Genomic DNA, 144,179 nt, shown 5'->3' on the forward strand with positions numbered 1-144,179 from the left:
TTTGGACAGTTACATGGGGAAGATGGGTATCGAGGGATATGGGCCAAGTGCAGGCAATTGGGACTAGCTTAGTGGTATAAACTGGGCGACATGGACATGTTGGGCCGAAGGGCCTGTTTCCATGTTGTAACTTCTATGATTCTATGAACATGTCATTTGCCATCCTAATTGCCTGCTGCATCTGCATGCTAACTTTTTGTGTTTCTTGTACGAAGACACCCAAATCCCTCTGAACACCAACATTTAATAGTTTCTCACCATTTAACAAATATTCTGTTTTTCTATTCTTTCTACCAAAGTGTCTCAATCTTTTGTCTATCAACTGCCTATATCCCTTTGCAGACTCTTTGGGCCCGATTTTAGCACCCGCTATCGGGTGCGTTCTCGGCGGGGGGGCCTCGAAAATCGTGAAATGCAGGATCCCGACCTGATCCCGCCTCGATCCCGCCCACTTCCGGGTTCCCCGCTGACGCGCCGGCGTGCGCGCGCAGCCCCCGCTGGTGGGAATCCCGCAGGCAATTAAAGCCAGTGGGATGCCACTTGAGAGTATTTATTTAGGAATTTCAAGTCATTAACTGACCTGATTAAGGGACTGTGTGTGATTTTGGATCAACATGGGACTGTTTCCCACACTGGGGGAAACACTCCCAGATTGAATGGACGTGTTGCAGCTGTCAGCCTGTGGCAGCTGCAAAGGTCCATTTGACAGGTGGTGGGGGGGGTGGGGGGGGGTGGGGGGGGGAGACCCTCACCCATTGCAGGAGACCACTCTGTCACTTGGGACAAAGTTTGGCCTCCACCACCCTCCTCCTGACGGTCAAAGTCACCAACCTGCACACTTACCCCGGGGTCCAGAGACATGTACCTACCTTGCGGACCCCCTCAGATGTACATCTTGCGGATGGGGGCCGCCGTAGCTGCAATCATGACCTCCTCGGAGGGCGAACAGCATCACCAGCCTCGCCATCCACGCCGTCCACCTCTGACACGTGGAGCTCCACAACACAGTGCTGTGACACATCCACCTGTACAGCAGGAGGGAGGGCTACCGCAGAGAGAGATGCGTCGCAGGGGGCACTACCCTCGCCACAGGGTCCACAGACCGAGGCTCAGCCTCCTGGACCTCTCTGAGCAGCAGTGCACACGGAGGCTCAGAGTCACTCGACATGTAGCCGTGGACATCTGCAGCCTCTTTCATGCTGAGCTGCTCCTGGCTGGCCCGTGCACCATCTTCCTACCTGTCGCTGTCAAAGTCACCACTGCCCTCCCGAACTTCTCCTCCGCAGCCTTCCAGGGTGCAACCGGGGACATCGCCGATGTCTCTCAGTCGTCTGCGCAGAAGAGCCCTGCAAATACACCTACACCCACTCTGCAGTGACACAATGGGTGGCATCAGTGGTGGGTCCTCATAGTGATACCCAGGAGCGGGCATTATTGCACAAACCGGACAGGATTCGCGAAGACATGGCAGAAGTGGAGCCAATAGAATGTGTGATGTGAGTTGTTCTGAAATTCAATAGAAGTAACAACCATGACAAACCCTCAAACACCCTTGTGCATCCCCTTCATGCTCACGACACGTTTGCCTCACGCTGCCTACTGCACATATGTGATGCATGCCATGTGGCTGCAGCACATGTGGTGGCAGGTTGAATGAGGCTGGCTGTGAGAGAGATGCACGAGAGGGTGAGTATGGGATAGAGCCATGAGATTGTATGAGGATTGGGTTGCGTGTTAGTGGCGGGATGAGTACTGACGAGGTGAGTAGGTGCAGGTAAGATGAGGATGGGGTTTGAGTGGGTATGAGGGGTGATGTGACAGAGTAGTGTTGGCAGTGCTGAAGGAGATGTGCGGTGGGGGCAGTGATGTGGCAGACGGAGTGCAGGGGAAAGACTACGTGTACTCACTTTGGCTGACCTACTGAGGTCATTGGACCGCCTCCTGCACTGTGTGCAGGTGGGCGATATGTTGGTGGCGCAGGTGACCCCCTCTGCCACCTCGAGCCAGGCCTTCCTGGTGGCGGAGGCGGGCCGCTTCCTCCCGCCCGCCGGGTGGAAGATCTCTGTCCTCCCCCTCCTCCTCACCCCATGTATTGATACCTGGGGTGAGGCATCATTAAACTGGGAGCAGCCTTCCCCCTGGGCTGCTCCATGCATTCATCTTTGCTATTTGTTGCAGCATCTGTCAGTGGAGGACTGCCCCTTTAAATAGAGCGCCTCCAGCTGACAGATCTTACTGCACATGCGCAGCCCGCCCGACGCGCAGATCAGCAGCGGGGAACCCGAAGGAGCAGGTAAGTGGCTCCAATTAGTGGTTTGCCTGCTACGATCGCGCGGGAAACCCACTAATTTCACCGGGCGCGTTACCCACGCGCCCGCTTGCCCACCCGCCGAGAACCCGCACCCCTGCTAAAATCAGGCCCTTTGTGTCCTCCTCACAGCTTACTTTCCCACCTAGGATACATTACTCTCAGTCTCTTCATCATTAATATAGATTGTAAATAGCTGAGGCCCAAGCACTGATCCTTGAGGCACTCCACTAGTTACAGCCTGCCAACCTGAAAATGACCCCTTTAACCCTACTCTCTGTTTTCTGTCCATTAACCAATCCTCTATCCATATTACTCCAACCCCATGAGCCCTTATCTTGCATAACAACCTTTTATATGGCATCTTATCTAATGCCTTTTGAAAATCCAAATATACAACATCCACTGGTTCCCCTTTATCTACCCTGATGTGGATAGTTCACCTGAGGAAGGAGGAAGCCTCCGAAAGCTTGTGAATTTAAAATAAAATTGCTGGACTATAACTTGGTGTTGTAAAATTGTTTACAATTTATCTACCCTGTTAGTTACATCCTCAAAAAACTCTAATAAATTTATCAAACACGATTTCCCTTTCATGAAACCATGTTGACTCTGCCTAATCATATTATGATTTTCTAAGTGCCCTGTTACCACTTCCTTAATAATGGATTCCAGATTTTCCTGATGACTGATGTCAGACTAACTGGCCTGTAGTTCCCTGTTTTCTCTCTCCCTCCTTTCTTGAATAGCGGTGTTACATTTGCTACCTTCCAATCCGCTGGGACCGTTCTAGATTCTAGGGAACTTTGGAAGATCATATCCAATTCATCTACTATCACTACTACATCATATTCCCATGTGGTTATTTACGCCTGCAGCTCAACCACCTTATTTACCACACTCCGTGTGTTTACACACGTGCACTATAAATCTATCTTAGGTCTTCTTGTATTATATCCTAGACTGATCCCATCTAATACTGTACTATTTCTTACTCTAGTGCTATCTGTTTCCCCTAATCCTTGCTTCTCCTTTCTAATGCTACATCCAGGTGCCCACCCCCCTGCTAAATTAGGTTAAACCCTCCTCCACAGCACTAGTGAACCTCCCACGAGAACATTGGTCCCAGTCCTGTTGAGGTGCAACCCGTCCACTTGAACAGGTCCCTCCTGTCCCAGAGCTGGTCCCAATGTCCCAAGAATCTGAAGCCCTCCCTCTTGCACCATGTCTCTAGCCATGCATTAACCTGCCTTATCTTCCTATTACTGTACTCACTAATATGTGTCCAGAGATTACTACCTTTGAGGTCCTACTTTTTAACTCCCTCCCTAACTATTGAAACTCTGACCTCATCCCCTTCCTTTCCTATGTCGTTGGTACCCACATGGACCACGATTTCTGGCTGTTCTCTTTGCCCCCGCAGAATGCTCTGTACCCTCTCAGTGATGACACCGGGGAGGCAACACACTATACAGGACTCATGTCGGCGGTCACAGAAATGCCTGTCTGCCCCCCTGACTGTTGAATCCCCTATGATTACTGCATTTCGACATTTCACTGTGCCCCCCTGTGCAGTTCTTTGCCCCATAATGCCATGGCTCAGGACTGCACTCCTTTGAGGTGTCGTCACCTCCACTGTCCTACAAGGCCATGGACCAAGAGGAGGAAAGTGGGATTAAGCTGGATAGCTCTTTTTCGGCCGGCACAGACACAATGGGCTGAATAGCCTCCTTCTGCGCCGTTAATTTCTATGATTCTATAATTCTATGGTATTCACCGGTTTGAGAGTGGCACACACCCAGAAAATTCCTGCACTGCCTGCCTCTTCTTACCCTTTCGGATGGCCACCCACTTGCTATTCTGAACTCTCTGTGGCTGCAGGTTAACCATCATCTGGAATGTACGATCCATGAAACCCTCAGCCTCCCTTATGCTCTGCTGTGTCTCCAGCCATACCTCCAGCTCAGAAACCCTCAGCTTGAGCTCGAGCAACTGGAGGCATTTCCTGCACACGTGGCCCTCCAGGACACATGAAGAGTCCTGAAGTTCCCACGTGGTGCAGGAGTTGCAGGCAATGGGTCTCAGCTGCCCATCCATTATATTTAGAAACCTTTTTTTTCCAAACTCTAGGTACTCGATTATTATTATTAATTTACTTACTTTTACTTACCCAGATTAACCTACCCTTTTATTCTGGTTCTCTCAGAGCTTTCTGTTCATTGTCCTTCCCCTTCTACACCTAATTCCTACTCTCACCAAATTCTCAAGTTCCCACTCGATTCACGATCCACTCCTTTCGCAATGCGCTTTGAGTATAGAGTCTTGGTCAGACCCAATCTGGAGTACTGCGTTCAGATCTGGGCACCGCACCTCTGGAAGGATATATTAGTCTTGGAGTGGGATGCAGTGTAGATTCAGCTAAGTGTTACTGGGCCTTAAAGGGTTAAATTATAAGGACAGGTATGGGGTGATCTAGTCAAGGCGTTTAAAATGATAAAGGTATTTGATAGGATAGATAAAGAGAAACCATTTCTTCTGGTGGGGACAGAACAAGGGGACATAATCGTAAAATTAGAGCCAGGCTATTCAGAAATGAAATCAGGAAGCATTTCTTCACACAAAAGGTGTTAGAAATTTGGAGCTCTCTCCCCAAAAAGCAGTGGATGCTTGGCCAGTTGAAGCTATCAAGACCGAGATTGATAGATTTTTGTTAGGTAAGGGTATCAAGGGATATGGAGCAAAGGTGGGTAAAAGGAGTTGAAGTACAGATCAGCCATGATCTAATTGAATGGTGGAACAGGCTCAAGGGGGCTGAATGGCCTATTCCTGTTCTTATATTCCTTTGTAATTAAAGGAAGAAATCTATATTTTACATTCTATAATTTTATAACAAATGGAGTTAAGATGGAAACTGATTTCCTCTGACCAAATGTTGGAATGGAAATCAAAGCCTAGTTTTCTGTAAAACCCAAAGCTAGGTGCTCTGATCTGTAAATGAATCAAGAGGCAACTGCTTGGATTTAGGTGCTAATCAAATTATTGGTCCATTGAAGACAATGTTTTTTTTTGTGTGTTAACCACATGATGCTAATTAGACAAATTATGGTCTCAGTATGGGAGCCTACAGACTACAGATTATATTTACATCTTAAATGGTTAAATAATTAATGTAGTGCTTGATCCAAGAATGGGAAATCCAACAGGGTAAGTACTTGCATATTTTACAAGACTCTAATGTGGCTTTATATGGCCCACGGCACAGTCTTCCTCACAGTCCTGAAAATCCAGACTGCCAAATCAGATATTTCTGCATTCCTGACACATGGGCCTGCAGGCTCATTTTTATAGAAAATTTAGAAAATTTATGGCACAGAAGGAGGCCATTCGGCCCATCGTGTCTGCGTCGGCCAAAAATGAGCCACCCACCCTAATCCCACTTTCCAGCACTTGGTCTGTAGCCTTGTAGGTTACGGCACTTCAAGAGCACATCCAAGTACTTTTTAAATGAGTTGAGGGTTTCTGCCTCTACCACCCTTTCAGGCAGTGAGTTCCAGACCCCCACCACCCTCTGGGTGAAAATTCTTTTCCTCAGCTCCCCTCTAATCCTTCTACCGATTACTTTAAATCTATGCCCCCTGGTCACTGACCCCTCTGCTAAGGGAAATAGGTCCTCCCTATCCACTCTATCTAGGCCCTTTATAATTTTATACACCTCAATTAAATCTCCCCTCAGCCTCCTCTGTTCCAAAGAGAACAACCCCAGCCTATCCAATCTTTCCTCATAGCTAAAATTCTCCAGTCCTGGAAACCTCTGGATTGTTGAACAAACCCGATTGGTTCACTAATGTCCTTCAGGGAAGGGATCTTTTTACCTGGTCTGGCCTACATGTGACTCCAGTTCCACACTATGTAGTTGATACTTAATGCCCGCTTGGATGGGCAATAAATACTGCCTTTCCAGTGTTGCCCACATCCCAAGTACTAATATAAAGAAATGCTCATCCTACTGTTCTTAAATTTAACGTGTTGTTCTAAAACAGACCAAACCTCCCTATACTATGTAAAATTCCCATGCAATATTTACATCCTCTATAGAGGAGATAAATTTAAATGATGGAAGCCTGCTCCTGACTTTTATAATATTTAATCTAATAGAGCAGACTGTAATGTGAGAGTTTGCCAGCTGATGAAATATGGAGAACAGGTCGTTGCTATCCTTTTGATGTCAGTGCAAAAGCTCTGTCCTGCATCTTGTTAAGAATTTCTGAAAACAATTCTTTTTTGTGGACTCTGGGGACTAAATACATAAAAAAAGAAGATTTAGATCCAAAAAAAACAAGGATTATTTTCAGGGGTAGTTTTTGTCCTTACTGAACTGATTTTGTGACACAGCAGTCAGACACCGAAAACAAGCTGATGGAAGATTGTGTTGGAATATAAACCACCAAGAGTATGAGAAGAACAAAGCGCATTGGCTGTGTTGCATCACTTGGGCTACATGAGGGGAATCAAAACGCCCCAAAAATCAAAGCAAACTTTGACCTTTGCTGTACTCCAAACTAGTGTGGCATATCCTGTTACCTGGGGTACTGACTTAAAACAACAGCTGAGTGAAGTAAATAAAAAATAAGGAACTGACTGGCCTAGAAATGTAATGGCTCTGCGCCCGTTTTATGGGTGTTAAATGGACACCTAGACCTCCAATTTGGCAGACAGGAAGTGCACTCTCATTATGAAGTGCACTGCCTGCCATATTGCTATAGGCAAAAATATAGGGCCCGCACCTGAAACTGACATTAGATCTTTTGCCAGTGCAAATAAAGAGCCTAACTCCTCTTTGACGCCCCCTGTACAAAATTGGTTTGCCCTGTGATAGTTTGGAAAACAAGATCTAAATGTGGTTCAGATGTTGCTTGAGTCTAATGTTGTTAGGGTGAAAATCGGAGAAATTATGTTATATCAAAGAAAGAAAAAAAAAACTTGCATTTATTTAGCCCCTTTCATGACCTCAGAATGCCCCAAAGTGCTGCAGTGCTAATTAAGTACTTTTTGAAATGTAGTCACGATGCAATGTAGGGAAGCACGGCAGCTAATCTATACACAGCAAGCTCCCACAAACGACAATGAAATAAATGACCAGATAATCTGTCTTTTAGTGATGTTAGTTGAGGAATAAATATTGGCCTGTACATTGGGAAAACTGCCCTACTCTTCTTCGAATGGTGCCAAGGGATCTTTTATATACCCGAGAGGGCAGACGGGGCTTCGATTTAAGATCTCATTCATAGGAACATAGGAACATAGGAACAGGAGTAGGCCATTCAGCCCCTCGTGCCTGCTCCGCCATTTGATAAGATCATGGCTGATCTGTGATCTAACTCCATATACCTGCCTTTGGCCCATATCCCTTAATACCTTTGGTTGCCAAAAAGCTATCTATCTCAGATTTAAATTTAGCAATTGAGCTAGTATCAATTGCCGTTTGCGGAAGAGAGTTCCAAACTTCTACCACCCTTTGTGTGTAGAAATGTTTTCTAATCTCGCTCCTGATAGGTCTGGCTCTAATTTTTAGACTGTGCCCCCTACTCCTAAAATCCCCAACCAGCGGAAATAGTTTCTCTCTATCCACCCTATCTGTTCCCCTTTTATCTTATAAACTTCGATCAGATCACCTCTTAACCTTCGAAACTCCAGAGAATACAACCCCAAGTTGTGTAATCTCTCCTCGTAACAACCCTTGAAGTCCAGATATCATTCTAGTAAACTTAGGCTGCACTCCCTCCAAGGCTAATATGTCCTTCCGAAGGTGCAGTGCCCAGAACTGCTCACAGTACTCCAGGTGCGGTCTAACCAGGGTTTTGTATAGCTGCAGCATAACTTCTGCCCCCTTGTACTCCAGTCCTCTAGATATAAAGACCAACATTCCATTTGCCTTCTTGATTATTTTCTGCACCTGTTCATGACACTTCAATGATCTATGTACCTGAACCCCTAAGTCCCTTTGGACATCCACTGTTTTTAACTTTTTACCATTTAGAAAGTACCCTGTTCTATCCTTTTTTGATCCAAAATGGATGATCTCACATTTGTCTACATTGAATTCCATTTGTCACAGTTTTGCCCATTCACCTAATCTATCAATATCGCTTTATAATTTTATGTTTTCATCTACACTGCTTACAATGCCACCAATCTTTGTGTCATCGGCAAACTTAGATATGAGACTTTCTATGCCTTCATCTAAGTCGTTAATAAATATTGTGAATAATTGAGGCCCCAAGACAGATCCCTGCGGGACTCCACTAGTCACATCCTGCCAATGTGAGTACCTCCCCATTATCCCTTCTCTCTGTTGCCTTTCGCTCAGCCAACTTCCTAACCAAGTCCGTACTTTTCCCTCGATTTCATGGGCTTCTATCTTAGCTAACAGTCTCTTATGTGGGACCTTATCAAATGCCTCTGGAACTCCATATAAATAACATCCATTGACATGCCCCTGTCCACTACTTTAGTCACCTCTTCAAAAAATTCAATCAGGTTTGTCAGGCACGACCTACCTTTCACAAATCCATGCTGGCTCTCTCTGATTAACTGAAAATTCTCAAGGTGTTCAGTCACCCTATCCTTAATTATAGACTCCAGCATTTTCCCCACAGCAGATGTTAGGCTAACTGGTCTATAATTCCCCAGTTTCCCTCTCTCTCCTTTCTTAAAAAGCAGAGTGACATGTGCAATTTTCCAATCTAGAGGGACAGTTCCTGAATGTAGAGAACTTTGAAAGATTATAGTTAGGGCATCCGCAATGAGCTCACCTACTTCCTTTAAAACCCTGGGATGGAAACCATCTGGTCCTGGGGATTTGTCACTCTTTAGTGTTATTATTTTCTTCATTACTGTTGCTTTACTTATCTTAATTTTATCGAGTCCCTGTCCCCGATTCAATATAAGTTTTCTTGGGATTTCTGGCATGCTATCCTCTTTTTCGACTGTAAATACTGACGCAAAGTAATTGTTCAACACGTCCGCCATTTCCCCATTGTCAATGACAATATCCCTACTTTCAGTTTTTAAGGGGCCAACACTGTTCCTGACCACCCTCTTTTTCCTAATATAACTATTAGGAATTGTAAACAATTTTACAACACCAAGTTATAGTCCAGCAATTTTATTTTAAATTCACAAGCTTTCGGAGGCTTCCTCCTTCGTCAGGTGAAACGATGTTCACCTGACGAAGGAGGAAGCCTCCGAAAGCTTGTGAATTTAAAATAAAATTGCTGGACTATAACTTGGTGTTGTAAAATTGTTTACAATTGTCAACCCCAGTCCATCACCGGCATCTCCACATCATAACTATTAGGAAGACATTGAACAGAAAAAATTTAAAAATTACAACACAAGGAATGTTTTTGCAGTAAATGTTGTGTCAAATCCTTCAAAAAAGGAACTGGATAAACATCTGGGAAGGTTGAGATTATATTTATAGGGATAAATTAAGAATAAGATGTCATACTCCATTGGGATGCAAAGCCACCGTTGCTGATTGGATTGTGGATAGTGTCAACTGTGGAGAGCGGCTGGCCTGGGTTGAACAGTGGAGATAAAGAGTGGATGAATATTATGGGGTTTTGCTTGGATCTCTTTGGTGATAGTGAGTGGCCATATGGCCGAATCCTGCTCCTATGCCTTACATTCTTATGTTCTTATGTGAAGCAACTATCTTAAACCTTTCTTCAGTAGATTAATAGGATGGGTATAGTCCAAGATAGAGTAAATTATTTGTTGTTTGAGGAATAAGAAGACTTGATGGACTTTCTTCTTCCATGCTTCTTAATGGTTTTATTATTTTTATTTTTTTTAGTGTCATAAGGCTGAAGATGGGTCTGCAAGACAATCCACACAACAAAACAAGAATATGTTTTCCACTTTGGTTACAGAATGTCACCATCAAGTGCACCCAGGGTCAAATATAGCACAAACATGCAAAATAAAGTTCTCTTAATCCAATTTATGTAATGCAAATAACATGCTGCATTAAAATACCCAATCAGTAGAGTATAAGTTGGAGGATGTCCTGCTGAAACTTTGCAGTTTCTGGTCAGACTGCACCTTGGGCAAGCTCACAGGGGAGCACCAGTCAAGAGAATTAGAGCTACAGTACTGCACCAATATCTTCAACCCATGCTCCTTTTCAGTGCAGCTACCTGTTGGTAGCCTAGGATTGTGAATTTATCTCCCTTGAATAATATGTCCAGTCTTGGCCATTGAGAAACATTCAAACTGTAGAGGCAGTGCAGTGAATATCCATAGGGTCAGAGAATTAAGTTATGAGGAAAAACTGGAGAAACTTGGGCTCTTCATCCCTGAAAAGAAGTGACTGTGAAGGAGTAGAAGCATATAAGATAAAGTGGGTAAACCTAGAACACCACTGCAAAATAAACTGTGACAGTAGAAGGAGGAAACGCAGATTTACACTAGGTGACACCTGGCTCTATCTCACCATCACCTCTCTCGACCCTTCCACTTCTACTGATTTGTCACGCTGCATCTCTTACATCCAATATTGGATGAGCAGAAATTTTCTCCAATTAAATATTGAGAAGATGGAAGCCATTGTCTTCTGCTCTCGCCACAAACTCTGTTCCCTACCCACTGATTCCACCCCCCTCCATGGACACTGTCTGAGGCTGGACCTGGCTGTTCGCAACCTCGGCATCCTATTTGACCCTGAGCTGAGCTTCTGACCCCATATCCTCTCCATCACCAAGACCTCCTACTTCCACCTCCGTCATATCGCCTGTCTCCATCCCTGCCTCAGCCCGTCTGCTTCTGAAATCTTCATCCATACTTTTGTTACTTCCAGACTTGACTATTCCAATGCTCTCCTGGCCGGCCTCCCATCTTCCACCCTCCGTAAGCTTCAGCTCATCCAAAGCTCTGCTGCTCATATCCTGACTCACACCAAATCCCGTTCACCCACCATCCATGTGCTCGCTGACCTACATTGGTTCCTGGTCCAGCCATGCTTCAGATTTAAAATTCTCAACCTTGTGTTCAAATCCCTCCATGGCCTCGCCCTCTCTATCTCTGTAAACACCTCCAGCTCTACAATCCTCTGAGATCTCTGTGTGCCTCCAATTCTGGCCTCTTGTGCATCCCTGATTTCCTTCACCCCTCCATTAGCAACTGTGCTTTCATTTGTCCAGGCCCTAAGCTCTGGAATTCCCTCCCTAAATCTCTCTGCCTCTCTATTCCTCTGTCCACCTTTAAGACGCTCCTTAAAACCTATCTCTTTGACCAAGCTTTTGGTCACCTGTCCGATTATCTCCTTATGTGGCTCGGTGTCAAATTTTGTTTGATAACATTCTTGTGAAGCATCTTGAGACTATACGTTACTATAGTGCCTTTATACATTATATAAATGAAAGTTGTTGTTGTTGAAAAGCAAATTTAGGACTGATGTCAGGAAGCTCTTCATGCAAAGAGCGATTAAGACTTGGAAAGGACTTTCAGATACAATAATGGAGGCAAAAACTTTGGAGTCATGTAAAGAGACAGTTGGATACTGTGTTGGGGGAGCTGTAGATTTTTGTGGTTGGTGAGCTAAGAAGGGCTGAATGGCCTTCTTCACCTCTATTTATCTTGTGATTTCTTACTGCAGCAGTCTGAGATTTTCTGCTTACCACAACCTGTGGCCTCTCTGAATAAGGCTGCCAATTTGCTGCCAGATTATGGGAAATTCCGTGTTGCAGGTTCATTCCTACTAGGAAATTTGTTGAGATAGCCCAAACTCATTTTATTTAGGACTCTCACAGTCACTGGAGATTCCAATAGTTTTTAGCTGGATTCAGCCAAACTCCCTGAGGTGAAAGGACTATGATTGAAACAATAGAATCATCCAGTCCCTCCATGAAATGTATCTCAATATGTTTAGTGGTCCATAAAAAACACAGGCCAGTTTCTTGTTATTGCTTTGTAATTATAATGCAAGAAGGCTGTAGAAATATGTTATGTGATTATGAGGATAATGCTGTTTTCTATGCTGAATGCATTTATATATTACGGAATACATAAGCAGCAGTTCTTTTATCTTCCTTTCAACTAAAAGAACTATATTAAATATATTTCTGGCACAGACACAATGGGCTGAATGGCCTCCTTCTGTGCCGTAAATTTCTATGATTCTATATTTGAAGATTACTATTAAGTGTGATAATGCTAAGCACTTGCCCAATGTCCTCGGTGTGAGACCCAAGCCATTTTGTGGGCCATCTCTCATTTCCATATTCCCTGATGACCTGCAGATGCAGGCACCTCGCTGGTTCAGTGGTGGGTGAGCATTCTGGCAGTTCTGACGCAAAGCCAAGCCAGGAGTTTTATCCTGGAGGAGGGGAGGGGGGAGGCAATCATGGAGAGGGGAATGCGGATGGGCCATTCATGCCCTTTAAAAAGACAAAGACTTACCTTTTCCAGAGTGGTCACATTGAGGCTGCTGGTCAACTGGTACCAATTGGCAGAGCTTGTGCACTGATACCTCAAAATTCTGTCATGGGAACCCAATTACCATATTAGACTTAGACTCCCGCCGAATAACGGGCATTACCATTATCACTATATCATTAGCCAGTGATTTCAATGTAGTTGGGGCTTGGCAGTGTTACCAACTCAAGGATTTTAATATATTATATATAGATAAATGGATACAACTGCCAAAGTTAAACAATAGAAAATAGCTCTTTAAATTATGGGACAAAATACTGTTAGGAATTCTAGAAACTTCTGCAGCATTATTTCTACACCTAAATTCCAATAAGGTTTATCTTCTGCCCGGTAAGATGAAATATGAATATAAAAAAAATTACCATTGTAAACACTTGCATCAGAGCAATTTCCTCAATATTACCCCCTAATGTTTGTAATTTCAAGGTGCTGTCATTTTAATGTCATAATTGAAGGTTGTGGTGTCACAGGAGGTGGCATCCCACTGAGCTGAATTGCAGTGGCTGCTGTAACTCACTAAATGTATTATTATAAAGTGTTCTGTATTATAAACATGCACTTTAATATGACATAACAATATGATGAGCATCATGGGTCATTGCTCCGCGCTGCCTCTAAAAAACACAAAACTGGTAAACATCAGACTCTTTTGATTGGGTCTAATGGGGTAGTCGGAGTGAACTGCATTCCTGATAGGTAGAAAAGTCAAATCAAGAAAGCGACTGCAGTTTTCTGAGACCCGTATAAGTTCTTGTATCAACTTATATTTCGCTGTTCTCATTTTTGAATGTGTATTTTGATATCTTCCTTTTAGGTTTCCTCCTTTGCCCCATTTCTTGTAAATTAACTATAGAGATCATGTGAGATTGGGAACTCATACACTAAAGCCGTGTTGTCTTATAGAATTTCACTACAAATAACCAACAGAAGAAATCCTCATACGCACTTTCATGATGTCAGTACATATACCAATCCTAGCAATTCTGACCCCATAATGGAGCTGTTCTAGTTTGATTGGTTAAATCAGGATGATTTGTACTAGATCAGCTTAAAGTTTGAAGTTTCAATTCAGCCATCCAATGTCATCATATAAACCCCAAGAAATTTTTCGTTAAGAAATATACTCACGTACAAGCTCATCAGGAGTTACATTAATATCACCCATTGCTCTATCTCACTTTCCTCTAAATACTGACTCTCAGGGGTTGAAGTAATGTTTGTGGACGATACCAAGCTATATGCGAGCGTTAGCTTGGTATCATCTGCAAATGTAGAGGATGTTCAACCACTGCAAGCAGATCTCGATGAGTTGGAGGAATGGGTCCATGTTTGACAAATGATGTTTAACTTAGAAAAGTTTGGTGTTACGCACATGGGCAGGTCTAATTCTAAATATACATATACCCTACATGGAACAGAACCAGAGCCAGTAGTGAAAGGAAAAGATATGCATGTTATAGTGCTTCACTCTTTAAAGGTTTGTGACCAATGTTGTGAAGCTATAGTTAAAGTGAACATGGTTCTAGATTGTATTCACAGGACAATTCACTACAAAACAAAGCACACCAGCATATTGAGGTTTTGGAAAGAATGCGGAAGAGGGCCACTAGATTGATTTCCAGTTTAAAACACCTTAGCTTCCCAGATAGGCTCAAAGACATCGGTTCGTATACTTTAGAGAAGTGTGGACTCAGGGCGATTTGATTGAGGGTGATAAAATAATGAAGGAACTAGATTGTGTTTATGTGGACCAATTATTTCAACTGAATAGGTGAGGGCAGACTAGGGGTAACGCGTACAAGTTATGTAAGGGCTGAACTAGTTTGGATGTTAGGAGGTTCTTCTTTTCCCAGAGAATAATGGACCTCTGGAACAGGTTGCCAGCTTTTGCGGTGAATGTTGATTCGCTGTAATCCTTCAAGCAAGAGCTGGTGGTCCTGCTTCTGGCTGGGGCGGAGATCACCTTGTACATAAGAACATAAGAAATAGGAGCAGGAGTAGGCCAATCGGCCCCTTGAGCCTGCTCCACCATTCAATAAGATCATGGCTGATCTGATCCTAACCTCAAATCTAAAGAACACAAGAAGTAGGAGCAGGACCCGGCCACTCAGCCCCTGGGCCCGCTCTGCCACCCACAGGGCCTTGACCGATCCGAACTCAGCTTCATGTCCAATTTCCTGCCCGCTCCCCGTAACCCCTACAAGAAGTATGTGCCCTGTAATATAAAGCAGGGTCAATGTGGTCTCCTGGACCAGTTTTGAGATCGTAAAGGGGTGGGAGAGGAATTTTCCCTAATTGGCCTAGGTTTTATATCTAGTTTTTCGCCTCTCACAAGAGAGTACATAGCTTTGGGTAGATAGGGTGTGTTGGTATCACAATGTATGGGACATCACAACAATATGTGACAGGCTAGATGGACAACTTGGCATTTTCCTATCCATCATTTTGGTATGTTCATAGGAATGCTTTACAAACTGAGTCACACGCCATGTTGACTTAGACATAATTTGCTATTCCTTTACCATCACTGTGTCAATATTCTTGAATTCCCTAACACCATTATGGGAGTACCATAACAACAAGACCTGCAGTAGTTCAAGGAGAAGGACCATCACCACCTTTTCATGGCATCTAGGGATGCCCACATCTTGGGAACAAAAATAAAAACATGGAAAGTGGGTTAGTGTTAACAGTTTTTTTTTTATTCGTTCACTGCATGTGGGCGTCGCTGGCGAGGCCAGCATTTATTGCCCATCCCTAATTGCCCTCGAGAAGGTGGTGGTGAGCCGCCTTCTTGAACCGCTGCAGTTCGTGTGGTGACGGTTCTCCCACAGTGCTGTTAGGAAGGGAGTTCCAGGATTTTGACCCAGCGACAATGAAGGAACGGCGATATATTTCCAAGTCGGGATGGTGTGTGACTTGGAGGGGAACGTGCAGGTGGTGTTGTTCCCATGTGCCTGCTGCTCTTGTCCTTCTAGGTGGTAGAGGTCGCGGGTTTGGGAGGTGCTGTCGAAGAAGCCTTGGCGAGTTGGATGCTATGATGCTGGAGTCGGGGGGGGGAGCAGGGATGACTGTAGGTTCTTTTTGGATAGATAGGCCATAGAGCTTGCATCATTTGTATCTATCTTGTGATCTTATAAAGTGCATAAGTGGCCCAGGGTAACATATCTTCTTGAATTTTCTCTCTCTATGTATGTACCTATGTGGAAGAGCCTGATCTCTGCTTCTAATCACTTTCTATTGCAACCGTGTAGTTTGGTAAATCACTGGGCAGAACTTTCAACTTTGGCAAGGGGTTAAGACGGGCATGGCTGCCCGTTATACATCTTGCAGAATTTTCCTTCCACCTTTCCGGTGGAAGGAAAATAAGGTGAGGTGTATAGTGAGTGGCTGATCCGAGACCACCAGTTTTAAACACCCTGCTGGAGTTGAAAATTCTGCCCATTGTTTCGGATTATGAGCATAAAATGATATCCTGCCTCTCAACTGCCAATTCACTACTGCATTGTGCCACCAAAAAGCTGTCCTGTTAAGTTTATCTCATTAACGGAGCTCAAGACAGAGAATGTTTCATAGTCTGTTTGGACAAAACAAGACAGGGTCACATGCTAACTTGCTTCTCTATTCATCTAACTTTAAGTATTAGATTTACATACCACTCTTGTATTCCTATAAATATCCTGGCCTTTGCTTGCTTCTCTGTCCACCTGCCTTTCCTTTTCTACAGGGTCTCCCTGGAGAAGGCCTACTGCCCAAAATGCCCTCTAGTTGATGTCCTTATCTGTCTGTATCCTAGAACTACCAGTGTCACATCTTACTTCAAAAGCACTGTTGGATTTTTCAGAAGCAGCATATTAACATTCCTATTAAGGGAATGACATTTCTATTTTTCTTTCCAAAAAATGGGTAAACTGCCTGCTTTTTGTTGATATTAATGAGCCACTAATGAAATAATAAGAATCAGTTTTTAAAAAAATATATGCAATGCCTGAGAAATCAATTTCATTAACTGTAACATAAAGTAGCAGCTAATGTTAAATGTGCCTGCAATAATGATCTTTTAACACTGTTTAAACAGCTAATATACCACCTAGCTGGCATGAATGTCGGAAAGTTCATCAACCCAGTTATGGAGCAAGCAATTGTAGTAGACAATAGCACAATGATAGCAGAGAAAATCACATTTTGCCAACTAGCTTTGGTGATCTCTGGAATGGAGTATTGTAAAGTCATTCTTGATGCTTATATACATATAGGCCACATAGCTGATTTTAAAAAAATGAGTAAAGAAGTGCAGCCTGTGTTTGAGTACATTGGTACATGGTACATTGAATACAATGGTACATTGTGTGAAACCTGTGTGAATCAATAAGTTAAGGCGATAGTTGCATGTCATATACAATATATACAAATTTGCTGGTGGTTCTTGCACACCTGCGATAGCCACAGGACAACTGTAGTAGGCTGGTCAGGAATTTGAATGGATTTGTTTTTTTTTAAACTAACAAATACTTGAAGTGCAACGGAAAAACAAATTGGAATTTCAGCCAGCCTTCGAAGAGGTTAAACGGGCACCTCGCCTGTTTAATCTAATCATAGATGCATTTAAGGGGAAGCTAGGTAAACACATGAGGGAGAAAGGATTGGAAGGTTATACTGATAGGGTTAGATGAAGAGGGGCGGGAGGAGGCTCATGTAGAGCATAAACACCGGCATAGATCAGTTGAGCCGAATGGCCTGTTTCTGTGCTAACCTATGTTATTCCGTGTAATATGCCAGAGGAAGGTCACCAATTAAGCAAAGGAGGAGGCAAGTGTGGTTGTCACCCTAAGTGCAATTTTCCAAATTTCCGCTCATGGCGTGGAGCCTCACTCATTGGGAGCGCACATCCGAAACTTGGCAATACCGGCATATGATTTTCTGACCGCTTAAGTTAATGATCAAAAAACGATGCACAGCACGTGCCTTTATTCCCTATTTGTACTCCCAGTAGGCAAGGCTCCTTACCAAGAACGTTGAGTCAGAATATGACCCTTTCTATATCAGTCATCAGTAGAACCCAGAGAAAGAAACTGCGCAGCTTAAAGAAGAGCACAAAGCTAATGCATAGATATTAATGCACATTTGCAGCTTTAGTACATGCATGTGTGCGCGAGTAAGTTATAACCCTTAAAGAAATATAAACCTTCTACTTTCACTTGTGCTCTTTTTTAAATTGTACAAACTCTCTCAGAGGTCTGCGGGGTGTTGAATGGGTTCACAGTTTCTGTTCATACATCTTGCCCTCATGTCTTGCTGTGGGCCCTCCAATCATAACAGAAGGTTGCTACCACTTCTCCACTACATAGTCCACTCAGACAGTCAAGGTCTAGTCCATGATAACCTTACTACTCTGCCTTTTCACAAAAGTAATGTGAACTCCCCAGCTGGATTAATGAACTTTTCATCATTTATACTGGTTAAGTGGCTCGTTAGCTGCTTGAGAAGTGTTAAAGGCTCATTATTGCAGGTGCATTATGACGGGCTGGTTTTTTGCAGTTCAAGCTAATGAAATTGTACAGCATGAAATCACCCATTTACAGATGATGCACAGCAGCCATTTTGTTAATGGGTCATCAATTATTATACAAAAAAATGTTATTAACCTTTCTTTCAAAGAAAGAAGAAAATACAGCCCTTAGACATTTACAGGCTCAGTGACAAGCCCCATCTCACTTTTACATATTCAACAACTGCTACTACTTGCATTTATACAGCGTCTTTAAGGTAGGAAAATATTCCAAGATACTTTACAGAAGGAAATCTAAAAAGGAATGGGCCTTGAGCCATGGTGGGAGATTTAGGAATGGTGACAGAAAGTTTGATCAAAAAGTTGTGAGTTAAGGAGATTTTAAAAGGTGGAAAGGGAGGAAAAGTGAAAAGTTTAAAGCTAGGGAGTTCCATAGAGTGGGGTCAAGTTGCCTGAAAGGTCTGACACCAATGGTCTGGCAAAAGGAGGGATGGCTGCATGGAAGGCCAGAGTTGGAGACCGAAAGGTGTGGAAGGGAATGTAGGGATGGAGAAGGTTACAGAAATAAGGTCAGGTCAGACCATGGAGGGATTTGAAGATGAGGATTTTAAATTCAATGTATTGGAAGAGAGAGAGCCAGTGTAGATCAGGGCAGGGTTTATGGGTAACCAGGACTTAGTGCAGGACAAGACTCAGGCATCTGAGTTGTGAATGTATTGTTAAATATTGAGGGATACAGAGACACACAAATCTTCCTCAGTGGACCTTCACTGACAGCTGAGTTTTCTATGAGTTGTTATTTATTCATGGATTTAGATACATGCCCATATTCCCATTGGACTTTTATTGACTCAGAAAGATACTCTTTCTTTCTCCATTAAACCATCAAAGATCTGAACCTAACTTCAAAAAACAAATCATTGGATATTAGGCACTTTGGGATGTCCTGAGAGACATGAAAATGCCTAACCAAACTTCCCTCAACACTAACTTTCAAAGTAGTGTTTAATGCAGTTAGCATTCCTTATCAATGACTATTCTTAGTCACTACTTAGTGTAAACAATTTTACAACACCAAGTTATAGTCCAGCAATTTTATTTTGAATTTAAAATAAAATTGCTGGACTATAACTTGGTGTTGTAAAATTGTTTACAATTGTCAACCCCAGTCCATCACCGGCATCTCCACATCATGACTACTTAGTGTAACTGACGATGCTTGAGAATGAGCTGCACTTTGTCTAAGGTTCAATTTGTTATATTGTTTCTTCTATGTTACTGTGTCTTTTCTTTAGTCCATTCAGGGGGGGTCTTATCTGTGGAGCATGACCAGGGTCAGAACCACTCTTTAATTAGGCAATCGGAAAGCTGAGTGGATCATTTCTTTTTGAAGTGCTGTGTTGGCACACAGTGCCTCATCTCACAGTTCAGGCAGCTGTTAAATAAAACTCTAAAAGGAAGAACAAAAAAGAAACTGGACAAAGAGCTTACCTTTATGTAACACCTTCTCATGCCTTTCAGACATATCAAAATGCGTATCTTCTAATGAATTACTTTATGAAGTAAGAGGGAATCAAGGGATATGGGGATCGGGCAGGAAAGTGGAGTTGAAGTCGAAGATCAGCCATGATCTGATTGAATGACGGAGCAGGCTCGAGGGGCCATGTGGCCTGCTCCTATTTCTTATATTCTTATGTTCTTATGAAATGCAGTCATTGTTGTGGGTTAAGCCCGACTCTAGTACTGGAGCACATAAATCTAGACTGGCACTTCCGTGTAATAATGAAGGCATTCTGTATTGCCGGAGGTGCCATCTTCTAGATTGCACATTAAACTGCAGCCCTGTCTGCTTGTTCAATTGGATGTAAAAGGTTCCGTGGTATTTTTCCGAAGAGCAGGAAGTTTATCCAGCATCCTGACCAGCATTCATCCCTCAACCAACAGCATCAAAACAGATTGACTGGTTAGTCAACTCCTTATTTGCAGGGTATTGCTGTGCACAAATTGGCTGCCACATTTGCTTACAAAACAGCAGTGACCACACTTAAAGAGTAATTAATTAGCTTTGAAGCACTTTGGGATGTCCTGAGGACATGAAAGAAATTATATGAATGCAAGTTCTTTTGTTATGTGGGTAAAAATGTTGGAAACACAGATCTGAAAGAAAATGCTCAGTAAAATCAGAACTAGGCCAATAAGGGAATTTTAAATGCAGCACAGGCTCCAATTTCATTTCATGGCCCTGAAAGTCCAATATTTCCACCATAAGAGCTAATAGGCCATTATGTTTGAAGTTTACATTTATTGTTCTCAAGTTTCTTGCAACTCTTAGGGTTTAATACAACTCCCATTTTCTGAAAACATTTTGTATCACAGAAGATGTGGCAAGATTAACAGTGTGAGCAGCCTAGTAAATGAAAATTGACTCTTCTTAAAATCCACCTCTTTAACCAAGTTTTTGGTCATGCCTCCTAATATATAAGTGAGATCCAACTCAATCAACTGTACAAAATAACGTTATCAAATTTAACCTTATTCCAAATTTTAAGGAAGAAGGTGACATAGACGGTTTCTTAGGACACTTGAATTGTTAGCAAACCATCACAGATGGGGCAGAAAGGCTGGGACCATTACTTAGCAGGAAAATACTTACTGTATTTTCGCAAGTAGATCCAATGTATGTTGCAGGTGATGATGACATAAAACAAGTTTTTCGGACTGTTTTTGATAACAGGCCAGAAGAGTTTAAGAGGGGTAATTATGTGAGGCTCCATGCCCTAGTGTTAACTGTATCCATGTGATTTATATCAATTAGTGTTAATTCTATTCAGGTGGTGGGTATCAATTGGGGACTATCATATCCATTTATAGGAGGGAGCTTATCTAGGGGGTGCTGGGTGTGTAATGGGGATCTCTGAGAATAAAGGCTTGGAAGCAATTAAAGTCTAGTATTCGATCCTTCACCACCTGGCTATCCAATTTATTACACCTCGTATGATAAAGCAGGTCACAGAATCAGTCCTATTGTATTATAAGAGTTTTCCACTAGCAAGGCTCTACACCAGGAGTAGAGGTGGTGATTGAAGACAAGCCAATTACAATATTTAACAGGGAATTAGATGAACACATAAAGAAGAAAAATACTAAAGGGCATAGGGAAAAAAAGAGGGGAAATAGGATTAGAGTAGATGGCTCCATTTAAAGAGTTAGTAGTAGTGCAAGCAGGAAGGGTGGAATGGCCTCCTCAGTGCTGAAATTTCTGTGATTCTATAAAGACAGAAAACACAGGAACTGCACAGCAAGTCAGTCAGCAAATACTGGTCCAGTGATGATGAAGGAATGGGGATATATGTCCACCTCAGGATGGTGTTATACTTGGAGGGGAACTCGTAGGTGATAGTATTGTGATGGTATTGTTGTTCTTGCTTTTCTTAGTAGTAGCGGTCACAGGGGAAACTGGTGTTATCAGAGTAACCTTAGTGAGTTGCTGCAGTGCATCCTTTTGATCATACATATTGCAGCTATATTGTGCTGGTGGTGGAGAGGGTGGATATTGAATCCAATAACAGGGGACCTGTTCAATTGAACTGTTCCATCTTGGATGGTGGTGAGCTTCTTGAGTGTTATTTCGACTGCACCCATTTGGGCGATTTGTGAGTATTCCATCACACTCCTGATTTGAGCCTTCTAGATGGTGGAGAGGCTTTGAGGGGTCAGGATGTGAGCCACTTGTAGCAGATTACCAAGCCTTTGCCCTCCTCTTGTAACAACAATGTTAATATGGCTGGTCCAATTTAGCATCTCGTCAATGGTGACCCTGCCAAAATGTTGATGGTGGGGGAGCTCTGTGATGTTGCTGTTGAAAGTCAAAGGCCAATGGCAGGCTTTCTCTTCTTTAAGATTTAAGTGCCATTACCTGGCACTTATGTGGCACAAATGTTACCTGCCACTGGTCAGCCCAAAGCTGGATGTTATCCAGGTCCTGCTGTAGGCTGGCATAGGCTGTTTCATTATTGGAGAAGTTGTGAATAGAGCTGAATATTAGAGTCATCAGTAAACAGCCCCATTTCTGACCTCATGATGGAGGGAAGGTCATTGATGATGCAACTGCAGATTGTTGGGCCAAGGACATTTTCATAAGGAATTCTTACTGTAATGTCCTGGGGCTGTGATAACTGCCCTCTGACAATCACACCCATCTTCTTTTGCATCAGGAATGACTTCAGTCACCGCAGGATTTTCCCTTTGACCCATATTGACCAGTTTTGCTAGGGTTCCTTAGTGCCTTACTCTGTCGAATTCTAGCTCTGTTGCACAGGTCGAATAATGGCATCATTGTCATGATGGAAAGCTCAGAATGGCCCCCCAATGGCTGAGTGAGTAAAGGCATTGTTAGTGTAGCAATAAAACACACCGATCAGAAAGTCCCAGTTTGATTCCTTGTTAGCAGATCTCAATTGGGATCACAGTTGAGCTGCTATAATTGGTTTCACTGCTCTTGTTCTAGGGATGGAAGAAATCAGCCAGGAATCCCTCTTCTATTGGTTATCCACAGACTCCTAGACAGTTTGTGTTTTAGACAACAGTTGTTTTTAAAAAAAAAGATTGGACTCGGCTGACAAGCAGGCTTCAGTTTCATGCAGATGACACCCGTGATCCAATTTCCATTGGGCCTCGAGTTAATGTCTGTTAACGGATTTCTCCCATTACTGTCACAACTGTGGATTGTTAATCCATCAACAATAACCTCCGCTTGATTCTAGCCCGAGTGGTTATAAAATAGCAAGTTTAATAGATTGACTTACAACAGAGTTGGACTGCAGCTGTCTTCAACATTACATTCAACAGTATTATAGTTATAATATAACTGTCTATAGGACAACACAGCCGAATAGTCAATCAATACAACCTGACCTGTCTGCGAATCCAGGTAGATCAGACCTGACCTTTGCGGACTGCCTGTGGCAATGGACTTCCGACTGTCCCCCTTGAGAGCTCTAACTTTTGGAAGGGAGCATGTCTTATCTTTAGACTATTCGGCTGTGTTGTTCCGTACGTAAGCACCGTTGGTCTTCTCTCATCATCATAAGCCATCCCATTTTGCTGACTCTCAGAAACCATCAAGGGTTGTTTAATGTCTTAGTGTTTACATAACCTTTCCCTGTTATCAGGTCTTAGTATGTTTATGCTCGATTAGGACAACCTGTCTCTTGAATCTTACTGTTTTTCACTATTCTATTGCCTCAGCATTCTTTCAATGACCTCTTGGGTTTCTGTATGATATTTTCCTCACAAAGATGCGGACCTTTGCCCTCCTATTTTCTATGCTTGTTTTAAACCATCTTCTTACTCACCCTACTCTTGAACCAGGGTGGAACCTTTGGGTGTTAATAGTTCTGAAGTTTCAGCATGCTCTGTCTCTTACAAACTATCTTTCACTCACACACCGAGACATGACTTCACCCCCCTTCTATTAGCACCACCCTCTTGCTAAATGTTTGGGAGCTTTATGCAAGTTTTGCGAGATGGGATATTGACCATGCTTGGCTTTAAACCATATTCTTAAGCTTGCTTCCACTCAGGTTCAATTTTCACTTTATCCCACAACTATCACCTTGGTCTTGCCTAAGATCATCTTGAGTTTACATAAGCGCACATAAACAAATACAGATTGCTTCTAAGTTTCATTTGGTTAATACAGAAACCTACAGTGTATCATAACACTAAGGAATCATGGGGGAAAAATTGGATAAGGCTCCGTTTTGGGCAGGGGTAGCGCAATGCGCTAGTACCCCAGGTCCGATGGACCCTACGCAGGCAGGACGCAAGTTTGGACCCACCCAAGGACCTACCTGCAATCAGCCTTCCTTTCCAGGCCTTGCACGTGGAATCAATGCAATTTGCACTTTTCACTAACAGTGGGAGCTCAATCTCTTAAAGGAAGGATGTTTCTTAGAAATCTCTTAAAGGTAGCTGGTACCTGTTATTTGCAGAAATTAACAGTCTACTTTCTGCACGGAGTCTGAAAGGAGATCAGATATCGCACACATAAAACACAGATGCAGGTCCCGTCCCTATGTTTACTCACTGATGAGTTCTGTTAAAACATTTAGTAAAGGTTGCACACTACTAAATCCCACATCCTCCAATCTGCACGCCAGACCTCACCAATCTGCCGATCTGAGTTGGTACCAGGCCTGCGAGAGTGCATGCACCAAGGTTCTCTGCTGATGCACTAGAGACCTTGGGTGCAAGAGGTGGACAGAAGGAGGGACATCCTATATCTGCGGGGGAGGTGGGGGGGCAAAAGGTCTCCAGACATATCTCAAAAGGCAGTGGGAGGCAGCGGGGGATGAAGTCAATGCCAGGCGCACAGCATCATGAACATGGATGCAGTGCATGAAGAAGTTCAATGCTTTGACATGAGTGGTCAAGGTGAGTGAGGTCAACTGTCAAGTGGCGTCTCCTACCAACTGCTCCACGCACTACACCCCCCCATCCCCCACATACCAATAAACTCTTTCCATCAGTACTCAACTCTTCCAATCAGATGCTTCCTCTCACCCTTACACATTACCACTGTTACAAGCCGCCCACCCACAACTCACAGGCCACACACACTGGCAGCCATTCAACCATGACAGGCACATCACCCAGACACACGTCCAGCATTCTTGCAGGAGAAGGTGGTGCATATCAAGAGGCAGCAATTGGCCTGTTCCACCATTCAATGAGATCATGGTGGACCTGTGACCTAACTCCATATACCCGTCTTAGCCCCATATCTCTTAATACCCTTGGTTCACAGAAATCTATCAACCTCAAATTTAACATTCACAAGTGAGTTAGCATCAACTGCCGTCTGCAGAAGACCGTACCAAACGTCTCCAACCCTTTGCATGTAGAAGCATTTCCTAACTTCACTCCTGCACGTCCTGGCTCTAAATGTTAGGCTATGTCCCCACGTCCTAGTATTGAAATCTAGAAGACCTTCAAAAACAGTTACAAATGTCTTGGCAAGCAGAAGCAATAATCCAGCCACTAACCTGTAAATCCTGCATGGTCCCTTTAAATAGCACTGGTGGGGGGTCCTCCAGGCACTCTAAGACACGTTCAGATGGTCGGGGTTAGGACTGTGCATTGAGTTGAGTTTAAGTGCCAAAATGGTGTCTATCACTTTAAATCAGCGTTGCATACTGATTGAAGCCATTTTCTCCCTACTTTACATGATTCCAGCATTCGTTATCTGCGCCTGTGCTAACTCCTATACCAAGATGGCGTCTGACGCATATCACGCTGGAAACGTGCGTGCGTGCGCATCCAAGATGCCATCTTGGATGTCGGAGAGGCCGCGTAGCACCTAAACAATGGGCGCTACACGGCCCGATTTAGTGCCCAATGGATTTAAAAGATTCTCCAGCTTTCCTTTTACTAATACCCATCTTGTGGATATTTTTGCTAAGTATTATCTCTCCCTAGCCCAATTTTATTGTTAACAGTAAGGAACCTAACCCTGAATTTTGGAAATCCAAATTACTATGTTCATCTTCATTTTAATTTCAATCCCTCTGATTGGTACCAGTGTTTCTTGATTGTTTCATTTTAATCAGTCGGTTTTTCTATGGAGCATGTGTCAGTGCCTTGTTTAAAAGATTTTCTCACTCTCCTGAGCCACGTTAACCATTTCATGCGGTGCTGTTTTCAAGTAACTGAGCATGTCTGGGACCCGGTCTTCAGTGCATCTTCATTACACATTTCCACATACTAGTTGTCTCACACAAAACATATCATCGGTAATAGTAACTTTCTCCTGGCCAGTCTCTTTTTTCTCATGGTATTTCCGAATGAGTTTTCCATGGCACATGTCATATGGCCAGTAAACTTCAATCCTGTATGAGCAGCTGTTCTGTTCAAAGAGTGGTTCCATTAGCTCACCAGGCCGTAGGCCTTTGTAATCATGTTCTTCATCTTGGTCTCTGTTTACAAGTGATGGCAACATACATTTGTATCTTTCATGTCCAATGTAGCCATTCTTGGGCTTTCAGGTTATCCTATCAAAAGATAGGGGGGGTGTATGGAGGTCTTTGCTTATCTCCCCCTGCCTGGTCCTGATGTCTCAGGTAGTGGCCAGGCTATTAAATGCAGTTTTCTCATTGTTCAGTATAGGCAAGGACACAAATATCTCCATGAGAAAGCTATAAATTACTTTTCTCAACTACACTTTCCTGACTTTCACTAGATTGAACATTTATACCAGATTGATATCTTTTGGTAAATCATGCCCAGGTGATATATTTACCCATAATCACTCACGGTGATGATTTTAGAGAAATTCCCATTTGGTGGTGTAATTTCTCTGTTTCTAAATTATATTCACAATCACATCCTCTCATCCAATTTTACACATCCCATTATATTACCATTTCATCTCATTCATGAGCCCTGGAGGAACTTTACTGTCCAATAGAATATTTACAGTCTGGTTCAATATCCCAACACATTTTTTTGTTTATTTTGCTTAAATTCTTCCTGAACCGCTTTTCATTATCCCAATTCGAGAGCAGTATTATTGGACTGGCAGGACTTGTCAATGTACAATTTTACTTCCCCCCAAAACACTTTCTTCCTTGATACACAGCATTCGATAGGAACCATTTAGACTGGACTTTTTTTATTTTAAAATATAATTTGATTATCCCCTTAAACTGCAGGTAAATTTTCCCTTCTCGAGTGCTTGAACAGCAACTCATATCAATTTAGTTTATCAATTCCAATTTCAGAAACTATTATGTCCAGGCTTTGTGGTTTTGCAATAGAGACAAAGTGCTTATAATTACTCTTGGATTGTAATCCTGCCCCACTCCCCCACCGCCCATAAGCACACTGTCTCAGAAAATAAATGGGTTAAAGCAAAACAAATCAAAACATTTTTGAAAGAGAAAAAGCAACTTGGTATACTCTTAACCACATATAGAAGAGTTTTGAACAAGGCTGATGATTGCTTTTCCTTCTCTATGCAACTTTGAATTTTCAAAATCCAAGGCTTAAGTCTTAGTCCAAAACATCACCATGTTGTGACATTTGATATCCGCCGACATATGCAGATAAGGTCTTAAATTCTTCACACCAGTGGATGATTCCTGCACCAACATTTCTCCAGCAAAGGTTACTCCGTAACTTTGTGAAGCCATTTTTATGTCAAAGAGCTACTCTCGGTAATCCTGCACCATCAACACTCATATGGTCTAGAAAACCATGGTCCCCTATTTAAAAAGAAACACGGAAAGTCCATTGTGGCTCTTCTAGAGAGCCCAAGGGGTTAGGAACATAGGAACATAGGAACAGGAGTAGGCCATTCAGCCCCTCGTGCCTGCTCCGCCATTTGATAAGATCATGGCTGATCTGTGATCTAACTCCATATACCTGCCTTTGGCCCATATCCCTTAATACCCTTGTTGCCAAAAAGCTATCTATCTCACATTTAAATTTAGCAATTGAGCTAGTATCAATTGCCATTTGCGGAAGAGAGTTCCAAACTTCTACCACCCTTTGTGTGTAGAAATGTTTTCTAATCTCACTCCTGAATTCATGATTTCATTCTGTCACTATGGGGAAATATCCAATTAAATTATGGCAATTATTTTAAATAAAATGCAAAGGTTGTAGCTTGATGAATTAAAAACATATGTCAGTGACCTTGGAAGGGGTTAACTTCTTTGCAGAAACAAAACAACGGAGCCAAACATCATCGGACGTACGTAGCGTTCTCAGCGTACCTCAACGTCGCTTTGACGTATTTTTTTAAAACTTTCATGTCGGGAGATAACATTTCAGTTTGTTCATCTTAGTTTTTAGTTCATCCAACATTTCCAGATTGTTGTCATAGAGACAGAAGATTACGTTTAACTTAGCCCAAACAAAATTACTTTTGGCAAAACGTTTTCAAACCTTTTTATCTACAAACGTTGCAGATCAAATTCCAATTGTTGTTAAAGCATTTCCAACATTTATTTAAGTTAATACTTATTCAAGCAGTCATTGGACCAAGATCTCTCTCCTCTGATGTCCGCTGGAGGTATGCGTCCATTGGAAAATCTCTTTTCTGAATCCTGTGGGGATGATCATTCGGTTCTGATAAGGTACCAATTTATCTATCAAATGTGCCTTTACTTTTACATTAGCTACCAAATGTGTTACATTTCAGGACAGTTCCAAAGGTTTTGTAAGAGGTCAGCGGTGGGTAATGGCTTTCCATCTGCTGAGTGACAAACAAGTAAAATGGCTGTCGGAGAAAGTTGTCAGGGCTTGTTCCCTTACATCCATCTGGAGGATATCGGCCACTGTGGCTGATTCAGCTTGCTGTGCTGATTGGCCTCCAGTTAAATCTTTTATGCACCTGATAGTAACAACTTGGTGGGGGTGTGGATGGTCATAAGCACGACTTTATTTAATCCGAAGATATAAGCAAATTTGTTAGTGGCCAGTAGACAGTTAAAAGGTGTTTCTCCCAGGCGGTGAATGTCTATTCCACCGATCACAGTGTTTGAAAGGCGTATGCCACAGCCACCTGAACACCATGTCGTTCTTGGAGCAAAACAGCTGGCACCGCAATGTCGCTGTTCACTACTTCGAGCGAACATGGTTCGCCAGCCTTTGGGGTTTAATTTTAATCCACTCACTGTGATCACTTCTAACAGTTCTTTTTACAGATCATAATGAAAAATGGAGGGGAAGTTGTGAAATCCCTGTGATAAACAGGACCAGGTATATTGTTGCTCCCATAGGATGAAAGCAAATTTATACTGGCACAGACTGGTCAATCTGTACTACTCAGTCTATTCTGCCACATTCATTCTTGTGTTGTGCCCAACAGGGGTGGTCTTTACCAGTTGACCCAATTGTCTCCGTTCATGTTGGAGGCACAGTGTTAGGTCATATTGACCTTGTATCCGTATCAGCAGCCCTCCTTGCGGAGAGTCTGCACTCATTTGCCACAAACACATATTTACCATGTCCACTACCACATTGTTTCTCCCATCCAATCTACTCCTAAGATACCATCCTCCAGCTCCTGTTGTTTTGAGTCCACACTACCGTGTGCCAAGTGTTTACATCCCCGTCTGTGACTTCAGTCTCTACCATCTTACCCATATCTCATCCTCCTCCAAATCCCCTTAGCCCTGACTTTCATGGAGTGGCGCTGAGCTGTTTATGCTTCCACACTGGGGGGAGGGAGGGAAATGCTGGGGAAGGGTGGGATCGGAGTGATCTAAACACTTCTTCAAGAATTTTATCTCCTATCTCAGAGTGTCTATTTTGGATTTTAATCTTTTCTCCAGTTCCTGTATTTTCTTTTGACACTGTGTACAATCTCCCACTCCTGCTACACTGTGCTGATTGTCCTAGTTTTTGATTCAGGACTCCCCGTAGGGCACTACTTAACTCATCTACCTTTTTTTAACTACATTTTATCCTGACCTCCCTGCCGTTGTAGTTCGGCATTACACATTACTAATTTTCTGGCTCTAATTGCCCCTTCAGTTTGAATGTAATCTACTGACGCAGCCAAAGTCGTGTTGTAAGCAGTTGTATGAGCTAAATAATTTTCCACCTCTAATTTTTGTTCCATCAACTTTTTGTTAAGGTCTCCCTCAGTTTCTAATTTAAGTTTCATAATTTGCTGTCCTTGCCATAACACAACGAAAGCTTTTCAACTTTCCTTTTCCACATGCTTTCCATGGATATGATCTTAACCAACTCTCCTAGCTGTTCTAGGTTTTCTGCTTTTTCTATCAAAGAGATACGAGATATCTTTTCTGTTTTTCTGTCACCTTTTCTGACCACGAGTTAAAAGGGTGCTGTCAGTTTTTCTAACAGCTGTCATATTTTAGTACAACCAAGATGATTATCCCAAAATTATCAAAATTGATGCCCTGTACGAGATAACAAGATAGCATTCTTCGATTTACAGCTCCACACAACATTAACCCCTTACACATCAATTCACACTCACCAATACTCAACACAACTTCAATCAGAATAATTTTCATTGTGATAATCTCATGTCCCGAATTTGAGACTCTCATATTTTTAAAGGAACCATAATTTTACTGTGGCCACAATAAAAGTCTGGTTTCCACAATTTGATAGGTTAGTTAACCTCAATGACTCCAATTTTAATTCAGCAATATCAAAATTAAACACAAGACAGAACAGATAACAGAACAGATTATCAATATAACACGTGCTTACTAAAACCCAGCTTTCATAAGAACATAAGAAATGGGAGCAGGAGTAGGCCATACGGCCCCTCGAGCCTGCTCCGCTATTCAATAAGATCATGGCTGATCTTCAACCTCAACTCCACTTTCCCGTCTGATCCCTATGTCCCTTGATTCCCCTGGAGTCCAAAAATCTATCTATCTCAGCCTTGATCACCTCTCATTCTTCTAAACTCCAGAGAGTATAGGCCCATTCTACTCAATCTCTCATCAGAGGATCATCCCAGGAATCAATCTAGTGAACCTTTGTTGCACCGCCTCTAAGGCAAGTATATCCTTCCTTAGATAAGGAGACCAAAACTGTGCACAGTACTCCAGGTGAGGTCTCACCAAAGCCCTGTACGATTGTAGCAGGACTTCCTTACTCTTGTACTCCAATCTCCTTGCAATAAAGGCCAAAATACCATTTGTCTTCCTAATTGCTTGCTGTACCTGCATCCTAACTTTCTGTGTTACTTGTATGAGGACACCCAAATCTCCCTGATCACCTTTTTGTTTCGTTCTTCTTCAGGCGTGCCTTTCCAAAAACTGTGAAAATACTCAAGATGTCAGCTTTTACAACTAAACAAAATCTTTGTTACATTACACAAGAAGAGGAAAACACATAACAAGCAGTAAAAAAAGGGGCCATAGCCCGCAACAGCGAAAATAAAGCACTCACAATGAGGACAGGCTTTTTAAAGAGACAATGCACTGAAAACAAAAGAACACATTCTGTAGCTTGTGATCCTCTCTCTTTCTCCTTCTTAATTCTATCGTAGACTACCCTTTTTTTTTACTTAAACCAAATTTCAATTTCTGATGTTTGTGACTTAACCCCATTCTGTACTGTCTCAAAGTCTCAAGCTCACAGTCTGTGGCCTCACCCAAGCCTGGTGTGGTGAAGGTCCCTCCATCTTTCTTTTTGTTCTTCTTTCTTCCTCATCTTTCAACTTACCCTTCCAAATTTCAACTTCCTCTCTCAACCTCCCTAACGCCTATGGATGAAGCAACAAGATCCCGCTTTCCAATCCTCCTTTTCAATTTCCTTCTCCCTTACCAGATTCTTCACCTTAGTCTCTAGCTCACACAAAGTCTGACAGAAGTTTTTATTTTAACTCCTCGTCCTCCTGCACAATTTCGTTCTGATTTTCTCAAGGGCTTGCATGACCCTAATTTTGACTTCTCCATGTACGTATGGGCTGTCGAGCGTAAACCATCCAATGCATTCGCCTTGGTTTATGTTCCCACAGGCTGGAAGTGCGGCTACTGGTAAAAAAATAATGCTGGAGAAATTAATGGGGCTGAAAGCTGTTAAATCCCCAGGACCTGATAATCTGTATCCAATAATACTAAAAGAGGTAGCCATGGAAATAGTGGATGCATTAGTTGTCATCTTCCAAAATTCTATAGATTATGGAACAGTTCCTGCAGATTGGAGGGTGGCAAATGTAGCCCCACTATTTAAAAAAGGAGGGAGAGAGAAAATAGGGAACCACAGACCGGTTAGCCTAACATCAGTAGGGAAAATGCTAGAGTCTATTACAAAGGTTGTGATAACAGAACACTTAGAAAATATCAACGGGATTAGACAAAGTCAACATGGATTTATGAAAGGGAAATCATGTTTGGCAAACCTACTGGAGTTTTTTGAGGATGTAACTAGTAGAATAGATAAGGGAGAACCAGTGGATATGGTATATTTGAATTTTCAGAAGGCCTTTGATAAAGACCCACATAAGAGGTTAGTGTGCAAAATTAAAGCACATGGGATTGGGGGTAATATACTGGCATGGATTAAAAATTGGTTAGCAGACAGGAAACAGAGAGTAGGAATAAATGGGCCTTTTTCAGGGTGGCAGGCAGTGACTAGTGGAGTAGCATAGGGATCAGTGCTTGGTCCCAGCTATTCACAATATACATCAATGATTTGGATGAGGGAACCAAATGTAATACTTCCAAGTTTGCTGATGACACAAAACTAAGTGGGATTGTGAGTTGTGAAGAGGAAGCAAAGAGGCTTCAAGGCAATTTAGAAAAGTTGAATGAGTGGGCAAATACATGGCAGATGCAGTATAATGTGAATAAATGTGAAGTTATCCACTTCGGAAGGAAAAACAGAAAGGCAGAGTATTATTTAAATGGTGATAGATTGGGGAATGTTGAAGTAAAAAGGGACCTGGGTGTTCTTGTACACCAGCCACTGAAAGCAAACATGCAGGAGCAGCAAGCAGTTAGGAAGGCAAATGGTATGTTGGCCTTCATTGCAAGAAGATTTGAGTACAGGAGCAAGGGTGTCTTACTGCAGTTATACAGGGGCCTTGGTGAGACCACACCTGGAGTATTGAGTGCAGTTTTGGTCTCCTTACCTAAGAAAGGATATACTTGCCATAGAGGGAGTGCAGCGAAGGTTCACCAGACTGATCCCTGGGATGGCAGGACTGTCATATGAGGAGAGATTGGGTCGACTCAGCCTGTATTCACTCGAGTTTAGAAGAATGAGAGGGGATCTCATTGAAACAGATAAAATTCTGACAGGGATAGACAGACTGGATGCAGGGAGGATTTTTTCCCTGCTCGGGGGTCCAGAACGAGCGGTCATAGTCTCAGGATGCGGGGTAGGACATTTAGGACTGAGATGTGGAGAAATTCCTTCACTCAGAGGGTGGTGAACCTGTGGAATTCTCTACCATAGAAGGCCGTGGAGGCCAAGTTACTGAATATATTGAAGAAGGAGCTAGATAGATTTCTAGATACAAAAGGCATCAAGGGGTATGGGGAGAGAGCAGGAATGTGATATTGAGATAGAGGATCAGCCATGATCATATTGAATGGCGGAGCAGGCTCGAAGGGCCGAGTGGCCTACTACTGCTCCTATTTTCTATATATCTATGTTTCTACCTCACTCGGCCAGAACTACATCCTCCCTGTTTTGCCAGAATACAATCAATTGTCTTAACATTAACTACCTCAAACGTTTAAAACTCGAGCCCACCCAGGAACACCAATGTTAGCGGATTTCTCCCATTACTGTCACAACCATGGGTTGTTAATCCATCAACAATAACCTCCACTTGATTCTAGCCCAAATGGTTATAAAAAAGCAAGTTTAATAGATTGACTTACAATAGAGTTGCACTACAGCTATCTTCAACGTTAAATTCAACAGTATTATAGTCATAATATAACTGTCTACAGATTACATTAATGACAAGCAATCAATACAACCTGACCTGTCTGCGAATCCAGGTAGATCAGACCTGACCTTTGTAGACTGCCTGTGGCAATGAACTTCCAACTGCCCGCCTTGAGAGTTCTAACTTTTGGGAGGGAGCGTGCCCTATCTTTATATTATTCCGCCGCGTTGTTCTGTACATAAGCACTGCTGGTCTTATCTCATGGTCGTAAACCATCCCACTTTGCTGACTCTCAGAAACCACCAAGGATTGTTTAATGTCTTCGTGTTTACATAACCTTTCCCTGTTATCAGGTCTTAGCATGTTTATGCTCGATTAGGACAACCTGCCTCTTGAATTTTACTGATTATCACTATTCTATTGCCTCAGCATTCTTTCAATGACCTCTTGGGTTTTTGTAAGTTATTTTCCTCAGAGATGCGGATCTTTGCTCTCCTCTTTTCTATGCTTGTTTTAAACCATCTTCTTACAGTGTCTTTGGGCAAGTGGCATGATCATGTCACCCATTTTGCGCCAGCGACTGGCGTTGCTCCAATTTTTCACATGTGGCCTAGCAGGAGCTGCCACCTTCGGGAGAGGATGGTGGAAAATTGGAAAAATGAATAAATGTGAACTTTAGCCTTTTATTTAGCAGTGACAATAATTCTTACCTGGATTCATATGGAATGAATATCCCAGCAATGTAAATCAAGACTCATATCTTCTCTCGAAGGATCCTGCAATGTCCAATACTGTTCTTGTTATTCTTTCCTTTCCAAAGCCATTCACTCTCAAGGCATCTGAAGCTGTTTGGCAGTCATTTTTTTCACTTAATAGGACTTTACAATTAGGCATCATTTATGCCATACAAAATTAATTGGAAATGTCTGTAGCTGTTTATGAATATGCAGTTATGCTAAAACAAATAGAGAGTTGAGTCTGTGCTCTAACCCTGTGTGGTTTGCTATTTGCATATGTTTTAGATGACTGCACTGAAAGCCAGCTGTCTTGATCAGCCATGGCAGAATGCATATGCAATGCTCTAATGAGAATTGCAAATTTATTAAAAACCATATTTTTGCAATTTGCTTGCATAAGTGGTTGCAAAAGCAAATGATTCTATAGAATTAAATGGGTAAGAATATTTTTCTGTGTAGTGACATCTTCATTGAAGAGTCTTTCATGACATTGCTTATGAACTTTTATGGATGGCATCTGTTGTTTTGCACTTGAATGGGAACCCAGTCCTCACACTGTCAACTTGTCAATCAAGGCCATTGTCAGCATTGACGTTCTTGCCATGAGATGTTCTATCTGCTGCAGCCTTTTACCAAATGATGCGCATGCATATTCCTACTGTGTCTGCTGTGTGTCATTAGATAAATACGATGTCAAAACTTACGGTGTGTCTCACTCCAAAATATTTTTTATTTTCCAATTTACGATCCTTCTTTGCTAAAAGTGTTGATTCTTGATGGGACTTGGACCCTGGATGCTGGAAGCCCTCAGACAACCTGTCCAAATGGGCATTCTTCACTTGTGAGCCTATACAGTGGGTGTAGGCTATCTGATCTGATTCTATTGTCACCAATGTCTCCGCACATCCGTTTTCTAAGTGATCACTGAATACCAATTAATGTATCCTGGCTGTTATTTCCGTTTCCGATCTAAGGGCTCAAGGTCCAATTGTAATACCCCTAAGGCAACCCCAGGTGAGATCACCTAACGCTGTACATGCTGTGGATTGAACCTGAAACCGTATCTCATCATTTTAAACAGCGGATTTATTTACTGAGCCATTATGAGGGTTTTCTGATCTAACATGTTTGGCCTGTTTAGTAGAAAATCATTGGGGATGCAACTGGCCTTCGCCAGTAGCGTGGATCATGCTCATAGCAAGTTAGCTGCCCTTTTTACATGGCGCATAGTGGAGTTGGGCGGTGAGGGGGGTGTTGGTTGGGGGGGGCGATCCCTAGAAACGCTGGGACAATGTAAAGGTGAGGAAACCTGGCATCGTGGGTCTCCATCCCTACTTCCCTTCATTAGCAGCTGTGGCAACAAAGCATTTAAGACGGGAAAGACAACTCCATAAACTCCAAGTTTGATAACATATCTTTAGTGCGCCAACAAAGGCTTATCAGCAGGATGCCATGAAGAGAGAAATAATTAATGGCCTATTTATATTGCAGAACTGCTTTATGAAACAGTTCTGCAATATTGCCTGAGGGCTCCAGAATTGTGAAAATCACCCCATTTATATCATGGATGGATTCCATAGCACCAGGACAACAGAAAAAACAACTGCACATTTGTTTTAAGTAATGATTCATGACTTTGAAGCTGGCTGTGTACCTTTCCTAATGGCTGTATATACAGCCGAAAACTTCACTGGCTTTCACAGTTGGGTTAAGCCACTCAACTTGCCAGAAAATAAGTTGGCTTGTACCTCTGATACAGTTTAATAACACTGCTGGGGCATTGCTTCCTTCAGAGATGCTGCTGAAAACCTTCTACTTAAGTGGGTCTCAGAGCTTCTTGAGGCAGCAGCAGTGCCTCACTTACTTTACCATGTTGTCATCAAAGTGAGAGGTGGTGGTGGCAAGAGCACAGAAAAGTAAATAAGGTATTAATATGATACCTTGGTGATGGATATTCCACCAGGATTTCATTGCTGGAAGAGCTAATGGAAAGGAAAAATAGAAAGTGGGTCAGAAACACAAAGCGAAACGTAGCTCTTGGAATCAATCAGATGAACCTCGCAAATCTCAGAATAAAGAGGAATAGTGGAGGAAGACTAACAATGATAGGAAATATAAGGGTTCTGAACTGAAGCACAATGAACTATTTGCTCACTGAAATTGTGCTGGGCAACTGCGCTGGATTTCCTGAGGTCAGCCTTGTTGTGTATGCGCAGCGAGCTCTCGACCCACACGTGGCTTGTCGGTGGGACCTCACTGTCAGCAGGAGGGTGGGAGATAGAGCTAGATTTTTGCTGGACACAAAGCTGGAAATAACTGCTCAAGGTTGCAAATCACCTCCATTCTCAGGAATCGATAAGAGATGGCCTATTTTTGGATGGGGGTTTGGGGGGGGTCACTCCCTATTACGTCACAGGAGATATGTACACTCTGTGAGGAGGTCACAGACAGAATCACTGCTGTGTCAGACAGATGCAAAAAAGTTTAATAGCCTCATGAGGTCTGCCAAAGAAGGCTAGCCAGAATTGTACTCTACGAAGTAGATGAGCAAATTATACAAATCCCTCCTACCCTGTTAACCCATGATTGAGGCTGTTTGCTAAATGCTCAGATGGCTGCAGCAGGCGTGGATGAGGCTACTGCCTTTTGGAGAAACAACGCATCCAGGCATCCATCTCAAATAAGAGTGGCAGCACCAGGCACCCACTTCAGCAGCAGAGGCAGTGGCAGCAGTTGTAGGCCCATCTTATGAGCCAGCACAAGGAGGCAGCGAGCAGCCTTACTCTGAAAAGGCTCCTACTGACTCCGAGGAGCTGACCACTTCACTTACTCCAGCCACTGGGAGAGTACAGAGAAGGAGCATCAGATCATATAAAACATCCAGGGGCAAAAAATTTGGGGCCTTCTGTCACAAGCCCACTGTAATGGCTGGGTTCTGGATATATTGGGGGTGACCTCTGACTTCCGCCAATTCTTGCCAACATGAAGCCTGAGCCATTTTGAGGCACGGACCTCGTTTAAATTCCAGCAACAAGTTGCGGGCGCTAGGTGGATGCACCTTTGTAGCTCGCCGGTTGTGGGAGGGTGGGAAATCAGCTGGCTCCCACACTGAGTGGCCGGCAGGTTGGATCTAAAGGAGCGGAGGCTTTCCCAGGGTGGCCTCGAATGTGTCAGCAGGAGCCAAGAGTTTCTTTTGCGGGCCCAGAAGGAGCCACTGCATTGTCCAGAGTGAAGAGTCTTTGTAATATATTGAGTTGAATGTGGCTCTTAGTTGAAGGCCTCGTTTACGAGAGCCTGCTGTAAGGCTTTTGTTGCCTGCAAAGGATGTTCTCCATAGGGATATTTTCTGGCTCATCTTCAGGGTCCTGAATGCAGGTGACCATAAGACCATAAGACCATAAGAGATAGGAGCAGGATTCAGCCATTTGGCCCTTCGAGCCTGCTCCGCCATTTAATGAGATTATGGCTGATCTGATTTTTACCTCAACTCCACTTTCCCGCCTTTTCCCCATATCCATTGACTCCCTTGCTGATCAAAAATTTTCGAACTCAACCTTGAATGTATTCAATGATTCAGCTTCCACAGCTTTTTCCAAAGATTCATGACCCTCTGGGAGAAGAGATTCCTCCTCATTTCCATCTTAAACGGGTGACCCCTTATTCTGAGTCTGTGCCCCCTAGTTTAGATTCCCCCATGAGGGGTAACATCCTCTCAGCATCTACCCTATTGAGTCCCCTCAGAGTCTTATATGTTTCAATAAGATCTCCTCTCATTCTTCTAAACTCCAATGAGTATATACCCAACTAATTCAATCTTTCCTCATAAGACAACCCTTCCATACCTGGAATCAACCTAGTGAACCTTCTCTAAACTGCCTCCAATGCAAATATATCCTTCCTTAAATAAGGGCACCAGAACTGTACGCAGTACTCCAGGTGTGGTCTCACCAGCACCCTGTACAGTTGTAGCATGACTTCCCTGCTTTTATACTCCATCCCCCGAGGTATAAAGGACATTACTCATAGAAATTTAGGGCACATGTCTGCGCTGGCCGAAAATGAGCAATCCAGCCAAATCCCACGTTTTAGCTCTTGGTCCGTAGCTTTGTAGGTTACGGCACTTCAAGTGCCTATCCAAGTACTTTTTAAATGCAATGAGGGTTTCTGCCTCTACCATCCTTTCAGGCAGTGAGTTACATACCCCCACCACCCTCTGAATGAAAAAAAAACTCCTCAGCTCCCCTCTAATCCTTCTACCAATCACTTTAAATTATGCCCCCTAGTAATTGACCTCTCTGTTAAGGGAAATATGTCATTCCTATCCACTCTATCTAGGCCCCTCATCATTTTATACACCTCAATTAAATCTCCCATCAGCTCCTCTGTTCCAAAGAAAACAAAACAAGCCTGTCCAATCTTTCCTCATAGCTAAAATTCTCCAGCCCTGGCAACATCATTGTAAATCTTCCCTGTACCCTTTCCAGTGCAATCACGTCTTTCCTGTCATGTGGTGACTAGAACTCTGACAACACCAGGTTATAGTCCAACAGCTTTATTTAAAATCACAAGCTTTCGAAGGCTTCCTCCTTCGTCAGGTGAATAAAGCTGTTGGACCATAACCTGGTGTTGTAAGACTCCTTACATTTGTCCACCCCAGTCCATCACCGGCATCTCCACATCATGGTGACTAGAACTGTACAGTACTCAAGCTGTGGTCTAACTAGTGTTTTATACAGTTCAAGCAAAACCTCCCTGCTTTTCTATTCTATGCTTCGGCTAATAAAGGAAAGTATCCTATATGCCTTCTTAACCGCCAGTGATATCTTCCTGCAGTCTACAGCTTTCCTCCTCATTATTAACGACATGGCCAAATTTTGTATCATCTGCAAACTTCTTAACCATGCCCCCTACATTTGAATCCAAATCATTCCATTTGCCTTCCGGATTACCTGCTGCACCTGTATGTTGACTTTTTGTGTTTCATGTATGAGTACACCCAGATCGCTCTGTACCACAGCATTTTGTAGTATTTCTCCATTCAAATAATATTTTGCTTTTTTATTTTTCCTCCCAAAGTGGACGACTTCACATTTTCCCGCAATATATTCCATCTGCCAAATTTTTGCCTACCTGCTTCAAGAAACCTAAAGTGTGTTCATAATGATCTTGGTGACTATCTTTGGCCTTGCTGTATGTTTGCTCAGATGCTGTACACAGCAGTTTGAATACTTTTTAATTCATTCATGGGATTTGGGTGTCGCTGGCAAGGCCAGCATTTATTACCCATCCCTAATTGCCCTTGAGGAGCTGTCTTCTTGAACCGTTGCAGTCTGTGTGGTGAAGGTTCTCCCACAGTGCTGTTAAGAAGGGAGTTCCAGGATTTTGACCCAGCGATGATGAAGGAATGGCAATATATTTCCAAGTCAGGATGGTGTGTGACTTGGAGGGGAACGTGCAGGTGGTGTTGTTCCCATGTGCCTGCTGCCCTTGTCCTTCTAGGTGGTAGAGGTCGCGGGTTTGGGAGGTGCTGTCGAAGAAATCTTAGTGAGTTGCTGCAGTGCCATTGTGTAGATGGTACACACTGTGGCCACGGTGCGCCATTGGTGGAAGGAGTGAATGTTTAGGGTGGTGGATGGGGTGCCAATCAAGTGGGCTGCTTTATCCTGGATGGTGTCGAACTTCTTGAGTGTTGTTGGAGCTGCACTCATCCAAGCAAGTGGCCTTTTCTTTCACGCCATGTGAAAGAACGCAAGAAGGCTCAAGACTAACAGGAAGGTGCCTTACTGGCACAGGTTGAAGGCCCTGAGGAACAGGAGTGCTTCCCCCAGGCCCAACAAGCCTACCTGCAGCAACCCCCCAATAATCACGGACCCCCCCACCTCCGACTCCCCCCCAATGATCGTGGACACCCCCCCTCCGATCTCCAAAACCCCAATGATCGTGGACTCCCCCGCCCCCGATCCCCGACCCCGCCCAATGCTCACGGATCCCCGTGATGACCCCCGATCCTGACACCCACCCCCCCCCCGGTGACTGACCCCCGATCCCTCCCCTCATGACTGATTCCCCCTCGTGACCCCCGTGCCAAACCATGCCTCGTGCTCCCATGTGCCCGCCCGTGCCCCCCCATACCCCCCCCCCCCCCACAATCCATACAAACGAAGACTTACATGAAGACTTACCTGAACACTACCTCTCCCTGACTGGGCTCCCGTCCGATTGAGACCAGCCCGTCACTCAGGCCGGTCAGTCGAATGGTAAACCGACAAAAAAAAATAAACGACATCTTTATGTCAAATTCGTTATGATGTCCGGGAAACCCATACTTTCTGGTTTCCCGTCCATAATTTGACCACTCTGCCTCCTTCCCAGCTCGGAGTCAAAATCATGCCCCTTATTTCTTGGTACCTTTACCTAACAAAAATCTTGAAACCTCCAATTCTCCCAGCATCCATAGCCTTTTGGGGAAGACAATTCCATATTTCTACTACCCTTTGTGTGAAAAAGTGCTTCCTGATTTCCCTCCTATATGGCCTAGCTCTAATTTTAAAATTATGTCCCCTCGTTTTTGATTCCCCCACCAGAGGAAATAGTTTCTCTGTATCTACCCTATTGAATCCTTTTAACATTTTAAACACTTTGACAGGATGCACTGCAGCAACTCGCCAAGGCTTCTTCGACAGCACCTCCCAAACCCGCGACCTCTACCACCTAGAAGGACAAGAGCAGCAGGCACATGGGAACAACACCACCTGCACGTTCCCCTCCAAGTCACACACCATCCCGACTTGGAAATATATCGCCATTCCTCCATCGTCGCTGGGTCAAAATCCTGGAACTCCCTACCTAACAGCACTGTGGGAGAACCTTCACCACACGGACTGCAGCGGTTCAAGAAGGCGGCTCACCACCACCTTCTCAAGGGCAATTAGGGATGGGCAATAAATGCTGGCCTCGCCAGTGACGCCCACATCCCATGAACGAATAAAATAAAAATCAGATCACCCCTCATTCTTCTATACCCAAAGAAATACATAAATAGAGAAGAATATCTGTATCCTGATTTTTAATTGTAACAATAAAAAATCTTACTGACAATAATCTGGGACAAAAAACCTTCAAAAATAAATAAACTGACAAAAAAAATCTCTGAATTCAGCTCTCATAAATCTAAAGTTGAAATCTACTTTCATTTATTCTCCAAATGAAATTACAGCTGACCCCTCACCCCCTAAAAATCACTCCAGAGTACACCAGACCCTCAAAGATCATTTTATATGAGCAATCTAAACAGACAACACATTCCCAGTGAGATAGCCGGGAATCACGCCTACCTTGATTTGCACTTCATTAGCAACTATTATAATATAAAATGAAGCTCTCACCCATTTTTGGCAAGTGTTCTTTACTCAGGCCTATAAAGGCTAGCTGGAAGATCACACTTTACATACAACGGGTGGAACAGTGGAGACTGAGTTCCACCTGATTTTGCAAACAATGATTACCCATTCCACTCTTGTGCCATCAGTTATAGTGACCAGGAAATGTACACTGTTATATTTGTCACAAAATAGGTAAATAAAATATTAAATTATTTAAGGATTCTTTGTTGTAACTTGTTATGCCATCAGAGAAAGAACAAACATAAGTCAAAGTCTCCCTTTGCTCAGTTCTCAGGTCTGAAGAGGAAAGTGCTAATTGGAGGTTACGATGCTGCTAAAGGGAGGATTGGGAGCAGGAAATTCAGAAGGGAGGGTCACATCTGGACAATCTCTGGCTGTTCTTGATTTGCTGATACGGTGGGCAATTTGGTGGCAGCTTAAGAGCGGGTCGCATGCCTGCCGTGTTTGCTAGTGCTGTTGGGGAGGGTTTAAACTAAAGTGGCAGGGGGTTGGGAACCTGAGCAGGGAGAGAGAGGAAAGCGTAACAGGAAGGGACAGAAGGTATGGAGTAATAGGTAAAGTGTTAAAAAAGGAAAAAGCAGGAACTAAGCGTCACAAAACAGATTTGAAAGTTCTTTATCTGAATGCACGTAGCATTCGTAATAAAATGGACGAGTTAACGGCACAAATAACTACGTATGGGTATGATCTTGTGGCCATTACAGAAACATGGCTGCAGGGTGACAACGACTGGGAATTAAATATGCCAGGGTATTTAACAATCAGGAAGGACAGGCAGGAAGGAAGGGGAGGTGGGGTGGCTATGATAATAAAGGAAGGAATCACTGTAATACAGAGAAATGATATTGGGACAAAGCATCAAGATAATGAAACAGTTTGGGTGGAGATAAGGAATAATAAGGGGAAAAAAACATTAGTGGGCGTAGTATATAGGCCTCCTAATAGTTGCAACTCTGCTGGAAGAAGTATTAATCAGGAAATAGTCGGGGCATGTAATAAGGGAACAGCCATAATTATGGGGGATTTTAATTATCATATTAACTGGACAAATCAAATTGGGCAGAGCAGCCTTGAGGACGAGTTCATTGAGTGCATCAGGGATGGATTTCTTGAGCAGTATGTAACTGATCCTACAAGGGGGCAGGCAACCTTAGACCTGGTCCTGTGTAATGAGTCAGGATTAATTAATAATGTCCTAGTTAAGGATCCCCTTGGAACGAGCGACCACAACATGGTTGAATTCCATATCCAATTAGAGGGTGAGAAGGTTGATTCTCAAACAAGCGTACTGAGCTTGAATAAAGGAGACTATGATGGTATGAGAGCGGAATTGATTAAAGTGGACTGGGAAAATAGATTAAAGGGTAAGACGGTACATGAGCAGTGGTGTTCATTTAGGGAGTTATTTTACAACTTTCAAAATAAATATATTCCACTGAGGAAAAAAGGGTGTAAAAGAAATGACAGCCATCCGTGGCTAAGTAAAGAAATCAAGGATAGTATCCGACTAAAAACAAGGACATATAAGGTAGCCAAACTTAGTGGGAGGATAGAAGATTGGGAATTCTTCAAAAGACAGCAAAAAGTAACTAAAGGATTGATTAAGAAAGGGAAGTTAGATTATGAAAAGAAATTAGCAAAAAATATAAAAACAGATAGCAAGAGTTTCTATAGTTATATAAAAAGAAAAAGGGTGGCTAAGGCAAACATAGGTCCCTTAGAGGATGAGACCAGGAAATTAATGGTGGGAAACATGGAGATGGCAAAAATGCTGAACAAATATTTTGTTTCAGTCTTTACAGTAGAGGACACTAAGAATATCCCAACACTGGACAAACAGGGGACTCTCGGGGGGGAGGAGCTAAATACGATTAAAATCACTCAGGAGATGGTACTCAGTAAAATAATGGGACTCAAGGCGGATAAATCCCCTGGACCTGATGGCTTCCATCCTAAGGTCTTGAGGGAAGTGGCAGTAGGGATTGTGGATGCTTTGGTGATAGTTTTCCAAAATTCCCTGGACTCAGGAGAGGTCCCGGCAGATTGGAAAACTGCTAATGTAACACCGTTATTTAAAAAGGGTAGTAGGCAGAAGGCTGGAAATTATAGGCCAGTTAGCTTAACATCTGTGGTGGGTAAAATTTTGGAGTCTATTATTAAGGAGACAGTAACGGAACATTTAGATAAGCATAATTTAATAGGACAAAGTCAGCATGGCTTTATGAAGGGGAAGTCATGTCTGACAAATTTGCTTGAGTTCTTCGAGGATATAACGTATAGGGTGGATAAAGGGGAACCAGTGGACATAGTGTATTTAGACTTCCAGAAGGCATTCGACAAGGTGCCACATAAAAGATTATTACTTAAGATAAAAAATCACGGGATTGGGGGTAATATTCTGGCATGGGTGGAGGATTGGTTATCGAACAGGAAGCAGAGAGTTGGGATAAATGGTTCATTTTCGGACTGGCAACCAGTAACCAGTGGTGTTCCACAGGGGTCGGTGCTGGGTCCCCAACTCTTTACAATCTATATTAACGATTTGGAGGAGGGGACCGAGTGCAACATATCAAAATTTGCAGATGATACAAAGATGGGAGGGAAAGTAGAGAGTGAGGAGGACATAAAAAACCTGCAAGGGGATATAGACAGGCTGGGTGAGTGGGCGGAGATTTGGCAGATGCAATATAATATTGGAAAATGTGAGGTTATGCACTTTGGCAGGAAACATCAGAGAGCAAGTTATTTTCTTAATGGCGAGAGACTGGAAAGTACTGCAGTACAAAGGGATCTGGGGGTCCTAGTGCAAGAAAATCAAAAAGTTGGTATGCAGGTGCAGCAGGTGATCAAGAAAGCCAACGGAATGTTGGCTTTTATTGCTAGGGGGATAGAATATAAAAACAAGGAGGTATTGCTGCAGTTATATAAGGTATTGGTGAGACCGCACCTGGAATACTGCATACAGTTTTGGTCTCCATACTTAAGAAAAGACATACTTGCTCTCGAGGCAGTACAAAGAAGGTTCACTCGGTTAATCCCGGGGATGAGGGGGCGGACATATGAGGAGAGGTTGAGTAGATTGGGACTCTACTCATTGGAGTTCAGAAGAATGAGAGGCGATCTTATTGAAATATATAAGATTGTGAAGGGTCTTGATCGGGTGGATGCAGTAAGGATGTTCCCAAAGATGGGTGAAACTAGAACTAGGGGGCATAATCTTAGAATAAGGGGCTGCTCTTTCAAAACTGAGATGAGGAGAAACTTCTTCACTCAGAGGGTGGTCGGTCTGTGGAATTTGCTGCCCCAGGAAGCTGTGGAAGCTACATCATTAGATAAATTTAAAACAGAAATAGACAGTTTCCTAGAAGTAAAGGGAATTAGGGGTTATGGGGAGCGGGCAGGAAATTGGACATGAAGCTGAGTTCGGATCGGTCAATGCCCTGTGGGTGGCGGAGAGGGCCCAGGGGCTATGTGGCCGGGTCCTGCTCCGACTTCTTGTGTTCTTTAGATTTGTGGTTGGGATCAGATCAGCCATGATCTTATTGAATGGCGGAGCAGGCTCGAGGGGCCGATTGGCCTACTCCTGCTCCAATTTCTTATGTTCTTATGTTCTTAAATGTCAGGCCAGGGAAAAAATACAAAACAAGGACACTTACCCAAATAGCCAATTAAAAATATCATTTTATCAAAAGAATGCATTTTATATTAAAATCCAAGAGGCAATACAATTCTTGATAGATAACAAAGTAAATCCAAAATTGTGCTGAATATACAGATATGATAATTATGTTGAGAGGATAATTTATACAATGCAGGGTAGGAGAAGAATGTTTTAAACTGATCCTACACAAGAATAAATGTTGCGGCCACAGTCCAAGACATTTATCCAGCTCGTAGAAGCCATTTTGTGGGAAGGACCCCCAGGCACTGCTATTAATCTTACTGTTCTGCTTAATGAATTTGAGGCATTGCTATCTCCATCTTGTAGTCACTAATAATTGCTGACATTTTCAGGTAGTGATATGTAGTTATGTAATGATTATGTGTGAGATTTAGTGAACATTTTTTTGTGATTAAGAAAATTTAACAGTTAATTTTGTAATTGAAAATGAATTGAAGGGGGAAATTGTGTCACCAGGGATGGTGGGAAATGTTTTGAAAAAATTATGTTAATTTATGCAAAGTTGAACGGCAGCTCCAGCGAAACTAAAAGAAAAATAACTATGTCTGATGATTTTTTCACATTCTTAAGAAGTGTGAAAGCTGCGGAGTGCTTTTTACAATAACCTGGAAGGGCAAAACACAAATAGAATTTGACTACATTTCCTTACAACAAAGAGAAAAATGGTCCCAGATTAGTGGGGGAAAAAAGAAAGCTTTCAACAAAATACAGAAAAAGCCATCGATCACTTCATGCCGAAAGATTTGGTAGCAGTAGTATTGACCAGATTTGATCACTGGTCCATACTGAGTTAGCTGATCTCATTGAGAATGATATAGTTGGCATCAGTGGCCCAGTGCTAGGGAGAGGAGTGGAGAAAATGTTAGCTTTCCTGTTCTTGGCCACTATTTAGTGCCCATTGCTGGAAAATGCACTTGTGATGGATGTTAAATGAGGACAGTGTGAGATTCTGCTATCCTTAACCATCCTGTTTTAGTTAGAATGGCCTGACATTAAACAATAAAGCTGAGAAAAGCATCAGCCAACAAAATTAGCTGATTTGCTGGAAAATTATGAGGTATGTTCATCTGCGATGCCTCCATTGGTTGATCTGGTTGAAATCATAGTCTAGGTCTTAGTGTTAGCTTGACTCAATGGTAGCACTCTCACCTCAGAGTTAGAAGGTTGTAGGTTCAAGACTGACTGTAGGATTTGAGCACATAATCTAGACTGGCATTTCAGTGCAGTACTGAGGGAATGCTGTATTGTCAGAAGTGCTGTCTTTCAGATGAGACCTTGATTGGTGGATGATGAGTGTTTGTTAGTCCCCGTCCTACAGCAGAGACTGGTCTCCAATCGTCTCGGAGTTCCCTGCCATTGGGCCAAGACCTTGCTCTGCTGGGACCGTGTGGTGGTTGGTGTGCAAAGACCACCCCACGTTAAAAGAATCCATGCACAGGCATCTTCCACCCCAACCCCACCCTACCCACCCAAATGAATTTCGGGACCTGGAACGTCAGGACCCTTATGGACAATCCCAACAGCGACAGACCTGAACGTCGCACTGCCATCATAAACAGGGAAGTCCGACGCTACAACATCGACATCGTCGCCCTGAGCAAGACACGGCTGGCAGGAGAAGGCCAGCTTAAAGAACAAGGCGGCGGATACACCTTCTTCTGGAAAGGCAAACCAGAAGAAGAAGGCTGTCTCTATGGGGTTGGCTTTGCCATAAAAAACAAATTGGTTGGACATCTCAACGAATCCCCCTGCGGGGTAAATGAATGCATCATTACCCTACGGCTCACCCTGGCCCAGAAGCAGCACACTACAGTCGTCAATGCCTACGCCCCGACCCTAGAAGCAACAGACGAGATAAAAGAGGCATTCTACTCTAGCCTTGACCAATCGCTGTCCCGTTTCCCAAAGGGAGACAAGCTGATTCTCCTCGGCGACTTCAATACCAGAGTCCGGAGGGACGCAAACCTTTGGAAAGGCGTGTTAGGCAAGGAGGGCGTAGGGAAAGCAAACCCCAATGGAGTCCTCCTCCTGACGAAATGCCTAGAACATGACCTCGTCATAACGAACACCCTGTTCTGCCAGCGGGACAAGTACAAGACCTCATGGAAACACCCCCCGCTCTAAGCACTGGCACCTAATAGACTACATCATCGTCCGAGCGAGGGACCGCAAAGATGTCTGCATCACCCGCACCATGACCGGAGCCGATGACTGCTGGACTGACCACCGACTAATCTGCTCTACCATCTCCATCAACCTGGCCCCAAACCGGCAGTGGCAGAAAAAACTCTGCCGCAGGAGACTTAATGTCGCTGGACTCAAAGACCCTGAGAAGAAAGGCCTACTCAGCTGTTGCCTTATAAACAAACTGGTGACGACCAACGAACCAGAGTCGCAGAGTTCCCACAGCGTCTGGTCCGCCCTAAAAGCCACCATTGTCAGCACCTGCGAGGAGATGCTCGGTCTCACGACCAGGAAACACCAAGACTGGTTCAACGAGAATGATCAGGAGATCCAGGATCTCCTAGACCGCAAACGCAAGGCGTTCCTGAATTGGCAGCTCCACCAAAACTTGAGTGAGAGGAAACAAGCCTACAGGCAACTGAAGGCCGAGGTGCAGCAAAGAACCCGTGAACTAAAGAACAGATGGTGGGTGGAAAGAGCGCAGGAGACTCAGCAACTCGCTGACAACGACGACGTGCGCGGCTTCTTCAGCGCTATTAAAGCCATAGAATCATAGAATCATAGAAAATAGGAGCAAGAGTAGGCCATTCAGCCTTTCGGGCCTGCTCCTCCGTTCAAAATGATCATGGCTGATCGTCTAACTCAATACCCTGTTCCAGCTTTTTCCCCATATCCCTTGATCCCTTTAGCATTAAGAAATATATCTATCTCCTTCTTGAATATATTCTGTGGTAGAGAATTCCACAGGTTCACCACCCTCTGAGTGAAGAAATTTCTCCTCATCTCGTTTGTGAATGGCATACCCCGTATCCTGAGACTGTGACCCCTGGTTAATATCCTCCCTGCATCTAGTCTGTCTAGTCCTCTTAGAATTTTATATGTTTCAATGAGATCAACTCTCATTCTTCTAAACTCTAGTGAATATAGGCATAGTCGACCCAATCTCTCCTCATACATCAGTCCTGCCATCCCAGGAATCAGTCTGGTAAATGGCACTCCCTCCATGGCAAGGACATCCTTCCTCAGATAAGGAGACCAAAACTGCAGACAATGCTCCAGATGTGGTCTCACCAGGGCCCTGTACAACTGCAGTAAGACATCCCTGTTCCTGTACTCAAATCATCTTGCAATGAATGCCAACATACCATTCACCTTCCTGCTTGCTGCACCTGAATGCTCGCTTTCAGTGACTGGTATACAAGGACACCCAGGTCTTGTTGCACCTCCCCTTTTCCCAATCTATCACCATTCACATAATAATCTGTCGTTCTGTTTTACAACCAAAGTGGATAACCTCACATTTATCCACGTTGTACTGCATCTGCCATGTTCTTGCCCACTCATCCAACTTGTCTAAATCACATTGGAGCCTCTTTGCATCCTCCTCACAGCTCACCTTCTACCCCAGCTTTGTGTCGTCTGCAAACTTAGAAATGTTACATTCAGTTCCCTCATCCAAATCATTGATATATATTGTGAATAGCTGGGGCCCAAGCACTGATCCCTGCAGTACCCCACTAGTCACTGCCTGCCCATTTATTCCTACTCTCTGTTTCCTGTCTGTCAACCAATTCTCAATCCATGCCAGTATATTCCCACCAATCCCATGTCCTTTAATTTTGCACACTAACCACTTGTATGGGACCTTATCAAAAGCCTTCTGAAAATCCAAATACACCACATCCACTGGTTCTCCCCTATCTATTCTACCAGTTACATCCTCAAAAAACTCCAGTAGATTTGTTAAGCATGATTTCCCTTTCATAAACCCATGCTGACTTTGTCCAATCCCATTAAAGCCTTCCAAGTGTTCTGTTATCACATCTTTTATAATAAACTCTAGCATTTTCCCCACTACTGATGTTAGGCTAACTGGTCTGTAATTCCCTGTTTTTTCTCTCCCTCCTTTTTTAAATAGTGGGGTTACATTTGCAACCCTCCAATCTGTAGGAACTGTTCCAGAGTCCATAGAATTTTGGAAGATGATGACCAATGCATCCACTATTTCCAGGGCCACTTCCTTTAGTACTCTGGGATGTAGATTATCAGGCCCTGGGGATTTGTCAGCCTTTAGCCCCATTAATTTCCCTAGCACTATTTTTTTACTAATACTGATTTCCTTCAGTTCCTCCCTCTCACTAGACCTTTGGTTCCCTAACATTTCCAGGAAGTTATTTGTGTCCTCCTTTGTGAAGACAGAACCAAAGTATGTATTTAATTGTTCTGCCATTTCTTTGTTCCCCACTATAATTTCCCCCATTTCTGACTGTAAGGGACCGACATTTGTCTTCAAGCAGGGCTACGTCATCGCACCAACGCTCTTCTCCATCTTCCTCGCTGCAACGCTCCACCCCATCACCATGAAGCTCCCCGTTGGAGTGGAGCTAACCTACAGGACAAGCGGGAAACTGTTGAACCTTCAACGCCTCCAGGCCAGATTCAAGACCACCCCAACTTCTGTCATCGAGCAACAGTACGCAGACGACATCTGCGTGTGCGCACACTCAGAGGCCGAGCTACAAACCATCGTCGACGCATTCACTGAGGCGTATGAGAGAATGGGCCTCAGGCTAAATGTCCGGAAAACAAAGATCCTCTACCAGCCCACTCCTGCCACACAACACTGTCCTCCGACCATCAAGATCCACGGTGAGCCTCTGGACAGCGTGGATTATTTCCCATACCTCGATAGCCTCCTTTCGGCATGAGCAGACATCGCTGATGAAATTCAACATCGACTCCAATGCGCCAGTGTAGCCTTCGGACGCTTGAGGAACAGAGTGCTCGAAGACTGAGACCTCAAATCCAGCACCAAGCTCATGGTCTACAGAGCAGCCGGGGTCCCCACCCTCCTGTATACATCAGAAACATGGACAATGTACAGCAGACTCCTCAAATCCCTGGAGAGATATCACCAACGTTGCCTCCGCAAAATCCTGCAAATCCACTGGCAGGATAGGCGTACCAACATGAGCGTTCTCTCCCAGGCTAACATCCCCAGTATCGAGGCACTGGTCACGCTCAACCAGCTGCAATGGGCGGGCCACATTGTCCGCATGCCCGACACAAGATTACCTAAACAAGTGATCTACTCCGAGCTCCACAATGGCAGGCGATCACTAGGAGGACAGAGGAAACGCTATAAGGACACTCTCAAAGCCTCCCAAAAAAAATGCAACATCCCCACCGACACGTGGGAATTGCTTGCCCTAGAACGCCCAAACTGGAGAAGAAGCATCCGCGAAGGCGCCAATCACCTCGAGCGTCACCGAGTGGAGCATATGGAGACCAAGGGTAAGCAGTGAAAAGAGCACGCAGAATCCAAAGCCTCTCACCCACCCGCCTTATTAAACACTACCTGTCCCATCTGTGGCGGAGTCTGCGGCTCCAGGATTGGACTATTCAGCCACCGCAGAACCCACCCTCCCAGAGTGGAAACAAGTCATCCCCGACCCTGAGGAACTGCCAAAGAAAGAAGAAGGATACTGAGTTAGCTGATCTGATTGAGAATGATATAGTTGGCATTAGTGGCCCAGTGCTAGGGAGAGGAGTGGAGAAAATGTTAGCTTTCCTGTTCTTGGCCACTATTTAGTGTCCTTTGCTGGAAAATGGACTTGTGATGGATGTCAAGCGAGGACAGTGTGAGATTCTGCTATCCTTAATCATCCTGTTTTAGTTAGAATGGCCTGACATTAAACAATAAAGCTGAGAAAAGCATCAGCCAACAAAATTAGCTGATTTGCTGGAAAAATATGAGGTATGTTCATCTGCGATGCCTCCATTGGTTGAACTGGTTGAAATCATAGTCTAGGTCTAAGTGTTAGCTTGACTCAATGGTAGCACTGTCGCCTCAGAGTTAGAAGGTTGTAGGTTCAAGACTGACTGTAGGATTTGAGCACATAATCTAGACTGGCATTTCAGTGCAGTACTGAGGGAATACTGCATTGTCAGAAGTGCTGTCTTTCAGATGAGACCTTGAACGGAAGCCCCGTCTGCCTGTTCATGTGGACGTAAAAGATCCCACGATACAATTCAAAGAGAACTCTTGAGGACCTGACTATCGTTTATTCCTCAACCAACACCATCAAAACAGATCTTCTGGTTTTTCATCTCATTTTCTGCTTGTGGGACATTGCTGTACAAAAGTGACTAAATTTCAAAAGTAAATCATTGGCTGTGCAGTGCTTTAGGATACCCTGAGGATTTGAATGAAGCTAGATAGATGTAAGTTCTTTCTTTTCTTTAAACTAATAGATGAAGAATGATTTCTTGTTTGGGATAGTAGAAGACCACTTGTTTGGAGTACCAGATGATTACTTATTTGGGACACTGGAAGACTATTATTTAGGGTACTAGAAGACTACTTGTTTGGGGGACTAGAAGGCTACTTATTCGGGGTACTGGAGACACTTGTTTGGAGTACTGGAAGATTACTTATTTGGGGTACAGCATGACTACTTATTAAGGGTACTAGAAGGTTTCTTGTTTGGGGGTACTGAAGGCTACCATTTCAGTAGCCATCTCTCCTAAACAGAATCTCACTTTTCGCCTCCCAATCTAATAACCTTGTTCCAGTACTCCATTCTGTTCAACCAAAATCCAGCTTATTGCTGCCATGCCCATCGGATCCTCCACTGTCTGTATTCCAAGAAGTGGAGGATCCGATGGGCATGGCAGCAATAACCCGGAAAAGTGCGAGGTGATGCACTTTGGAGGGACTAACAAGGCAAGGGAATACACAATGAATGGGAGGACCCTCGGCAAGACAGAGGGTCAGAGGGATGTTGGTGTGCAAGTTCACAGATCCCTGAAGGCGGCGGAACAGGTAGATAAGGTGGTAAAGAAGGCATATGGGATACTTGCCTTTATTAGCCGAGGCATAGAATATAAGAGCAAGGAGGTTATGATGGAGCTGTATAAAACACTGGTTAGGCCACAGCTGGAGTACTGTGTGCAGTTCTGGTCGCCACACTACAGGAAGGATGTGATCGCTTTGGAGAGGGTGCAGAGGAGATTCACCAGGATGTTACCAGGGCTGGAGCGCTTCAGCTATGAAGAGAGACTGGGAAGATTGGGTTTGTTTTCCTTGGAGCAGAGGAGGCTGAGGGGGGACATGATTGAGGTGTACAAAATTATGAGGGGCACAGATAGGATGGATACTAAGGAGCTTTTTCCCTTCGTTGAGGGTTCTATAACAAGGGGACATAGATTCAAGGTAAAAGGCGGGAGGTTTAGAGGGGATTTGAGAAAGAACTTTTTCACCCAGAGGGTGGTTGGAGTCTGGAACTCACTGCCTGAAAGGGTTGTGGAGGCAGGAACCCTCACAACATTCAAGAAGCATTTGGATGAGCACTTGAAATGCCATAGCATACAAGGCTACGGACCAAATGCTGGAATATGGGATTAGAGTAGACAGGGCTTGATGGCCGGTGCGGACACGATGGGCCGAAGGGCCTCTATCCGTGCTGTATAACTCTATGACTCTATGACTCTAAGTCTCTAGTCCTGTTATCTTCAAGACAAGTAGCTCTGAATCTCCCTTACCTCAGTGCACCTTTCAATCTTCTTGGAAATTTGATTGCATTAGTTCTCTCCCCAAGAAGAGTGATCTCTCTTATCCACCAGCTATTGCCCCATTGCCCCATTGCCCTTACATCCACAGTTTCTAAAATTTTGGAAGCTGCTGCCAACTCTCAATTATCAATTACAGTGAAAGTTCTGGACTAATTGACAATGATCAGTGTACTTTTTAGGATGAAAATTCCAATGGTAACCTTTTGCCAATGTTACATGTCTCTGGGACGCTGGTCACTTTGGTGTTAATTTGTCATTGCCTCGGACATGTTCAAAGCATGACAGAATCTGGCATTGTGCATCACTAAACAACTTACAGATATGTGATTTCACACTAAAACAATGTTCGTGGCTGTCTCGTTTCCTCTCAAATCACTTTATCTGTATTGTAGGTCATGGCTCATCTTATGACACATTTTCCAATAACTGCAGGAGTCTCCCAGGGCTAAATTCTCTCTGTTCCTTCACCATGTCAATAACTTCCTCCACGCTAAATCCATTGTCTCTCAGATAACAGGCATCCTCCATTCCTCCTGTAGTGCAATGGCTGAATCTCTATGTCTTAATTTCCTTCATTCTCTTCAATGTGGCTAATCCAATGTTTTTCATTCACTTTTTAAGACAAAGTGGCACCGAAATTCTTTAGGTCGCAATCCCTGTGGTTCTCAGCACTGACTCCGTTAGACTTAGTTGGAAGACATCTCATTAACATGGGGCAGGTGGGTGTAAGCTTAACTTTGGAATCATTTGTGGTGCAAGCCTGCCCCATGTCCATGGAAACTTAATTGTTCACCAACCCCAGGGAAGGAGGGTAGCCCAGGCTCCGCGCCCCCCCTCCCCCAAATTCCTGACCATGGCCATAGTCGGTGCCTGAGCAAGGAGTCCAAACTGCTTGCCCCAGTGGGGTTCATGTGTACCCTTCTGGAGGCCGGTACACCTCCAAACACTCAGCATAGAAGCTGATTTACCTAATTTTCTTGTATCATCTTTTCAAGTACATGAACATGAGGAGCAGGTGGGTACTTAGAGAGTTCCAACCTGTAGCCCATTATTTGCCATGTAAGGGGCAGTCCCAAGTTCTTCCCCTTACAAGTCAATAAGGAAACTCCTGGAAAAGGTAGAAACCCCGTGTAACTTGGTCTCTGCTTTTTTTTGCCCGAGTTATGTTTAGAGGCTGGCGGATCCACTATGGAACTTCAGCTCCACTTTCTTTCTGTGCCTTGTAAATCCAGCTAACAGCTGCCTCTCCAACCCTAGCACCTTCATCTTCAGCTGATATAATTGGCCTCACTATCACTTCTGATCCTAAATGAAACTGCTGCATCTCCTCCGTTCCTAAACTTGCCTTTCACTCTAAACCCTTTTTTTTCCTCCTCGAAAGCTCTTAACTCTATTAAGCCCAAGACTCTTCAAAACTTGAATGCTGCTTCCTTGCCTGAGGAGAGTCTTCTAGCTTCACTCTAACACTCTTGCACAGGTGGAAGAAAAAGCTTGTCATCTGAAAAATCTTGTTGATATCTCCAATCTCCAACTTCCAACCTTTCTTTCCAATACAACTTGCCTTATTTTTTCTTTAGTTTAATACTGTCATTGCTCCTCTAAAATTTCCTAACTTGTTCCTCCTAAGTTTTGAATACACCACCCTACGCATTCCTCTCGCTGCATGCTTCATAGTATCATAGTATCATAGTAGATACAGCACAGGAGGAGGCCATTCAGCCCATTGTACCTGTACCAGCTCTTTGAAAGAGCTATCCAATTAGTCCAGTTCCCCTGCTCTTTCCCCATAACCCCATCATTTGTTTTGCCTTCAAGTATTTATCCAATTCCCTTTTGAAAGTTACTATTGAATCTGCTTCCACCATTCTTTCAGGCAGTGCATTCCAAATCATTACAACTCGCTGTATAAAAAATATTTCCTCATGTCGTCTTTGGCTCTTTTGCTGATCACTTTAAATCTGTGTCCTTTGGTTACCGACCCTTCTTCCACTGGAGACAGTTTCTCCTTATTTACTCTCTCAAAACTGTTCATGATTTTGAACATCTCTATCAAATCTCCCCTTAACTTTCTCTGTTTGAAGGAGAACAACCCCAGCTTCTCCAGTGTCTCCAGATAACTGAAGTCCTTCATCCTTGGTACCATTCTAGTAAATCTCTAGCAATGCTTACCGCATTGAAATCAAGATTCATCACACTGCCTGCAGCTCCAAATCGTTCTTTCTCTGTATGCTTTTTAGTTTTTCCTTCCCCCTAAAGCCTACAGGGTTTGAAACCCAAGTGTACCATTATCTGCCTCAATTTACTTAATTTTCTGGTATCCTCTTGTCAACCTTGGTGGTGGCCTACAACATGCCTAACCCTTCAGGTAGGTTTCTCTACAAAATAAAGGCTCTAAATTCAGTTGCATTATTACTGGATACAAACTGAAACCCCAGAAAATAAAGGACAGTTTTCTAACTTACTGCACCACACAGTTACCAAATTCACCGCTTTGTTCACAATGTGATTTTGCACCCCTACATTGAGCATCAAATTCTATTTCAGTTCAGCATATAAGAGTGTTCCATGTAATACAAAGGGGGAGGATTGCAGCACAATTCATATTTTAAGCCACTGAATAACACTACCACATATGCTGAATATAATTGTGACTGAGAGTCAATTCACACATTCCTCTGCCAATGGAAACTTTGAAACAGGGCAAAATCTGGGCTATAGGCTGTTCAATTTGATGTTCTGCTGTGTGCGGCAGCCACTGGTGTACAATCCTTAATAACATAGAAATACCACCCACGCACAAATGTTAAGTAAACAGAAATGGAGCAAGCTGGAAGCGTGTCTTCTTTTTCTGATCTCTCTTTTTGATAGATAGAGAGAAACTGTTTCCACCGGCAGAAGGGTTGGTAAGCAGAGGACACAGACTTAAGATAATCGGCGAAAGAACCAGGGGAGAGATGAGGAGAAATGTTTTATGCAGCAAGTTGTTATGATCTGGAGTGCACTGCTTCAAAGAGTGGTGGAAGCAGATTCAATAGTAACTTTCTAAAGGAAATTGGATATATACATGAAAAGCCTGAGGATTGGGAGAGTTTTAGAAATCAGCAAAGGACGACCAAAAAATTGATAAAAAGAGAGAAAATATAATAAGAAAGTAAACTAGCAAGAAATATAAAAACGGATTGTAAGAGCTTCTACAAGTATGTAAAAAGGAAGAGAGTAGCAAAAGTAAACATTGGTCCCTTAGAGGCTGAGACAGGAGAAATTATAATGGGGAATCAGGAAATGACAGAGACATTAAACAAATATTTTGTATCTGTCTTCACAGTAGAAGAAACAAAAAGCATGCCAAAAATAGTGGGGAATCAAAGGGCTAATGAGAGTGAGGAACTTAAAGTAATTAATATCAGTAGAGAAAAAGTACTTGAGAAACTAATGGAACTAAAAGCTGATAAATCCCCTGGACCTGATGGCCTACATCCAAGAGGTGGCTGCAGAGATAGTGGATGCATTGGTTATGATGTTCCAAAATTCCCTAGATTCTAGAAAGGTCCCAGCGGATTGGAAGGTAGCAAATGTGACCCCACTATTCAAGAAAGGAGGGAGAGAGAAAACAGGGAATTACAGGCCAGCTAGCCTGACATCAGTCGTCAGGAAAATGCTGGAATCCATTATTAAGGAAGTGGTAACAGGGCACTTAGAAAATCATAATATGATTAGGCAGAGGCAACATGGTTTTATGAAAGGGAAATCGTGTTTGACAAACCTATTAGAGTTTTTTGAGGATGCAACTAGCAGGGTAGATAAAGGGGAACCAGTGGATGTAGTATATTTGGATTTTCAAAAGGCATTTGATAAGATGCCACATAAAAGGTTGTTACACAAGATAAGGGCTCATGGGTTGGGGGTAACATATTAGCATGGATAGAGGCTGGATTAACGGACAGAAAACAGAGAGTAGGGATAAACAGGTAATTTTCGGGCTGGCAGGCTGTAACTAGTGAGGTACCGCAAGGATTGGTGCTTGGGCCTCAGCTATTTACAATCTACATTAATGACTTAGATGAAGGGACCGAGTGTCATGTATCCAAGTTTGCTGATGATACAAAGCAAGGTTGGAAAGTAAGAGTCTGCAAAGGGATATAGACAGGTTAACTGAGTGGGCAAGAAGTTAGCAAATGGAGTATAATGTGGGGAAATGTGAGGTTATTCACTTTAGTAGGAAGAATAGAAAAGCAAAATATTTTTTAAATGGTGAGAACTATGAAGTGTTGGTGTTCAGAGAGACTTGGGTATCCTCGTACAAGAAACAGAAAAAGTTAGCATGTAGGTACAGCAAGCAATTAGGAAAGCAAATGGAATGTTGGCCTTTATTGCAAGGGGGTTGGAGCACAAGACTAAGGAAGTCTTATTACAATTGTACAGGGCTTTGGTGAGACCTCACCTGGAGTACTGTGTATAGTTTTGGCGGTCCAGCGAAGATTGACTAGATTAATTCCTGGGATGAGAGGGTTGTCCTACGAGGCGAGGTTGAGTAGAATAGGTCTATACTCTCGGGAGTTTAGAAGAGGTGATCTAATTGAAACATATAAGATTGTGAGGGGGCTTGACAGGTAGGTGCTGAGAGGTTGATTCCCATGGCTGGAGAGTCTAGAACTAGGGGGCATAGCTGCAGGATAAGGGGTCGGCCATTTAGGACTGAGTTAAGGAGGAATTTCTTCACTCAGAAGGTTGTGAATCTTTGGAATTCTCTACCCCAGAGGGCTGTAGATGCTGAGTCATTGAATATATTCAAGGCTGAGATAGACAGATTTCTGGACTCTAGGGGAATCAAGGGATATGGGGATCGGGCAGGAAAGTGGAGTTGAGGTCGAACATCAGCCATGATCTGATTGAATGGTAGAGTAGGCTCGAGGGGCCATGTGGCCTACACCTGCTCCTATTTCTTATGTAAGGAAACATTTGCAGGGTTGTGAGGAAAGATCAGGGGAGTGGGACTAATTGGATTGCTCTTTCAAAGGGCCGGCACAGGCATGATGGGCCGAATGGCCTCCTTCTGAGCTGCATGATTGTATGATTCTATTTCCAGCTTCTCAAAGTAAATGTCTATACAAAACATTTTGTTGCTTTTTTTAAGCCACTGCTGCCCTCAATGTCAACCAAATTGTATTTCCAAATCACTTGACCCTCTCTTCTCCATTATGTGACTTTCACTTCTGGCTTGCTGAACTAACAGAGACAGTCAACCTGTCTATTTTCTTTCTTAATTGGCTACACTTAATAAAAAATAACAATCAGGAGGAGAGTATTTATGAGTTCTCCTCACCTTGAATTTTTCTGCAGTTTTATTGACAAAGTTACCTTGCTTAATCAAAATAAGACAGATGGTGAAATAAAAATGTGTCCATTTTAAAAGGGATGCTATCACATTGTAAAATTGCGTTCTAAAACAAAGACTCCAAAAGGTCAAATTGAGGGGATCTCGTTGATTTTGATATAATTTCCTTTATCATTTCTTTCTTAATATGGGCTACATCTTTTTGAAAATGACATTACAGCAAAAACTTTTTGGCAACCGTTGCCACTCTCGGTACCTTTGATTGGCAGTTAGCAAAAGAGCCTCAATTGGCCAGGCCATATGCTTAGGATGGAAGATTCCATTCTACCATGTCAAGCAATGCAATGGTGCTTGATTGGATAAGAGAAGCTTGGACATTGAAGAAAAACCCAGATAAACATTTTAAAGAGTCACTATTCATTGGAGTTTAGAAGAATGAGAGGAGATCTTATTGAAACATATAAGATTCTGAGGGGACTCAACAGGTTAGATGCTGAGAGGATGTTACCCCTCATGGGGGAATCTAAAATTAGGGGCATAGTATCAGAATAAGGGGTCGCCCGTTTAAGACGGAAATGAGGAGGAATTTCTTCTCCCAGAGGGTCGTGAATCTTTGGAATTCTTTACCCCAAAAAGCTGTGGAGGCTGAGCCATTGAATACATTCAAGACTGAGTTAGACAAATTTTTGATCAGCATGGGAGTCAAAGGATATGGGGAAAAGGCAGGAAAGTGGAGTTGAGGTAAAAATCAGATCAGACATGATCTCATTAAATGGTGGAGCAGGCTCGAAGGGCAGAATGGCCTACTCCTGCTCCTATCTCTTGTGGTCTCTTATGATGTTACCCCTTATAAGCTACCATTGCCCAGTAAGAAGCATAGTAGATAGTCAAAAACAGGGTAGAGTGCAAAAGACTGGGTTTGGATTTATATGATAAATCCACCAATCCCATGCTCCCAGTGCTGTGCTAGGCTCAAAAGATAGGGCTACAAAAATGGTAGGTGCTGATTCTCTGACTCACACTCTCTTCGAGGGTAATTTTAACTGTAGGTGATGGTATGAATTGGGCAATGTTGAATTGGCTGCCCATTATACACACTGCCCGATTTTCTCTTCCATTGACTTCAATGGGCAGCTAATTTGATATCATCCATTTCACACCATCGCCCGAAGTTAACATTACCCCCTTCAGGTGAGGCTCCTCACTGGGAGTGTGGGATCAGTGAATTTATCCTTTAGTGATGAGGCTGCTATGCAGAGACTATATAGTCCCTTTTGCAATAAAATGTTTGTTAAAGAATTCTTCTAGCTCCCCACAGCCACTAAAATATTCAATCTCCACCCTGTCAAACAAGCTAAAGTAGTCTTTTTTTTCAATCTGTCCCCACATTTTGCAAAGTTTTGACCAATTTTCTGCAGTCGTTTGCTCAACCAATACTATATGTAATTCAGGAGGAGAGTACAGTCCATAACCTTTCCAGCTGTAAAGCTATTCAATTAGATGTGTGTAAGAGTAGCCCAGCCAGTGACTTTATCCTTCCATGGTTTTGCCGCATTGCACCCTTGAGACCCCCTCCATCCTTGTATCCCACCTTGCATCCTTACCCTTCTGGCCCCGCTTCATTGTGCAAGCTCAGCCTCCCTCCCTCCATTCCGTGATCAGTCTTCAGCCATTGTGATATTGCCCTTTGGAATTCTCTTTCGAAATCCCTCCGATTTGCTTTGTCTCTCCCATCTTAAAAAACCCATATTTTTCATCGTACCTTCGATCAACTTCTTTAACTTCTGTTTGGTGTCTAATTCCGCTTTGCGAAATGTTTCAGAATGTTAAGTGCCAGTGGTTCTATTTTTCTCATTCCTTGTATCAAAGCAATGGAATGCTTATTGCCACCTCCCGCCCCAATAATGGCATGGCCAACATTAGGGTTTGCTGTGTGGGGAACTGATGGACAGAGTCTCACTTCTCATGACACAGCACAATAAATAACCAACACATTATAGCATTAAGAGTTTGAAATTTCTTGCCTCGCTACTGCCAGACAAACCAGTTTTACGACAATCCGAAAGCTTTGTGGTCACTTTTTTTTTACTGATACCAATTTGCTATATCCATATTTTTTTTTAACTAAATTAAAATTCTCAAATTACCATGGTGGGATTTGAACTCATGTTCTCTGGACTATTAGTCCAGGCCCCTGGATTACTTGTCCAGTACAGTTGGATATTGAAATATTAGTCTAAATTTTCCACTGTTGGTGTAGCAGTTACTGGTAGCAGAAAATAGGCAGCAGAAAACTCTGCCCACTTTGCGTTTCAGCGTAGTTTCTAGGGGATGTGGATCGACAGTGTAGGATGTGCTGGTCTCAAACAGGTGGGCACTTCAGTTAAATATTAATGTAGAGGTGGGGACCTCCTGCACATCATTTTCTACTATTCTGGCATGCAGGGATAAGATGAAAATCATGCCTATGTGAAATGGCCATCCAAGGTTGCTAGTCAGCAGTAAGTACATGGAATTTTATGGAAAGAATATAATAAATTTAAGGTAAGTATATTTCAGTAATTTCAGTGAGTTTCCTAATAAGAAACTCAATCTGAAGTTTTTGGAAGAAGAAGAGGAGCAATGAAGAGGAACCAGGCAAGTGCTCACCCTTCAGTTCGAGCACAAACTCATCTGCAGAGAGAGGTGAACATATCTCACTTTGGCAGATGATAATACACGTTCGCCGATCTGGAGGCCAGTATGCCTCAGCTCACTTGACAGCTGGAGGGAGACTAAATAGCAGAAGGTGTATTTGCAGGAATCCTTACCCTCCCAACAGAGTTTATAGGCCCAGGACGACATACCTGCACTTCTCTCAGGAGCAGTGTATAATGAGACTTTGTTTCTTTAGGGAGGCTCTCACAGAGTCGTGTCACCTCCTGCAACAAGAATCGTAATTAACTACCACAGCTAGCACAGCACTGCTTGCTGCAATCAAGGTCACTGCAGCCCTCAACTTATTTGCCTCTGGCTCCTTCCAGGCTGCCACATCAGTAACATCAATCAGACTTCAGTCCATGCTTGCATTAAGCGGATGACTGATGCTGTGTCTGCTAGAGCAAACATTTTCACCACTTTCCACATGGACAACAGGAAGCAGCAGGATGGGGCTCTGGGGTTTGCACAGATTGCAGGATTCCGCCAAGTCCAGGGCCTCGTTGACTGCACCCACATCACCCGACATTCTTCTTCAGATGTCCACACTGCCTTCATGAATTGCAAGGGCTTCCACTCCAATCATGTGTAACTGGTGTGTGATCACCAGTACTGCAAGATGCAGGTCACTTTCCTGGCAGCTGCCCTGATACTTTTATACTGTGGAAATCCTCCATCCTCTTCCTCCCACCCCTCCCCATAACTCTTTGCCTATGCACAGCAGTAGTAGTTGAGTGGCAGTGTAATGCACCACCAGGTTGTCATTCTGAGTGAGATAATTAAGTAGAAAGAGAAAAGGAAGGGAGGGTGCCTAAATCTATGATATTGCACGCACTCTATCTGACAATAATGTTGAAAGCGGCCTTTTATGAACATAAGAAAAGGAGCAGGCCATTCATCCCCTCAAGCCTGTTCAACCATTCAATTAGATCATGCCTGAACTCCATTTACCTGCCTTTTCTCCATATCTCTTGATATCCTTACTTAACAAAAATCTATCGATCTCAGTCTTGAAAATTTCAATTGTCCCAGCATCCACAACCTTTTGGGGAGAGAGTTCCAAATTTCCACTACTATTTGTGTGAAAAAGTGCTTCCTGATTTAATTCCTAAATGGCCTAGTTCTCATTTTAACAATATTCCTCCTTGTTCTAGTTTCCCCCACCAGGGAGAATAGTTTCTCTGTATATACCCTATTGAATCCCTTTATCATTTTAAAGACCTTGGTTAGATCACCCCTCAACCTTCTATATTCGCGGGAATACAAGACAAGTTTATGCAACCTGGCCTCATAATTTAACCCTTTAAGCCCTAGTATCAACCTGGTAAATCTGTGCCATTCCCCTCCAATATATCCCCTCCAATATATCCCTTCTGAGATGCAGTGCCCGAGACTGAATGCAATACTCCAGATGGGGTCTGACCATGGCTCTATATAATTGAAGTATTACTTCTTCACTTTTGTAGTCCAACCCTGTTGAGATAAAGACCAACAGTCCATTAGTCTTTGGTCTTCCATTGGTGTCAGTGTCTGTAGAGTGGTAGGACTTTCTCCTCTTCTGATACTCTCATGTTTTGTGCCAGTTTCTCTTGCAAGAAGACTGGAAGTGGATAAATATGTGCCCAATTTAAAGAATTTCAAGATGTATGAGGCAGCTTAGCATATTTTGCTTGATGACAGAAAGAAGCAGCCAAGAGGGAGAAGTAGTTGTGAGGGCAGTGGCAGGTTTTTAGGATGTGAGTGCAGTGAGGTTTTCCATGCTGACTTCAGGAATGCCATGGGAAGTAGGGAAGGGAAGGATTGATTATACTGAGACTAATGTAGGGTCCTGAGAGATTATGCAGAGAGTATGAGAGATGTGAAGGGGAGTCTTGCATTAGCAGTCCTAGTCACGTCATTAAACTTTTTCCTGCATTGCAGCCGGTCCTGGGGAACAATGCTGGTGACTGACATTTTCTGCCACCTCTCCAATGCTTGTTGACTAATTTGTCTTGGCACGCATCGCCGATCGGAAGGGAGGAGGACCTTCTTCCTGCTGCTCACTTGGTTAATCAGCACCTCCACAAATCACTAGTTATTAATATTTTCCACTGATCTTGTCTCCAAGCTCAGTTTGCTGTTTGAATGATAGCATTACACGGTCTGGCAACGCCTTGATTTTAAAATTCTTACCCTTGTTTTCAAATCCCTCCATGGCCTTGCCCCTCCCTATCCCTGTAACCTCCTCCAGCTCTACAACCCTCTGAGATCTCTGGGCTCCTCCAATTCTGGCCTCTTGCACATCCCTGATTTTAATCGCTTCATCATTGGCGGCCATGCCTTCAGCTGCTTAGGCCCTAAGCTCTGGAATTCCCTCCATAAACCTCTCAGCCTCTCTACTTCTGTTTCCTTTAAAACGCTATATAAATGAAGTCCTCCTTTACTAAACATTAACCACCAAGTAAAACTCTTTAGTGTTATTTTCTCCAATTCCCTCTGTGTTCTCAAGGCACTGACAGAAGCTTTGAATTATTGAGTTGAGCTTTGACTGTCTGTTGAAGTGAATTTAGATTTTTGAACAGCCCCTGTCATACTCAGTTGAAAATTTCTAAATTGTTGATTATAATATGATATAATTACTTCCCTTGGATTTTTAGGTGCTTTTCAGCAATCCTGCAGGGAGTTAAAAAGAAAAATCTGTTGCATAGTATGTCTTCCTGTTCTGAAACCAGCTCAGTCTTTTGCCATCTGCTTCTTTCTGCGAGGATTGAGTTGGCTTCTTATTTCCAGCATGATCCTGCTAGAGTGACAGATGAGGTCAGTGGTACTTTAGTTCTCACATTTAGTGATAGCTTCCTTGCTGTGTATAACAACACTCGTCCAAACCTTGGGGGTGTTGCCAATGTTCCATGTCTCCTTACAGAAGGTGTTCATGCTCTCTACTGGCATGCTTCCGTTGTGTTTGAACAGTAGATTGGGCTTTTCATCTACAGCGGGTGCTTTTTTACTCAGAGAAGTGACAAAATTGTCAATGAGTCACGGAGGTCCCCTTCTGTTTCCCCCCCACCGGAAGCAATTAAACGTTCATGATTTACTTTATAATTTATACCCACAAGTGTGTATTTGGGCCTAAGGGAAAGGGGTAGAATTTCCATTTAACTTCGGTAGAAGCCCTTCACACAAAAGTTACACTGTGTTGGCATTCAGCCTTCATATCAGTATGCTGTTTTAATCACATTTACCCACTCCCTCAATAATGCACTGGAGTGTCAACCTAGATTTGGTACTCAAGTCTCTGGAGTGGAGCCTGAACCCACGAGCGTCTGAGTGTAGAAGTGGGAGTGCGACCCATTGAGCCACGGCAGACACCTAAAGCAGAATGGAGAAACCCAGGTTCAAATTCTGGTCTATATTGATTTCGCTGGTTGCAGCTGAGTTAATGATAAAGAGTGCGACAATTGGCCTTATCAAAGAGGGGAAACATTTTTGGGGTCCCTTTGCCTGTTCGCTCACCTTGCGGGAGAGTGCTGACTTATTGTCCAGAATGGCTACTTGGGTGAGATGTTGGATGTCAGCCAGTGTCCGTGGAATGGTGCTCCATCAAGAGTCAGTGCCTACAGGAGTGGAGAAAATGGGTGGGATGGGATGAGGGAGGCTGTACAATCCGATTTCTGTAGCTTGGATTATGTCTGGAAGCTTGAGCTATTACACCTCAATCATTGTCTTTCAGCAGCTGATCATTCTGCGATGCATTCCCAGCGGTTTCTACTTTTATTTCAGATTTCCAGTGTTTGTGCTATTTTTCTTTTTATTTCTAGAAACCTGGCTGTTTGTCCCCTGTGGATACTACATTACGATTTTTCATGTTTCAGTCTGAGTCTGTTTGTTCACCCTTAATTGAGACTCAAACCACGGCTACAAGCTAAACACTGCTATTCTATATCAATGGGTCCTTTATGAATATTGTATTAAAAAAATTAAACACATCCCTCCGTCTTGGAAAGATGCAATTCAAAAAAAAAGTTAAATAAAAGGAAACATGGTTTTCCGTATTCTTCTCATTTGCTGGTGATATTACCTGACTGCAGGGAGCAGGTTTATTGGTGAGCATTTATTAGGAGTAATATGGGCAATCTGCAATGGGATTGCACACAATGAAAGAGCCAAGATTTCATTCTGTGATATAAATTAAGGACTAAAAATGATCACATGCTACTGCAGGAAGGCAAGTGAACAGTAAATGAGAAAAGAGGTCAGAGTAAATTTTTAGTGTTGATCCTTACTGATTAAAATGTCCTCGGCAAATTCTGCAAAATATAGACAAAATATTTACCTTACAGCTGTACTTTCCCTTTGTACAGTTCAATTGTAATAGCATCAAAATTTGTTACATAATGTGTCACTGGCATATAATCCTTAGTCCTTTATTATTCATGCAATTTGGTTGACATTTTAATATCTGTACATTCATTATTGAAATATCCCTAAGGCTTTAGAACCATAGAACCATAGAAAAGATACAGCACAGAAGGGGGCCATTCGGCCCATCGTGTCCGCGCCGCCTCGAAGAACAACCAGGTGCCCATTCTAATCCCACCTTCCAGCACCTGGTCCGTAGCCCTGCAGCTTACAGCACTTTAGGTGCAGGTCCAGGTACTTTTTTAAAAGAGTTGAGGGTCCCTGCCTCTACCAACAATTCAGGCAGCGAATTCCATACACCCACCACCCTCTGGGTAAAAAAGTTTTTCCTCATGTCCCCTCTAATCCTTCTGCCAATCAGCTTAAATCTATGTCCTCTAGTTCTTGAACTCTCTGCTAGGGGAAACAGGTGCTTCCTGTCTACTCTATCCAGGCCCCTCATAATTTTGTAATTGGTGGGGAGGAGAGGAAACCTTGACCATTATCAAGTTCTGCTGGCATTAGCAACACTAATATCTGAAGCCTTTGAACCGGCTGATACACAAAGGATAGAATGCAGGCTGGGTGTGTTACACATGGGATAACAAATAATGTTGTGCTACATACACTCCATTTATATTACAGGACTGCTTTTGCATTATCAGTTTTGTCTCAGAGCTTTGACTCATTTATATCGTGGGGTGGAATTCAGAGCACCGGAGACAACTGAGAGACAATGGTGCAAACCCAAGTCGCAATGAGACTTTACGGCCTCGATTTTAACCCACCCCACCCCCTCCCACCGACACACGGGAGAGAGTCAGGGGAGGAGGTTAAAATATCGGGATCGAGCAACCCGACCCCAATCCGACACCATACCCGACCATTTAAACTTTAACAAACAGAAATCAGGCCATGAACGAGGCTCCCTCAAAAGGCAAGCGGGGGCCGAATTAACAGTCAAAAGTCGCGGCCTGATGTCATCATTGGCGTCACGACTTAAACTTAACAGTGAGGGAGGGGGAGGCCCGCGCTGTGGTATTCCTGGCAGCAGATCCGAGGTTGAAGGCACCAATTGGCCAAGGTGAGTGCTAAAGATCAGCTTCTTTTAACACTCCTTGTGGGCCAGGAGGAGCAGGAGTGCTGAAACATTCAGCCTGCCCCAGCCCTGCCCACAGCCCGGAGCCTTCTGCTCCCCCCACCTCCTCCCACTAAGGCCCCAATCACAGTCCCGATCACAGCCACCCTCCTCCCCTCCTGATCACAGTCTGTTGCTGCTGATACCTTCTGACTGCCGGGGACTGTCCCCGCAGGTCCCTGGCTGCGGCCTCCTGCCACTTGATTGTACTTCTGCCCACCAGCCAGGCTGTCAAATTGGCCGGCTGTCGGGCGGGAGTCTGCAGCAGATTATGTAAATGAGGCTCTGCCAGTAAGATTGGCAGGGCCTCCACGTCCCTGGCCTTGCAGGATTCCCCGCGCACAAAATATCTCAGGCTGCAGCATCCATTGTGGAAGATTCTCCAAAAGTGACATCTTGGAGTGATTCTCGGTTCCTCTGGCAGCAGTAACACTGCCTTGTTTATGTTGTAGCATTGCTGTTGAAGTCGAGGCAAAATTATAGAATGAAGGTATAAGATAATACAGAGGTTGGAGTATGTTACATATAGCACAGAATCTTGGGTGGGCCACAAAGTATTAAAGGGTCAAGATGATGTTCATGAACCTCAGAAACTTTCGCTGTTTGTCAATTTTTAAAAATTCACTCATGGGATGTGGACGTCGCTAGCAAAGCCAGCATTTATTGCCCATCCCTAATTGCCCTTGAGAAGGTGGTAGTGAGCCGCCTTCTTGAACCGCTGCAGTCCATGTGAAGGTTCTTCCACAGTGCTGTTAGATAGGGAGTTCCAGGATTTTGACCCAGCGACAATGGAGGAACGGCGATATATTTCCAAGTCTGGATGGTGTGTGACTTGGAGGAGAACGTGCAGGTGGTGTTGTACCCATGTGCCTGCTGCTCTTGTCCTTCTAGGTGGTAGAGGTTTTGAGTTTGGGAGGTGCTGTCGAAGAAGCCTTGGCGAGTTGCTGCAGTGCATCCTGTGGATGGTACACACTGCAGCCACGGTGTGCCATTGTGGAGGGAGTAAATGTTTAAGGTGGTGGATGGGGTGCCAATCAAGTGGGCTGCTTTGTCCTGGATGGTGTCGAGCTTCTTGAGTGTTGTTGGAGCTGCACTCATTCAGGCAAGTGGAGAGTATTCCATCACACTCCTGACTTGTGCCTTGTAGGTGGTGGGAAGGAGTCAGGAAGTGAGTCACTCGCCACAGAATATCCAGCTTCTGACCTGCTCTTGTAGCCACAGTATTTATATAGCTGGTCCAGTTAAGTTTCTGACAAATGGTGACCCCCAGGATGTTGATGGTGGGGGATTCGGTGATGGTAATGCCGTTGAATGTCAAGGGGAGGTGGTTAGATTCTCTATTGATGGAGATGGTCATTGCCTGGCACTTGTCTGGCACGAATATTACTTGCCACTTATCAGCCCAAGCCTGAATGTTGTCCAGGTCTTGTTGCATGCGGGCACGGACTGCTTCATTATCTGATGGGTTGCGAATGGAACGGAACACTGTGCAATCATCAGCGAACATCCCCATTTATGACCTTATGATGGAGGGAAGGTCATTGATGAAGTAGCTGAAGATGGTTGGGCCTAGGACACTGCCCTGAGGAACTCCTGCAGCAATGTCCTGCGGCTGAGATGATTGGCCTCCAACAAGCACTACCATCTTACTTTGTGCTAGGTATGACTTCAGCCAATGGAGAGTTTTCCACTTGATTCCCATTGACTTCAATTTTACTAGGGCTCCTTGGTGCCACACTCGGTCAAATGCTGCCTTGATGTCAAGGGCAGTCACTCTTACCTCACCTCTGGAATTCAGCTCTTTTGCCCATGTTTGGACCAAAGCTGTAATGAGGTCTGGAGCCGAGTGGTCCTGGCAGAACCCAAACTGAACATCGGTGATCAGGTTATTGGTGAGTAAGTGCCGTTTGATAGCACTGTCGACGACACCTTCCATCACTTTGCTGATGATTGAGAGTAGACTGATGGGGCGGTAATTGGCCGGATTGGATTTGTCCTGCTTTTTGTGGACAGGACATTATGGGCAATTTTCCACTTTGTCGGGTAGATACCAGTGTTGTAGCTGTACTGGAACAGCTTGGCTAGAGGCGCAGCTAGTTCTGGAGCACAAGTTTTCAGCACTACAGCTGGGATATTGTCGGGGCCCATAGCCTTTGCTGTATCCAGTGCACTCAGCCATTTCTTGATATCATGTGGAGTGAATCGAATTGGCTGAAGACTGGCTTCTGTGATAGTGGGGATATCGGGAGTAGGCCGAGATGGATCATCCACTCAGCACTTCTGGCTGAAGATGGATGCAAACGCTTCAGCCTTGTCTTTTGCACTCACATGCTGGACTCTGCCATCATTGAGGATGGGGATGTTCATGGAGCCTCCTCCTCCCATTAGTTGTTTAATTGTCCACCACCATTCACGACTGGATGTGGCAGGACTGCAGATCTTTGATCTGTTTCATTGGTTGTGGGATCGATTGGCTCTGTCTAAAGCATGCTACATCCACTGTTGAGCATGCATGTAGTCCTGTGTTGTAGCTTCATCAGGTTGGCACCTCATTTTTAGGTACACCTGGTGCTGCTCCTCGCATGTACTTCTACACTCCTCATTGAACCAGGTTTGATCCCCAGGCTTGATGGTAATGGTAGAGTGAGGAATATGCCGTGCCATGAGGTTACAGATTGTGCTGAAATACAATTCTTCTGCTGCTGATGGCCCACAGCGCCTCACGGATGCCCAATTTTGAGCTGCTAGATCTGTTCTGAATCTATCCCATTTAGCACTGTGGTAGTGCCACACAGCACGATGGACGGTGTCCTCAGTGTGAAGACAGGACTTCATCTCCACAAGGACTATGCGGTGGTCGCCCCTACCAATGCTGTCATGGACAGATGCATCTGAGACAGGTAGATTGGTGAGGATGAGGTCAAATAGGTTTATCCCTCGTGTTGGTTCTCTCACCACCCGCTGCAGGCCTAGCCTCGCAGCTATGTCCTTCAGGACGGTTCGGTCAGTAGTTTTGCTACCGAGCCACTCTTGGTGGTGGACATTGAAGTCCCCCACCCAGAGTACATTCTGTGCCCTTGCTACCCTCAGTGCTTCCTGCCAGTGGTGTTCAACATGGAGGAGTATTGATTCATCAGCTGAGGGAGGGCGGTAGGTGGTAATCAGCAGGAGGTTTCCTTGCCTATGTTTGACCTGATGCCATGAGACTTCATGTTGTCCGGAGTCAATGTTGAGGACTCCCAGGGCCACTCCCTCCTGTGAATATACCACTGTGCCGCCACCTCTGGTGGGTCTGTCCTGCCGATTGGACAGGACATATCCAGGGATGGTGATGGAGGAGTCTGGGACGTTGGCTGAAAGGCATGATTCTGTGAGTATGTCTCCGGATTATTAGTCCATGCCTCTGGATTACTAGTCCAGTAAAATCACCACTTTGCTACCGTTCCCGAATATCACCTTAACCCTGAGATGTGTTATTGCTTTGAAATACTGTACTGCTTATGTTATGCTTTATGATATCTGGAGGTTTTATCTTTTCTCACCATCTAAATGAACTGAGATAAGCCCTCCATGGAAATAAGTCAGTAATTGCCTGATCAAACAAAGCTTTCAAACAGACAGAATCATGTGATTCAGATCAATCTAATACAGTGCCATGTGAGCACTGGATACCCTCCAGTACCTTGCTGAGTGAGTCTTGATAACAGGTATTGGCAGGCCAAAGGGGACTTTCCTCATCTGACATTCAACACAAGCTTTCAGCAGAGGTCAGAAGTTAGCAATCAAGAGTGGGAACAGTGGCCAGTACTTCCATCTCTAATGCAGAGTGCGAACACCAATTATAAATATACAAAAAGGGATAGGAAAAGGTCAACTGGTCCATCCAGCCCAACCCACCTATGATGCGACCTATAAGCACCATCAACCCTGCCCTCCCCAGCAATCTCCTAGGAGAGGCAAAAACACAGAGGAAAACATTTTTTCTCTGACCCCCGAAAGACAATAAAGCAAGCTCAATGGGAGGTTATAGTAATAATACTGACATATAAATAATTACAACTACCCTTCATCTACCCTCTTTTACTTGAGAGGTTCTCAACTCTCAGGACCTCATCCAGGTGTCTTTTGAAGAACTGTAGTGAATCCATACTTACCCTATGTTTTGTAACACTTTTCTGCCGCTCTGGCTGGGAAACAGCTAACTCAACACAGACTAACCATCGAATCTGGAGCCCTCCTGGTCTGGTACATTGTCTTTCTATAGCAAACATGCAGCACTCACAGGAGTGGTTGAAATTTTGTACCAGGTCTGGTACACGAGTGTCCAGAACTGCTTTAGAATGTTTGGCCTCAGCACCAGTATACTCGTCAGGGATGAGGGTTGTAAATCTTACTTGATGAATCATGGGTTAAATTTTGCCGAATGGATTCAGCCCCATTATACCTGATGTATCCCTTATGGAGCCTTTAGACATACTGGTAATTCATGATGTGTGTAAATGCTGGTTTGAAGTTCACTTTAATTCATCACAGATGTTCAGGACTGTCTGTGTTTTTTTAATTATCTTTATATGACCTGTATATCTGGTGGATCTAGAAAACTGACTCAAGTCGCAAAGATCGTCCCTTGAGGTGCTCTGTCATGTTTCAGGAATTTTCCTAATAATTTTTCTCCAGAAAGGATTTGGAAAACGAGTTACTTTAAATGTTTTGTTTTAAACGCAAGAGTATTACTGCAAGTAAAATATAAGGGGGGATCTGAAATGGTAGGTAGTTACAATGCACATGTTCTAGCCTTGATGTTGTTTCCTCATAGACTGTAAATAGTAAATGGTTTGTCTTCATAATTGATAAACACCTCATACCTGTTATGTAGCAAGTTTTTCAATCTTTCTCTGACTGTGAAGAGTCAGGAATAAAGCAGAATGTCACACCTAAAAGTCAATCTGGTTTTTGCAACAGCAGTTGCAGCTGAGGCAATAAGGCCCCCATAAAGGTTGAGGAGTTGGTCTGTTTCAACCAAGCAAGATGACCCACAAAGGTGGGGCAGTGTGCCATGTTCATTATTTTCATGTTATTACACCGAGATAACTTATATCAATTTAATTGAATAAATCTGATCATAACTATTGCTCTGTATGTTTATTTTACTATGAAATAAAGCAGCTTAACAATTTGAACCAATCTTTGCCTCATCTTAACTCAGTTCGCTTGCAGAGAGAATGAAGAAACAAGATTGTAAAAGACATGGATATCCAGTTCAGTTCACAACAGAGTTTAATTGTTCCATCCCTTCGGGCTCGTTATCATACAAATAGATATAGGGCAGTGTGCGTCAACTCCTTTAAAAATAAGACACTCAGACTCCTTATGGGAGTGACATACACCACTGAAGCCAAATTTGTAACATCTTTAATTGGAACTGTTACGTGAAGTCAACTGGTTAAAGATGAACAAATGCAGGTTAGATAGATACGCTTGGGTTTAGCTTGATTTAACTTTGCATGGGAACAGGAAGTATCTTTAAAGAGGAAATGGGTCAGATAGAATCCATTTTACAGTGGTGGAAATGCTTGTTGGAGACCAATAATCTTTTCTAATTCTATGCTTTCTTATGTTCTTAAGCTCAGCATGCGGGCAGCCTACAATGCAGCTGCACATAGAAAACCACCTTCCCAAAAGGATTTTGAAATGGAAGATCTGCTTGATATTTATACAGTTTGAAGAGGAGAAATAATGCTTAAAAATATTGTAACTTGATGTCCCATAAAGTGGCTTTTAGCAGATCATCAAACTTTAGTGAATATTACATGCATACTAATTCATTGCGCATATGTCCTTCTAAATAATTAATATAGGTATTCAACAGAATCTTGGCAGCCAGATATCTGCAAATTTATCATTCTTGAGTTACACATATTTGTAAAAGGTTCGCAAATGGCTGATGCAGAAAATTGCTGAACATTTGCCAACAATTGGGAATACTTACCTATCCATAACAGCTTTATGAATGGAGATTAGAAATGTAGAGTAATTACTACAGGAATATTCCTCTGTACACTATTGGAGAGCTGTTTGTTCTTACCAATCATACTGGCTTTCAAAATCCAAGCTTGGCAAGTTCTTGACCTCTTGGGCTGGATTTTCCTCCAATTACTACTTGTTTTCTGGCAGTTTGGGAACAATAAACAGAGTAAAATGGGCGATAATGCGAACCGCCTCAAAACCACCAATCTCACGTTGCACCAGAATTATTTTACCAAAAGAAACACCAGTCTCCTTTGAGTCCCATTGAGGACCTGTCCAACTGTATTTAAATGGCATCAAGTAGGTGTAACTAATTCAGTCACCTATTTTCCCCAACTTCTGCTCCAAATTATTACCACCGCCACTTAAGTGGTAGTACTTCATTGAAGAGGAAATTTTATTTGCTGCAACTGAAAGTTGGCATTTCTCTGCCTTCATACTGATCTGTTTAGCACTTTGGAGGTTCTATCAGGGCTTTTGCTATTACTTTAGACAAATCTGCAAACAGTACAGTTTTGGACTTGGAAGCTCTCTGTTCCTATGCTATGAAGAAGAGGAGGATGAGGAGATGGGAGAAGTTAGATTGGAGTGAGACATAATCCAGGTGTCACTTCAGTACAGTGCTGAGAGAGTGTTGTGCAGTCGGAGGTGCCGTCTTTTGAGTGGAAGTTAAACCAAGGCCTCAACTGCCCTCTCAGGTGGACGTAAAAAAAAAAGGCATTATTTCGAAGAAGAGCAGGGGAATTCTCTCCGGTGTCCTGGTCAATATTTATCCCTTGACCAACATCAGTAAAACAGGTTATCTGGTCATTATCTGTCTTCACAGTAGAAGTCACAAAAAACATACCAGAAGTAGTGGGGAACCAAGGATATAATGAGTAAGTAAGATTAGTAAAGAAAAAGTTTTAGAAAAATTAATGGGATTAAAAGCCAACAAATTCCCAGAACCTGATGGCCTACACCCTAGGGTTTTAAAAGAGGTGGCTGCAGAGATAGTGGATGCATTGGTTTTGATTTTCCAGAATTCCCTAGATTCGAGAACGGTCCCTGTGGATTGGAAGGTAGCAAATGTAAACCCGCTATTCAAGAAAGGAGGGAGAGAGAAAACAGGGAACTATAGGCCAGTTAGCCTGACTTCAGTAGTAGGGAAAATACTAGAATCGTTTATTAAGGATGTAGTAACAGGGCACTTAGAAAATCATAATATGATTAAGCAGAGTTAACATAATTTTATGAAAAGGAAATCATGTTTGACAAAATCTATTAGAGTTTTTTGAAGGTGTAACTAGCAGGGTGGATAAAGGGGTACCAGTGGATGTAGTATATTTGGATTTTCAAAAGGCATTCGATAAGGTGCCACATAAGAGGTTGTTACACAAGATTAGGGCTCATGGGATTGGGGATAATATGTTATCATGGATTGAGGATTGGTTAACAGACAGAAAACAGAGAGTAGGGATAAATGGGTCATTTTCGGGTTGGCAAGTTGTAACTAGAGGGGTGCGGCAGGGACTTGAGCCTCAACTATTTGCAATCTATATTAATGATTTAAATGAAAGGACCGAGTGAAATGTATCCAAGTTTGTTGATGATAGGAACAGGAGTAGGCCATTCAGCCCCTCGTGCCTGCTCCGCCATTTGATAAGATCATGGCTGATCTGTGATCTAACTCCATATACCCACCTTTGGCCCATTTCCCTTAATACCTTTGGTTGCCAAAAAGGAATCTATCTCAGATTTAAGTTTAGCAATTGAGCTAGTATCAATTGCCATTTGCAGAAGAGAGTTCCAAACTTCTACCACCCTTTGTGTGTAGAAATGTTTTCTAATCTTCCTCCTGAAAGGTCTGGCTCTAATTTTTAGACTGTGCCCCCTACTCCTAAAATCTCCAACCAGCGGAAATAGTTTCTCTCTATCCACCCTATCCGTTCCCCTTATAAACTTCAATCAGATCACCCCTTAACCTTCGAAACTCCAGAGAATACAACACCAATTTGTGTAATCTCTCCTCGTAACTTAACGCTTGAAGTCCGGGTATCATTCTAGTAAACCTATGCTGCACTCCCTCCAAGGCCAATATGTCCTTCCGAAGGTGCGGTGCCCAGAACTGCTCACAGTACTCCAGGTGCGGTCTAACCAGGGTTTTGTATAGCTGCAGCATAACTTCTGCCCCCTTGTACTCTAGTCCTCTAGATATAAAGGCCAGCATTCCATTTGCCTTCTTGATTATTTTCTGCACCTGTTCATGACACTTCAATGATCTATGTACCTGAACCCCTAGGGCACTTTGGACATCCACTGTTTTTAACTTTTTACCATTTAGAAAGTAGTCTGTTCTATCCTTTTTTGATCCAAAGTGGATGACAAAGGTAAGTGGAAAAGTAAGCTGTCAGGAGGACGCAAAGAGTCTACAAAGGGATATAGACAGGTTAACTGAGTGGGCAAGAAGGTGGCAGGTTGGGTATAATGTGGGGAAATGTGAGGTTATTCACTTTGGTAAGAAAAATAGAAAAACTGAATATTTTTTAAATGGTGAGAAACTATCAAATATTAGTGTTCAGCGGGATTTGGGTGTCATAGTACACAAAACAAAGAAAGTAATGCAGGTACAGCAAGGAATTAGAACATAAGAACATAAGAAATAGGAGCAGTAGTAGGCCACATGGTCCCTTGACCTGTTCTGCCATTCAATCAGATCATGGCTGATCTTCGACCTCAACTCCACTTTCCTGTCCGATCCCCATATCCCTTGATTCCCCTAGAGTCCAAAAGTCTATCTATCTCAGCCTTGAATATATTCAATGACTTAGCATCCAAGCCCTCTGGGGTAGAGAATTCCAAAGATTCACAACTCTCTGAGTGAAGGAATTCATCCTCATCTCAGTCTTAAATGGCTGACACCTTATCCTGCGATTATGCCCCTAGGTCTAGACTCTCCAGCCAGGGGAAACTCCAGAGAGTATAGGAAGACAAATGGTATATTGGCCTTTATTGCAAGGGGGTTGGCGTGTAAGAGTAAGGAAGTCTTGCTGCAATTGTATAGGGCTTTGGTGAGACAACACCTGGAGTACTGTGCACAGTTTTGGTCTCCTTACCTAAGGAAGGATATACTTGCCTTAGAGGTGGTGCAACAAATGTTCACTAGATTGATTCCTGGATGAGAGGGTTGTCCTATGAGGAAAGATTGAGTAGAATGGGCCTATACTCTCTGGAGTTTAAAAGAATGAAGGGTGATCGCATTGAAATATATAAGGTTCTAAGAGGTCTTGACAGGGTAGATGCTGAGATGCTGTTTTCCTGGCTGGAGGGTCTAGAACTAGGGAACATAGCCTAAGGATAAGGGGCCAGCCATTTAGGACTGAGATGAGGAAGAATTTCTTCATGCAGAGGGTCGTGAATCTTTGGAATTCTCTATCCCAGACTGCTGCGGATGCTCAGTCATTGAGTATGTTCAAGACTGAGATCGATAGATTTTTGGACTCCAAGGGAATCAAGGGATATGGGGATCGGTCGAGAAAGTGGAGTTGAGGTCAGAGGTGAGCCATGATCTTAATAAATGGCGGAGCAGGCTCAAGAGACTGTATGGCCTACTCCTGTTTCTATTTCTTATGTTTTTTGTGTTTCTTATTATCACATAGAAACATAGAAACATAGAAAATAGGAGCAAGAGTAGGCCATTCGGCCCTTCGGGCATGCTCTGCCATTCAAAAAGATCATGGCTGATCTTCTAACTCAGTACCCTGTTTCCGTTTTTTCCCTATATCCCTTGATCCCTTCAGCATTAAGAAATATATCTATCTCCTTCTTGAATACATCTAATGACTTGGCCTCCACTGCCTTCTGTGGTGGAGAATTCCACAGGTTCACTACCCTCTGAGTGAAGAAATTTCTCCTCATCTCGGTTCTAAATGGCACACCCCGTATCTGCTCTTTGGATCTAATACTATCCCTAATTTCTTTTGTAAGCCACGGTTGAGCCACATTTCCTGTTTTATTTTTCCACCAGGCAGGAATGAATAATTGTTGTAATTCCTGCACACGTCCTTTAAATATTAGCCATTGCCTATCCACCGTCATCCGTTTTAGTAAAGTTCCCCAATCTATCATAGCCAGCTAGCACCTCATACTTTCGTAATTTCCTTTATTTAGATTCAGGGCCCTAGTTTTGGATTCAACTACTTCACTCTCTATCTTAATGAGGAATTCTATCATGTTATGGTCGCTCTTCCCTAAGGGACCCCGCACAACAAGACTGTTAATTAATCCTTTCTCATTGCACAATGCCCAGTCTAGGGTCGCTTGTTCACTAGTTGGTTCCTCAATGTATTGGTCTAGAAAACCGTCACGTACACACTCCAGGAATTCCTCCCCCATAGTATTATTGTTAATTTGGTTTGACCAATCTATATGTAGATTAAAGTCACCCATGATTATAATTGTACCCTTCTTGCATGCGTCTCTAATTTCCTGTTTAATGCCCTCCCCTACATCTCCACTGCTGTTTGGGGGCCTATAGACAACCCGCACCAACGTTTTCTGCCCCTTGGTGTTTCTTAGCTCCACCCATACAGATTCCACATCGTGATTTTCCGAGCCAATATCCTTCCTCACTATTGCATTGATTTCCTCCTTTTCTAACAATGTTACCCCACCTCCTTTCCCTTTTTGCCTGTCTTTCTAAATATTGAATACCCCTGGATGTTCAGTTCCCATCCTTGGTCACCCTGCAGCCATGTCTTTGTAATCGCAACTATATCATAACCGTTAATATCTATCTGTGCTGTTAATTCATCCAGCTTATTGCGAATGCTCCGCGCATTAAGACACAATGCCTTCAGACTTGTGTTTTTAAGATTGCTAGTTTTATTTTGCACTATGGCCCTATTTGTTTCTCGCCCTTGTTTTCTCTGCCTTCCACTATGGCTTCTTCCTTTTCTGTCTTTTGTTTCTATCCTTGTTTCCCCTTCCTCTGTTTCCCTGCTCAGGTTCCCATCCCCCTGCCATTCTAGTTTAAACCTTCCCCAACAGCACTAGCAAACACCCCCGCGAGGACATCGGTCCTGGTCCTGCTCGGGTGTAACATTGCTGTTTGTGGGACCTTGCAGTCTGCGTTTCCTACATTACAACACTAACTACATTTCAAAAGTACTTCACTGGCTGTCAAGCACTTTGGGACGTCCTGAGGTTGTGAAAGGCGCTCTTTAAATTTCTTTTGGCAGGCTATATGAGTTGACAGAGTGGCTGTGAGTTCAAATGGCATTTGAGTGTTTCAGGATTGCTGTTTGCATAATTGATTGTCCCTGATACGCAGGTGAGGACAGAGAAAGATAAGGAGGTGAGTGAAGACTGTATCTGTGGTAGTAGATTGGGATTGGTAACAGTGCCGTGACTTACCTTGGCTACTCTGAAAGATCATAGAAGCTTTCCTCACTCTCTGTGGCAATTCATGGAATAGTGAATTTTGAACTGACAGCTTCAGCAACCTTCATCCATACAACCCCTTTCATGAGGCTTCCTGGCTTCAGTGCCCAAAAGTTGACCCTTTCTTGCCCTGACTTCATCCAACAATATCTTCATGAACGCACCAGATAACCTTTCTGCTGCTGAAACCACTCCCCCCAAAACTGATGCTCCTTCAGACACCATGCTGCTCAAAAAGTGATGTTGCCCTTTAATCATACTACTGCTCCAAACCCACTCTACATAACAAATGACGGCCCTGGGAGGAAAGTTAAGTGGGTTAGTAGCAGGGCCACATGTGTAGGCGTAGTCCTGCTCTGCTGCTAACCCGCGACCACAAGAAGAATCTAGCCCATATTGTGTTACAGTTGTAATGTTGAATGTATTGGTAATGATACTTTAAGAATGTTCTGGGATTGTTCCATCCTGTCTCGATGTTAGTTCGGTAATCTAAAGGTTTTGCTTAAATAAACATGAAATAACTTAAAGGAACAGGGAAAACTGAGGGTTCACCTATATAAATCTTTGAAGGCTGTTAAAAAGCATACGGGATCCAGGGCTTTATAAATGGAGACATAGAGTATAAAAGCTAAACCTTTATAAATCATTGGTTTGGCCTCAGCTGGAGCATTATGTCCAAGGCCTTGGAGAAGGTACAGAGGAGATTTATTAGAATTGTACCAGGGATCTGGGACAAGGGACTTCAGTTATGTGGAGAGACTAGAGAAGCTGGAATTGTCTCCTTAGAGCAGAGAAGGTTAAGAGGAGATTTAATGGAGATGTTCAAAATTATGAATGGGTTTGATGGAGTAAATAAGGAGAAACTGTTTCCCGGAGGGTCGACAACCAGGGGACACTGATTTAAGATAATTGGCAAAAGAACCAAAAGACAAGGAGAATTTTTTTATGCTACAAGTTGTTATGAGCTGGAATGCACTGCCTGAAAGGGTGGTGGAAGCAGATTCAATAGTAACTTTCAAAAGGGAATTGGATAAATACTTGAAAAGGAACATTTTTTTCAAGGTTATGGGGAAAGAGATGGGAGTGGGACTAATTGGATAGCTCTTTTAAAGAGCCGGCACAGGCATGATGGGCCAATTGGCCTCCTCCTGTGCTGTAAGATTCTATGCATTTTTTTTTTATTCGTTCATGGGATGTGGGCATTGCTGGCAAGGCCAGCATTTATTGCCCATCCCTAATTGCCCTTGGAGAGAAGGTGGTGGTGAGCCGCCTTCTTGAACCGCTGCAGTCCTGAAGGTTTTCCCACTGTCTATATAGATAATCACAGAAAACAGTTTGAAACCCACAGTTACACAGAATGCTGAAGGCAGTAAAGCTTGAAATAAAAGGTCCAATCTCTCCGTAAAATACAAGCCTTGCACTAGCCTTTTCTATTTTGGTGTCTGTACTTTAGACCTTCTGACCTGCATCTGGGCAAAAAAAAACCCTGACCCAGATTTTGCTCTGAGCAGCGAACCAACAGTGCTCGCCTCTCCATAGGTTTATACTAACCCATTAATTTGCCGTGGCCTTTACTGCGGGCACCTCCTCCAATAGGAAGTGGAGAAGAGCCCAGCGTTCGCTCCAGTGAAGCTAGGACCCTGACAGAAACAAGAGGAGCACACTCTCCTCTCAACCAATCAGATTGCAGCATTTTTTACAAGCTGCAAAACCGTTTCTGCAAGCTGGAATGTTAAATCCAGGAAGTGAAAGGTACAACACTAAAATCATTGTAAAAGCAGGTATAGACAATGTAGGGTTCAAAACCCCTTTAACAAAAGACATTTGAAGGATAGGGTTAACAGTATTCCTTTTAAACAAAGACATTAGAAAACCTGTAAACACAGTAATGTAGTAAACTTTGTTCTTGCAAATCCTGTTTTTCCTCAATGATGCTGATGCTATTGGAAAAGTATGAGTTTTGGGATCGAGGACATTGTACTGCGGATAGATATCTAGATTATAAGATAAATAAACCAACTAGATCATGTTGAGCTTAAAGCGATGTCAGGCTTTCAAAACACAAAGGGCGCCAAATTGGGCCGTGTAGCACTTGTTGTTTCAGCGTTACATGGTCTCCCGAAGTGCCAAGATGGCATCTTGGTAAGGAGTTAGCCCAAGTGCAGATAACGAATGCCGGAAGCATGTAAAGTAAGGAGAAAATGGATACGATCAGTGTGCAATGCTGATTTAAAGTGATAGACACCATTTTGGGACTTAACACTAACTCAATGCACAGTCTTAACCCCAACCATCTAAACGTTTCTTAGAATGCCTGAAGGACCCCCATCAGCATTATTTAAAGGGACCATGCAGCATTTACAGGTTAGTGGCTGGCTTATTGCTTCTGGCTGCCAAGACATTTGTACCTGTCTTTGGAAGTCTCCTATACTTGAATACTAGGACACAGGGACATAGCCTAACATTTAGAGCCAGGACATGCAGGAGTGAAGTTAGGAAATGCTTCTACACCAAAGGGTGAGAGAAGTTTGGAACGCTCTCCTGCAAATGGCCGTTGATGCCAGCTCAATTGTGAATTCTAAAGCTGAGATGGATAGATTTCTGTGAACCAAAGGTATTAAGGGATATGGGGCTGAGGTGGGTATATGGAGTTAGGTCACAGGTCCACCATGATCTTATTGAATGGTGGAACAGACTCGAGGGACTAACTGCCACTGCCACTTGCTACCTCCTGATATGCACCACCTTCTCCTGCAAGAAGGCGGGACATGTGTCTGGGTGATGTGCCTGTCATGGTTGAATAGCTGCCAGTGTGTGGGCCTGTGAGTTGTGGGTGGGTGGCTTGCAACAGTGGTATTGTGTAAGGGTGAGAGGAAGCATCTGATTGGAAGAGTTGAGTACTGATGGAAAGAATTTGTTGGTATGTTGGTGGGGGTGGGGGTGTAGTGTGCGGAGTAGTGGATGTGGCTGGTGGTGTAGTTGGGAGGAAACGCCACTTGACAGTTGACCTCACTCACCTTGACCACTCGTGTCAAAGCATTGAACTTCTTCCTGCACTGCATCCATGTTCATGATGCTGTGCGCCTGGCATTGACTTTGTTCCCCTGCTGCCTCCCACTGCCTTTTGAGTATATGTCTGGAGAGCTTCATGCCCCCCTGCGGATGTAGGATGGCCCTCCTTCTGTCCACCTCATGCACCAAGGCCTCTAGTGCATCAACAGAGAACCTTGGTGCACACTCTCTCATAGGCCTGGTACAAACTCAGATCGGCAGATTGGTGAGGTCTGACATGCAGATTGGAGGATGTGGGATTTAGTGGTGCGCAACCTTTATTCAATGTTTAAACATAACTCATTGGAGGAAACGCCACTTGACAGTTGACCTCACTCACCTTGACCACTCGTGTCAAAGCATTGAACTTCTTCCTGCACTGCATCCATGTTCATGATGCTGTGCGCCTGGCATTGACTTTGTTCCCCTGCTGCCTCCCACTGCCTTTTGAGTATATGTCTGGAGAGCTTCATGCCCCCCTGCGGATGTAGGATGGCCCTCCTTCTGTCCACCTCATGCACCAAGGCCTCTAGTGCATCAACAGAGAACCTTGGTGCACACTCTCTCATAGGCCTGGTACAAACTCAGATCGGCAGATTGGTGAGGTCTGACATGCAGATTGGAGGATGTGGGATTTAGTGGTGCGCAACCTTTATTCAATGTTTAAACATAACTCATTAGTTTGTAAACATAGGGACAGGACCTGCAACTGTGTTTTACGTGTGCAATTTCTGATCTCCGTTCAGACTCCATGCAGACAGCAGACTGTTATTTTTAGCAAATAACAGGTACCAGCTACCTTTAAGAGATTTCTAACAGACAGCCTGCCTTTAAGAGATTGGAGCTCCCCCTGCTGTTGGAAAGTGTGAATTGCCTTCAATCCCCATTCAATGCTGATTTCTAACACAGATTGCTGGTAAATCCTCAGGCCTGACGAAAGTCTCGTCCTACCTGCTCCATTGGGCGCGGGGTAATAGCAGATCGTGCTACCCCGCCCAAAAACAGGCCCTATCCAATTTTTCCCCCATAGGCTTTTGGAAACACAAGCTTTTCAACACAGCAGGGGGTAATGTAAGAAAAGGTATACATCAAAGGTTTCGGTTCGGGAAAGCAATGATAGGTATGAAAAGACATTGGCCCTTTCATTCCTATCTGGTAGTCTGTTCAAAGAGCTGGGAGTTGTGAAACATCAGTGGTATTGCATCCAACATATGGTCAAATAGTGTACGAAATGGATTCAAACTGAAGCAATCAAAATTGGAGACATCAGGACCATTAAGGATGTCTGTGTATAGGCATCAAAGGGGCTATCTCTACATGAAAGGCCATAAACAGAGATAGTAAAGGGGCCTTTTACATTCCATGGTTTGACCACATGGTCTTTCCTACATCAAAGGGTCTCTGGTCACATGATCAAAGCCTAAACTGTCAATCATTGAGGTATGTTAATGATTGAGGCATAGCAACAGGGAGCGATTGGACAAAAGAATGACCCGCCCCAATCCTACGCCCTATTGGTAAAAAACAATATAAAAAGAAGCCTTTGAGAGAAAAACAGCTTCTTTCTTTGCTTGACTATTTGACCAGGGTCCAAGAATCACAGGAAATAAGGAATTCCCTACAACAATGAAAAAAGAGAGGGTAAGGAATAATTGAATTAAATAAAGAGACAGAAGGGAAAAGTGAGAATTTTTAAAAATGTTTTGATTTTTAAAAAAAAATTGAATGACCAAACGCTAGTAAAATAAGGACTAATGAGACTCCACATTTTTAAGTTAATTTTTAGTTGTTTGACAGTCATTAGGACATTAAGACTGTTTAAAACTTACTTTAGACCTGATATTTTTAAGTGTGCCTGTTTTGTGGCGATATTAGTTACTTTCCAATTGGGCAAGTTGGTGCTTTTTCAATGATTTCACTGATTGCAGCCGGCGATGTCCCTTTTAATTGGAAGCTGTCATATCACCAGTGCACCAGGAGGAGCAAGTTCCAGATTTCCGCCTTTCACTGCGCATGTGTGAACACCAGAACTTGCTCCTCGATTTCGCCCCACTTCTAAGCAATTTCTGGGCCACTATGTCCATTTCTAGTAAGAAAGAAGTTAGCAGTTGACTGACCCTTTGATAAAAGATCTTAGGATCACTCGGGATTCATTGACCTTAATTCTAGCGTGATCTTCTGACTGCAAACCAGTTTTGTGACCTAAGCTGGTAGTTTTGTGTCCTTTGTTGGAACTATAGTTAATGATTTAGAAACTAGGATTTTGTAGAAACACCAAAAGAGTTGGGAAAACAAGCATGCTTTATTTTTCTGAGTAAAGAGATAGACCTACGTGTAGAAAATTGTATGAATTGGTACTGACAAAGATAATCACGTTGCTTGACAAGTATTGAACTGAGGGAGGAACAATAACAGATGAATTAAAAAGGAGTGAAGGAATGTTGGTAATTGCCTGAATCGCATAGACTGAAATGGGAGAATTGATGGGGAGTTTCTGTGTGGGGCTGACTTTTAATTGTGTCTGGAAAAGCTTTGGTTTCTTGCTGTTTGCAGCATTCTCCCTGCCTCCTCACTGTGTTGAAATTCAGATTCATCACATTGTCTCCTATTCTAACTTGTTCTTTCTCAGGACCTCAAAATTGTGGAATTTCTTGTGCCCTTCCTCTTATAATTTCAGGGCTTAGAAAACTCAAGTTTGGCATCACCTAACAATTACTTCTTCATTTATCTCATCTTTTATCCTGCTTTTTGAACCTTGGTGGTATCCTGCACAATTTTTTTTTCACCTAGATGTCTCAATTAAAAAAATAAATCACTGAAAAGCCCAAGTAAATAATCTTCCTCCTGATGTGAACTTACATTTCTTTATTTGTTCACTGACTAAATTACAAGTGGTAACAGCAATGCAATGGAGTTACTGCAGTTGTTTCTTTCTCTGAGCAAACTAGGCAGTTGGCGGCATTGCTTGGGTGAAGTCAATGTCTTTCTTCATTCACTGACTAAGTACATATCCAATTGGCAGCAGCAGTTGAGATAAAGTTGTTGTACTTTGTCGCTCATTGATTGACAAGGCAGCACATTACAGTTGATAGCAGTGGTATGATATAGTCACTTCATTTCTTCATTCAGTGACACACTAGACAGTGAGCTACAGTCGTCAAGAGCCAAATAAGATGACAGTTTACTGTAAAAACCAGATGGCATCCTTTTCTTTTAGGTCTGTAACAATTACCTGTAGATCTGAAATTGAGTTTTTATAGAACAAGTACAGAACATAGTGAGAAAAAAAAAGGCAGTGTGCACAATTTAGACTTTGAAATTGCCCAACATTTACCAGAGGTTCTGTGATAAAATGTTATCACAAGATAATTGATCATTGGCAATACAATATAGGTTTATTAAAATTATTTAGATAGTTATATAGATTTAACTTGGATTATTTTAATTACATCAGGCTGTGTGTCAGTATCATGAATGAGTCATTGACAATTCTTTTTTCTATTTTTACAAAATCTAAATAATTACCTTTATATCACAAGTGTAAATTTGTTTGTCAATTACTAATGATGAACTTATAATCGAAAAATAATGAACTACATTAGACTAGTGATTGTGTAACACAATGGAAAAGCAACACTGACTTTATATCTGTGGATCCTGAATTAGAATCCAGCTCAGAATGATGGGATGAAAATCCTTCATATGCAGCCATTGCATATTGGAAAATTGAGCTCTGTTCTCGATTTTCTGATATGTGCTGGCTGAGAAATTTACCCTCACTTTTCTCCTTTGAGCTTCCCCTCTACCTTGACACCACCATGGCAGCTGTGCCCTACACTCTGGAATTCCCTCTGCAAACCCCTTTGCCTCTCCACCTCCCTCTCCTCTTTTAGAATCCTCTTTGAAAGTTTGGTCTGAGGTGAGTTTTAGTCATCCCCTTAATATCTCCTCTTTGGCTCAATGCCCATGTTTTGATTAAGCCTCTGTGAAGTACCTTGGGATATTTATCCTATAATGAAGACGTTATATAAATGGAGGTTGTTGTTGCTTATGTCGTTGTCTCACTAACTTGTTCTCTTACAGTCTGGGCAGTTTTAGAGTCCTATGCTCTAATCCATTTGATTGTAGACAAAGTTCCACAGCACAAATTGCCCAGAATTTGGTAATAATTGGCAGTAACATAGCCTTTACACAAAGCGGTTAGAAGAATATTTAAAGTGGAAATCTCACACTGTTACAGTAGGATATCCTGTTGTATTGTGCAGAACAAGTTAATATGTCATAGGAACATTAGGAGTAGGAGTAGACCATTCAGCCCCCTCGAACCTGCTCCACCATTCAATTAGATCATGGCTGATCTGCACCTCAACTTCATTTTCTCGCCTTTGCTCCATATCCCTTGATACACTTACCTAATTAAAATCTCAGTCAAAAAACATACCATAAATAGTGGGGAACTGAGGGTCTAATGAGAGTGAGGAAATTAAAGTAATTAATATTAGTAAAGAAAAAGTACTGGAGAAATTATGGGACTAAAAGCCGATAAATCCCCTGGACCTGATGGTCTCCATCCTAGGGTTCTAATGGAGGTGGCTGCAGAGCTAGTGAATGCATTGGTTGTGATCTCCCAAAATTCCATAGATTCTAGATCGGTTCCAATGGATTGGAAGATAGCAAATGTAACACTACTATTCAAGAAAGGAGGGAGAGAGAAAGCAGGGAACTACAGGCCAGTTAGCCTGACATCAATAGTCCAGGAAAATGCTAGAATCCATTATTAAGGTAACGGGCACCTAGAAAATCATAATATGATTAGGTAGAGTCAACATGGTTTTATGAAAGGGAAATCGTGTTTGACAAACCTGTTAGAGTTTTTTGAGGCTGTAACTAGCAGGGTAGATAAAGGGGAACCAGTGGATGTAGTATATTTGGATTTTCAAAAGGTATTCGATAAGGTGCCACACAAAAGGTTGATACACAACAAAAGGGCTCATGGGGTTAAGGGTAATATATTAGCATGGATAGAGGATTGGTTAACGGACAGAAAACAAAGTCGTAATAACCGGGTCATTTTCAGGCTGGCAGGCTGTAACTAGTAGGGTGCCGCAAGGCTCAGTGCTTGGGCCTCAGCTATTTACAATCTATATTAATGTCTTAGATGAAGGGACCGAGTGTAATGTATCCAAGTTTGGTGATGATACAAAGCTAAGTGGGAAAGTAAGCTGTGAGGAGGACACAAAGTCTGCAAAGGGATATAGACAGGTTAAGTGAGTTGGCAGGAAGATGGAAGATGGAGTATAATGTGGGGAAGTGTGAGGTTATTCACTTTGGTAGGAAGAATAGAAAAACAGGATATTTTTTAAATGGTGAGAAACTATTAAATGTTTGTGTTCAGAGGGATTTGGGTGTCCTTGTATACAAAACACAGAGTTAACATGCAGGTACAGCAAGCAATTAGGAAGGTAAATGGTATATTGGCCTTTATTGCAAGCGAGTTGGAGTACAAGAGTAAGGAAGTCTTGCTGCAATTGTACAGGGCCTTGGTAAGCCCACACCTGGAGTACTGTGTACAGGTTTGGTCTCCTTACCTAATGAAGGATATACTTGCCTTAGAGATGGTGCAACAAAGATTCACTAGATTGATTCCTGGGATGAGAGGGTTGTCCTATGAAGAAAGATTGAGTAGAATGGGCCTATGCTGTCTGGAGTTTAGAAGAACGAGAGGTGATCTCAATGAAACATATGATTCGGAGAGGGCTAGACAGGGTATATGCTGAGAGGATGTTTCCCCTGGATGGAAAGTCTAGAAGTAGGTGGCATAACCTCAGGATAAGGGGTCGGCCATTTAGGATTGAGATGAAGAGGAATTTCTTCTCTCAGAGGGTTGTGAATCTTTGGAATTCTCTACCCCAGAGGGCTGAGGACGTTCAGTTATTGAGTGTATTCAAGGCTGAGATTGATAGATTTTTGGACTCTAACGGAATCAAGGGATATGGAGATTGTGTGGGAAAGCTGAGTTGAGGTCAAAGATCAGCCATAATTGATTGATCTGATTGATTGGCGGGGCCGTACGACCTACTCCTGTTCCTATTTCTTATGTTCTTGAAAGCTGCAATTGACCCAGCGTCCACAGACTTCTGGGGGAGAGAGTTCCAGGTTTCTACTACCCTTTGTGTGAACAAGTGCTTCCTGAGTTTGCTCCTGAATGGCCTAGCTCTAATTTTAAGATTATGTTCCCTTGTTTTTGATTCCGCCACTAGAGGAAATAATTTCAATTAGATATTTTGTTAATGTCTTATTAAGCAAGTGCTGCAAGAGCTTTACACTATCGAACTAATGACTTTGCCTGAGAGTGCCTTATAGATAGGAAATGGGGAAACAGATGGTTTGCGTTTGGGGAAAAAATAAGAACATTAGAAAATCCAGAATGAGAGAGGGTAATTCAGAGTCCACGTCTGAATATTGTCTCAAGGACATCCTTCTGATATCATCTCATTTTAGGGAACACTAATTTCCATCCCTGATCGCCCTGAAAAAAAGATGAAAATAGTTAGACGAGTACCTGGATAAGAAAGATAATGGATGACCTAGTCTCTTCCTACATATATTCATATATAACACATTCTCTAAAGCACATCAGGTAGGTAAGGGTAAATTCTGCATTCCCAACAGAGAGCAAGTCCCCACTAATTAGAATCATAGAATGGTTACAGCACAGAAGGAGGCCATTCGGCCCATCGAGCCTACACCAGCTCTGTGCAACAGCAATTCAGTTAGTTCCACTCCCCTGCTCTTTCCCCATAGCCCTGCAAATTTTTCTCCTTCAAGTACCTATCTAATTCCTTTTTGAAACTCACAATTTACCCTGCTTCCACCACCCTTTCAGGCAGTGCATTCCAGATCCTAAGCACTCGCTGCCAAAAAAAGCTTTTCCTCATATCGCCTTTTGATCTTTTGTCAATTACCTTAAACCTGTGTCCTCTGGTTCGCGACTTTCCGCCAGTAGGAACAATTTTTCTTTATTTGCTTTGTCTAGGCCCTTCATGAATTTGCACACCTCTATCAAATCCCCTTTCAAATTTCCCTGCTCTAAGGAGAACAATCCCAGCTTTTCCCGTCTATCCACGTAACTTAAGTCCCTCATCCCTGGAATCATTCTAGTAAATCTCTTCTGCACCCTCTCTAATGCCTTCACATCCTTCCTAAAGTCTGTTGCCCAGAATTGGACACAATATTCCAGTTGTTGCCGAACCAGTGTTTTATAAAGGTTCAACATAACATTCTCGCTTTTGTACTCTATGCCACTATTTATAAAGCCCAGGATTCTGTATGCTTGCTTAACCGCTTTCTCAACCTGTCCTGCCACCCTCAACGATCTGTGTACATATACCCCCAGATCTCTCTGTTCCTCTACCCCCTTTAGAGCTGTACCCATTAGTTTATACTGCCTTTCCTCGTTCTTCCTACCAAAAAGTATCACCTCACACTTCTCAGCATTAAATTTCATCTGCTACGTGTCCGCCCATTCCACCAGCCAGTCTATGCCCTCTTGAAATCTATCACTATCCTCCTCACTTTACTACACTTACAAGTTTTGTGTCATTTGCAAATTTTGAAATTGTGCCCTGTACACCCAAGTCCAAGTCATTAATATATATCAAGAAAAGCAGTGGTCCCAGCACTGACCCCTGAGGAACACCACTGTATACCTTCTTCCAGTCTGAAAAACAGGCGTTCACCACTACCCTGTTTCCTGTCACTTAGCCAATTTCGTATCCACACTGCCACTGCCCCTTTTATTCCGCGGACTTCAATTTTATTGACAAGCCTATTATGTGGCACTCTATCAAACGCCTTTTGGAAGTCCATACACACTACATCAGCTGCATTGCCCTCATCTACCCTCCTTATTACCTCATCCAAAAACTCAATCAAGTTAGTTAAACACTATTTGCCATTAACTAATCCATGCTGGCTTTCCCTTATTAATCCACACTTGTCCAAGTGACTGAATTTTGTCCCGCATTATTGTTTCCAAAAGCTTCCCCAACACCGAGGTTAAACTGACTGGCCTGTAGTTGTTCGGTCTATCTTACACCCTTGTTCAAAAAAGGATGTAAACATTTGCAATTCTCCAGTCCTCCAGCACCACTCCTGTGTCTAAGGAGGATTGGAAGATTGTGGCCAGTACTTCCGCAATTTCGACCCTTACGTCCCTCAGCAACCTAGGATGCATCTGATCCGGAACTGGTGACTTATCTATTTTAAGTACAGCCAGCCTTTCTAGTACCTGGCAGACTGGTCAAAAAAGTACAAGCCCATGGGGTCCAAAGGAGAGTGGCAAGTTGGATCCAAAATTGGCTCAGTGGTGGAAGCAAAGGGTAATGGTCGATGGGTATTTTTGTGACAGGAAGGCTGTTTCCAGTGGAGTCCTGCAGGGCTCAGTACCTAGGTCTCTTACTTCTTGTGATATATATTAATAATTTGGACTTAAATGTAGGGGGCATGATTAAGAAGCTTGAAGATGATACAAAAATTGGCCCTGTGGTTGATAGTGAGGAGGAATGTTGTAGACAGCAGGAAGATATCAATGGACTGGTCAGGTGGGCAGAAACATGGCAAATGGAATTCAATCTGGAGAAGTGAGAGGTAATGCATTTGGTGGGGGGGGGGGGGGGGGGCGGCAAACAAGGCAAGGGAATACATAATAAATGGGAGGATAATGAGAAGTGTAGAGGAAGTGAGGGACCTTGGAGTGCATGTCCACAGATCTCTGAAGGTAGCAGGACAGGTAGATGAGGTAGTTAAGAAGGCATATGGAATGCTTTCCTTTATTAGCCAAGGCATAGACTATGAGAGCAGGGAGGTTATGCTGGAACTGTATAAAACACTGGTTATGCCGCAGCTTGAGTACTATGTACAGTTCTGGTCACCACATTACAGGAAGGAGGTGATTGCACTAAAGGGTACAGAAGAGATTTATGGGAATGTTGCCAGGACTGGAGAATTTTAGCTATGAGGAAATATTGGATAGGCTGGGGTTGTTCTCTTTGGAACAGAGGCGGTTGAGGGGTGATTTTAATTGAGGTGTACAAAATTATGAGGGGCCTAGATAGTGGATAGGGAGGACCTATTTCCCTTAGCAGAGAGGTCACTAGCCAGGGGGCAAAGATTTAAAGTAATTGGGCTGAGGAAAAAAATGTCACCAAGAGGGTGTTGTGGGGCTGGAACTCACTGCCTGAAAGGGTGGTGGAGGCAGAAAGCCTCAAGTCATTTTAAAAAGTACCTAGGTGTGCACCTGAAGTGCTGTGACCTACAAGGCTACGGACCAAGTGCTGGAAAGTGGGAATAGGCTGGGTGGCTCATTTTCGATGAGCCAAATGGCCTCCTTTTGTGTTATAAATTTTCTCTGATTCTACTTCCTTTATCAATTTTTATCCCTTACAGTATCTCAACTACCTCATTTTACTATGACTTTAGCCGTATCTTCTTCCTTGATAAAGACAGATGCAAAGTACTCATTTAGTACCTCTGCCATGCCCTCTGCCTCCATGTGTATAACCCCTTTTTGGTCCCTAATCGGCCCCACCCCTCCTCTTACTACCCATTTACTATTTATATGCCTATAGAAGTCTTTTGAATTCCCTTTTATGTTAGCTGCCAATCTATACTCATACTCTCTCTTTTCCCCTTTTATTTCCTTTTTGACTTCCCCAATAAACTTTCTATACTCAGCCTGCTTCTCACTTGTATTAACAACCTGACATCTGTCATATGCCCCTTTTTCTGCTTCATCTTGCTCACTATATATCTTTCGTCCTCCAGTGAGGTCTGGCTTTGGTTGTCCTACCTTTCCCTCTCGTGGGAAGTTATCTAGACTCTACCCAAACCATCACTTCTTTAAAAGCCACCCATTGTGCAATTACAGTTTTGCCTGCCAATCTTTGAATCCAATTTACTCTGGCCAGATCCGTTATCAACCCACTGAAATTGGCCCTCCTCCAGTTAAGTATTTTTATTCTAGATTGCTCTGTGCCCTTTTCCATAGCTAATCTAAACCTTTTGATACTATGATCACTGTTCCCTAAATGTTCCCCCACTGACACTGGCTCCACTTGACCCACCTCACTCCCTAGAACCAGATCCAGCAATGTCTCCTTCCTCATGGGCTGGAAACATACTGATCAAGAAAGTTCTCCAGAACACACTTCAGAAATTCCTCCACCTCTTTGCCATTTACACTATTACTGTCCCAGTCTATATTAGGGTACATGAAGTCCCCCATTATCACTACTCTATGGTTCTTGCACCTGTTTGTAATTTCCCTGCAAATTTGCTCCTCTATATCCTTCCCACTAGTTGGTGGCCTATAGAATACACCCAGTACTGTAATGGCACATCTATTGTTTCTTAACTCTAACCAAATAAATTCTGTCCTTATCCCCTCAAGGGCATCCTCTCTCTTCAAAACTGCAATATTCTCCTTAATCAATACTGACCCCCCCCCCCCCCACCTCACATCTTTCCTTTTGTTCCCTATCTTTCCTGAACATCTTGTATCCAGGGACATTTAGTATCCAATCATGCCCCTTTTTGAGCCAGGTGTCTATCATTGCCACAACATCATATTCCCATGTGGCTACTTGCGCCTGCAGCTCACCAACCTTATTTACCACGCTTTGTGTGTTTACACACATGTACTGCAAGCCTATCTTAGACCTTCTCGTATTCTCCCTTAGTCTGACCCCACTTAATACTGTACTATTTCTTATTCTAGTGCTATTTGTCTCTCCCAATCCTTTGTGCACCTTGTTTCTCCTTTCTAATGCTGCATCCTGGTGTCCATCCCCCTGCCAATTAGTTTAAACCCTCCCCCACTGCACTAGTGAACCTCTCCATGAGAACATTGGTCCCAGCTCTGTTGAGGTGCAACCCTTCTGGCTTGTACAAGTCCCACCTCCCTCAAAACTGGTCCCAACGCCCCAGGTTTCTAAAGCCCACCCTCCTACATCATCCCTCCAGCCTTGCATTCATCTGCTCTATCCTCCTGTTTCTATACTCTATAGTGCATGGCACCGGGAGTAATCCTGAGATTACTACCCTTGAGGTCCTGTTCTTTGATCTTTTTCATAGCTCCCTAAAATCTGCCTGCAGGGCCTTATCCCTCTTTCTACCTATGTCGTTGGTACCGATGTGGACCACGACCTCTAGCTGTTACCATCCCCTTTCTGAATGTTCTGCAGCCACTCAGTGACATATTTGACCCTGGCACCAGGGAAACAACATATCATGCCGGAGTCACGTCTGCGGCAGCACAAACGCCAGTCTGTTACCCTAACTATTGAATTCCCTATCACTATTGCTTTACTGACCTTCCTCCTTTTCCCCACCCCCCCCCCAGGTATAGTTTTTTTAAATTCATTGCTGGGATGTGGGCATTACTGGCAAGACCAGCATTTATTACCCATTCCTAATTGACCTTGAGAAGGTGGTGGTGAGCCGCCTTCTTGAACCGCTGCAGTTCATGTGGTGAAGGTTCTCCCACAGTGCTGTTAGGAAGGGAGCTCCAGGATTTTGACCCAGCGACGCTGAAGGAACGGCAATATATTGCCAAGTCGGGATGGTGTGTGACTTGGAGGGGAACGTGCAGGTGGTGGTGTTCCCATGTACCTGCTGCTCTTGTCCTTCTAGGTAGTAGAGGTCGCGGGTTTGGGAGGTGCCGTCGAAGAAGCCTTAGTGAGTTGCTGCAGTGCATCCTGAGGATGGTACACACTGCAGCCACTGTGTGCCAGTGGTAAAGGGAGTGAATGTTTAGGGTGGTGGATGGGGTGCCAATCAAGCGGGCTGCTGTGTCCTGGATGGTGTCGAGCTTCTTGTGTTGTTGGAGCTGCACTCATCCAGGCAAGTGGAGAGTATTCCATCACACTCCTGACCTGTGCCTTGCAGATGGAGGAAAGGCTTTGGGGAGTCAGGAGGTGAGTCACTCGCCACAGAATACCCATCCTCTGACCTGTTCTTGTAGCCACAGTATTTATATGGCTGGTCCAGTTAAGTTTCTGGTCAATTGCGACCCCAGGATGTTGATGGTGGGGGACTCGGTGATGGTAATGCCATTGAATGTTAAGGGGAGGTGGTTACATAAGAAATAGGAGCAGGAGTAGGCCAATCGGCCCCTCGAGCCTGCTGGTTAGACAATCTCTTGTTGGAGATGGTCATTGCCTGGCACTTGTCTGGCGCGAATGTTACTTGCCACTTATGTAAGATTCTCAAAATTCACAGATTCTCGGAGAAAGACCTGAAAGAAATTCACCTTTTCCCTGAGTATGGAAAACTTTGGCCATTGACTGAAATCCTAAGATGGAAGGATAGGTGAGAAGTCACCAGACGAATCCACAACCCACACGTGGAATGTTGGAGAATTTACTGCTTCAGACATGGTGGGGCCATGCCTTTGTTTTAAAGCAAAACCCATCAACACCTAGGACGTTGGATACAAAAGGAAGCCTTGTGTGACAAGCTCTAAAAAAAAATCGGAATTAACAATGACCCATCAGGAGAAGCAATTGCAACATGATGAGGGACCATCAAAAAGCCATCAAAGATTCTTAAGGACTTTGTAAGAACTGTTTAAACAGATATGAAGTGTTTTTTTTAAAGTGACGAAGACCATTTGTAAGAGAAGGATACACAAGTGGAAACTCGAAACCTCTCTCTCTCTTTCTCTCTCTCTCTTGCTGGCTCTGGTGGTTTGCTTGTCTTGGTTCTGCCTGTGTCTGGAAGGAAGACCAGCTTCCAGTGAACAAAAAGGAGAGCAGTTCGACAGGGAAGGTCAGCAGCTCTAGAAGCAGGCCAACACACAAGAAGAAACCAGAGCAACAGCCCCAGTGAACGTCAGACACCTCGCGGCAACAAGGGCCTTACGAAACAACCAACCGAATATTACCACCAACCAACCGGGTAATATTGAGCCACCGCGACCGGAGAAAACTGAAGATCCGCAAAGTTTTCACTCTACAATCTATTTCTGACTTACCTCTGGGTGAATTATTGTCAAGGATTCGTTTGGTGAGCATTATCTCTGGCCCTTTAGAGTCCAACTTAGCTAGTACAGTGGGATTGGGAGGGGTGAGGTATCTTTCTACTGTAATTTCCCTCTCGTGTACTGAAGTGTTCCCCATTTTATTAGAATGTTAAGATTGTTGTGTTGCATTTCCTCTCTTGAATAAAGGTCAAAGTTTCTTGCACCAAAACCAAGTCTGCTGCACTTTGTCACAACCCCCAAATAAGTCCAAGGTCTAGAACCCAGGGAGTGGGAGCGATTCGGACCGCTCAGAAGTCAGAGGTGAAGCTGACACACACCACCACCCCCTACACTTATGAGCCCAAGCCTGGATGTTGTCCAGGTCTTGTTGCATGCGGGCTCGGACTGCTTAATTATCTGTACACTGTGCAATCATCAGCGAACATCCCCATTTCTGACCTTACGATGGAGGGAAGTTCATTGATGAAGCAGCTGAAGATGGTTGCACCTAGAACACTGCCCTGAGGAACTCCTGCAGCGATGTCCAGGGACTGAGATGATTGGCCTCCAACAACCACTACCATCCTCCTTTGTGCTGGGTATGATTCCAGCCACTGGAGAGCTTTCCCCCTGATTCCCATTGACTTCAAATTACTCGGGCTCCTTGGTGCCACACTCAGTCAAATGCTGCCTTGATGTCAAGGGCAGTCACTCTCACCTCACCTCTGGAATTCAGCTCTTTTGTCCATGTTTGGACCAAGGCTGTAATGCGGACTGGAGCCGAGTGGTCCTGGCAGAACCCAAATTGAGCATCGGTGAGCAGGTTATTGGTGAGTAAATGCCGCTTGATAGCACTGTCGACGAAACCTTCCATCACTTTGCTAATGATTGGGTAGACTGATGGGGCGGTAATTGGCTGGATTGCATTTGTCTTGCTTTTTGTGGACAGGACATACCTGGGCAGTTGAGCCACCCATGGTGCCCTGGACTTGGCTCTGGCTGCACTCCCCAGAGGAACCCTCTCCCTCACCAATATTTGGAACTGAATACTGGTTAGAGAGAGATGCACTCAGGTCTCCTGCTCTACCTGCCTGGTCCTCTCTGCCTGCACTCGCTTATGCTGCAGGTTGACCACCTCCAGAAATATGCTTTCCATGTTGCTCTCAGCCTCATGGATACACTGCAATGACGCCAGCCGCTGCTCCAGCTCTGAAACCCGGAGCTCAAGCTCCTCCAGCTAGAGACACTTCCTGCACATGGTTGTCCAGGACACGAGGCATCCTGGAGTTCCACATGGCACAGGATGTGCATTCGATTGGACTGAGGTGCCCTGCCATGCCTCCATTTATTAGATTACTAAATAAACTTGAGAAATAAACTAAAGACTTAAAAAAACACTCTCCAGCTACTCACCTATGATCAGTGACTTATAAATAATTTGTGAGCCTTTTTTCTGAGAAAGTGTGCAATTACCATTGATTGCCTCTATCCATCTTTAATTGCTGCTAATGTAATGCCTTACACCAACGGTAATTGTGCGATCAGGGACAACATTTTCTGGAGATCTGAGGCTCACACACTTTGTGAAGATTGAGCACCAGTCAGTAGGTGGTGTGCTTTACTCCCTTGACTGTGTGGTAAGCTTATTTGCAATGCAAATCCATTGGTAATTAAGTAGGGGAAGCCTACAATATTGCTGCCTTCATGCACCACACATGCGATACACTAACCTCGCCCATATGAAATGGGCATTAGAGCTCTTACATTCTGATTCCCAACATGCAACAGCAGCAGTGTCAATCAGTCTTTGCTGCCATACAATTCAGTTATTGCTTTCAGAGCTCCCCTGTCACTCATTTCAATGAAGGAGAAGGAGCAGGAGCAGTGAAGTGCTGTTAGGGGTGTCAGGTGGCACCAGAGGCATTCTGCCTGCACCTGTCAATATGCCGCCCACAAGCTGTGAGCATTTTGCAGAGCAAGGAGGTCATCTGCTACAGGAGTTGTGACCAAGGAAGTTTGGACCAGAGGGAGTTAAACCAGGACATTTTTCAAGGACTGAACAGCAACAACTACATAATAGGGCTACATAATCTCACCAGATTGTTGGCTTTCCAACGGTACATGAATGATCAATGACACCCACATGGCCATCCAGAGTCCTAGGCACAGTGCAATGGCTTACATCAATAAAAATTCTATCGATGTGCAGCTGTTCTGTGATAACCAGCTCTGTGTCATGCAGGGCAATGCCAGCTTACCGGGCAGTAAGTATATGCTCTCATTTTGTGACAACTGGTACCAGATTTATTTGAAGAAGGGAGATTGGGGGAAAAAATGGCTCCTTGAAGATCTGCCTTGCTAATGACACCCTTGTGGCATCCAGATTCATTACCAAGCATATGATTGATAACTTGAAGCAGCAGCTTTAGATGTCTGGACAGCCCCAGAGTGTGTGCATTACACTACGGCCCCTGCCCCAGGTCTCCCAAGGCTCTTGTCATTTGCTGCATGCTATTCAAAGAGGTCTAATCATGCCTTGGCAACGGGCAGTTGCAGGGGCAGTCTGTAAACACCATGTATTATTGTTCAATATGTATAAATGCGTAGGCTTCAAGGAGATCTTGAAACATTTGCCTGAGGAAGGAGAAAATCTCCGAAAGCTTGTGAATTTAAAATAAAATTGCTGGACTATAACTTGGTGTTGTAAAATTGTTTACAATAATCATAGAGGAGGAGACCAACCCAGAATCAAGGCTAGTTCAGGATGCAAGCATTGATCAAGAGCATGTAACTGCAGAAATACGAGTGTGCCAGTCAGATTGCTGCACCGTGCTCATCCAAAGATCATTCAGTGCCTCAATTGCCATTTTAATTCCTGACAATGTGTAACTAAAAATTGTCTCAAAGCACCTTCTCAACACTGTTCTCTGCTCTTTATCAGCAATCATCAATGACCATTGATTGCTGCTTGCTACCTTATGCAGTACAAATAGAAACATACTACCTGGGCAAGGTTCCAATACAGTGGAACCAGTTTAGTAACTTACTTTGTGAATGACATTAAGGGTTCTGAAATTCCTGAGTCCAGAGAGTAGCAGCTGTGGCCATGTTGATGGATGGGGGGAGAAGTTTAAATGTTCCAAGACCTGGAGGTGTGGGTGTTGGGGTAAGGGGGGGGGGGCGGGGAATCTACTGTAATACACTCCCTGATCTGTCCAAACATCTAAAGCACTTTTTCAAGGTATCAATTGTCTGCTCAGTAATGAATCATAGAGCGCCCGACGGATTGCCAAATTTGGTAGAAGAGAGAAACTGATGCCTTTGTATGATATTGGCCCTGCATTCCAGAGCCCACGAGACCACTAAAGCTGCAGTTAAGTGACACAGGAGAATTCCTCTTCATTCCTCCCTCGGCACTCAAGTGCTGGAAACTGCAAGCTGCTCCTGCCCTCTTTCAGGTGCATATACAATCATTTGCACATGAGAGACAGCAGTTTCACAGTTGTCGACTCCAGCCATGCCCCTGTAGTTGCTCATTCCCCAGCATATTCAATGCTCTGCATGGGAGCAGTCTTAAAGTGCAGCAATGAGATCTGTGAAACCGTGTCTCAGTTCTGTTATTTGAACCTCTAGCTGCTCGCTTGTATATTGACTCTGCATGATAGTGTAAAATGTGTGACAGTGAGTTGGCAGCCCGTTTTACATCTCTCCTGTGATTGATTTATTTCCATTGACTTTAATGGAAATAAATATCGGGAGAGATGTAAAGCAGGCTGCCAATTCACTATCAAGATGTACCCTGATCTGTGGGGTGAGGCTGAGGGCCAAGAACTTGCATGGGGTTTGGGGGGAGGGGGTGGGATTGCAGATGGGAATGTTGCTCAGCAACAGAAGGATGAGGATATAAATCTTGCTCATGGAGTGGGAGAAGAAGTTGATAGGCCAAAAGCTTGCTGCATGAAGTGGGGAGTAGTGACATAAACTTGCTCTATGTGGGAGATGGAGAGGGGGAGGGGGGGCGGGGGCGGGGGAGAGGCCAAAATCCTAGTGCTGGGGCTAAATCATACTCAGGGTGAAGGGGGAAGGGAGGATTTTCTGTGTGCACGCTTTGCGGCCATAGCATTGGGGTCATTTTAACCTAATCCGCCCAGCGTGAAACTGATGGGATGGATTGGTCACCCGTTTTATATTCTGCCTGATTTTATTTTCTATTGAAAGTTATGGAAAGTTATATCTGTCAGGTTCCCTCCGGGTGGTTTAGGTTAAAATTACCCCCACTGTTTTTAATATATTATCTATAAAAATGCTTTGAAGTAGGGGACAGAATGTCAAAATTTGTTAACTCGGGGCAGAAACTAAGTGCAGTAATCTGTTCTGTAATTTTACTTCAGCTTCTTCAGGTCAGCCATCTTCATTCTGATCTGCATTTACATCTTCTGGGTTGAGCTCGGCAGCACCGAATGAGTCTTTTCGAGGAGGCTGCCCTTCTATCCCATACAGAACAGCCCCGCTGTTCCCACACTTTCGGTATCAGTAGCTCCAGCGTTGAAGGAGGAGGCTATTCAAGGGTGGGAAGCCTCTACTTGCATTCAATTTTACAGTACTTAATGGTCCCAAAAAAGTACAACTGTTTAAATGACTGCTGCTCAGCTGCTAAATAAGTGTAGGCAGAAGCTCACACAACTTAAACAGTGGAAGACCCATGGAAATATAATAAAGAATAGTCAGCACGGATTTCAGAAGGGAAAGTCGTGTTTGACCAACGTTATTGAATTCTTTGAATAAGCAACTGAAAGAGTAGACAAGGGCAATGTAGTAGATGTAATATATTTGGAGTTTCAAAAGGCCTTTGATAAGGTACCACATTGTAGACTCATGGCTAAGGTCAGAGCATGTGGAGTCAGGGAACAGGTAGCAGAATGGATAGCAAGTTGGCAAAAAAAGTAGGGGTTAAGGGTAGCTACGCAGACTGGCAAAAGGTGGGAAGTGGTGTTCCACAGGGATCGGTGCTGGGACCACTGTTCACAATTTACATTAACGATTTGGATTCGGGATTAGGAAGTACAATTTAAAAGTTTGCGGATGAGACAAAATTAATACAGAGGAAGAATGCATCAAAATGCAAGAGGACATTAATAAACTTGCAGAATGGGCATGTAATTGGCAAATAAATTTCAATATAAATGTGAGGTGGTGCATTTTGGTAGGAAGAATAAAGAGGCCACATACTGCTTGGATAATAAGAATCTAAACAGGATAGAGGACTAAAGGGATCTAGGGGTACAGATACACAAATCACTAAAAGTAGCACTGCAGGCTAATAAGGCCATAAAGGCAAATCAAGCACTAGGGTTCATTTCTAGAGGGATAGAATTGAAAAGCAAAAGTTATGTTCAACTTGTATAGAACCTTGGTTAGACCACACTTGGAGTATTGTGCACAGTTGCAGTCTTCATATTATAGAAAGGGTATAGAAGCATTGAGAGGGTGCAAAAAAGATTCACAAGGATAATATCAGAATTGAATGGATATACTTATTAGAAAAGGCTGAACAGGCTGGGGCTTTTTTCTCTACAAAAGAGAAAGCTGAGGGGTGACCTGATAGAGTTCTTCAAGATAATGATAGGATTTGACAGGCTAGGCATAGAGAAAATGTTTCCACTTGTGGGGGAGTCCAAAACTAGAGGTCATAAATATAAAATAGTCGCTAATAAATCCAATAGGGAATTCAGGGGAAGCTTTATCCAAAGAGTGGTAAGAATGTGGAACACGCTACCACAAGGAGTAGTTGAGACAAATAGCATAGATGCATTTAAGGGGAAGCTAGATAAGCACATGAGGAAGAAAGGAATATATCCTGATGGGGTTAGATGAAGTAGGGAGGGAGGGGGCTAGTGTGGAACGTAAAGGCTGGCATAGACCAGTTGGGCCAAATGGCCTACTTCTGTGCTGTCGTTTTGATGTAACTCGATGTAACCCTGTAAAAACAGTGTGAACACCACAAGCCGTTTTGCCAGGGTTTCCGCAGCTCGACCGCCAAAGTAACTTCGAGAGTGGGAGAACTCTGGCGTAAATTCTCCCAGGTGAATAGAATCATAGAATGGTTACAGCACAGAAGGAGGCCATTCAGCCCATCGAGCTCGTGCCGGCTCTCTGCAAGAGCAATCCAGTTAGTCCCACTCCTCCGCCCTTTCCCTGCAGCCCTGCAGATTTTTTCCCTTCAAGTATTTATCCAATTCCCTTTTGAAAGTCACGATTAAATCTGCCTCCAGCACGCTTTCAGGCAGCGCATTCCAGATCATAACCACTCACTGCGTAAGAAAGTTTTTCCTCATGTCGCCTTTGGTTCTTTTGCCAATCACCTTAAATCTGTGTCCTCTGGTTCTCGACCCTTCCGCCAATGGGAAGAGTTTCTCTCTATCTACTCTGTCTAGACCCTTCATGATTTTGTATACCTCTATCAAATCTCCTCTCAACCTTCTCTGCTCTAAGGAGAACAACCCCAGCTTCTCCAATCTATCCACGTAACTGAAGTCCTTCATCCCTGGAACCATTCTAGTAATTCTTTTAAGGCCTTCACATCCTTCCTAAAGTGCGGTGCCCAGAATTGGACACAATACTCCAGTTGTGGCCGAACCAATGTTTTATAAAGGTTCATCATAACCTCCTTGCTTTTGCACTCTGTGCCTTTATTTATAAAGCCCAGGATCTCGTATGCTTTTTAATCGCTTTCTAAACCTGTCCTGCCACCTTCAACGAGGACATTCCCCAAACCCATCAGTGATGCACCATTGACCCTGATTAGTGCATCTGCAGCAATTTCAGGGCCTTGTGTCTCTGCCAGCTCCTATGCTTACACCAATGCCCTGCTTGCACCAGCTACTAAGAAGTACGTGAAAGTGGCCCAGGATGATGGGACCTCCAGTTTTCCCCTTTCCAATCCGAGAGTCCATCCCCCTGATACGCTGGCCAGGATCAGCAGGTTAGCAGTTGCCATATGGTGAATTGCAGCACATATTTAACACTTTGTTCTAACCAATATTTTAATATTGGTTTAATACCAGTCTCTATCTTATTTAACTTTTGAAATTCCAGCTGTTAAAAACTGACAGATGCTCTACATGGACAGAAGCAATTATTGGTAATTACATATTTTGTCAAGGATAAGCTCTTTTCTAAAAGCCCTTTTATTATGTAGCAGAAAATTATTACATATATTTCTTTCAAACAACATCTGTGTTCTCTGAACAGTTAAATCTGTCATTTCTTCCTTCTGATTATCAGGTGAATTTGTTGGTTCCAGGATGGTTCCAATAAACAGAAGCGTTCTGTACTCTATGTGAGAATGCGTCTCTGTATAAATAACACCATTATTTATGCATAACCACATGTCAGCTTTAATTCTATCACTTCATTGCAAGATAGCCAAGCTGATTAAATTCAAAATACACAGCCTTGCAAGCTTTTCCTCCCTGCATCCTTAGTGTTGAAATCAAGACTCATTGCATTGTGTCCGACTCTAATTCCATTTTTTTCCCAGAACCTCAAAACTTATTGGGGCTGATTTTTGTCCCACTACTGGTAACAAGCTGAAAATCTACCCATTCTGATTTCAGGCAGACATTTGTTAGGAACGCTAATAGGAAAGGTTTTATTAAAGAACTCATTTTATGTTCAGTTAATTACTACTGTTAGAGATGATGTGGAGATGCCGGTGATGGACTGGGGTTGACAAATGTAAGGAATCTTACAACACCAGGTTATAGTCCAACTGTTTTATTTGAAAATCACAAGCTTTCGGAGGCTTTCTCCTTCGTCAGGTGAGTGTTAGAGAAATTAGCTTGAAGCTGTGTTCTCTGTGCCAAGAATTAAGGCCCCGATTTTAACATCCCTCGCTTGCCAGAAACCAGGTGGAAAGGGCAGTTATAATGTGGTGGACTTACCCACTCCTTTCCTGCCCCAATCTGACCACCTGCAATTTTAAATTGCAGGTGGCAGGACACCTGTCATAAGCCGATAGGGTCCTCTTTAAACATGCACATTAGGCTCCAATGATGCCATTGGAAACCGATCTGCTATTTTAACTGGAGGCCTGAGCAGAGGAGCACGGTTGGCTTTCAGCCCTCCCATTTAAGGTGCTGCTGCAGGCCCACATCAGTCAATGCCCATTGGATTTCCCACCCTCCCAAATGGTGAGCTGCCAAAGTAAGCACGATTAATGTCAGCAGCTCCCCTGTTCTATTTAAATGAGTCCCAACCACGAAAACTGACTGGGCCTCCTGCTGATGTCACCGAGTGGGGGGGTGGGTGATCATTCCCCCCACAGCCCACGGAATGTATGCCAGATATGAAAATTGGCCTTTCTGTCGTCTTTGGCCTTCCTTTCCTCCTACAATTGATAGGTTTTTAATCATCCAATTACTACTTGTTTCACCTCATTTTCTCTCCTACTCTTTTCAACATGGGCAGCGTCCTTTACTACGACCCTTGGGCCTTCACCTAAATTTCTCAAAGACTTAATAGCTTTCTCTTCCCTGTCTTATCCTATTGTAATCATGATTCATTGTATAAAGTGATACAAATATCAAATATGGGAATGCTTCATCCAAGTTGGAAGTTAGGGCACATTGGCTTGGAATTCCCTCGTAATTTTCGTTGTCTGGTTCTTCCAGGGAAATTTGCGAATAAGCAACTTACGCTGTTTTACGCCAGAAGCTTGCTATGAGCGAATTTCCTTGATGATTTGTGCCACTCTCAAGTTACCTCCATGTCAGACCCCCATGCAATAGACCAGAGCACATAAGTTTCCTGCATTTACGCCCATTCTGAACAGGTATAAATATTTGCCTAAAATTTTAGGCGCAGTAGGACCCAAACTCACTATTTCTGCTGTTTTAAGTCACTTTTTTAGCAATTGTTTTTGTAATTCTCCTTACTGAGACCTGCATTGTATTTTGTATATCTTTGAATGCTATTTTTTATGGCATCAGAATTTGTTACGATAAAAAGAGTAAGGCTTCCAAAATTGCATGTTCTTAAACATGGTGTGCCTAATGTGCATTAATGGTGGTCAGATAGCTTCATTCTATAATTATCATATCAAAAGAAGGAACATGACATGTGTTTCGCACTTTCCTTGGGCTCAATTGTTTATGCTGATTTCTACTTGTTTTACGATGTTTTTTTGTGTTCCAGCATATGCTAATGAGGTTCTCAGGCTATTTCGGCGTAAATTGCTGTCGGCAAGATCAGCGTAGATAGCAGCGCAAATTTCGGCATTCTGGTGTAATTCGGATTGAGGAAATTCCAGTCCTGTGTCTATGCAAAATTTAGAATGTTCTTTTGATGCCAACAATTTACAAACTTGTTGAACATAAAACTAAGCCCCAATTATAAATGTAGATGGAAGGGAGGCTTTTGGCTCACCCATGATTTTGTTATGTTATTTGAATTTAGATGTCCCAATGATAACAGCCTTACTTACATGAAGCATCATTTACCACAGTGGAACAGTGAGACAGTTGGAACCAAGCATGGAGTTCTCCATGATTGCCTTCCGTGCTGTCTGTGATTAGCTGAGATCCATGTAAAATCATAGAAATTTACAGCGCAGTAACAGGCTATTTGGCCCAGCAAGTCTTTGCTGGTGTTTTTCTTCATATGATCCACTCAATCCAATCCCACTCTCCTCCCTGCTTCCCATAACCTTGAATAATCCTCTTCTCAATTCTTTTAAAAAGAACACCAGAATGACAAAATTTATGCTACTCTCTACACTGATCTTGCCGACAGCAATTTATGCCAAAATATCCTGAGAACCTCATTAGCATATGCTGAAACGCAATAAAATGTTGTAAAACAAGCAGAAATCAGCATAAACAATTGAGCCCAAGGAAAGTGCGAAACACATGCCATATTCCTTCTTCAAGTATGAAAATTAAAGAATGAAGCCATCTGACCACCATTAATGCACATTAGACACACCATGTTTAAGAACATGCAATTTTGGATGCCTTACTCTTATTGCAACAAATTCTGATGCCATAAAAAATAGCATTCAAAGATATAGAAAATACTATCCAGGACTCGGTAAGGAGAATTCCAAAAAAAATTGCTAAAAAAATGACTTAAAACAGCAGAAATACTGAGTTTGGGTCCTACTGCACCTAAAATTTAGGCAAATATTTATACCTGTTCAGAATGGGCATAAATGCAGGAAACTTACATGCTCTGGTCTATTGCATGGGGGGCTGACATGGAGGTAACTTGGGAGTGGCACAAATCATCAAGGAAATTGGCACATAGCAAGCTTCTGGCATAAAACAGCATACGTTGCTTATGCGCAAATTTCCCTGGAAGAACCCGACACAACAACATTTCTTTTTAAAAGAATTGATGTGCATACCTTCAACTGATAAACCGAGGCCCCATCTACCCTCTCAGGTGGATGTAAAAGATTCCATGGCACTATTTCGAAGAAGAGCAGGAGAGTTCTTCCCGGTGTCCTGGCCAATATTTACCCCTAAACCAACATCATTAAAACAGATTATCTAGTCATTGGGCTCGATTTTAGCGTCGGGTTTCCTGCGGGTTTCCAGCGGGGGGGCCCCGAAAATCCCGATATCCAGTCACGTGACCGGATCGCGCCGAGATCCCGGCCACTTCCGGGTGCCGCGCTGACGTGCGGGGCTGCGTGCGCAGGCCCCGCTGGTGGGAATCCCGCAGGCAATTAAAGCCAGCGGGGTTCCACTTGAGTGTACTTACCTTGCTTGTTGAGGTCATTAAATGAGCTGAAGCAGCTGTCAAAACAGGAAGTGTGGGATTTTAGCTTCAAGGCAGTGAGTTTCACACACTGGGGGAAACAGTCTCCCTTCAACCGGTCGTGTTCCAGCCAGCAGCCTGTGGCAGCTGCCAAGGTGCACTCCACAGCGGGTGGGAGAGCCCTCACCCACGCAGGAGGCCACCGCGTCACGTAGGGCAACCCCTGCCCTCCACCACCCCCCGCCAAGCCAGAGGACAGACGAACGTGAAACCGCAGCCCCAGTGCGAGGAACCACCTACCTACCCTGCACAACCCCTCAGACCAACACCTGCCAGATGGGTGGTGCGTTGACATCCTCGGAGGACGAACAGCATGACCAGCCCCAGCAGCCTCGCAGTCCACGTCGTCCACCTCAGACACGTGGAGCTCCACAACAGAGTGCTGTGACACATCCACCTGTACAGCAGGAGGGAGGGCTACCGCAGGGAGAGACGCGTCGCAGAGGGCACTACCCTCCGCACAGGGTCCACAGACCGAGGCGCAGCTCTCCGGACCTCTCTGAGCAGCAGTGCACACGGAGGCGCAGATTCACTCGACATGTAGTCGTGGAGATCTGCAGGCTCTTTCATGCCGAGCTGCTCCTGGCTGGCCCCAGCACCATCTGCTTACCTGTCGCTGCCAAAGTCACCACTGCCCTCCACAACTTCTCCTCCGCATCCTTCCAGGGTGCAGCCGGGTCCACCGCCGATGTCTCTCAGTCGTCTGCGCGGAAGAGCCCTGCAAATACACCTGCACCTGCTCTGCAGTAACACAATGGGTGGCATCAGTGGTGGGTCCTCATAATGATACCCAGGAGCGGGCATTATTGGACACAACAGACAGGATTCGCGGAGACATGGCAGTGGTGGTGCCAATATAATGTGTGATGTTTGTTGCTTTGAAATTCAATATAGGTAGCACCCATGGCAAACCCTCAGACACCCTTGTGCATCCCCTTCATGCTCCCGACACGTTTGCCTTACGCTGCCTACTGCACATATGCGATGCATGCCCTGTGGCTGCAGCACAGGTGGTGGCAGGTTGAGTGAGGCTGGCCGTGAGACAGATGCACGAGAGGGTGAGTATGGGATAGAGCCATGAGATTGTATGAGGATTGGGTTGCGTGTTAGTGGCGGGTGAGTACTGGCGAGGTGAGTAGGTGCAGGTAAGGTGAGGATGGGGTTTGAGTGGGTATGAGGGGTGATGTGACAGAGTAGTGTTGGCGGTGCCGAAGGAGATGTGGGGTGGGGGCAGTGTTGTGGCAGACGGAGTGTAGGGGAAAGACTACGTGTTCTCATTGTGGCTGACCTACTGAGGTCATTGGAGCGCCTCCTGCACTGTATGCAGGTGGACGATATGTTGGTGGTGCAGGTGACCCCCTCTGCCACCTCGAGCCAGGCCTTCTTGGTGGCAGAGGCAGGCCGCTTCCTCCCGCCCGCCGGGTGGAAGATCTCTGTCCTCCCCCTCCTCCTCACCCCATCTGATGATACCTGGGGTGAGGCATCATTAAACTGGGAGCAGCCTTCCCCCTGGGCTGCTCCATGCTGTAATTTGTTCCATTGGTTGCAGCATCTGTCAGTGGAGGACTGCCCCTTTAAGTAGAGAGCCTCCAGCTGACAGATCGTACTGCGCATGCGCAGCCCGCCCGACGCGCAGACCAGCAGCGCGGAGCCCGGAGGAGCAGGTAAGTGATTCCAATTAGTGCATTGCCTGCTACGATCGCGCGGGCAACCCACTAATTTCACCGGGCGCGGAGGCCGCGCACCCGAAACCCAACCCGCCGGAAACCCTCAGGCCTGCTAAAATCAGGCCCATTATCTCTTGTGCGCAAATTGTCTGCCGCATTTCCTGCATTACAACAGTGACCACATTTCAAAAGTACTTAATTGGCTGAGAATCATAGAATGGTCATAACACAGAAGGAGGCCATTCGGCCCATCGAGCCTGTGCCGGTTCGCTGCAAGAGCAATCCAATTAGTCCTACTCCCCCGCCCTTTCCCTGTGACCCTGCAGATTTTTTCCCTTCAAGTATTTATCCAATTCCCTTTTGAAAGCCATAATTGAATCTGCCTCCACCACCCCCTCAGGCAGTGCATTCCAGATCATAACCATTTGCTGTGTAAAAAAGTTATTCCTCATGTCGCCTTTGGTTCTTTTACCAATCACCTTAAATCTGTGTCCTCTGGTTCTTGACCCTTCCGCCAATGGAAAGAGTTTTTCTCTCTCTACTGTCTAGACCCCTCATGATTTTGAACACCTCTATCAAATCTCCTCTTAACCTTCTCTGCTGTAAGGAGAACAACCCCAGCTTTTCCAGTCTATCCACATAACTGAAGTCCCTCAACCCTGGAACCATTCTAGTAAATCTTTTCTGTACCCTCTCTAAGGCCTTTACATCCTTCCTAAAGTGTGGTGCCCAGAATTGGAAACAATACTCCAGTTGTGGACAAACCAGTGTTTCATCATAACCTCCTTGCTTTTGTACTCTGTGCCTTTTATTTATAAAGCCCAGGATCCCGTATGCTTTTTTAACCACTTTCTCAAACTGCCCTGCCACCTTCAACAACCTATGCACATATACCCCCAGATCTCTCTGTTCCTGCACCCCCTTTAGAATTGTACCCTTTAGTTTATATTGTCTCTCCTCATTCTTCCAACCAAAAGGTGTCACTTTGTACCTCTGTTAAATTTCATCTGCCATATGTCCGCGCTTTGTGATGTCCTGAGGACTTGAAAGGCACTATATGAATGCAAGTTCTTTCTTCTTTCTTTCACCTTCCATTCATAATGTCTCAGAATGCGCTATTAATATCTGAATGAGCCATTGTGTTGGGGAGAAATCCCAGCATTCTCCCACTTTTAACCCCTGTGCTCTATTTCCAATACTACTAAACATCTAATCAATGATTTTAAGTCAGGACCAGCTCGAAGATTGGGAGTCACCTGGATCTCTTAGCATACTGAACTATGATAGTCAACAAGCAAAGGAGTGTGCTATTATTCTAAAGGACTCTGGGGTGTGCATGGGAAATTCATAAATTTCCATGCAAAATTATGCAATCTATTTCATTTCCGTATCATATTTATAGATTTGTTTATTTAGTCCACAACATAACATAAAGGAGGGCTCTTAATTATATTTAGATACAGCCAACTTACTTCATTCATTGACCTTAGAGGTCTGGACCCTACCCTTATGGAATCTATTTTGTAACTCGCTCATGTATGAGTGAGAAGTGTTGTTTCCTCCAGTGACGAGAGCTTCAGCACTTGCCCCATCTCTATTATTCCTATCCATTCTGTCTGTGCCTGTGTTTCTCTTTCTGAGTCACTCTCACTCTCTTTGCCCCTCTCCGTTACTCTCTTCCTTTCTCTGTTATTCTTTTCCTTTACCTATGTTTTTATTTTATTCATTCATGGGATGTGGGCATCGCTGGTGAGGCTGGCATTTATTGCCCATCCCTAATTGCCCTTGAGAAGGTGGTGGTGAGCCGCCTTCTTGAACCGCTGCAGTCCGTGTGGTGACGGTTCTCTCACAGTGCTGTTAGGAAGTGAGTTCCAGGATTTTGTAATTTACTCTTTGCATCTTTCTTATTCTTTGACTTTCTCTATTACACTTCCTGTACCTTTCTTTCTGTTATTCTCTCTCTCTGTCTGATTGCTTGTTATTGCGGCAATGTCTAGACTCTTCTGTGTTCTTTTGCCTCCAGCAATATCTTCTAGGTCTGTTGATAATGTATAGGAAGCTACTTCCTTCTCTGGATCTCTGAACAGCTCAATAATGAATTAAAGCCCTACTTCAAATTCCCATATCACTCAAAGCACACCAAGAAAACTGTTATTTGAATTTTCAGGACCCTCAACATACCTGACATTATGGGCCCGATTTTAGCACCCGGTTCCGGGTGCGTTCTCGGCGGGGGGGCCTCTAAAATCCCAGTTTCGAGGAGCGGGACCGGATCGCGCCTCGATCCCGCCCACTTCCTGGTTGCGCGCTGACGTGCGGGGGTGCGTGCGTTGGCCCCGCTGGTGGGAATCCCGCAGGCAATTAAAGCCAGCGGGGTTCCACTTGAGTGTATTTATCTTGGTATTTCAGGTCATTAAATGACCTGATTGAGCTGTTTATTTAACAGGTGTCGGATTTTACAGTGAAATGAGACTGTTTCCCATACTGGGGGAAACACTCACACTCTCAACGGACGTGTTGCAGCCAGCAGCCTGTGGCAGCTGCCAAGGTGCATTCCACAGGTGGGGGGGGGGGAGCCTTCACCAACGCAGGAGGACACTCCGTAACATTGGGCAACGCCTGCCCTCCACCACCCTCCTCCAAGCAAGAAGATTCACCGGCGTGGAAGTCCAACCCCTGTGCGAGGACACACTTTTCTAGCGTGCACAACCCCGCAAACCTAAACCTGCCAGATGGGTGCTGCGTTGACATCCTCGGAGGACGAACAGCATGACCAGCCTCAGCAGCCTCGCAGTCCACGCCGTCCGCCTCAGAGACATGCATCCCCACAACACGGTGCTGCGGCACATCCACCTGCACAGCAGGATGGAGGGCATCCGCAGAGAGAGATGCGTCGCAGGAGGCACTACCCTCCGCACAGGGTCTACAGACCGAGGCTCAGCTTCATGGACCTCTCTGAGCAGCAGTGCATACGGAGGCTCAGAGTCACTCGCCAGGTAGTCGCCGACATCTGCAGCCTCCTCAATGACGAGCTGCTCCCGGATGGACCAAGCAGCATCTTCTTACCCGTCGCCGTCAAAGTCACCACTGCCCTCAACTTCTTCGCCTCCGGATCCTTCCAGGGTGCCACGGGGGACATCACCGGGGTCTGTCAGTCGTCTGCACACAAGTGCATAAGGCAGGTCACCGATGGGTTGTTCCGCAGGGCCTCGACCTACATCAACTTCGCCATGGATGAGCGCAGCCAGACGGAGAGGGCGGTTGGATTCCATGCTGTGGCTGGCTTCCCACGGGTGCAGGGTGTAATCGACTGCACCCACATCGCAATACGGGCACCTCCACATGAGCCAGGGCTGTTTATCAACAGGAAAGGGTATCACTCCATGAACGCCCAGCTCATTTGTGACCACCGCCAGAGATTCCTACACGTGTGCGCCAGATACCCTGGCAGCTGCCACGATGCCTTCGTCCTCAGGGAGTCCACCGTCCCGCCCCTCTTCCACGCACCCAACGCCGGCAACGGCTGGCTCCTCGGCGACAAGGGATATCCCCTGCACACGTGGCTTATGACACCTCTGAGGAACCCCATTACCGAGCCACAGCGTCGGTATAATGACAGCCACATTGCTACCAGGTCTACAATTGAGCAGGCTATAGGGCTGCTCAAGATGCGCTTCAGGTGCCTTGATCGTTCCGGGGGAGCGCTCCAATACACGCCATTCAGAGTGGGACGAATTATAGTTGTCTGCTGTGCCCTGCATAACATGGCACTACAGAGAGGGGTGCCGCTGGAGGAGGCCCCATGCACACCCGCCACCCACATTGAGGACGACAATGAGGAGGAGGTGGAGGAGGAAGAGGAGGAGGAGGAAGAGGGAGAGGAGGAGGAACGACCCATGCGCCGAACACCGGCTCACCTGCGTGCTCGTCAGGCCAGGGAGGCACTCATATGCCAACGGTTCTCCTAACATCACACTGTGTGAGGCGTTCACATGTCATAACGTGCACAGACGAGGGTCCATACAGGCTCCCTCCACAGAAGAGTGGTGCCTGTACACCTGCACCCACTGGATTATGCTCAATGGGTGGGACGGGGTGGTCGTCGTCATGATGAGGCGCAGGGAAGGGACATATTGCACAAGCCGCAGAATTATGGACAAGAGGTGGCAGCATTGGTGAGAAAAAGTGAGTTTATTTTGTGGTGACATTCAAAGAGTAGAAAATTAAAAAAAAACGACAAACACCCTGTTGCAATCCCTGTGTGCTCACGGAACTTTAGGCGTTCGTTTTCGGGACCCCCTACGTGGTGCTACCCCTGTGGCTCCAGCAGAGGTGGTGGCAGGTTGCTCCTGTTCGTGCCCTGACCGGGTAGATGCTTTGGGCCGACGCCCCCTGGGTTTCGGTGCCCGTGAGGGCACCTCCACAGACTGCTCCTCCTGCACCTGTGCAGGGGCAGACTCGGCCACCTGGAGAGGATGGACTATTGCGGGCACTGGTTGAGAGGGGGGCAACGGGTGAGACTTGGGGGCGCCTTGAGTAGCGTCCACACTTCCATTTCCCCGTTCACCATCTTCCCTCTCATGGCCAAGGCCCACATCACCCCTTCCACCCTGCTGGATGGCAGTTTGGATGACGTGGGTGAGACCTTGCAAGGCCACCTCCAATGTATCTGTCAACCTGTTGATGGCGGCAGAATGTTGTTCACCCTGAATCCGAACAGCCGTTGTGAGGGCCTGGATGGACTCATTGGTGAGCTGTGCGTGACGCTCGAGGGAGGCTAGCCTGTCCTCCACCGCAGACGTTCCCACACCTACCCGCGACACTATCTCAGAGATGCCTTCACGTCCCTGCGACACTATCTCGGCGATACCCTCCTGCACCTGTGCCACCATTCCCCTCATGCAGGAGTTGGACTCCTCCATCCTCCGTGCGATTGTGGAGAGTGCGCGTGGCACCTCTCCCAGTACCTCAGCAATGTTCTGGTGCCCCTCGACGACTCTCCTTTTGACAGGTGGCCCCCTGGGTTCAGCATCTGGGTCCGGCTGAGCAAAGCCTGGAGAAGAGTGCTCCCACCGACGCGGACCCTCCGCGGCTGACCCTGCCACCAGGGTCTGCTCATGCTCATGTGTGCGCGGTGACTCACCATGTGCAATCCCAACTAGCTGAGGGGGGGGACCCACCGAGGTGTGTGTATCTGCGCTGGTGGATGCAAGGCTCATGTGTGACGATGCACCCTCAGAGACGGGCATGTCCTCTGAGGAATCGCCCTCAACCGAGACGTCGATCGCAGACGGTCCTGGAAGAGAACAGAGGGAAATATCAGGCATGTGACCAAATGTGGCGGTGCGGCATATGCCATGTGATGCTACGATCATTCACGATCATGAGTGATGAGTGCCAGCTTTCCCTTACCGGCCGTTTCGCCAGAACCAGACTCGCCATCCGCCATCGACAGGCAATGCAGCGTGCGGCTGATCTCCAGTGCCTCGACCTCGGCGTCTGTCAGGGCCATCTCGTGTGGCGGGCCCCCTCCGGTGCATGCCCTATCGCGTGCGTTCCTGGCCCTCTTCTCCTGTGAGGGCAAAACACAAAAACGTTATTGAGTGATGATTACAATGTGAGACGCTTCAAGCATTGGTGTGATTGGGTTGAACGTGTGCCAGATGGATGGGAGGATGCGTGTGCCACATGGCCATCCCATTGTATGGGCATTGGGGTGTGTGGTAGTGGTCGAGTGGGGACAGGGACGGTGGGTACGTGCAGGCACTGTGAGGATGATAGTTGGGTGGCTGTGAGGATTGGTGCGGGAGCGCAGTACTGTCAGTGGAGATGGGGTTGTGAGGTGTTTGAGGTGATGTGGAAGACGGAGTGATGCAGAATGCGTTAGTGTACTCACTTTTCCGGACCTGGTGAGGTCATTGAATCTCTTGCGGCACTGAATCCAAGTGCGGGTGGTGTTTCCCCTGCTTGTGACCTCCGCGGCCACCTCCTCCCATGCCCTCTTGGTGGCGCTGGCAGGGCACCTCCTTCCATCCGTGGGGAACAGCGTCTCCCTCCTCATGCGGACCCCGTCCAGCAGCACCTGGAGGGCGTGGTCCGTGAAACGGGGAGCAGCCTTACCCCTGTGCTCCTCCATCCTTGATGGAGTGTAGTTTGTGGCTGGAGGGGCTTTGGTGGACTGCCCCTTTAAATAGAGCGCAACCATCGCTCAGACGTCAATGCACATGCGCAGGCCGCCGGCACGCAGCTGAAAAGCGCGGAACCCGTAACTGCCGGCTAATCACATCAATCATCCCGCGATCGCGTGCGCAACGCACTCAATTTGGCCGGCGCGTTTTCCTCGAGCCCGCCCGACCACCCGCTGCCAACCCGCACCCCTGGTAAAATCGGGCCCTATGTGCCTCATCTGCAGGCAGTTCTCTGATTCCTTTTTCAGGCGAGGGTAGTACTCATTGATTAAACAGCCTTGAACCGAACATGGACACAAGGGCTGAATGCCAAAGGAGACAGCGTGGCCCTCAACATCAAAGCAGCATTTGACTGAGTATGACACCTTGGAGTCAAAACTGAAGTCAATGGGAGTCAACCCTTCAGAAGTTGGAGTCATGCCTGACATACAGGAATCTGGTTATAGGGGGTAATTTTACCACCCGCTATCGGGTGCGTTCTCGGCGGGGGGGCCCCGAAAATCGGGGAATCCCGGAGCGGGACTGGATCCCGTCTCGATCCCGCCCACCTCCGGGTTCCCCACGGACGCGCCGGTGTGCGTGCGCAGCCCCCACTGGTGGGAATCCCGCAGGCAATTAAAGCCAGCGGGATGCCACTTGACAGTATTTATTTAGGTATTTCAGGTCATTAACTGACCTGATTAAGGGATTATGTGGGATTTTAGAACAAAGTGGGACTGTTTCCCACACTGGGGGAAACACTCCCAGGTCAAATGGACGTGTTGCAGCTGTCAGCCTGTGGCAGCTGCAAAGGTCCATTTGACAGGTGGGGTGGGGGTGGGGGAGACCCTCACCCATTGCAGGAGGCCACTCTGTCACTTGGGACAAAGTTTGGCCTCCACCACCCTCCTCCTGACAGTCGAAGTCACCAACTTGCACACTTACCCCGGGGTCCGGAGACATGTACCTACCTTGCGGACCCCCTCGGATGTACATCTTGGGGATGGGGGCCGCCGTAGCTGCAGTCATGACCCCCTCGGAGGGCGAACAGCATTACCAGCCTCACCAGCCTCACCATCCACGCCGTCCACCTCTGACACATGGAGCTCCACAACAGAGTGCTATGACACATCCACCTGCACAGCAGGAGGGAGGGCTACCGCAGAGAGAGATGCGTCGCAGAGGGCACTACCCTCGCCACAGGGTCCACAGACCGAGGCTCAGCTTCCTGGACCTCTCTGAGCAGCAGTGCACACGGAGGCTCAGAGTCACTCGACATGTAGTCGTGGACATCTGCAGCCTCTTTCATGCCGAGCTGCTCCTGGCTGGCCCGAGCACCATCTTCTTACCTGTCGCTGTCAAAGTCACCACTGCCCTCAACAACTTCTCCTCCGCATCCTTCCAGAGTGCAACCGGGGACATCGCCGATGTCTCCCAGTCGTCTGCGCAGAAGAGCCCTGCAAATACACCTACACCCACTCTGCAGTGACACAATGGGTGTCATCAGTTGTGGCTCTTCATAGTGATCCTCAGGAGCGGGCATTATTGCACAAACCAGACAGGATTCGCGAAGACATGGCAGTAGTGGTGCCAATATAATATGTAATGTGAGTTGTTCAGAAATTCAATATAAGTAACACCCTGACAAACCCTCAAACACCCTTGTGCATCCCCTTCATGCTCATGACACGTTTGCCTTACACTGCCTACTGCACATATGTGATGCATGCCCTGTGGCTGCAGCACAGGTAGTGGCAGGTTGAGTGAGGCACTTTACCCACGCGCCCGATAGCCCCCCTGCCGAGAACCCGCAGCCCTGCTAACATCGGGCCCATCGTAGTCGGAGGCCGATTATTGCAGCTCTAGGACATCGCTACAGGAGTTCCTCAATGCAATGTCCTCAGCCCTGCCATCTTCAACTGCTTTGTTGATGACCTTTCCTCCATCATAAGGTCAGGAGTGGGGCTTTTTGCTGATGATTCCACAGCTCTTTTGATAATGAAGCAGCCCATACCGAGCTACAGCAGGACTTGGGTAATATCCAGGCTTTAGCTGATAAATCGCAGGTAACATTTATGTGCCAGGCAATGATAATCCCCAAAAGAGAAAGCCCAGTTATCTCCCCCTGATATTCAACAACACCATTAATGTAATTTCCCCACATTAACACTTGGGGGTTACTACTGATCAGGGGCTTAACTGGACTAGCCACATCAATACCATGGCTACAAGAGCAAGGCAGAAGCTAGTACTCTGTTGCTGCAACAACATTCAAGATGCTTGATACCATCCAAGACAAAACAGATTACTTGATCAGCACCTCTGCCGCTGGACTCAATAACCATCCTCTCCACCACTGGCACACATTGGCTGTAGTATGCACTACCTACAGGCTGCACTGCAGCAACTCACAGAGCTTGCATTAGTAGTATCTCCCAGGCCCACGATCTCCACCACCAAGAAGGAAAAGATCAGCCATATCATGGGAACATCACCTCCAATTTCTCCTCCAAATCATACACCATCCTGACTTGGACACATCACTATTGTTACGGGATCAAAATCTTGGAATTTCCTACCTAATACCATTTTGAAGGATACCATCACCACAAGGACTGCAGTGGTTCAGGTAGAAGATCCAGCAGCATCCTCTCAGGGTAACTACTAATGGGCTATAACCATGTGGTTTTGTAATTCTATTAAGGTGAACCAATGTGTGCAATGAAGTATCTTGTGCTGCACTAATTTAGTGAGCTCCTCTATAACATCCATCTCAACCATCAAAAATGAATTTAAGTCCTACTTATCAATCCTATATCTCTCTCAACACACTAAGAAAATTGTTACCTCATGTCTGGATATTCAGGACCTTCCACACACCTGACAGCACCTGCCTCATCTACAAGTAGTCCTCCAATTATTTAAGGGGGCTGGCATGCAGATTGTCATCAATTAAACAACTAAAATTCCAGTTGTAGATGTAGACATTTTATCAGCAGGATTCCTCATCAGCTCATGCACAGAAGTAATAAGATCTCCTCCATTTTGTAATGTGGTTTAAGTCATATCAGAACCACAAACAGACCCAAACAGACTGCTTCACATGACAGAGGTTTGGAGAGTAACATCCCACTGTTGGGATCAGATTATCCTTTTCATGGACAGAGACAGCCATTGCAACAAATGAAGGGAGGATTCACCTCCTTCTCCAGTTGAAGCTATAGCAGTGACTGGGGATCCAGATGGAACCACTTGATTATCTGTTTCATCACCATACGTTTGTTGAATCAATATGGTTTCGCAGTTAAGAGTGTTAAGAAGCAGAGGTAGGAGAATCCATATGTTTGCCTTTCCAGCTTCTGAACCTCTTTTTGCAAGAGAAGACAGCCCAGTCTGTTTCTCATGTTTTCTTCTACTAATGCACAAGATAATAGAGGTAATGAAGTGTGCTTTGCAAGCGTTCTAGCGCACCATGTAATGATATATTTCAGTTTGAGTACGGCATTCCCTTCATATCAATAAGTCCTACATCAATTTTGCAATTCAAACACGTTAGATCTACACTAGATAAGTCAGTCGATCTGCATGATGGAGTTTGCAAGCTACCATAATCTGTTGAATGCTGCTGTATTTAAAATTATTTTCAATTTTAGCAAAACTATTCCTTCATCATTCGATCTTAGATTTGAATGTACCCTGAAATAAGTACACTCACCTTACTCACTGAGTCACAGGGGTGCTCAGATCTCTTCTCGAGGTTTTCCTTTGTTTGGGTTGTCCCATGTCAGGCACTATTCCTAGGATACACTTACCTATCCATGCCAGCATCTGTTCATGGTTTGCACAAATTGACACTGAGCTGACCGTCTCACTTAGAGATGCCATGAGGATGGATGGTAGGGGAAATGGAAAAATTCACATTGGTGCAGTTGAGACTCACTTCTGAGATTAGGGTTGAGGCACATTATTGAAGCAGAGAAGAGAGCACTTTAACCTATATCAAACATGTGCTGCACTCCCGTATGCATGGGAGTATTTAACGCTGAAACCGGGTACCAGAAATCCCATTCCCCAGCGCTGGCATCCCGCACTTCGATGAGAAAAGAGAAATAATTTTCAAGAATGCTATGGTCCCTGTTTCTGAGTCGGGCCAATAATCAAATATCCTGTTTCCAAAATGCACTGAAGATACCGTAGGCTTGGTGTTAATATGCGAATCATCATTGTTGTCACAGTAATGTACTTTATGTATGGTTCTCTGCAGCAGTTTAAAGGGTAATTCATTTTTAATAGTAATACTTATTTTCAATGAGTCATTTCCCAACAGGCTAGATTGCAACCTTAAGGTCCAATCTTTTATATAATATTACCATCTGGTTACAAACATGTTCACTATCGTTTATCCTGCTTTTCTGCAAAATGAGCATTTGCAGTTATTATAATGTCAAAATGCTCTGCAGCACCTACTGAGGAGTAAATATTTGACTCTCATATTGGTTTATCTATTTGGAGTGGGGGTTGCTATGACCATTGACAGTGTAAGTAAACAGAATTTGCAAAGTACACTGAGTTTGGAAAGACTTTGCTATGCATTAGAAAGACTGGTTAACCCAAGGATTGCAAGCAAATGTATGATTGCCAGATAACCTGCAAATCTGTGGCTTGATAGCAAAGTAGAAATGTCAACCTATCATCACTTTGGATGAATTTTTAGATAATTTTTTCATTTACTTGGATTGCATCTCCACAATATGAAAAACAGATATTGACTGTGGATGCCAAAATTTCACTTTTTTGACTATTAGAAAATTAGTTCTAACTTTGAAATTCTGGGTGAAAAATGCAGTCTTCATTCTACTCTTCACTGTACTCTATTCAACATAGAGTCAAATTAATTCTGCCACACTTCTCCCAACAATACGAAGTTCACCAGAGTTAGAATAAAATTCCTCAGAGGATAGTGAACACGTGGAACAGACTCCTGGAGAAGGTGCTTGATTCAGGGTCAACTGGGATCTTTAAAAAGCAGCTGGATCCATATCTGTTAAGAAATAAATTGAGGCTATTGGCGATATTAATAGCACTGGGGAAGACACTTGGCATTCCTTAAAGGGAACCAACAGTTAGTGGGTATGGAGGAGAGAGGAAGTTGATTATTGAATAATTGTACATGGACACTGGAATAGGTTGGGTTCGATGTGTTGAATGGCCGTTTCTGCTAAGAACTCTGTGCCACAACTGGTGAATTATTTGTTGTTTCCAAGAATTACCAAATTCTCTTTCAAACTCTCCCCTGGCAACAATGACATGATGGGCATGCTCCTTCTGTTCACAATTCTAGCACATAAGAACATAAATAGGAGCAGGAGTAGGCCATACGGCCCCTCGAGCCTGCTCCGCCATTCAATAAGATCATGGTTGATCTTCTACCTCAACTCCACTTACCCGCCCAATCCCCATATCACTTGGTTCCCTTAGTGTCCAGAAATCTGTCTATCTCAGCAGTGAATATATTCAACGACTCAGCATCCACAGCCCTCTGGGGTAGAGAATTCCAAAGATTCACAGTGAAGAAATCTAAGTGAAGAAATTTTTCCTTATCTCAGTTGTAAATGGCCGATCCCTTATCTTGAGACTATAACCCTAGTTCTAGACTCTCCTGCTAGGGGAAATATCTTCTCAGCACTTACCCTGTCAAGCCCTCTAAAAAATTTTATATGAATTTTACAATGAGATCACCTCTCATTCTTCTAAACTCCAGAGAATATAGGCCCATTCTACTCAATCCCTCCTCATAGGACAGCCCTCTCATCCCAGGAATCAATCTAGTAAAACTTCATTGCACCCCTCTAAGGAAAATATATCCTTCCTTAGGTAAGGAGACCAAAACTGTACGCAGTACTCTAGGTGAGGATTCAGCAGAGCCCTATATAATTGCAGCAAGACCTCCTTACTCAAATACTCCAACCCCCTTGCACTAAACACTAACAGACCATTTATCTTCCTTATTGGTTGCTGTATCTGTATGTTAACTTTCTGTGATTCATGTACAAGGACACCCAAATCCCTCTGACTACGAACATTTCTTAGTCCCTCACCTTTTTAAAAAATGTTCTGTATTTTTTTTATTCTTCCCACCAATGTGGATAATTTCACATTTCCCCACATTATACTCCATCTGCCACCTTCTCGCCCATCCACTTAACCTGTCTATATAGCTTTGAAGCCTCTTTGCGTCCTCCTCACAGCTTACTTTCCCACCTAGCTTTGTATCATCATCACACTTGGCCCACTCATCTAAGTCATTGATATATATTATCAGCTGAGGCCCAAGCACTGATCCTTGTGGCACCTCACAAGTTATAACCTGCTAACCTGAAAATGACCTGTTTATTCCTACTCTCTGATTTCTGTCCGTTAACTAATCCTCAATCCATGCTAATATATTACTCCCAATCCCATGAGCCCTAATCTTGTGTAACAACATCTTGTGTGATACCTTATCAAAAATGCCTTTTGAAAATCCAAATATACTACCTCCACCGGTTCCCCCTAATCTACCCTGCAGGTTACTCCCTCAAATAAATGTTAATATCCATGTATGTGTGTAGACGTTAAGTCCCACAAACATGATGAATAACTATCTAATCTATTTTTTGTTTGGTGATACAGGTTGAGGAAAGAATGTTGGATAGGATGGGAGGAGAATCTTTTATATCCAGCTGAACTGGCAGCGAGGACATTGGTTTAACAGCTCATCCACAGGAAGGCACATTTGACAATGTAGCACTCCATTAATACTGCACTAAAGGGAGTTGATTTTAACTAGAGGCAAGTTTAGGGTGAGCGGTGGTGCGAGGCAGGAGATCAGCATGAGACCTAAGCCATTTTAAATCCTGAGCCTCATTTTAAAAAATGCAGGACAGGGTCCGTGTGCAAGAGAAAATTTGGCTTGGGAGCCCGAGAGAATGGTCCTCAGCATAAAATTAGTGTTGGAGATGGGGCTTTCAGCTGATACTGGCCGTGGGAAGGAGAGGCAAGGCTATTGGTGGGGAGGTCGAAGGACTCCTTGGCAGGCCGGCGAGAGCAGTCATTGGCTTAAACTTACCTGAACTTCTTCTGGTCACACCATGGACTTCTGCCATGGTTCGGCTGTTGGAGTTGGATGCGGCTCTCCTGAATCCAGAAGTTAAAATCCCGTTGTGTTGCGGATGACCTCATGACCCGCGACTTTCCAATGTAAAGTAGACCCCAGCTGTGTCACTCCCAATGCGCTGGGAATGCTGACCCACCCCCTCACCATAGAATCATAGAATTATAGAAGGTTACTGCACAGAAGGAGGCCAATTGGCCCATTGTGTCCATACTGGCCGAAAAAGAGCTATCCAGCTTAATCTCACTTTCCGGCACTTGGTCCGTAGCCCTGTAGGTTATGGCACTTCAAGTGCCCATCCAAGTACTTTTTAAATGTGTTGAGGGTTTCTGCCTCTACCACCCTTTCAGGCAGTGAGTTCCAGACCCCCACCACCCTCCGGGTGAAAAAAATTCTCCTCAGCTCCCATCTAATCCTTCAACCAATTATTTTAAATCTATGTCCCCTGGTCACTGACCCCTCTGCTAAGGGAAATAGGTGCTCCCTATCCACTCTCTGTCCCATCATAATTTTATATACCTCAATTAAATTTCCCCTCAGCTTCCTTTCTTCCAAAGAATACAACAACAGCCTATCCAATCTTTTCTCATAACTAAAATTCTCCAGCCCTGGCAACATCCTCGTAAATCTCCTCTGTACCCTCTCTAGTGCAATCACATACGTCCTGTAATGTGGTGATCAGAACTGTAAGCAGTACTCAAGCTGTGGCCTAACCAATGTTTTATACTGTTCCAGCATAACCTCCCTGATCTTATATTCTATGTCTTGGCTAATAAAGGAAAGTATTCTGTATGCCTTTTTAACCACCTTATCTATCTGTCCTTCTACCTTCAGTGATCTGTGGACATGCACTCCAAGATCTCTCTGTTCCTCTACATCTCTCAGTATCCTTCCATTTATTGTGTACTCTCTTGCCTTGTTTGCCCTCCCCAAATGCATTACCTCACACTTTTCTGAATTGAATTCCATTTGCCACTTTTCTGCCCACCTGACCAGTCCATTGATATCTTCCTGTAGTCTACAGCTTTCCTCCTCACTATCAACCACATGGCCAATTTTTGTGTCATCTGCAAACTTCTTCTTAATCAATCCCCCCAAATTCAAGTCCAAATCATTAATGTATACTACAAAAAGCAAGGGACCTGGTACTGAGCCTTGTGGAACCCCACTGAGAACAGCCTTTCAGTCGCAAAACTCTGCTTCCTGCCACTGAGCTAATTTTGGATCCAACTAGTCACTTTCCCATGGGCTTTTACTTTTTTGACCAATCTGCCATGTGGGACCCTGTCAAAAGCCTTGCTAAAATCCATGTACACTACATCAGACGCGTTGCCCTTATCAACCCTCCTGGTTACCTGCTCAAAAAATTCAATCAAGTTAGTCAGACATGATCTTCCCTTAACAAATCCATGCTGACTATCCTTGATTAACCCATGCCTTTTCTAAATGACAATTTATGCTGTCCCTCAGAATCAATTCCAATAATTTGCCCACCACCGAGGTTAGATTGACTGGCCTTTAATTAACTGGTCAATCGCTTTTTCTCCCTTTTTAAACAACGGTGCAATGTTAGCAGTCCTCCAATCTTCCGGCACCATGTCTGTAGCCAGGGAGGATTGGAAAATGATGGTCAGAGCCTATGCTATTTCCTCCCTTGCTTCTCTAAACAGCCTGGGATACATTTCTTCCGGGCCTGGCAATTTATCCACTTTCAAAGATGCTAAACCCCTTAATACTTCCTCTCTCATTATGTTTATTCCATCCAATATTTGACACTCCTCCTACTTAACAACAATCTCTCCATCGTCCCCCTCTTTTGTGAAAGTAGATGCAAATTATTCATTAAGAACCATACCCACATCTTCTGCCTCCACAGATAGGTTACCTCTCATAGGCTCTACTCTTTCCTTAGTTATCCTCTTGCTCTTTAGTTATAAAACATTTTTGGGCTTTCCTTAATTTTACTTGCCAGTACTTTTTCATGCCCTCTCTTAACCCCCACCCCATACCCACACCTGGGGGGGGAGGGGGGTAAAATCTACCATGAAGTGTCAGCTTAGATTATTTGCTCAAGTCCTGGAGTGTGGCTCAAATCCACAACCTTCTGTTTCAGTGACGGGAATTGTACCAATTTACTTGCTGTCCTGAGCTTGTCATTTCTCATAATACAGTCATGAAGCCATTTTTTTTCGACATTCTAGAGACGTGCTGGAATTATAATCGATTTTCTTCCATTCTCCTTACCCCTGTGCTTTTATGAGTGGTCATTGTTGAAGCCGGCAAGGAAGAGCATGGCGATGGTAGTAACTACATTGTTCTTCAGATGTGAATGTCAGAATTCCAGGAGGGATGCTTACAATTGACAGAAATATCATGCAGACAGCTGTTTCTGCACCGAAATGTGACACTTCAGATTATCCCAGGGTACACTACTACACACTGTAATGTGTGCTCATATTTCTTTGACTGTGCTGCAGCAATATCAGACCAATGTACACCAGAAGCATTGTATCCTTATGAATCTATCATCATTTTACAAGTCTCCAGTGTAAAGTCTCATGATTTAAACTACATTGCTGATATTTTGTGCTAATCAAGATGAAAGATGTCAGTCCTAAAGAACTGAACATTTCTCTACTCGCAGTACTAAGTCTCAACCTTGAACACTCCCTGTTCTGGGGGATTTCTATCAGATGCTGACAGATTTGCTCTGTATTTCCAGCAATTTCTGTTGTTTTTTTTTAAAACAGTGCCAGGTCAAGTATGTAGAGCATGGATTAGATGTGAGGAGGAATTTTTTAGCGCTCTGTTCCCAGCTGGGAGTTTCACTAGACAGAAACATGAGTCAGAAAATTGGCAGTACAGTGTTATACCCTTATCTCTGACCTGCACTCACATTTAATGAGGCTCCACACCAGAGGTGGAGCAGCACAAAATTACCTTATGATGCATACCTCACTCTGTCTCTCAACGTTGTTGTTTGAGGGTTGTGGATCCAAATTCTTTTGATGCTTATCCCTGGTGTGTTCAATAGTTAACAGATATTCATGAATTGATACAATATAATATTGAAGATTTCATAGAAAAGCTCCTCAAAGAACAAACCATGTGACTGATAATGTAATGCTCAGCACCCGTAGCGTTGATGTGCTTTGGGCACAGACAACCCACATTATCTAGCGCAGAGGCTACCTGTGCATTGGATGTAGTGTGGAACAATGCAGTGGGGATACACCTGTGGAGCTGGTGGCCTGGGCAGTAGGCTTGGTAAGGTTTCAAAAAACATGTTAGACATCCTTGTCACATAAACCAGGCTCAACACCTTAACAGTGCTACTCGAGATCAGTGCTCATATGAAAAGGGTGCTGGAAGATTGATTCCTGTTCTTTGAAGGGGAATGTTTGGTAGTAGTAGTTGATTGCTTGTTGACGCACAAATTTTGTTGTTTATTGCATGGTGACTTTCAGTTTTACACCTTTTTGTAAAGTTGCACTCTATTTGTGATCTGTAGGTGTTAGCCGAGGGAACTGCAATCGAGCTCGACCTAAATGGGACTTGTTGATATCTTGCTGGCCATCCCTCTGCATTTGTTGGTTCTGGAGGAGGAAGGGCAGGAATCCCTGAAGCATGCAGTACAGGCCATTCTAGATATCCAAGATGATTATAACCTGATGACTCTTCTACAACCTTACCCTGCAACAAGCCACTATGATGGAAAAGGTGGTGAAGAAGAGAACTTGCCTCAACCAGTTGCAGAAGAGGGTTCATAGCCAACAGCCACTTTATGAGAGTCTGTAAAGATGCAGGTGTCTTGCATTGGCTGCAGGCTTGGTGTTTGTTTCTTTCATGGACCTCAGGGAAGATACGTTGATGTGACAGCACATTACAGGAAGGACGTAATTGCACTAGAGGGGGTGCAGAGGAGATTTGCGAGGATGTTGCCAGGACTGGAGAATTTTAGCTATGATGACAGATTGGATAGGCTGGGGTTGTTTTTCTTGAACAGAGGAGGCTGAGGGGTGATTTGATTGAGGTGTACAAAATTATGAGGGGCCGAGATAGAGTGGATAGGGAGGACCTATTTCCCTTAGCGGAGGGGTCAATAACCAGGGGGCATAGATTTAAAGTGATTGGTAGAAGGATTAGAGCGGGAATTAGGAAAAAAAATTTCACCCACAGGGTGATGGGGGTCTGGAACTCACTGCCTGAGAGGGTGGTAGAGGCAGAAACCCTCAACTCATTTAAAAAATACCTGGATGTGCACCTGAAGAGCAGTGACCTGCAGGGCTACGGACCAAATGCGGGAAAGTGGGATGAGGCTAGGTGGCTCGTTTCTCAGCCGGCGCGGACACAATCGGCTGAATGGCCTCCTTCTGTGCCTTAAATTTTCTATGATTCTTTGATTCTATGACAACAATACAGAGTGTGGAGATGCCGGTGATGGACTGGGGTTGACAATTGTAAACAATTTTACAACACCAAGTTATAGTTCAACGATTTTATTTGAAATCTACAAGCTTTCGGAGGCTTCCTCCTTCCTCAGGTAAATGTCAGGAACTCCTCGAAGCCTACGCATTTATAAATCACAGAACAATACATGGTGATTAAAATAAATGCGTAGGCTTCGAGGAGTTCCTGACATTTACCTGAGGAAGGAGGAAGCCTCCGAAAGCTTGTAGATTTCAAATAAAATCGTTGGACTATAACTTGGTGTTGTAAAATTGTTTACAACAATACAGAGTGCAGTTATAAAACATGGACAGGCCTGCGCATTTGGAAAATAGGTCAACAGTTGCCAGAGTGTTGTGGATTCTCCCCCTGCGATGCTCCACCAAGCTTACAATGTAGTGCTGTTAGGATGCATTGTAAGGCAACACTGTAAAATTAAGACGTTGAGCAAATTCATTCCTGATCTGGTGCCAGGATCTGGTCACAGGTGATACATCACTGACTCTTCCTACCAACTCCTTCCAGGCTGCTCTACAGACTGAAGCCCACCTATGAGTTCCAGCACAGACCTCCTGCCCCATGTTCTTCTGCCCCAACCTCTCTCCAACCCACCATCTGCGTCACTTGCTTCTTCACTCCCAGGCCGCAACTTGGATACTTCCACCTGGGAGCAATTAGATAGTATGAGTGAGGTTGCGGCACCAAGTGATTAACAGAGCACGAGGGAGCTGTAGGAGTAGGTATATGGGTAAAAATGTACCACCTTCCCAGCGGAAGCAGAGGAGAAGGCTGCCTATGGCTGAGGAGTCATGGGACCCAGATCTCATGGGTACTTGCCTGAAAAAGATGTTTGAGGAACATTGTAACCACTTGTAGGATCTGAAATCAGTCTCCTAGGATGTGCCGCAACTGAAAGCTGTGACTTTCGAGTCCACAGTTCGCATTGGCAGCAACATCAGGGAAGTTTTGTCTCCATTGCAGGCACCATTGGAGCATGTGGCAATCGCACCAGAATCTGCAGCGGCCAGCGAACAATCTTGCCTCGACCATGATTAAACAGACTGCAGTTCTGATAGTAATAGGGGCGGGAACAGACTGTACCCTGAATAGCAGCTTCAAGACCATGACGACCACGACGCATGCTGATATATCTCAGGGCTTTCAGGACCTGAAAGCTGCCATTCTGCCAATCAGTAGGGACACAGATGCAGGGCCCAATGGTGATGGCTTTACTCCACTTGCCTGTTTCTGCCATTACTCAGGATTACATGCCAAGGTTCCAGCCTTCCCCCTCAGAGCACCACATCAGTGGAACATGGGTGGCGACACCAGTAATATATTCCAGGGATGCAGCCAGCAGTAACTTCATGCCAAGGATAAGCTGCCATGAGAGAAGGGGCCACCTCAGTCCCCTAACCCTATTGCAGACCTCTCTCGATACTGGCCTTCAGGTTGTACCTAGGAGAAACACTAGAAGGGTGATGGAAAGGCATGTGAAGGCATCCAAAGAAGCATAGGGTTAGAAATGAGTAGATCAGACTTCATTGTAATAAAATAGAATGTGTTTTTTGTTATTCATGGAAGGTGCACTGATTTAGTGCTGACTTATTCATTCAGGTGATGATTATTAGCATGCTCATGGGGGAGAAGGAGTTAATGGTCTGGTGTCAAAGGTGGCCTGCGTTGCAGAAAAAGAAGTTTGTGATGAGGTGTGCTTTGATATCCCTTGCAGCAGTCACTGAGGAGTGCAGATCATCGTGATGCTCTCCTCCATGCCGGCTCCAGCAATGCAATGGCCTCCTCTACAGCAATGTTAAAGTCCAGCACTTCTTGAATGGCAGTTACAAAAGGGCACAGCAGGTTATAACTATTCATGACACATGGTCTGAAGCACAATAGAGTCCCTCCTGACCTATCCAGGCAGCGAAAGCATGCCTTCAAGACCCCGCTGGTCCTCTTAATGACCAATCTAATAGAGGCATGTGCCTCATTGTAGCACTTGTCTGCGGCTGTTCTGGCCACTCTTACTGGGGTCATTATCCATGTGAGCAGGAGGTAACTAGGCTTTGTCACCCACAAGCCACCTGTTGGCCTGATTTTCTTCCCTGAGGTCAGGAAGACTAAATTTCGAAGGATGAATGCATCGTGACACCTTGGAGTGAATCACAGGTTGGGCCAAACAGTGTGAGGGTCGCTTCTACCTGATTTTCCCATCACAAAAATTTAGTTGCCCCGATTTGTGCATTGCAAATATAATGAAAACGAAAAGCATATTCATCCCCCACGTTTACAATTTATCGTACAGAGGAACTTGTTTACCCCCCGTGAGTAAATACATAGGCATAATCCTACCAACACCAATAAAACAAATTGTCCGGACATTATAACATTGCTATTTGTGGGAGTTTTCTATGCACAAATTAGCTGCCGCGTTTCCTACATTACAACAGTGACTACACTGCAAAAAAGTACTTAATTGGCTGTAAAGCACTTTGGGACAAGCTGACGTCATGGAAGGCGTTATGTAAATGCAAGTCTTTCTTTCTTTCGTCTGCTACATCATGTAGCACAGGAAGGTAGATTACTGGAATTTTTCTAATCATTCTGACAAACTTCTGGAGCACATTCTAATTCCTACCAGAACATTATAGAATTGTCTAAAACTGAAATAAATAACTGAACAGCTTTTTACAAATTGAGGCAATAATATTTGAGTAAATAGTAGCTAAAAAAAAAATTGTAAGTCACGGTTCATCACCATGTGCTTCTGTGAGCTTTAATAAATTAGAAAGGTGTTGTGTTGTACCCTTCATGGAGTGTGTCTGAGTTGCACATATAGATCAAAGCTTCCTATTCATCTCAGTGAGCACATAGCGCAGATTTATGCGATTGGATCTGAACTAATTATTTTTTAGTTTTTCAAATAAAGTCATAACCCATCTTCAAGATTGTAAAAATGATCTGCTTATGTGGCAGCCCATGCTTTAAGAAGATTGACTACTTGACGACCACTTGTTATTGCTGTGTTATGTTAAAAACCAATTATCATTTGTCTCCATGAACGCTCACAGGCAGCATAACTAAAATTTGCCAAATCGTTCTTCTGTCATGTTGTTACATATTTCCTATCCATCTGCCAGCCAACACAGGCTGTTATTTAGTTGGAAAGAAGTGCTGTTACTGCTACCAGGTGCTGGTTTTATTTGTTTATGCACGAAAAGAAGTGCAATAATTGGATGAGGAGTGTTAGAACATAAGTATGGAGTGAGATTATTAGACAAGTTAACTACTTTGTAACTCCCAGTCATTCAGTTGGTAAGGACAATGCTCAGTGTGGAACTAAGCCATTCAGACCAGGAATGTCCAAAACTCTACTGCCCATAACCTAACTGGCACCCAAGTCCCGTTCACCCATCACCCCTGTGCTCGTTGACCTATGTGGGCTCTCGGTCCGGCAATGCCTCGATTTTAAAATTCTCATCCTTGTTTTCAAATCCCTCCATGGCCTTGCTCCTCCCTATCTCTGTAACCTCCTCCAGCTCTACAACCCTCCAAGATCTCTGCGCTCCTCCAATTCTAGCCTCTTGCGCATCCCCCATTTTAATCGCTCCACTATTGGTGGCCATGCCTTCAGCTGCATAGGCCCCAAACTCTGGAATTCCCTCCCTAAGCCTCTCTGCCTCTCTACCTCTCTCTTCTCCTATAGGATTCTCCTTAAAACTTACTTCTTTGGCCAAGCTTTTGGTCACCTGTTCTAATATCTCCTATGGATTGGTGTCAAATTTTGTTTGATAACACTCTTGTGATGTAGCACTTTGGGATGTTTTACTACATTAAAGGTGCTATATCGATGCAAGTTATTGTTGTCTCATGTTTGTTCCCCAGTCTGTGCTGAGTTAGCAGGGCACTGCAATTATGGTCAGCGCTCTCGGTTAAAAAGAGAGTGTAAAAAACAGTCATGGTTTCCAGACCTGATGACGATCAGTGATTCCGGCTCTAATGTGTGAATAAAGGGGGAGTCCCATGCCACCTAATTATAATATATGATAATGAGGGCCAGTACCACTGCAGCCCTGAATTTTCCATATTAATGCTCGAAATGCACCAGGGGTAAAATAGATTGAGGTGTAGCTGTTATCAAAGTCACCTGACATTGATGGAAGTGAGGAGTTTTTGAGCATTAAAGTTGCTGAAAGTTTAAGTAATGATTGCTGCAGCTGGCACTGTCACTCATGGAGTGATTTTTTTTGTATTCAGCCTACACAGCCTTAGACTTGCTTCTGACTCCCTGTGAGTGTGAAAACACCAAAAGAGTTTGACCACTCTGCACAGCGAGGACCTCTCAGGAATGGGTAAGGCATTACCTATGGGCATCTTTGCAATCCATTACCATGAAGGAGGAGCAGGAGAGGATAGAGGAAAGGAGAGTGAAGCATCATTTAAGGTTGATGCAACTCACCAGCTATTACACCTCCCAAGAACAAAGATCATATGAGGACTTTAGTGAGGAGATGTGTATTAGCAGAGTGTGCTTCACCAAAGAGGCAATAAGAGAGTTCTGCCACCTATCGCATAAGGACCTGCATCCATGGTCATCAGCCCATAGTGCTCTGTCTGTGCTTATGGACTTAACTGCACTCAACTTTTACTGCACCAGGTCATTTCAGGCAGCATCTGATGGAAACTGCAGCCAAGATAAAGAATAGGATTAACTTAATCCACAAATTAGCTGGGACCATTCTCTGGATGTGGATGTCACTGATGAAGCCAGCATTTATTGCCCATCCCTAGTTACCCTGAGAAGATGGTGATACAACTTTGTGGCTTGCTAGACCACTTCAGAGGGCAGTTAAGTGTCAACCATGTTGTGGGACTGGTGTCACATACAGGCCAGACTGAGTAGGAATGGCAGTTTTCCTTCCCTAAAGGACATTAGTGAACCAGTTGGGTTTTTACAGCAACCCGACAGCTCATCATCACTTTTGTCAATTATAAGGGTGATGAAGACAAGGAGGATGACAACAAAGAGGGAAACGAAGTCGAGGTCAAGCCCACATATGAGTTCCTGCATCAATATCCTGCCTTGTGTTCCTCTGCCACAACCCCTTGATCTCACCCCCTGTGTCATTTGCTGTTTTACTGCCTCCAAAGCAGCTAAGGCAGCCTCCCCAGGAATGTACATGTCCAAACCTTTTTGGGATGGTGAAATCATGTTGGGCACAGTAGGCTACAACAATGCAGGACACATGATGGACATACCACAAAGCCCTTCTCGACCTGTCAAGGCAGCAATAGCACCTCTTTAAGACCTTGATGATTCTCATGATGACCACTCTGGTAGATCCATGTGCCTCATTGTAGCACTTCTCTGGTATTTGGGCAACTCTTAGCGGGGGTCATCATGGAAGCAGGGGTACACCTTATCAACACAAGCCAGTCCTTGACATGAAGTTCTTCCTTAATGAGGTCAGGGAGGACTGAATTTCAAAGAATGATTGCATCATGGCAATTACCAGCATATCTTAATTTGACGTGCAGGATCCTTTGCATGTGTTACATGCAATGTGTTCATTCAGAGAATGGAAGCCCTATCTGTTGAGGAAGCTAAGGGGGCTGACTGCAGGAGCTCTCAAAACAATGTGTGTGCCATCTATTGCACCCTAGACTTTGGGAAAGCCAGTAATGGCATAGAACTGGAATGCCTTATCTTGCTGCTGCCTTGCTGTGATGCCAAAGTTAATGAATGCGCCAACTCTCTGGTAAAGTGAGTCCGTGATCTGATTAGAATGCATGCCCATACTGCAGCCTGGCTAATAATACCGGGATCCCCCATGGTTGAATGAAACCTTCTTTTGCAAGGTATCTTGAAAAGCAACGTTAAATGTCGATGTCCAAGGTCATTATCCAGAGTGGGCCTCAGGTGATACAGAGTGAATAGAAGCTATTTTACCAGGGAGTGATCTTAGCCAGTAATGGTTCACAAGATGTTCCATGGTTGGGATAGCTTCTCCAGTCTCCCTCATTTATGTAGCAGATGTTTCAATGCCCAATGAAGGTTCTGAAGGGGTTTGCAGTGATCCATATTTTACGTGGCATAGTAGAATCAGTTTGGGTAGAGATAAGAAATAGTAAAGGCAAGAAGTCACTTGTGGGAGTAGTTTATAGGCCCCCTAACAGTAACCACACTGGATGACAGGGTATACAGGAAAAGATAATGGGGGCTTGTGAGAAAGGTACAGTGAACCATGGGTGATTTTAATCTACACACAGATTGGAAGAATCTGTTTGGCAAAGGTAGCCTGGAAGATGAGTTCATAGAGTGCTTTCAGGACCTCTCTGGCCACAGGGGATGTGCCAGAGGACTGGAGAACCGCTAATGTAGTACCATTATTCAAGAAGGGGAGTAGGGAAAAACCGGGGAACTACAGGCCAGTGAGCCTAACATCAGTGGTAGGAAAATTATTGGAAAAAATTCTGAAGGACAAAATTAGTCTCCACTTGGAGAAGCAAGGATTAATCAGGGATAGTCAACATGGCTTTGTCAAGGGAAGATCATGTCTGACTAATTTGATTGAATTTTTTGAGGGGGTGACGAGGCGTGTGGATGAGGGTAACGCAGTGGATGTGGTATACATGGATTTCAGTAAGGCCTTCGATAAAGTCCCCCACAGGAGACTGGTCAAGAAGGTACGAGCCCATGGAATCCAGGGTGCCTTGGCACTTTGGATACAAAACTGGCTTAGTGGCAGAAGGCAGAGGGTGATGGTCGAAGGTTGTTTTTGTGACTGGAAGCCTGTGGCCAGTGGGGTACCACAGGGATCGGTGCTGGGTCCCTTGCTGTTTGTGGTCTACATTAACGACTTGGATATGAATGTAAAAGGTATGATCAGTAAGTTCGCTGATGATACAAAAATTGGTAGGGTGGTAAATAGCGAGGAGGATAGCCGCAGTCTGCAGGACGATATAGATGGGTTGGTCAGATGGGCGGAACAGTGGCAAATGGAATTTAACCCGGAAAAGTGCGAGGTGATGCACTTTGGAGGGACTAACAAGGCAAGGGAGAATACACAATGAATGGGAGGACCCTAGGCAAGACAGAGGGTCAGAGGGATCTTGGTGTGCAAGTTCACAGATCCCTGAAGGCGGCGGAACAGGTAGATAAGGTGGTAAAGAAGGCATATGGGATACTTGCCTTTATTAGCCGAGGCATAGAATATAAGAGCAAGGAGGTTATGATGGAGCTGTATAAAACACTGGTTAGGCCACAGCTGGAGTACTGTGTGCAGTTCTGGTCGCCACACTACAGGAAGGATGTGATCGCTTTGGAGAGGGTGCAGAGGAGATTCACCAGGATGTTACCAGGGCTGGAGCGCTTCAGCTATGAAGAGAGACTGGGAAGATTGGGTTTGTTTTCCTTGGAGCAGAGGAGGCTGAGGGGGGACATGATTGAGGTGTACAAAATTATGAGGGGCACAGATAGGATGGATACTAAGGAGCTTTTTCCCTTCGTTGAGGGTTCTATAACAAGGGGACATAGATTCAAGGTAAAAGGCGGGAGGTTTAGAGGGGATTTGAGAAAGAACTTTTTCACCCAGAGGGTGGTTGGAGTCTAACTTCAAAGGTAGTGATCTCAGGATTACTACCGGTGCCACGTGCTAGTGAGTATAGGAACAGGAGAATAGACCGGATGAATGCGTGGCTGCGGGGATGGTGTAGGAGGAGGGATTTAGATTCCTGGGACATTGGGACCGGTTCTGGGGAAGGGGGGACCTGTACAAGCGGGATGGGTTACACCCCAGCAGGACCGGGACCAATGTCCTCACGGGGGTGTTTGCTAGTGCTGTTGGGGAAGGTTTAAACTGGAGTGGTGGGGGGATGGGAACCTGAGCAGGGAGTCAGAAGGGAGTAAAGTTGAGAGCAGCCAGAGAAGGGAAGACCCAGGGGAAATTTACAATACAAATAGTACAAACAGTTGTTCAAGAACAAGTGAAAGGGAAAAGAGTAGTGCAGCGGAAAGAAAGTGTACTTTAGACACGACAGATAAAGTGAAAACTAGAAGGCGTAAGGCGATTAACCCAGCATCAAAGCTGAAGGTCAGGCTAGGGTGTGTGGCCCAACTAAGAGTTCTATATACAAATGCACGGAGTATAAGGAATAAATTAAATGAACTACAGGTTCAAATTCAAATTGGAGGGTATGAAATGATAGCTATTACTGAGACTTGGCTGCAGGATGGTCAGGATTGGGAACAAAATATAGCAGGTTATAAGGTCTACAGGAGAGATAGGGAAAATGGAAGAGGGGGAGGAGTAGCCATAATGATTAGAGATGAAATCACTTCAATGATAAAGGGGGATATAACGAGAGGTAAGCAGCCAACAGAGACCTTATGGGTTGAATTGAGAAATAGGAAAGGATCTAAGACTATAGTGGGAGTTGTAGATAGGAGCCTTGGCAGCAGCTCTGAAGTGCGAGATTGTATAAATGCAGAGATTAGACAAGCGTGTAAGAAAGGCATAGTGGTATTAATGGGGGACTTTAACCTTCACATAGATTGGGAAAAGCAGACTAGCAACTGTCAGAAAGGTAGCGAATTTCTTGAGTGTGTCCGGGATAGTTTTCTACAGCAGTATGTCCGAGAGGCAACAAGGGGGCAAGCCATACTAGATTTAGTAATGAGTAATGAACCAGATTTAGTTAACGGCTTAACTGTACATGAACATCTATCCAATAGTGATCATAACATGATCGAGTTCAATGTAGTGTTTGAAAGGGAAAAAATTGAATCACCTGCTAAGGTTCTAGACTTGGGTAAGGCCGACTTCAATGGGATGAGACAGAGACTGTCCACAGTAAACTGGGCAAATCTGTTAATGGGTAAAACGACTGATGATCAGTGGGAAATGTTTAAAGAAACATTTAACGTGATACAGAATCAGTTTATACCCCTGAGGAGCAAGAACTCGACTTGCCAAAAAAAACCAGCCATGGACAACTAAAGAGGTAAGGGACAGTATAAGACATAAGGAAAGGGCATACAAAAAGGCAAAAAATGGCACAGATCCTGGCGAATGGGAAAGATATAAAGATCAACAAAGAGTCACAAAACAGATAGTAAGAGCTACAAAATGAGAGTATGAAAAGAAACTCTCAAGGGATATCAAAACCAATACGAAGAACTATAATCTTTCAAAGTTCTCTAGATTCAGGAACTGTCCCTCTAGATAGGAAAATTGCACATGTCACTCCGCTTTTTAAGAAAGAGAGAGGGAAACCGGGGAATTATAGACCAGTTAGCCTAACATCTGTTGTGGGGAAAATGCTGGAGTCTATAATTAAGCATAGGGTGACTGAACACCTTGAGAATTTTTAGTTAATCAGAGAGAGCCAGCATGGATTTGTGAAAGGTAGGTCGTGCCTAACAAACCTGACTGAATTTTTTGAAGAGGTGCCTAAAGTAGTGGACAGGGGAATGTCAATGTATGTTATTAATATGGACTTCCAGAAGGCATTTGATAAGGTCCCACATAAGAGACTGTTAGCTAAGATAGAAGCCCATGGAATCGAGGGAAAAGTACAGACTTGGTTAGGAAGTTGGCTGAGCGAAAGGTGACAGAGAGTAGGGATAATGGGTAGGTACTCACATTGGCAGGATGTGACTAGTGGAGTCCCGCAGTGATCTGTCTTGGGGCCTCAATTATTCACAATATTTATTAACGACTTAGATGAAGGCATAGAAAGTCTCATACCTAAGTTTGCCGATGACACAAAGATTGGTGGCATTGTAAACAGTGTAGATGAAAACATAAAATTACAAAGCGATATTGATAGATTAGGTGAATGGGCAAAACTGTGGCAAATGGAAATCAATGTAAACAAATGTGAGGTCATCCACTTTGGATCAAAAAAGGATAGAACAGGGTACTTTCTAAATGGTAAAAAGTTAAAAACAGTGGATGTCCAAAGGGACTTAGGGGTTCAGGTACATAGATCATTGAAATGTCATGAACAGGTGCAGAAAATAATCAAGAAGGCAAATGGAATGCTGGCCTTTATATCTAGAGGACTAGAGTACAAGGGGGCAGAAGTTATGCTGCAGCTATACAAAACCCTGGTTAGACCGCACCTGGAGTACTGTGAGCAGTTATGGGCACTGCACCTTCGGAAGGACATATTGGCCTTGGAGGGAGTGCAGCGTAGGTTTACTGGAATGATACCCGGACTTCAAGAGTTAAGTTACGAGGAGAGATTACACAAATTGGGGTTGTATTCTCCAGAGTTTAGAAGGTTAAGGGGTGATCTGATCGAAGTTTATAAGATATTAAGGGGAACGGATAGGGTGGATAGAGAGAAACTATTTCCGCTGGTTGGGGATTCTAGGAGTAGGGGGCACAGTCTAAAAATTAGAGCCAGACCTTTCAGGAGCGAGATTAGAAAACATTTCTACACACAAAGGGTTGTCGAAGTTTGGAACTCTCTTCCGCAAACGGCAATTGATACTAGCTCAATTGCTGAATTTAAATCTGAGATAGATAGCTTTTTGGCAACCAAAGGTATTAAGGGATATGGGCCAAAGGCAGGTATATGGAGTGAGATCACAGATCAGCCATGATCTTATCAAATGGCGGAGCAGGCACGAGGGGCTGAATGGCCTCCTCCTGTTCCTATGTTCCTATGTTCCTAGTGTTTTAAACTTAAATAAGGGCAATAATGAGGGCATGAAGACAGAGCTGGCTAAAGTGAACTGGGAGCTTAGGTAAAGGGATATGTCAGTAGAGATGTAGTGGCAGACATTTGATGAGATATTTCATAACACACAGCGAAAGACTCTAGGGGAAGGACGTATCATTCGTGGTTAACTAAGGAAGTTAAAGATAGTATCAAATTGAAAGAAAAAGCATACAGTTTCGTGAAGATTAGTGGCAGGTCAGAAGATTGGACAGAATATAAAAAACAGCAAAGAATGACTAAAGGAATAATGAGGGAGAAATTAGAGTACGAGAGAAAGCTAGCTAGAAATATAAAAACAGATAGTAAGAGTTTCTACAGGTATTTAAAAGGAAAAGAGTAAGTGAAGTGAGCATTGGTCCTCTAGAGATTGAGTCTGGGGAATTAATAATGGAGAATAAGGAAATGGTGGATGAATTGAACAGATATTTTGCATCTGTCTTCACTGTAGTGGATACAAATAACATGCCAGGAATAATTGTGAATCAAGAGGTGAAAGGGAGGGAAGAACTTAAAACGTTTACAATCATCAGGGAAAGGGTTCTGAAAAAAAAATTAGAACTAAAAGTTGACAAGTCCCCCGGTCCTGACAAACTTCATCCTGGGGTCTTAACAGAAGTGGCTGCAGAGATAGTAGATTGGTATCAATTTTCCAAATTCCCTTGATTCTGGAAGGGTCCCATCAGATTGGAAAATGGCAAATGTAATTCCTCCATTCAAGAAAGGAGGGAGACAAAAATCAGGAAAGTACAGGGCAGTTCGCTTAACATCTGTCATAGTGAAAATGCTAGAATCTATTATTAAGGAGGTTATAGCAGGGCACTTAGAAAATCTCAATGCAATCAGTCAACATGGCTTTGTGAAAGGGAAAGCCAAATCGTGTTTGACTAATTTATTAGAGTTCTTTGAGGAAGTAACTATCAACGTGGATAAAGGGTATTCTGTGGATGTGATGTACTTGGATTTCCAGAAGGCTTTTGACAAGGTGCCACATCGAAGGCTACTACAAAAAATAAGAGCTCATGGTGTAGGGGGTAACATTTTAGCATGGATAAAGGATTGGTTAGCAACAGGAAGCAGAGAGTAGGCATAAATGGGTCATTTTCAGGTTGGCAAGATATAATGAGTGGAGTGCCACAGGGATCAGTGCTTCGGCCTCAACTATTTACAATCTATATCAATGACTTGGATGAAGGGACGGAATGTATGGTTGCTAAATTTGCTGATGACACAAAGGTAGGTTGAAAAGTAAGTTGTGAAGAGGACATAAGGAGTCTGCAAAGGGATAGAGATAGGTTAAGTGAGTGGGCAAAAATTTGGCAGATGGAGTATAATGTGGGAAAATGTGAACTTGTCCACTTTGGCAGGAGGAATAGAAAAGTAATATATTATTTAAATGGAGAGAGATTGCAGAACTCTGAGGTACAGAGGGATCTGGGTGTCCTTGCACATGAATCACAAAAAGTTAGTATGCAGATACAGCAAGTGATTAGGAAGGCAAATGGAATGTTGTCATTTATTGCAAGGGGAATGGAATATTTTTTTTTATTCGTTCATGGGATGTGGGTGTCGTTGGCGGGGCCAGCATTTATTGCCCATCCCTAATTGCCCTTGAGAAGGTGGTGGTGAGCCGCCTTCTTGAACCGCTGCAGTCCGTGTGGTGACGGTTCTCCCACAGTGCTGTTAGGAAGGGAGTTCCAGGATTTTGACCCAGTGACGATGAAGGAACGGCGATATATTTCCAAGTCGGGATGGTGTGTGACTTGGAGGGGAACGTGCAGGTGGTGTTGTTCCCATGTGCCTGCTTCCCTTGTTCTTCTAGGTGGTAGAGGTCGCGGGTTTGGGAGGTGCTGTCGAAGAAACCTTGGCGAGTTGCTGCATTGCATCCTGTGGATGGTACACACTGCAGCCACAGTGCTCCGGTGGTGAAGGGAGTGAATGTTTAGGGTGGTGGATGGGGTGCCAATCAAGTGGGCTGCTTTGTCCTGAATGGTGTCGAGCTTCTTGAGTGTTGTTGGAGCTGCACTCATCCAGGCAAGTGGAGAGTATTCCATCACACTCCTGACTTGTGCCTTGCAGATGGAGGAAAGGCTTTGGGGAGTCAGAAAGTGAGTCACTTGCCACAGAATACCCAGTCTCTGACCTGCTCTTGTAGCCACAGTATTTATGTGGCTGGTCCAGTTAAGTTTCTGGTCATTGGTGACCCCCAGGATATTGATTATGGGGGATTCGGTCATGGTAATGCTGTTGAATGTCAAGGGGAGGTGGTTAGACTCTCTCTTGTTGGAGATGGTCATTGCCTGGCACTTGTCTGGCGCGAATGTTACTTGCCACATATCAGCCCAAGCCTGGATGTTGTCCAGGTCTTGCTGCATATGGGCATGGACTGCTTCATTATCTGAGGGGTTGCGAATGGAACTGCAGTCATCAGCGAACATCCCCATTTCTGACCTTATGATGGAGGGAAGGCCATTGATGAAGCAGCTGAAGATGGTTGGGCCGAGGACACTGCCCTGAGGAACTCCTGCAGCAATGTCCTGGGGCTGAGATGATTGGCCTCCAACAACCACTACCATCTTCCTTTGTGCTAGGTATGACTCCAGCCACTGGAGAGTTTTCCCCCTGATTCCCATTGTCTTCAATTTTACGAGGGCTCCTTGGTGCCACACTTGGTCAAATGCTGCCTTGATGTCAAGCGCAGTCACTCTCACCTCACCTCTGGAGTTCAGCTCTTTTGTCCATGTTTGTTCCAAGGCTGTAATGAGGTCTGGAGCCGAGTGGTCCTGGCGGAACCCAAACTGAGCATCGGTGAGCAGGTTATTGGTGAATAAGTGCCGCTTGATAGCACTGTCGATGACACCTTCCATCATTTTGCTGATGATTGAGAGTCGGCTGATGGGGCGGTAATTGGCCAGATTGGATATAAAAGTAGAGATGTTTTGCTACAGTTGTACAGGGCATTGATGAGACCACATCTAGAATACTGTGTGCAGTTATAGTCTTATTTAAGAAAGGACATTATTGCTTTGGAGGCGGTTCAGAGACAGTTCACTCAACTGATTCCTGGGATGAAGGGATTATCTTATGAGGAAAGGTTGGACAAGTTGGGCCTGTATACACTGGAGTTTAGAAGAATGAAAGATGATCTTATTGAAACATACAAGATCCTGAGGGTACTAGAAGGGGTAGATGCTGAGAGGATGTTTCCCCTTGTGGGAGAGACTAGAACTTGGGGCCACAGTTAAAAAATAAGGGGTCTCCCATTTAAGACGGAGATGAGGAGAATTTTTTCTCTGAGTGTTGTAAGTCTGAGAAACTCCCTTCCCCAGAGAGCAGTGGAGACAGGGTCATTGAATATTTTTAAGGCTGAGCTCGATAGATTCCTGATTAACAAGGGAATCAAAGGTCATAGTAGGTAGATGGGAAAGTAGGGTTGAGGTCACAATCAGATCAGCCATGTTCTTATCAAATGGGAGAGCAGACTCGAAGGGCTGAATGGCCTACTCCTACTCTTAATTCGTATGTTTGTATGTTCGTATGTATGTTCGTATGAAGCAGGTTGGTTATTCTGCATGGTCCATGATCAGGTCCTGATCCTTGATTCCATTGGTTTCCCACATCCTCTGCCACTTGCCTTTGGATGAAAGTTCCGAGGTTTTGAGTTTTGGCCGTTAACCAGAAGGGATTCCTCGACTTAAGGCAGCATGTTGGGAGGTTCTGGAAATCTTCATTAATAGGCAGATCTGAGTTTGCTTGGGCCCGGATGTATTCTCTGAGTATTGCTTCTTTTCATAGATGTGGTGGTAGATGTATGCGAGGACAGGGAGCCAGACATTTGGTGTTGGCTTTAGCGCTCCTGTGATGATTCTTATAGTTGCACATCAACACGATGCAATATGCAGTCACTGAGAAAACAAGGGTCAATGTGCTTGTTCACAGGGTGTAATTGGGTATGGTAGCATAGTGGTTATGTTACTTGACTGCAACAATATTGAGTGAATTAGGTTAGGTCTGTCTCCCATAGGACACTATATAACTGATGTAAGAGCTGTGGTAGTATTACCCTATTAAAGTGGAGGATGGGATTTTAAAGTTGTGTATGCCTTTGGGGAGATGGGTACACATACTGTAAGATTCCTAACTTCTGCATCCTTTAATCAGAGTTCAATGTGAAGGGTTAGTCGTAAAGTTCACTGGGTGGAATTTCGGGGCCATGGACTCTATCGCACCTACTTAAGCTTCCACTTTGCTAAAATGCTCCCTTACACCCAAAGTATCATAAAATTGGTTAACTTGAAGAAGACCTTTTTGGCTGATTTGCTCTCATCCAACTCCACCCTATTTTCATTGCTGATTTTTAATTAAATATCTACCCAAACAGCCGGACAGCACTTTGCTTAATTTTTCATTTTAAGGGTGGCGCTTCTAACAAAGCGGCACTTCCTAGGCACTGCCTTAGAGCTGTCAGTCTAGCTCGTGCACTTAAATCCTATTATGGGGCTCAACCCCACAATCTTTTGCCCCAGAATGCAACCAAAAGAGCCAAGCTGATATTTCCTTGAGCCGATCTGACTCGAGAATACTGACGGTAGAAATCAAGTGAGAGTCCAGAATATTTCATCATTCCTCCCCGCTGGCCCCAGCAGTGAAGTCATCATATTCCATTTGATCATCTCACTCTTTAATTACCTCTGTTGCCTCCAATTCTGTTGCTAGCCAGGTATTGATTCAGCTTTTGAAAGAGTTCATGGACACACCACTAATTGTTTTTGCTCAGAGTCAGTTTTCACAACACTGTGAAAAAAATCTTCTAATATTGAGCCTCACTTGAGGCTTTTTAATAATATTATACTTTCAACCTCTAGCTCATTAATAGAGACAGTACCATTTACCCTGAAGACAGCATTCAATTTTGAAAAGTTATAAATTTCCAAACCATAGATATAACGATTTTACAAAGTTATTTCTAGGTCACTGCAGACTGAGAAAGTATTAAGGACTACCTGAGCAAAACTTCACCTTTCTTTCTCATTTGTTAAGGATATGCAAGAACCTACAGACCTACAAAATTCCCACAGTTCTAGGTATGTCTGGGTGGGCTTGAGAGAACAATGGACAGAAGAGGCTTGAAAAACATTGTAGATGATGCCGGTGGCTTTTGGTTGACAAATCACTAGTTATAACTTCAGTTTTTCCCTGTCTAAACCTTGCCCATAGGGTTGCCATCTCTGGTTGAATGTACTCCTGGAGGCTCGATCGCGTGACACTCAATCGTGTGAAACTCGATCATGTCAGTTTGCAAATGTTATTGCTCTTACCTTATAAAGGTTGGGCCCACTGTAGTTGAGACTTTGCTCGTAGTTTCTTTCTTCTTAAACCGGTACTTAAGTTGGCATTTCCGGCCACTAGAAACAGCTGATTGGCTGAAACCGAAGATGGGCAATGCCCTGAGCGTTTGGTAGACAGCCAGGATGGTACAAGACAGGAACTGAGAGTCTGTGCAACTTTCAGTGCCGATTATGAGATGTATGGCTTGATTTTAACTCCAGGCCAGTTTTGGGCAGATGAGTAGCGGCGTGAGTTACAAATTCACCCACCGTTCCAGAAATGAGGCCCGTGGGCTTGCTTGTAATGTTATGGATTTTGTAGGATGTATGCAGCAGTCAGTGTATTCAACTGGGCCTTGCTCTGCATTGTGCAGCCTTTTGGGCATTTGCTTGACCACCTGCTGTTTTGTTTTAATAAATTCCTTTTTCCTTCATGAGAGAGAGCATGATGCACTCTTGGAGCAGTCAGTAAAAAGGGTTCAAGAGATAATTAAATACTCTTTGGAGAGAGAAGAGATTGAGAGATACGGTAGACTGGTGATGTCGATCTTTCAAAAATAGATGGCCCAACGGCCTTTTCCTGTTGCTAAACATTCTCACATTCTCACATTCCTATGTAACCAATTTTCCTCTTAGGACATATTGGCTGCAGCACTGTGCTAAATGATTGCTAATTGGGATCGAAATTATGTACTTTTTGATGTTTAACAAATTTGTTGCAAAGCATAACTGCAATTTTTGATTACGCAGCTGTAAAGTGACACGTGTGGAAAGATTTATACTGTGCTCACTGTGCAAATCTCCAAATGCTTTGCACCAGAAACTCTGAACAGCTGAGTACATGGAATCTGAAAATTACTCAATATAAGACTTTTACACATCTTTCAGTGCAAGTTTTGAGTATAAATGACCAGAAGTTAAGGGGAAACAGACCAAAAACTCAGTTTCTTTCTTCCACTATAAATGGACTTTGGGGTGATCTAATTGAGGCATTTAACAAGTTAAAAGGATTCGATAAGGTAGATGCAGAGTAACTATTTCCTCTGGTGGAGGAATCAAGAACGAGGGGACATCATCTTAATATTAGAGCTGGGCCATTTAGGAGGGAAATCAGCAATCACTTTTTCACACAAAGGGTTGTAGAAATCTGAAATTCTCTCTCCCAATATGTTGTGGATGCTGGGTCGATTGGAGCTTTAAAGACTGAGATCGATAGATTTTTATTAGGTAAGGGTATGAATGGATATGGAGCTAAGGTGGGTAAATGGAGTTGAGGTACAGATCAGCCATGAACTAATTGAATGGCGGAGCAGGCCCAAGGGGCTGAATGGCCAACTCCTGCTCCAATGACTGAAAGGCAATTTAGGGGAAAAAAAGAGAAAGAAAATCTTTTGTTAAGTGTTAATAAAGGACTGGTAATGCTTCAATGAAGGCCAATGGAGAAGCTGTGAGAAGCAGCGCCTGGGAGATTTGTGTCCCGTTTCAGGACACATGGCAATACTAAGCACAGGACAACACGGGCCGGATTAAACAGTGTCGTGGGCAGTCAGTTTGACACCCCTGCTCTAGTACTTTGTGTAAATGATCGTTCTTCATGTGTGAATATTGAATGTACCATGAGGGGCCCTCGCAGCCGAGCCAACCTTGTCCTCATACAAGCACTTTCCAGTGTAAATTAGTGCATTTCCATCCTCAATGATGGCGGAGTCCAGCACATGAGTGCAAAAGACAAGGCTGAAGCGTTTGCAACCATCTTCAGCTTAAGTATCGAGTGGATGATCCATCTCGGCCTCCTCCTGATGTCCCCACCATCACAGGAGCCAGTCTTCAGTCAATTTGATTCACTCCATGTGCTATCAAAAGGCTGAGTGCACTGGATACAGCAAAGGCTATGGGCCCCGACAACATCTCGGCTGTAGTGCTGAAGACTTGTGCTCCAGAACTAGCTGCGCCTCTAGCCAAGCTGTTCCAGTACAACTATAACACTGGCATCTACCCGACAATGTGGAAAATTGCCCAGGTATGTACTGTCCACAAGGAGTAGGACAAATCCAATCCGGCCAATTACTGCCCCATCAGTCTATTCTCAATCATTGGCAAAGTGATGGAAGGTGTCGTCGACAGTGGTATCAAGCGGCACTTATTCACCAATAACCTGCTCACCAGTGCTCAGTTTGGGTTCCGCCAGGACCACTCAGCTCCAGACCTCATTATAGCCTTGGTCCAAACATGGACAAAAGAGCTGAATTCCAGACGTGAGGTGAGAGTGACTGCCCTGGACATCAAGGCAGCATTTGACCGAGTGTGGCACCAAGGAAGCCGAGTAAAATTGAAGTCAATGGGAATCGGGGGAAAACTCTCCAGTGGCTGAAGTCATACCTAACACAAAGGAAGATGGTAGTGGTTGTTGGAGGCCAATCATCTCAGCCCCAGGACATTGCTGCAGGAGTTCCTCAGGGCAGTGTCCTAGGCCCAACCATCTTCAGCTGCTTCATCAATGATCTTCCCTCCATCATAAGGTCAGAAATGGGGATGTTCGCTGATGATTGCGCAATGTTCAGTTTCATTCGCAACCCCTCAGATAATGAAGCAGTCCGTGTCTGCATGCAGCAAGACCTGTACAACATCCAGGCTTGGGCTGATAAGTGGCAAGTAACATTCGCGCCAGACAAGTGCCAGGCAATGACCATCTCCAACAAGAGAGAGTCTAACCACCTCCCCTTGACATTGCCGAATCCCCCACCAACAACATCCTGGGGGTCACCATTGACCAGAAACTTAACTGAACCAGCCATATAAATACTGTGGCTACTAGAGCAGGTCAGAGGCTGGGTATTCTGTGGCGAGTGACTCACCTCCTGACTCCCCAAAGCCTTTCCATCATCTACAAGACACAAGTCAGGAGTGTGATGGAATACTCTCCACTTGCCTGGATGAGTGCAGCTTCAATAACACTCAAGAAGCTTAACACCATCCGGGACAAAGCAGCCCGCTTGATTGGCACCCCATCCACCACCCTAAACATTCACTCCCTTCACCACCAGCACACCGTGGCTGCAGTGTGTACCATCCACAGGATGCACTGCAGCAACTCGCCAAGACTTCTTCGACAGCACCTCCCAAACCCGCGACCTCTACCACCTGGAAGGACAAGAGCATCAGGCACATGGGAACAACACCACCTGCACGTTCCCCTCCAAGTCACACACCACCCCGACTTGAAATATATCGTCATTCCTTCATCGTCGCTGGGTCAAAATCCTGGAACTCCCTTCCTAACAGCACTCTGGGAGAACCTTCACCACACGGACTGCAGCGGTTCAAGAAGGCGGCTCACCACCACCTTCTCAAGGGCAATTAGGGATGGGCAATAAATGCTGGCCTTGCTATCGACGCCCACATCCCATGAACGAATTTTTAAAAAATTCATAGCGACTGTGTATTACAGCAGCAGGAATCACTCTGTATTTTAAAGAGGACATTAATTACAGTTTGATTACCAAATATTT

The 144,179-nt window shown here is 44.2% G+C and overlaps 1 long non-coding RNA gene across 1 annotated transcript; it reads left to right on the forward strand.

Annotated features, from left to right (window-relative positions):
- Positions 1 to 28,136: 28,136 nt before the first annotated feature.
- On the forward strand, positions 28,137 to 94,572 carry LOC137306055 (uncharacterized). Its single transcript, XR_010958816.1, has 3 exons — positions 28,137 to 28,453; positions 82,925 to 82,978; positions 93,617 to 94,572. It is a non-coding gene; the product is annotated as an uncharacterized lncRNA (long non-coding RNA).
- Positions 94,573 to 144,179: the final 49,607 nt, after the last annotated feature.

The sequence above is a fragment of the Heptranchias perlo genome, chromosome 3 (genome assembly GCF_035084215.1).
Source record: "Heptranchias perlo isolate sHepPer1 chromosome 3, sHepPer1.hap1, whole genome shotgun sequence".
NCBI classification, from domain to species: Eukaryota; Metazoa; Chordata; class Chondrichthyes; order Hexanchiformes; family Hexanchidae; genus Heptranchias; species Heptranchias perlo.